The 131,888-nt window shown below is 41.5% G+C and overlaps 9 protein-coding genes and 1 pseudogene across 13 annotated transcripts; 6 read left to right on the forward strand and 4 right to left on the reverse strand.

Moving 5' to 3' along the window:
- The first annotated feature begins 10,380 nt into the window (after positions 1–10,380).
- LOC143335977 (uncharacterized) lies at positions 10,381–36,948 on the forward strand. Of its 3 annotated transcripts, XM_076755716.1 has the most exons (22): positions 10,381–11,220; positions 12,352–12,576; positions 13,091–13,279; positions 13,608–14,116; positions 14,394–17,051; positions 17,326–17,449; positions 17,678–17,822; positions 17,911–18,000; positions 18,082–18,262; positions 18,383–18,406; positions 18,499–18,677; positions 18,900–19,054; positions 19,140–19,202; positions 19,351–19,470; positions 19,606–19,782; positions 19,870–19,953; positions 20,062–20,145; positions 20,227–20,301; positions 25,274–25,325; positions 27,988–28,109; positions 28,312–28,497; positions 29,118–29,384. In XM_076755716.1, the coding sequence occupies exons 1-21, from the start codon at positions 10,660–10,662 to the stop codon at positions 28,456–28,458; spliced, it is 5,964 nt and encodes a 1,987-aa protein (XP_076611831.1). In that variant the 5' UTR covers positions 10,381–10,659; the 3' UTR covers positions 28,459–28,497; positions 29,118–29,384. The 3 variants fall into 3 exon arrangements, with proteins under 3 accessions (XP_076611831.1, XP_076611832.1, XP_076611833.1); XM_076755717.1 differs by lacking the exon at positions 18,383–18,406; XM_076755718.1 differs by lacking the exons at positions 25,274–25,325; positions 27,988–28,109; positions 28,312–28,497; positions 29,118–29,384 and adding an exon at positions 36,533–36,948.
- A 232-nt stretch (positions 36,949–37,180) lies between these two features.
- LOC143336099 (uncharacterized) lies at positions 37,181–54,452 on the forward strand. 2 transcript variants are annotated; one of them, XM_076755994.1, is made up of 22 exons: positions 37,181–38,031; positions 38,561–38,788; positions 41,037–41,225; positions 41,526–42,016; positions 42,226–44,886; positions 45,146–45,269; positions 45,498–45,642; positions 45,731–45,820; positions 45,902–46,082; positions 46,205–46,228; positions 46,321–46,499; positions 46,722–46,876; positions 46,962–47,024; positions 47,183–47,302; positions 47,438–47,614; positions 47,702–47,785; positions 47,894–47,977; positions 48,059–48,133; positions 52,703–52,754; positions 53,081–53,202; positions 53,405–53,590; positions 54,161–54,452. In XM_076755994.1, exons 1-21 carry the CDS (start codon positions 37,471–37,473, stop codon positions 53,549–53,551), a joined length of 5,952 nt encoding a protein of 1,983 aa, XP_076612109.1. In that variant the 5' UTR covers positions 37,181–37,470; the 3' UTR covers positions 53,552–53,590; positions 54,161–54,452. The 2 variants fall into 2 exon arrangements, with proteins under 2 accessions (XP_076612109.1, XP_076612110.1); XM_076755995.1 differs by lacking the exon at positions 46,205–46,228.
- Positions 54,453–55,590: 1,138 nt separating this feature from the next.
- On the reverse strand, positions 55,591–61,761 carry LOC143336101 (prospero homeobox protein 2-like). The gene is made up of 4 exons (XM_076755996.1): positions 60,361–61,761; positions 60,111–60,212; positions 58,061–58,255; positions 55,591–55,843 (listed from the first exon to the last, which is right to left on the reverse strand). Exons 1-4 carry the CDS (start codon positions 61,759–61,761, stop codon positions 55,676–55,678), a joined length of 1,866 nt encoding a protein of 621 aa, XP_076612111.1. The 3' UTR covers positions 55,591–55,675.
- A 907-nt stretch (positions 61,762–62,668) lies between these two features.
- On the forward strand, positions 62,669–69,694 carry LOC143336609 (dihydrolipoyllysine-residue succinyltransferase component of 2-oxoglutarate dehydrogenase complex, mitochondrial-like). The gene is made up of 15 exons (XM_076756872.1): positions 62,669–62,799; positions 65,379–65,412; positions 65,664–65,706; positions 65,828–65,892; positions 65,981–66,055; positions 66,162–66,217; positions 66,321–66,429; positions 66,625–66,786; positions 66,923–66,996; positions 67,120–67,217; positions 67,426–67,556; positions 67,690–67,763; positions 67,866–67,949; positions 68,106–68,273; positions 68,518–69,694. The coding sequence occupies exons 1-15, from the start codon at positions 62,737–62,739 to the stop codon at positions 68,650–68,652; spliced, it is 1,371 nt and encodes a 456-aa protein (XP_076612987.1). The 5' UTR covers positions 62,669–62,736; the 3' UTR covers positions 68,653–69,694.
- A 3,540-nt stretch (positions 69,695–73,234) lies between these two features.
- On the reverse strand, positions 73,235–77,284 carry LOC143336666 (uncharacterized; annotated as a pseudogene).
- A 1,712-nt stretch (positions 77,285–78,996) lies between these two features.
- jdp2b (Jun dimerization protein 2b) lies at positions 78,997–91,398 on the reverse strand. Of its 2 annotated transcripts, XM_076756749.1 has the most exons (5): positions 91,261–91,395; positions 90,006–90,058; positions 81,653–81,870; positions 80,404–80,508; positions 78,997–80,099 (listed from the first exon to the last, which is right to left on the reverse strand). In XM_076756749.1, the coding sequence occupies exons 3-5, from the start codon at positions 81,845–81,847 to the stop codon at positions 79,908–79,910; spliced, it is 492 nt and encodes a 163-aa protein (XP_076612864.1). In that variant the 5' UTR covers positions 81,848–81,870; positions 90,006–90,058; positions 91,261–91,395; the 3' UTR covers positions 78,997–79,907. The 2 variants fall into 2 exon arrangements, with proteins under 2 accessions (XP_076612864.1, XP_076612863.1); XM_076756748.1 differs by lacking the exon at positions 90,006–90,058 and having other exon boundaries at positions 91,261–91,398.
- A 7,523-nt stretch (positions 91,399–98,921) lies between these two features.
- Positions 98,922–102,265, reverse strand: LOC143336790 (protein c-Fos-like). Its single transcript, XM_076757131.1, has 4 exons — positions 101,970–102,265; positions 101,171–101,386; positions 100,406–100,513; positions 98,922–100,220 (listed from the first exon to the last, which is right to left on the reverse strand). Exons 1-4 carry the CDS (start codon positions 102,096–102,098, stop codon positions 99,519–99,521), a joined length of 1,155 nt encoding a protein of 384 aa, XP_076613246.1. The 5' UTR covers positions 102,099–102,265; the 3' UTR covers positions 98,922–99,518.
- A 4,680-nt stretch (positions 102,266–106,945) lies between these two features.
- fosab (v-fos FBJ murine osteosarcoma viral oncogene homolog Ab) lies at positions 106,946–109,444 on the forward strand. Its single transcript, XM_076756828.1, has 4 exons — positions 106,946–107,245; positions 107,661–107,879; positions 107,998–108,105; positions 108,223–109,444. Exons 1-4 carry the CDS (start codon positions 107,111–107,113, stop codon positions 108,922–108,924), a joined length of 1,164 nt encoding a protein of 387 aa, XP_076612943.1. The 5' UTR covers positions 106,946–107,110; the 3' UTR covers positions 108,925–109,444.
- Positions 109,445–114,341: 4,897 nt separating this feature from the next.
- tmed10 (transmembrane p24 trafficking protein 10) lies at positions 114,342–120,406 on the forward strand. The gene is made up of 5 exons (XM_076756693.1): positions 114,342–114,579; positions 115,537–115,657; positions 116,613–116,686; positions 118,585–118,711; positions 119,025–120,406. The coding sequence occupies exons 1-5, from the start codon at positions 114,403–114,405 to the stop codon at positions 119,144–119,146; spliced, it is 621 nt and encodes a 206-aa protein (XP_076612808.1). The 5' UTR covers positions 114,342–114,402; the 3' UTR covers positions 119,147–120,406.
- Positions 120,407–122,610: 2,204 nt separating this feature from the next.
- eif2b2 (eukaryotic translation initiation factor 2B, subunit 2 beta) lies at positions 122,611–125,210 on the forward strand. Its single transcript, XM_076756378.1, has 8 exons — positions 122,611–122,860; positions 123,150–123,270; positions 123,848–123,999; positions 124,108–124,271; positions 124,392–124,487; positions 124,567–124,704; positions 124,784–124,850; positions 125,007–125,210. Exons 1-8 carry the CDS (start codon positions 122,689–122,691, stop codon positions 125,162–125,164), a joined length of 1,068 nt encoding a protein of 355 aa, XP_076612493.1. The 5' UTR covers positions 122,611–122,688; the 3' UTR covers positions 125,165–125,210.
- The last annotated feature ends 6,678 nt before the right edge of the window (positions 125,211–131,888 follow it).

Below are 131,888 nucleotides of genomic sequence, written 5' to 3' on the forward strand. Positions count from 1 at the left end.
TTAAAAATGTCCATTAAAGGGATTTTAGTCTATGTAAATATGTTTGTGTGCATCTTGTCATATTTATTCATACAGTGCAAGCATACCAGAAAAGGGGAAAACACTTGGTATAAGATACGAGTAAAATCAAATCAAATAAAAAATGAATTAAATGTAGCTGAAAAACTCCATAAAAAAATGTAAAAAAAAAAATAATTACAATTGCAATTATATGCTCTGTGCATTATTAACATTTCCACTTTTCCTGGGCAAGCAGGTCATGCATACAGTGTGTGAAAAGAGAATCATAAGCAACAAGTAATGGTAAACTGGCAAACACCCACAAAAATACATGCACACACACACACACACACACACACACACACAGACATTATATTACCAGACCGCGGGGTGTGGCAGGTAACTGTGTGTGCTGTAGTTAATTGCGCAACGAGAAACTGCTCTCTAATTTATTTCTTGCCTGTCCTGTACAAGAGTGATCATGAAACCCCATTCATTTCACAGAACACAATTTTCATATTTAATGAGCATGACTCCAATACAATTACAGTAATTAGTCAAATCTCACTCACGGCCAATGGAGCTCACCACCATTATTAGTGGATCTTATTAATGATGTTGCACATGTGGTGCTCATAGGGTAATTGAGGGCATGTGTGGGTATGGGAACAGGGGTACTGGGGATTGGCAAGCAGTGGTAGTGTCAGTCTGTTTTCTGTCTCTACTGGGCCTTATGTTAAATGGAGGTCTGCTTGATATTAACTCTAAGATGTTTAAACATGGTGGTAGGCAGCACTATTGATTTGACAACACGGTCAACCGCAGTGGGCTTTCCATTAGTTTTAAATAAGATTGAACTTGATTTCTACCTAAATTCAAGTCAGTCACTGACTTTAGAGAGACGCGTCAGTTTGTTGCTCCATTAGTTGACCTGAAAGCCTTTTACTAGCTGCTTTAAATAATTGCTTATCTGTTCACAGCATCGCCGCTGCGCTCCGGACCCAGGAGGATCGCAATGTAAAAGACAAAGGGAGACGCTGGAAAAAGAAGCCCATTTACCTTGAGTGATGATACTGCAGTGTCTGACATTTTGGAGGTTTGTAGAGCTTCTCTTTCCAGACTGGTCCTTATTAAACCTGCAGAGCTGTGTTGTCGCTGCAGCAAGAGCGTGCAGCACCAAGTGACACGTGGAAGAAGTCACTGTGTGCACATTTTTCTTTGTGTTGGTATGTGCAGCTGTGACGGCAAGATTTCCTAATGTATAGTCAAATCTGTGATATTACATTTAAAAGGTTTTAAAGATGGCAGCTTTTCCATTTTGCTAATGTTTTACAGAAAGACTACAAAAGGCAGCATACAGCGCATTGTAGCCACAGCATGGTGGAAGTCTTATGTTGTTTCATGTGCTTTGAACCAGTTAGTGTCAGGGCTGATGTTTATAAAGAAGCAATAATTTTAATCAAAGAAAAATGACTTAATGGCCTCTTATCCAATTAAGGGCAGTGTCACCGCTGAGTTAATGAGTGTGACGCCAGAACAGAAAAACCTCTATTAACACAACATAATTAGCGGAACATGGTGGAATTAGACAGCAGCAATGACAGTGCTTTGGTGTTTTTATAATTATACACGGGGAAAAGACAACAATTAAGCCAGATCTTAAAACCCCAGTCTCATTCAAGCCGGAGAGGACGTGTTTTGTTTTTGGGGAAAGCTCTTGAGACGCTGCCGCTGTTGTGTGAAGTTTGAATTACAGTTCAAAGACAAGAGCTGAAAGTGAGGGAGGTCACGACGACAATGTGAGGGATTCAGGGAGGCCAGAAGACTCGCGCACAGCTACTGTACAGGAGGTGCCATGTTTGTTACAGAGAGCTGAATGACATCTATGTCACAAAAGGGTTTCTGCCTTTGGTGCTTAAGAGAAAACGCGAGGGGTCGGATCATGAGATTTTACTTGGAACTCATTTTCAGCACAGATTAGAGTTCTAGTGCTGCTGCCACCATGATGAAAGACAAACAGAACAACCACATCTATTCTTGTTTAAAGAAAACTGAATTTAAAAAGATAAGTTGTGTTGTTGATGAGGAGAATAATATCCTGTTATAACAGCAATCTTATTTTTTCAGTAGATTTCATCTGTGTTTCTCTTTGCTTACTTTGAAGCAGCTATAATAAATATTTTTAGCAGTATGATCTCAACAACTGGTGGATGGCTTGTCAAGAAATTTTATTCAGACACGCATGATTTTGGTGATCTCTTGGCTTCCTTTGGCTCACACTTGTGTTTTTGAGTGAAATATCCCAACAACTATTGCATAGATTGCCAAGAAGGTACAGATATTCATGTCTCCCTCAGGATGAAATGCATTAAGTCTGATGATCCTCTGACTTTTCATTTAGTGCCTTCAAGCCAAAATAACAATGTTTCCACTTCTTTGGTCTATAAGAAAATGCCTCAGCTGCACGTTATGCTAATCAGAAAACATTAAACTGATGTTGAAAATGGTTAACATGGTAAACCCACTAAACCTGCCCAGCACCAAACTGTAGACGGACAACATTTGCCACCCGCTGGTGGAGCATTCAGAAGCTAAAGAAACAAATATTTTTCTCAGCAGTTGGTTGAGACCAAAAACAGAGCAAAAACAAGCAAACTGAGTGAATATTGGACTTAGTGTCACCGAGTGGCCACTGACAGCAAGTTAATGCCTTATCGGCTTCATGGGGTGAGCATTTATCAGCATTATGACAGCTTGTTGCGCTGCCACCAGAAGCCAAAAAATCAATTATCTCAGGTTTAAATAATATTGTAGAAAGGACTTGACATTGACGTTACATTGCATTGCCTGAGAGTGTGCATTTGTTTGTGGAAATTGATTCTCCTAACACAGCTTTGTTCAGGACTCAGTACCAGCGCTAACGGTGAAGGTTTGTCGGGATGCATCTCAAACTGAACCAAACGATTATTCTCGCTGCAGCATGCTGGAGGGCAGGCCTTATTACTGATGTGCTAATGTGACATTAATTGCTTTAACTTTTTCACTCCATTAAGAGGCTGCTATCTGTTTCAGGAGCCTGGCCAGATGGTTTATCGGCTCGGCTTTGGCAGTGGTGTTGCTAATGGACTGAAGCGCGGAGCTGTAAAATAACGACAGCAACAGGCGACCACGGGAAATGCCCATATTGAGTGAGTGTGGAGGTACAGAGCTCCTGTCAAGGACAAGTGATTTGAAAATGGGGCTGCTGTTTGATATCGTGCGTCCCCCAAATATTGACCTGACAACAATCAAGAAAAGGAATTTGGAGGAAAACAATGATGGAAAGAAAATGAAAGCTTTGACCTCAAATACATCAGGTCTGTTTGTGTAGAGTATCTTTAAGCTTTAGAGCAGTGACAAGTCTTCATTCAAAATATTGGCAGCCATTGATTATATGCTGAAAATAAGGCAGCCGCATTGAGCAGTAAAGCCAAGACCAGGGTCAAATGCTAAGTAAGAAGAAACTGGCACTAGAGACACCCAGGGGGAAACCTCTTCCTCTGTGTCCTTATTCCCTCCCTCCTCTGTCCCACCACCCCTCCACCTCTCCCCTACCTTGATGCCAAACCTCTATGACCTAGGCCAAGATCAATAGCACAGTTTAAAGAGGATGGACTGTGTAAATAGAGATGATAGATCCTGCCGCTGAGGATGCCTTGACCACTGATGGCCTCTGACTGGTGCGGTAGCATTTGATCAAGTCTAACATTGATGGCTGTCAATACATTTGGCGCACAGAGGTTTGGACCCTGTCAGTGGGACGTCAAGATCTTTAAACATATAGGGGCTGGGTCCAAAGATGAGTGGTCAATTTTTAGATAATTTCCTGTTTGAGTGTTACAATCGAGGATGAACTGGGGCCATGAGGGATCTGGACTTGCAGACAGGTATTGGCAAATGGACATCCAATAGCAGCATCCCGTGGGTGTCCAGTGTGCTGATTCACCTTGTTCAGATCAGAGTGGCTGAAGAGCACATTCATCCTTTTAATATGCTTCTTAATATTAAGAAAGGCTCATATTAATGAGTTGCAACAGTTTAGCTGATTCATGGAGGGGTTGATTGACCTACAGGCAACTATTCTGACACTCGATTAATCATTGAAGTTATTTATCAAGCAAAATTTTCCTAATTTCCAGCTTCTCAACTGTGCAGCTCTTTTTATATGAGTCTAAATTGAATATCTTTTTGGACTGTTGGTCAACACGTGTAGCAGCATGTTGCAGCCTGTGGTTTTACACATGGAATAGCCAATTGTCCAGTTAAGGTGCAGATTATGGCTTTTAATGAACGTATAAGTCAGCCTGTTGTTATTGGTGAGGACCTCCTCTCCATCATGCTTTGATTACAATTGTTTCCTGTGGACGAGCGTGATGTCATGTGTGCGCACATTTCTTCATGGGGACTAAATTAGTTGTTTCTGTTTTCCACAATAATATCATGCATCAGGTTGGAATTCCCCAAATAAAACCCAGATGGCATGCATTTTCAAAAGTGATTCACTATAAATAAAACATTTTCCTGCATCTTTGAAGACTTGCATTACCATATCTCAGGCATCAGCTTTTCTGCGCAATATTCCTCTTTGCAGCAGTTTTAATGGACCATGTGTATGATTATTTATATAGTTTACAGCTTCTCAGTCAGATGTCGTGACATTTATTGGACCCACCCCTTGGCAAACAGCCTCTAACCTCCAGGTGCATTTGTAAACTGTCACTCAGAGGGCCAAAACTGGACTTTCAAATGGGAACATTTTGGAGTTTTCACAACAGAGTTCTCCACTTATTTAGCGTCCAACTCACAGTGGACAATATTTAAGAAAAAAATAGATACAACAGAACCAGAAACATAATCTTTTTTATTGCACGTTTTTTTCTTCCTTGTCAAATCACAGCACCAACATTACCCACAATGCAGTACGACCACTAATAGGTAAGTACTTTCAGGATATTCGGGTGTGTATGCTCATAGCAGCTAACATAGCCTCAAGCCTCTGGCCTCAGGCAAATGTGAGGAGCTGGCAAAGTCCAGTAAGCCAGATTTTTTTCATTTTCAAACTTATAAACTTCAGCTCTAATCAACGCTGACTAAAGTGACATGGCTTGAGGTAATTCAACAAATTGTGTGCAGCTACAGCTACAGCCACAAAAGGCTTTATACAACTTATTTTCACATACATGGTCGTACTCCCCGAAACCTGTAAAGAGACTTTGATGTGTAAAATCAATGGAGTTCCCTTTTGTTTCTCTGGCAAGAAGAAATAGGCTAAAAATGATAGGAGCAATCTAAGTGTGCAATAAATGCTGACCCACATTGATTGAGTGGCTGAAGTTATGGTGTAATCCATTCCTGCAGCATAACTATGAGCAAGATTTATATGTTTTTTGAATGTGGAAACCAACCTATTTTATACTTGTGTATAGACAACATGAGCAGATAGCATCGAAGTTAATATTTCTTCAGTGAAAACAAAAGCGTTACTCACCTACATTTACACAGCATGCATATCCAACGTAATACTTTGGAAATGCAGAACATGTTGGTCATAATTCTGCTTATCTCACCCATGTGACAGCTCACATTTTAGTATATAAACCAGCCCATTACCGCCTGTGTAACTTATATGCATCAACACAATCTGTTGAACCTGTAGCCAGTCGGCTGCTCATATTAATCAAACAGCCCACTTTCCTTTATGACACAAAGCAAATAGTCATAAATGCTCTTATCAGCCTTTCTAATAGTGCGGACGTTACAATCAGATTCATGGTGGCATAAACTATTACATTTCATCTTTATCATACCAAACAATCACTTCTTTTTCATGGGCGTCGTTTATAACCACGGGACAGCTTGTTGCGTAATGAAATTCAAAGCAGTCTATCGGCTCGAGGGATCTCACACTCTGTTTACTTATATTTACATATATTTATGTGGGTTTTGTTTTTCCACCACAGCCAAACAGGCATGATGAATGTATGGCTGCGGTCCCACTGGGACATGTGGCTCCCTGCAGAACTGATCTGCGGTCAGGCGACGTCCAGCTTTACTATAGAGCCTCAGTCTGTGCAATGGTATATTACAGCAGAGCCTCTTCATCATCTCAACATGTTGTACTGACAAATAAAGACTTTCTCTTCAGAGTAATGTAAGGATGACATTATTGACCCGATGTATGTGCAAATTATAGAAATACATAAATAACTGTTGTCAAGGCTTGCACATGAAAATTGTCTTTATTGCCATATTCACAGTAAAAACCTTCAAAACACATGTGACAAATATTCAGCCGACAAGGAAATTTGAACAGCAGCTTCATAGTCAGACGTCAGCAAACAGTTTATTGTTTATCAAATAGGTGACACGAGAGCATTTTTCACAATCAAATGTGAGGGAAATGTTCAGATCCCCTTTCATTTGAAGCACCTTGATTAATCAATTAATATTCCTTTCTCAAGGTCTTTTTATAAACCTCATCATTAATAAAAGCAGACATTCAATTAGCAGCCAAATCTTGATTGCCAATTTTGTCATAACAGTCTCCCTTTCTATGCTTTTTTTTTTTTTTTTGGTTCGCTATAGTTGGGAGTATGGCGTGGTTAGAGAGAATTAACTAATTTCATTAATCTAATTGTCATCGCTTTCAACCATCCCACTAATAAGTACAAATTAATATGATTAATCAATTTGACGACATAAACTCATTCAATTACAGTTTTTCAAAGGCAAGTGGGTGTGTTGGGGTGATAGGGAGGTGCGGCGAGTGAAGGGAGGTGGGCAGCCGAGCAGCTTGCTCTGTGAGGAACCCAGCCCACAAAATTGAAGTCAAGTCAGGCAATTAGTCATTGTGAATGATAAATAAATGGTGATGAATTGCGGAGGATAGATACCCCACTAACTACAGTCTCATTTGATTCAGTGAATTTTAGTCCTTTTTATACAGAAAAATAGACCATAGATTATTGACTGATTTAGTGTTTTAGACCAGACTATGCCCATCTTCTTTTACAGCTGTGCATTCAGGATCAGGTTCAAACTGCTTTTGTTTTTAGATGTAATTTGATGCAGAAACGTGTAACTCTCTTCATGCACATATAACAGCTGAGAAACCTTCACTAGCTTAAGAGGCACCTCTGGAGTTCACTCACTAAGAGCTGCACAATATACAGTAAGCTGTCAGATGTTAAATGTAAACAGTAGATGTATTTCAATTCTTCTTTCTTCTTTAATACATGTGGAGGTTACTGCTATAAATGTATTATCTGTATTTTGTCCAGTTAATGTGTTTTCATATTTTTTCCATGAAACAGAAAGTTTATTGCTTTGAATTAGAATTGTGATCTCATATTTATCTTGTTTGCAATAATGTAATTGAGTTTGGTAAATCAATTTTAAAAATTGTTTATAGGTAAAATAACAATAGAAAAACAATTATCTCATCTAGTAAATTCAACACCTGACAAATGAATAACGGAGCTTCATCACACTGATGCAGAAATCATATCAAAATCCAGTTTTCTAGTTGATTCAGTACAAATGCAACCACGAAAAATGATAGATACCACTGTATAAGACGCATGTAAAAATCTCACCTGCACAAATTCATACACTCTATACAGCATATTGTCATACAGCACAACCTTACTTTTAATTGAACACCTACACCTTTCACACACCAAACATATTCACTTGTCATTGTACGTGTTACTTATAACACTAACAATGGCTCCGTTCTATTCAAATGTCCCAGCAAGGCATGACAGTGTGACAGGGAGGCAGCATGAATTATACCAGGACCCTGAAACTGAAACAGCTAAATGGAATTCAGCCTTCATTCATTTCATTACTTACACCTGTGCTTTTCTTCCTCTGACTTGTTAAGATATCTTCTGTGAAAAGGGCCGTTTATAAAGAGGACTGTCGATTATGTCGTAACATACATACATAGAAAAAAAAAACTCATTTGAATACCAAATATTAGTTTTATTACATACTCTAAGCGTCTTCAAGGTCATTAATTAAATTGATTTATCCCTTAAGTTCGTCACTGTAGCTGTCCTAATCCAAATTTTAGGCTCCTAACTAAGACTCAGATAGTATGAACTGCTGTAGCTTAATGACTTGGAGTGTGTTTACTTGGAGCAGCTGCTGGGATTTTATTTGTGTATTTCAGATGTACTGTGCTGAGAGGAAGATGTGCTGGCACAGCACTTTAGGTGATGCCCTTTAATGCGCTCTATCTTATCAGCCCAGCATCACCCCTATTCAAACCAGCGTCTGATTGAGCAGCGTGATGCTATTTGGGTCTTACATTGGGAATAGTTTATAGAGGCACCATCTCTAATTTGTGAAGTGAGGTATTATAGAGGAGACAATTAGACCGAGGTTCGATTGGCGCATAGAGGCTTGGATGCTGACAGTCAAGAGAAGGCTTTCAAATGTCATACCAATTAATCTATCCAGCCATCAAACAATATTCTGGAAACAAAGTCAGGGGGGGCGATCAATCCGCATCACTTTTCTCCTCACCGGGTTATGGGAAAATTGATTTGTCAAACAAAGCATTTTGGAAGCAGTGCATGGACTTGTTCGGGATCCATTAGCCTCCATTGAGCATTTTGTTTAACATAGGATTTTCATCACAGAGAAAATGCAGTGTCCTCAATACTGTGAGCCACAACTTTACGATTTCTGATTTCTTTGTTCTTGCTTAGAAAGCTTGGGAAAGTGCTGATGGCGATTGAAAGGTGCTAACTGCATCTGAAAATATTAGGCTGCTGTTTTTCTCTCATATAGTCATGAAAATGGTCAAGAATTGCATCAAATGGTATGTGTTGTTATACACTACACAACTGAACAGTACACCTGTCAGGCCCCTTTCATCCAAAAAGCATCAGGCATTAGTCCCCAGTATCAGTATTATTGTACACTGAGGGGCTATCCTGCCATCCTATACAGTGTGGCTGCCCTAAGCTGTATCATGAATTCCCTGTGCAGTGTATTGTTCTAAGACAGAACTGTATCACATTGTGCCCGTCATGCTGTTTTAGAGGGGAGAGAGCTTCCTCTATGGGATTTCTCCAAGCCCCATCCCCTGATAATGTATCTCTCCCTAAAGGCTAGGCCTCCGTGACCTTGTCTTATTCATCGAGGGCGTCTTAAGCGAAAGAACTGAATCCTGAATGGGCCATTTCCCCTCTTTTAACACCCCTTTAATGTCATCAGTGAAATATGAAGTCATTAGGCGATATTAAAACACTGCTGACAAACTAATTAACGGGAGACATTAAACAGGACGGGCTTGATTAATCCGCTTTAACGATTCTTTTTAAGTGGTTCTGGTCAAAATTAATACAGATTTACTGGTGATCTTAAGAAAAAAACACTCTTATGTGTATCAGACCTCAAGGGCAACCTAAAGTCACTGGTCTTTTACCTCCCACTGCTCTCCCTCCCACCTTACCCTCTCTGTTGCTAAACACAGTCTGAACTCACACAGTTGGTCCCTGAGTCCCTGACAACAAACTAGACTGTGTGGACATGGACATGCTGTGGGTCGACCGATCCTAAAAGATTTTCAGGCTATTTCGATTATTGTGTCATATGGAAGCTATTGTAATCAGAGCAGTTACGTCCATTATTGTTGTTCATCTAAATAATTTTATATTACTTCAATTATAAGTGTTTTAGAGCTGAAAATTACTTGAAATGAAAAACGTGACTTTTATCACTTTTTATTATTATTATTATTATTATTATTATTATTATTATGTTACTGTTGTTCTTTCAAATGAGGCACAGACCGTTGCCGTTTTCTTTTGTTTATTTATTTTTTTACAGCCAACTGTTCCTCGTTGAGTACAGATGTCTTTGTAAATGTCTCCCTCTTGTGGCAAAAACACACATCCAGGTTCAACTGTTCGGCGTCACTATTTGTGGTAGCCAGACGTGAAACAGTCAGAACTCACCACTGACCACATTTTGACAAACATTGCTTCATTTTTTGTGTTACATTTTCATAATACATGTTGATTTTTTTTTCTGTCTAGTGTCGTTGGTGCAAATCACAATACTGGCATCATACGCTTGTTGGTGCAATAGTAGAGATCTGATCGGACACCTTTCTTTTTTGATTTTTATAAGAAAATATCAAATCTGGAGAATTTTTACATAAAGTAATAAATAAATAAATGTAGACAAAATGAATACATTTTGAGTGTTAGAAGAAATACAAATGTTTCACTGTAACATTTATTTTTGTATTTCTCAACATATATCATAACATTTCGAATGAGTGAGGCCGGAGGCTGATGGTGACAACACGTGATGTGCTCCGTCATCAGTGTGCGCCCTGCAGTGGAGCATCAGCAGTACGGCGATATCACTGTTTGTAAACGTTTTTGTAATAAATTGTCTCAAGGATAAACGTGCACGTTTCATTCTCTGCCGGATAACATTCTTTACTACAGATGCGGTATTTATAATCTTTGTTTACTGTAAATTAAAATGTAGCCATCACTAAACTATAAGGGAAGTTAGCTGTTAGCTTTTATAGCCAGTCAGGCTATATGTAAGCACAAAGGCTGTGTGACGTTACACCGTATCGTCTTTTTAACAATGTACCCTTCCTGGGGAAATTTTGGTGGACCCCAGTCGCAAAACTATGGAGGGCCTGGGCCTCGCAAGCAACCTGGTGGCGTCCATGCCGGCCCGGCAGCGGGATTCGGCGGCTTCGAGGCCCCAGCCAGCGGCTCGCTGTTCTCCAGCCTGCAGGAGCAACACCTCCAGCAGATGCAGCAGCTGCAGATGCTGCATCAGAAACAGCTTCAGTCTGTGTTGCACCACGGCAGCGCTGCTAATGCGTACGGTGGACTCTCCGGTGGGCAACCAGGGACATCGTGGTATCCAGAAGGAGCAGGACACTCAGACAATAGTGTTGCAGCTCAGCCGTACTACAAACAAGACGAGACTCCTGGTCAGTCGACTAGAGGTCCCCCTGCTCCTCAGCAGGTTCACCCACAACCTCCTCCACCTCCACCGCAACCCAAAGAACCCCAACCAGTCCCCCCTCCTCCAGAGTCCTCGTCAGTGAAGCCACCGGAGAACCTCGGTGCTCCCAAAGAGGCCAACAAGAAGCACCCATCCACGACGGAAGACGACAAAGCCTTACCTCTGCAGGTAATGTATGTGACTGTGTAGACATGTTTTGGTGTTAAATCACATGGATTTTATCACTTTGATAGATATTTTTGTATTATTTGCAGCCAGATCTTACAGCCAAAGAACCACTTAGCCCACTGTCATTGATGCTACTAATTAAGTTACTAATTAGTTGGAGGAGAGTAGTGATACCCACATCACGTAGATGCAAGGCTATCAGAAAACAATGTAAATGAAAAAAGGTAATGACTGCATCATTTCTATGTACTTTATTGAATTGTTAAATGTTTTTGATGTTAATCAGCCTAGTTAACCACACCATCATCAAAGAGCCTGTCAGTCTCTTGGTGGTTTTTAGTCACACACAGTCTGAACCAGTACAACAAAGAGCAGCTCAGTGTTTGGAGACTTTGTGTGGCCACTTACAAGTACCTGAAGGTGGCCTTCTCATGTCACACTCAATCTGAATGCTGAAGTCACAATATAAATACAACACACATATAGCTGATAATATTCAGAATCAGTCAGCAAAATATCACAGCAGGTTTTGAGAGTCCAGTTAGTCATGCAAGAAACCAGACAGTCCAGCCTAAAATCTGGGACATCATGTGCAACCTGATAATGAAATGGAGAGTTTAAGGCTTTGTTATTACTATGTAGTACATTGCTGCTTGTTTAAGAGTTTTATCTATTATTATTTAGACTTGACACAACATAGAACATCAATAAGTAAAAGAATAAGCAACTCTAATCAGAATATTGAGATTGTAAGAGAACATGTTATTCATTTAATTCAGCAGCATAGTTTGCTATTGTAGTTATCTTATGGTCAAAATGAAATTAATGTAAATCTTTGGTGATGTGCAATGTCAAGCATGTTAACAGGAAAACAGGGACTGTAAAGTCAGTAATCAGTATTTATGAATGAATGGAATTTTACCTCAGGTGGGTTTACCTTGTTTATGTTTTCAGAAAAGTGAAATGTAAGTTTTGTAAAGGCCATCTGTCAGTGTGTTTGTGTTTTACTAATACATTGTCTCACCTCTACAAGTCACTGACCTGCAGTCACAGTACGAGTGAGGTCAATGAAAAGAGCAAGGTTCCTCGTGTGCGTTGTCTGACAGATGTCCTTGTAATCGTTTCACCCAGGAGCAACAGCAACTTTGGTACAAACAGCATCTTCAGAATCTACAGAAGTTGAAGCAAGAGAGAGCCAAGCAAAATCAGAAAGAGGGTGATGGTCCTGTGCCGCCACCAACCTCGGGCCAAGCAGGTCCTCCTCCTCCTCCATCAGAACCACCAACAGGCATACCTCCTCCACCTCCTCCAAAAGAGGAGCCCCCAGTACCGCCTCCACCTCCCGAGGAAGGAAGGGTAAGTATTCCTTAAGTGTTACAGATGTGTTTATGCAAGAATTTAAACACAATTGTGGACCATTTTTACACAAAAGGTGTGTCCTGGGCAGTGCTGTTGCTGATGTGAATGAAGTTGTAAAGCATTTTGTCCCAGGAAATCTGTTCATTTGCCTCAAGTGATGTCACTTAAGTCAGCATTCAGTATGTGGCTGACTACAAGTTTGAATGTGAAAAAAATGGTGCTTTTAAAAGGCCTGCTCCTTCAAAATGGTGTGGTGGTGTGGGCTCAAAGGCTATATGGCAGGTCTTGGGACCATTTGGCTTTGATTGCTAGTAAGCAATTGAAATTTTGTCCTAATTTTTAGATTGAACAATAATTTTGAATTCAATAACATCTGGTTAACAGTGTTGGGCTATTTAGTTATTTGGATACATTACAAAGTATCCTCTGTAAAAACAAAAAAAAAAAAAAAAAAAAACTCTTTTTGAGTCACATATGCTTTGTTCCAATCTTGCCATCTTTATGTTCACAGCCCAAGGTCCCACAAGACCCAGAGGAGGCTGCCCGCCTCCAGCAGTTACAGGCTGCAGCAGCACAGTGGCAGCAGGTGCAGCAGCAGAGAGCAGGCATACAATACCAGGCTCTCATGCAACAGCATGAAAAGCTTCAGCACATCCTGGAACAATACCAACAGCTGATTCAGCAACCTGCAAACCTACAGGTAAGTAAATGGTAGTTTCTGTGACAGCTACCATCTGGCTGGTTATTTTCCCTGGTCTCAAGATGACCTGTACAGAAAATCACTGGTGAAAAGAAAAGATAGTCTGCTTAGTGGAACCAAAATAGCATATAAGAGTGGAGGAGTTGCAGCAACTCGGATCTGCAACCCCTTACAGCATCTTAAATAATTCTTTAATTTTCAATCATCTTTAATGTAATTTCTCGATGATTTCTTAATGTACCTAAACCTCAATTTTCTACATCTACCTAAATGGGAATGCTAATACCAAAAGTAAACAACATCTTTTCCTCTATGGTCTTTCTCCCAGTCAATGTCTGCTGAAATGCAGCTGAGGCACTATGAAATGCAACAGCAGAAGTTCACCCCTTTATTCCAAGACTGGGATCGCTCCTTTGTCCTGTGGCATGAGCAGTTCCAGGCCTATCCCCACAAAGACCAACTGCAGGACTATGAGCACCAATGGAAGCAGTGGAAGGAGCAGATGAATGCCACCAATGCCCACCTTCAAGAAAGAGTGGCCACTCTCACTGCCATGGTGCCATTCACTTCAAGCCAGTACAACAGTGGGATGATGGGACAGTATAGCCAGTACCCGGGACAAGATATGCAAATGCAGCAGCAGTCAGTAAAACCGGGTATGCAGCATTCCCCTGTTGCTGCTGGTCCCAGATCTCAAGGTCCTCGGCCCACTGGCTTTGGGCCAAATTCAGAACCTGCTGGACCCCCTGTGAGAGGAAGTAGTCCTGCAGGCATTGTCAGACCCCCAGGCCCCCCCACCGTTCAGCCACCAAGCTTCAACAGCATTAGAGGTCCACGGTCAGTCGAGAATGTTTTCTGTTACTGTGGTTGGCATTTTTTAAAATCTTATATTTGAGAATCGTCTTTTGAAAGGAAAATGTTTGATAAATTCAAGTGAGACTATTTGAATTCAGGTGGGCTATTGAAATTACTAATTACAGGACCTGATGTTTGGATAAGTATTGTTTTCTATTGCTAGGCTATCACTGAGTGTCTCTAAAAGAAAGCTTATACTAATAACAATGTTTTCTTCCCATTTCTGTTGTCCTACTTGACCCATTGGAAACAATCCCAGATTTGACCAGGCACAGCAAGGATTTGATGGGCCTCCAAGATTTGACCAGCCACAGAAGCGCTTTGATGCCCCCCCGAGGTTCAACCAACCACAGCACCGCTTTGATGGTCCCCCAAGGTTTGACCAACCACAGCAGAGCTTTGATGGTCCTCCTCGATTTGACCAACCACAGCAGCGCTTTGATGCCACCCCTCGATTTGACCATCCAAGGCAACGCTTTGATGGTCCCCCCAGATTTGACCAACCAAGGCAACGCTTTGATGGTCCCCCCAGATTTGACCAACCTCGATTTGGGCAGCAGCCTAGGTTTGAACAGCCCCCAAGGCACCCTGGCCCACCGCCTCGTTTTGAACGCCCACCCGTGCCCCAGCAAATACAACAGCAAGGTCCTCAACCTAAGGCAGAACCAGCCTCTAAGCAACCTGCTGGTATGGATTCTAAGACTCCTGTAAAATCAGCTGGGCAACCCCAGCCTGAAAAAGAAAAAAGTGAATCAGAACCAGATAAGAAGAGCAATGCTGAAGACATGACAGATGACAACTTGTTAGGAACTGAGGGTTTTTTCGTACAAAATGACCCCATTCCACAGACATTACAAACAAACACAAAGCCTGAAGAACCCGATGACAATAATTCCTCTAACAATAGTGAAAAACCCAAACCTGTTAACAGCAAGCCTACCGTAATTGCCCCTTCCACCATAGCGTCAAAAAATACTGCTGCGCAAAATCCCCTAAAACCAGACGGACCATTGACAAACAGCAAAAACCCAGTTGTTCCGAAGCCCCCAGCAGTCCAACAAGAGCCACAAGCTTCTGGCCAAATGCAGCCAAGACCAGATCCTCCCAGGCCTCCCCCTGGTAGGGGACGAGGACAGCCCCCAGTACGTGTCTCTGTACATGGGCGAGGACGTGGGCAGAGGCGCTGTGGAGAATTCAGGGGACCAAGCACTGTACCTCTTGGGGAGACAATGGGGGAAATGTCTTATGACTACATGCCACCTGAAGAGGACTTTGGGATGCCAGAAGAGCAAGAAGAGTATCAGGAAGAGTATCACTGGCAAGATTCTTCATACGAGGATTGTGGTGGTGGGGAATCAGAAGTGCCCCCTGAGGAAATGTGGATACCAGAGGAACATCACTTCCCAACAGAGGAAGAGTATTATGAAGAGCCACTTGGAGGACCCCCTGTGGGAAGAGGAGGGCCCCCAATAATGAGAGGAGGGCCCCCCATGGGAAGAGGAGGCCCACCTATGGGTAGAGGTGGTCCTGCTATGGGAAGAGGAGGTATACCTATTGGTAGAGGGGGACTCCCTTTGGGTCGAGGAGGTCCACCTATGGGTCGAGGAGGTCCACCTATGGGTAGAGGGGGACCACCTATGGGTCGAGGAGGTCCACCTATGGGTCGAGGAGGACCACCACCTATGGGTAGAGGAGGACCACCCCCCATGGGAAGAGGAGGACCACCTATGGGAAGAGGAGGACCACCCATGGGAAGAGGAGAGCCAATGGACAGGCACTGGGAAGAACATGAGTCAGTGGAGTACTCAGAGGAAGGGGACCCTTTCTGGGGTGAAAGGAGACCTCCAATGAGAGGCATGAGACCCCCATTTCCACCTGGCCGGGGTCGCCCCCCACGTGGTCTTCCTGGTTTCATGCACCCAGGGCGAGGACGACCCCCTCACGCAGGGCATGGCCCAGTGGATCACGAGCCATTAGGGCATGGAATGGAGACTGATAACGAAATGGATCCAGCAAGGCACCCCATGTACCATGGACATGACCCTCATAGCCATCCAATGCATCCTGATGTCGGACGAGGCAGGCGTTGTGTGCCACCACCACCTCACGAATTGATGGATCCTAGGGAGGAGCAATTGTACGACGAAGGTATGGATAGAGATTTGGGGTGGCAACCACCACATGGCAGAGGCCCTCCTCTGCCTCCACATGAGATAATAGATTTGGGCGGAATGAGAAGGAGACCTGTGGGTCGAGGAATGGCTAGAGGCATGTGGCGGCCAGGTCCAACACATGAAGAATATGAAGAAGGATATAATGAGGCTTATGTAGAGGATTATGGTCATGGGAAAGATGGTTATCGCTGGCGGCCACCACAGGACTATCCCCCTGATGACTATCGGCATGAGGCCAAGTACTATGATTCTGAATGGAGCAGAGAGCACGCTCCTCCTGAGAGGGACTATCACCCCAGCATGCCACCACCAGAGCCCTACAGAGATAGCCATTGGCTAGAAGAAAGAGAAAGAGGTCAAACATATCCTTATGATGAACATGACAGAGGAAGAGGAGAACTTAGAATCCGTGATCACAGGGATGAGAGCCCATACCGGCAGGATGAACCAACACACCCACCACCACCAACTTCAGAATGGGATAGGCCTTCAAGATTTCCTCTACCCCCTGAGAGAGGATATCCTGGTGATTATGAGGACCGCAGAGCTCGCTATGAAGGGCACAGAGAAAAAGATCCTTTGGATAGACCTCCACATTTACCTCCAGCTGCACCTGTCACAAACTTGCCAGGGAGCTCAGTTGATCCAGCACCACAAGGACCAAGTGGAGCAAATGTACTTGCTCTCTCCCAACGTCAGCATGAGATCATCTTGAAAGCAGCTCAAGAGCTCAAACTTATGAGGTAATTTCTAGACCTTCAACATTGATTAATATAGGATAGGTTCACACATCTTGATTCCAAAAAGGTTGAAATGCAACATAAATACAATAATAAAAATACAATACAATAATAATACAACATAAATAGAGCAGAATGTGATAGCTTGCTAATCCTTTTTGACATATGCTCAATTGAAAGCCATACAACAATGATATATTTAATGTTTTACCCCATCAACTCCATTGATTTTTGTAAATATATGTTCATTCTGAATTTGATGCCTTTGGATGTGCAGGGAATTACAGGAGGTGAAGACACCTGGTCCTGAACCTCAGCCTGGACCGGCTGACATCCTGCCTGAGCTTCCTGTTGGTCTTCTTGGTTTGGAGATTCCACCAGATGTCAGGAATGTTCTGAAGGTCATTTATATTTTCGAAGGCTTAATTGTTTTAGCCCCATTACAAAGAATACCCTTAAGGATGCAAAAATTATTGGTTATGCAAGTTGGTTCAGACAGTGTTGGTAACTACGAAACCACCCTTTTTACTTTCCATACATTTTCATAAATTCAGTTTAAATTCTATTGTTATTTTTCCATTTTGTATCTAACTGTTATATTCATATCACATCAAATCTGTCATTCTTAGGGCATGACTGCAGCTGCACAGACAGGTGTAACTGAGTCTTTGTCTTTGGATAACAAGCCTGCTGCCACAGTTTATCAGTCATCTCTTTCTGCTGCACCCACACCTACAGTGATTCCAAAGACTGTGGATTATGGGCATGGTCATGGTATGAGCAGCTAAGATGAACACATTTGATCATTTTAGCAAGTTAAGTTTCAGGACTTTGTTGGTAACATTGACACTTAATGTTTCAGAGCCTGGAGCTACCGTTGAGCGGATCTCTTATGGTGAGAGAATTGTGTTGAGGCCTGACCCAATGCCGTCAGACAGGGGTTATGAAAAAGGTGAGTTTCAATTCAATGAAGCTAAGAGCTTGCTTTTCCTTTCTGACCATTGTTCATTGATGAATTATTTAATTCTCCTAGAACCTCTTGGTCCCAGAGATCCTTACAGCAGAGACCCATATTTTGAAAGACGACCAGACCCTTATATGGACCGCCGGGAGTACAGTAGAGAGAGGGAATTATACAGAGAGAAGCTTCCACCTGAATATGAAAGAGAACGATTTGAGAGGGAGCGCTTTCCCCCAAGAGACAGAGATGACAGGTAAGATGTTTCATCAGTGGCTCTGCAACTCTTTTCTTTTTTTTTCTTCAAACGATAGGGAAGTGTGCTGCTTCCAAACATATGTAATATTCTTTTCTGTTTGTTTGTTTTTGGTTCAAGCACACAGTCCATGGTTGAAGAAAGGTACATATCACATTGTGTCATACATTGTGATTAGTCATCAGTGTGTGGCAGTTTAATGAAATGAAACTTAATAATGCTCTTCCTCTGTGCAGACTACCTTTACGCTCAGGATACAGGGAGAGGGAACGAGATCTTCGAGAGAAGGAGCGAAGTGGCAGTCGAGATCGAGATGAACATTACGGAAGGCCTGTTTATGATAGACCTCCATATGAGCGTACTGGACTTGACCGCGGTGCGCTTGATCGTTACAGCCACAGCTCCTCACCTTACGGTATGTTCAATCCCATCTGTTAACAGACACGTTTTCACATACTTCAGCCGTTTGGTGGAATTTGTCTGAAACTCAGTTTCATTCATTTCTCAGTTACTAAACCGAACTTTGTTGCATGTTAGATGATACGATTGAAAACAGTCCAGCCAGTGAAGTAAATTTATAATAGGAAAAATTAATGCCAGTTCAAAAAACACTTGAATTACAAATAATCTCATACAGCGGACAGAAGAAGTTATCCAGAGGACCGAGGACCTCCCACTGCACCACCCCTCCCACCTCCACCTCAGCCGGCCCCACGAGTGGAGAGGAAGCCAGAGATCAAGAATATCGACGATATCCTCAAACCACCTGGCCGATTGTCTCGGCCTGAAAGGGTACTAATTACTGCTGCAGTGTTCCTCCATGCACCAAATGACATTGTTATTATTGAGTACTCATTTCGGTGATGTGTTTGAACAGATTGTCATCATCATGAGAGGGCTTCCAGGAAGCGGCAAAAGCCACGTTGCAAAGCTTATAAGGGTGAGTGGGGTCATACCAGCAAATCATACTGTGTTGTAAGTATAATGTAACGTGTGTTGAAAAGCCCTTTCCAAAGGGTTGTTCAATAAATATTATCACCTTTTGCAAGTAGAAATATGAACTCTTTGCTTTTCAATTTTGTCTTCAGGATAAGGAAGTCGATTGTGGCGGTGCACCTCCAAGAGTTCTTGTTTTGGACGACTATTTTATGACCGAGGTTGAGAAAGTTGAGAAAGACCCAGACACAGGGCGAGGGGTCAAAACTAAGGTGAGTCTGACAAGCCACATTAGCGACATGCTCATCCAGTTTACAGTTGGAAATCATATTCAGCATCACTGAGCAGATGTATTTCACTTATTGTAAACATGATAAACCATCTAATACAATAAATCTGTCTTGCAGGTTCTTGAGTACGAGTATGAGCCAGAGATGGAGGACACCTACCGGAACAGCATGCTTAAAACATTCAAGAAAACTCTGGATGACGGCTTTTTTCCCTTCATCATTTTAGACACAATTAATGACAGGGTTAAGCATTTTGATCAGTTCTGGAGCGCAGCCAAAACAAAAGGCTTTGAGGTGAGTCGTGTTTTTGAATGAGTCCGAAAAAACACGTTTCTCCAGTCGTCTCTGTCCTACAAAGGTTTTTGTTTTTCTTATGTCAAGGTGTACCTGGCTGAAATCACTGCAGACACTCAGACTTGTGCAAAGAGAAATGTCCATGGGCGCACACTTAAGGATATAATGAAGGTCAGTCAGAGCCGCTTGCTCTCTCAGATTCATTTCTAATAGCAGTCATGTTCACTGAAGCTCATGCATACTTCTTCTTTACTTCTTAATGGACCTCTCTATACACAGATGTCCAACAACTGGGAGCCTTCGCCACGTCACATGGTGCGCCTGGATGTCCGGTCCCTGCTTCAGGATGCTGCTATTGAGGAGGTGTGGTCTTCAGCACGTGACGGTTCTCATACTATTACAGTCCTTTATCAGTAAGTGAGCTAAAATCACGTCGTTTATTAGGTTGAAATGGAAGACTTCAATCCCGATGATGAGCCCAAGGAACCCAAGGGAGAGGAGGAAGAAGAGGGTGATCTGGTAGGACAAAGAAATTTTATATTTATAGCCACATAGTTTTTAGAATCATTAGAGTTATTTGTATTCCCATCCACCACATTAGGTTTATCCAATCAGCTGTTATTTGCCATTAGTCCTTTAATCTTATTGTTTTGTTTTATTGACCAGGTGAGTTTTAGACAGATAAAATCAAACAATAGGGGAATTTCATGGGAAGTCATAGGCTCATCTTTGTAAGACCAGAGCAGAACATTGCATCGGTCCTAAAATGAAGTTGTAGCTGCAACAGTCGGTTAACTAAAGGAGCAGCTGCTTGTTGTTCAAATGTTTTCTTGTTTTTTTGAGCATTTGCTAGATTTCATTGTTTGATAGTTACATTTGAAATCATTTTCATCTTCACATGAAGTTTTAACATTCATATGGTTGCTGAAGTACCGTCAGTAAAAGTGTTTCCAGACTTAAGTCTGCATCATTGTAGATTAGACCAGACCAGTTTGTTGAGTTCATATTTTCTCTCAGTCAGACTGAAACTAAAACAAAAAAAAAAAGTTTAATCCAGAAATCAAAATCCTCACACGGTAAAGTTGACAACATTTCTATTTAATCTGTTTTTTAAAAAAAATTTGTGAGAAACATTCTAATGCTTAATAAATTACCACAAAGTTCAAGATTCAAAAGAAAAGTCAAAAGAAATCAATGAATGACAGTTTCTCATCTACAAAATGAATTTTACAGGTAAATGTTGCCTTTGATGAGGCAAAATGTTTCCAGAAGCATTTCTAATCCGACACATGAGTGTTTTTGGGTTCAGATTTTGATACTTTTTAAAAGCAGACAGTATAATTGCTTATGTTGTACAATTATTCTGTTGCAATTTGAATTAACTATCGAAAAGTTAAAATATTAAATTACATGTAAGTGATGGACTTCTTAATATTCACTAAGTTGCAGTGAGAGATTCTCCTCAGTTATTCCAACATGTTGATGAAACCTTTAAAGCTGCAGCACTTAGTCACAGATTTCAAAGGTTCAAAACTGAAATGTTTCCTATGGTACCACCTTAAAGGGGAACATCATCATCATCAGGTGCACAGTTGCCTAATAGTCAAACACCAAACAACCAATGTGCTTCAGCTTAAAGCTCCTATAATTGATATTTTTCTGACAATGTATCAAATGACGATGTGAAAACAATGTGACAATGATTACGTTTACATGCACAAAACACCACTTTCTGCCCCCAAAAAAGACAACATTCCTACTGAGCTGTTTTCATGGATAATGAAAATGAGCATTCCACTAATATTCCCATTTACATGCCACTGTGCATACTCCAAATAATGAACACAGCCTCACACTTTCATTCACTCAGCCACCATCCTGAAAGGGTCGGCGTTGCTTTATTTGCACATATCCAAAAACCTGTTGATTTCCAAGTCTTTCAAAATGTTTTAAAGCAGGTGTGTTTCCCTTCCAACCAGAAATGTGGCTTTTTCTTTTGTGTGTGTGTGTGTGTGTGTGTCTCCCAGCCTTGCAAACTGTTGGCTCAGCAACGTGCAGAGCTCGTAGTGAACAGGCAAGAAGCCATGTGTTGCAAACTGCAGTGAAAACCCCAAATGAGATGCATATTCTGAATGTGTTGTGTGCAGTATAATGTATCCAGAGAATGCTCCTAAAACCCAAATAATATCCCAAATATCTTAGTTGGAAAATGATAGATTTGGAATAAGGTTTAATTCTGAAAATCCAACCAGAATATGCTGTTTCCATGACCTATATTAAGTTACCATATTCAGAATAATAGTGGAATATTAATGTGCATTTAAACATCATCAATTTGAAAGGGGTTGCTCGCAGTGATGAACCTGCAGAGATTTATCACCTGAATCTGCAGCTCCCCTCAGTTGTAATAAACTTCATAGTGAGATTCAGCTCATTGTTTAGCTTTTCAACCCACAACTTTATTGTTTTGGTTCCCTCTTACTGCTCTCATGGGGTCATTTTTGTTTCTTGTGTGTCCCAACAAATGTTTTAAACAGACAACCAGTTTGTTTAATTTTACCTTTTCTCATTGGCATTTCTCTGCAGAGGGCACAGAGATTATTGAAACAGTCTTATTCATGAAACTTTAGGCATCATTGGTATAAATGACTCAAATCTAAGTGCAAGTTAAATGCATCAATAGTAGGAGTGATTTCTCCACATGACATTAGAAAATACTTGTCTGTCCAGCCCACAGTTTCAGTGGGCAATGACTCATCTGAAAACAGTTGAACTTGAAGTGCTGCATGCATTTCCAAAAAAAATCTAAACTACAGATGAGAATGTCATTGAATTTGTATCTGTCTCTGGACATAAAAAAAACCAAACATGTTTCTCAACTGAAATGTTCATAATCCACCTGGCATCACAGTTGGATGTGGTCAGATATTGTCTGTTGAACCTGACCACATCTAATGGTGACATCGTGTTGCACAGTGTGTGGACAGAGCTTGCAGCAGCTCCTACCTGGCAATGCAAGCTGAATATCGAGTCTAAATGTAGCTGTTCTTTTTGGTTTTTTTAATGTGAATATGTTTCCGAGGAAGCATTGGGATGCACTGGGTCTTCTATGTGTATAATCCTTTTACAAACAGACTCTCAAGTCTGTTGTCTTGTAAAGCAACAGGTTGCCTCCTTTCATCAGCTTTAATCATCAAGCTTTGGTTTGTACTTTAAACTATCGAGTTAAACCTGAGCAGATGCTGCTGGAAGGTGAAATTCCAGCAGTGTATCTTTATAATTCATGTTATATGTATATACTCACAACAAACTGAGCAAGGCTGGTCAACATTACAGCTTGCACCTTAAATATACTGAGTAAAAACACTGACATATTTAAAGCTTCTACACACACAGAATCCACCCACACAGATGATGTCACTTACAGCCTGGATTCCAAAAAAGCTGTGATGCTGTGTGAAATGTAAATTAAAAAGAGAATGCAAATATTTGCAAACAAACTGTATTTTAACAAAGTGTTCCTGAGCCCATGTGGTAAAATCCGTTATACAGGTCTAATCACGGCACTTACAGCACTTATCGCAAAGAGCACTGGGTTCCCTGGTGTCCTGGCAAAATTCCCAACTTGGCTATCTCCATCTAACTCCGAATCATCCTTCTTTGTAATTGGCTCAAGAGCATTTTAGCACAAAAAGGCTGCCATGCATCACCCAGGCAGGTACTACACATTGATGGTTGAGGGTGAGTTTTCCCTCCTCTCACTGAGGCTCTTGGAGTGTCACGATAAAGCTCTGCAGAGATTTTAATCCATTGCTATTGATTATTAGTATCAGGAAAAATAATAGAAAACACCAATGTGTTTTTCTCAAGATTTGCACAAAATTGAGAAGAGGTAAAAATGTATATATTCAAAAAATAAAACCAAATAATAAAATAAACTCAGCACGATATGATGGAAATATAAAATAAATACATGCAAAAATGTTATTATATTTTGTCTTTTTTTTTTTTTTACTTATTAGCCGCTTACCTATTCCTCTGTGGTCCTTTCCCTGCCTCAGTCTTTGCTCAGGTAGCGGTTGATTTGATTGTTGACTATTTTATTTTTCATTTTTTAAAAGGTAAAAGCTGGTTCAAACTTTATCCAGAGCTGCTTTGAAAACAACAAGCTGTCAAGCTCAAATCTGACCAAAGTGTTGGATCATTCAAAGCAGGTTTCACTCCTGTTCCTCCTGCCTGTCAATAGATTTTTAGATTCCAGTGTTAATTTTCTTAGAGAGGCAGGAGCAGAGCAGTGTTGTTCTGGTACGACAGCTGTTCAGAACAGAACATGCAGGGTATTGAGAAATCTGTAACATCTTTTTGTGTTCGACTCATGTTTTCACCACAAAGATTTAACAAAGTATAATGACTGAAGAGGAAAAATATCAGTTATGTCAGGACAAAAACTGTTAAGAAAAAAATCAGAAGAAATTTGAACAGAAAGACATGAATGAGACTGAACGTGTAGTTAGTGGACCCATGAAATCAGCAAACATGTTGTTGAATCAGAACATTTTGACAGAGATTGCAACTATAATTTCATTTCATCACTCGTAGAAGCTCTTTTATCTGTTGTATTCCAAAGGTTAAAGATTTCATCCAATAGTTAAGCTTGTTTTAGATAAAATGATTTACCTGTTTAATTAAATTATTGTTGTTGAATAAATGGTGAATAAAAAGATACCAAGTTACCTTCCTCCAAAATGAACAGATTATACTGCAAAACTATTTTGCTAGGTTTGCATTGATAGCATTTATTCTGAATACACTGTACGTTCCTAAAAACAGTAGATGGGGTAGTTGGGGTTCAGCTCCAGTTAGGTGGTGAATTAATAAATGTGTTAAAAGAAACAATAGTTAGCTAGCCAGCCAAATAGCATCAATGTAATTTGAAAGCTGAGGACTGGTGAGGAAAATGTGATGCTATGTCAGAAAAGCGCACACTGAGCGTTTTCATGTTTAGTGTTTCTGCAGAAGTTTGAGCAGCAGTACTGCAGACTGCCACAGGGGGCATCGTTCTTTGTAATGTAAAATGTGTTGATTAGTTGCTCAGACAGGCAGAAAACATGACTGGAGGTTGAACTGCTCGTTTTGATTTTTTCTCACTTGAGAGCAGATCGAGGTTTGCTTGACAATTATTTTTCTTTGAAGGAAAGCACTGTGGCATTGAATTTGACTTCTCACAGCTGTTGTCCACTATTTTTCTTTAGCATGTAGTTAGAGGCTTAGTCTGAACACATTAGTTTCTCTCAGTCTGCAAGATCCAAATATTTGCATGCCAGTGTTACTTTATTTGTTCTCATGCAGTCTCATCCCTCAGTTGTCTTTGTCTTTGACTACTGATAAACCAGTCTCCTCTCTTTTCAGCCAACCCTGCTTTCTCTCCCCCTCTCTCACCCCTGCATCACCAGGATGTTTAACCTTTGAAGTGTTTCTTTATATGATGTAGGGCTACATTCCGAAAAGCAAATGGGAGATGGACACATCTGAGGCAAAACTCGGTAGGTATTCCTTTTTGTCCGGCTTTATTGTTTGACTGACTACCACAGTTTTATGATGTTTATGATGTCTTTATAGCTGTGTTATGTTTGTATCTAATTACACGTCAACATCTTTTTCATGAAACATATTTCCAATTGAGCTATTCACATGAAATCTAGACCACATGTTGGTGTTAACTCAATAAGACTACACAGATAAAGAAGTCTTAACATTCTACTCAATAAAAAAGTTACATGCAAAAGTATTGAACACAGTAAGAAAAAGCACTAAGCCAGCTGATTCCACAAAATAGTTCCTCCTACCTGCGGTATTAAGTGTATCTTGGTAGGTTTGTACTTTCAGTCTTTGAGAATTAATACAAGTAAATCATTTGTTACCAAGCAGTCACCCAATAAACATCAGAGGGGTAGAGGGAAAGAGCTTTCCCAAGACCTTCAGCAACATTGTTAAGCAACATAGGAATGGAACTGGTTACAGAGGGATTTCTGAATCATCTATATGTTCCTATAAGCACCATTAGTGCCATTATCTGTAATTGGGAGGAACATCGCTCTGTCATCAACCAACCATGCACAGGAGCTCCTCACAAAATTTCCAACAGAGCATTCAGAGTTATTCAGAAGAGTAGCCCAAGAGCCAAGGACCACCTGAAAAGATTTCCAGAAAGAGTCATCACAGAGGAAAAGGGCAATGCACCCTACTGCCATGGCCTCCATGCACCATCACCCAGGAAGACTCCATTAGAAGAAGAAAAATGCATGTTGAAGCTTGTTGGAGTTCACTACACAACATTTTGAGATGCCTGTAGATTATTGGGAGAATGTCGTCTGGTCTGACCAGATAAAAACCAAACTTTTCCACAACAATCCGACAATGTGATGTTTGGAGGAGAAATGACTCTCCAAATGACCCTAAAAATACTATACCTACAATGAAGTTCAGAGGTGGAAACATTGAGGTATAGAGCCGTTTCTCTTCTTATGCTACTGGCAGAATCCATATTATCAAAAGGAAGATAAACAGAGTCATGTACCTTGAAATTCTTGAGAGGAATCTGGTGCCGTCCACCAGATTGATGAGGTTGAGATGTGGGCGAACCTTCTAGCAGGACAACGATCCAAAACCTACCGCAAAGTTCCAGACGAAGGAAACAAAGGTGTTGGAACAGCCCAGTTAATCACCAGACTTAAACCCAACAGAACGTTTGTGGAAGGAACTGGAGACCAAGATTCACCAGCCCCAGAATCTTAAAGATGTCAAGACAATGTGGAAGAATGGGTTTTTAATCTACTCTGAACACTTTGAGAGATTAGTTTCTTCATACAGGAAGCATCTCGCAGCTGTCATCACCAAGGATTAAATAAGTTTCAGTTAGCATGTTCAATACTTTTTCCTTGTGTCAGATTCAAAAACTTTATTGTCCATTAATGCAGGCAACTATGGAAAATTGTCTTTTGCTAAATTGGAAATATGTTTAATGAACAATTTACATATGCCAGCAACAGACATGCATACCAAGCAGAGAGGGCTTTCCTGTAACAACAAAACAAGGTGACAAACAATTTCCCACATCCAACCTATTATTTGTCCTTTAATTGACTTCAAATGAGACTTAACATTCGCACAGTTTCTCTTGACTGTCCCTCAATATTAAATGAGCCATTATTGCTCTTTTATGCTAGATGCTACTAGCCACATTAGCCACAGAAAGCCAAATTCAACAGAATAACCAGAAAACTAAACAATAAAGCAACATAAAAATGGCAAAAGTTACAGGTTCAATCAGCACTGATCCATGCTTGAGCTAAAGTTTTTATTCAAATCCTGCTACATGGCCCCCAAAGGCGTCCAAAGCAACATGAGCATGGGACTTTTCCAGTTGTGGTGGGGACATTCCCATCAAGTTAATCCTTTGGGTCTTCCTTGGAAGATGGCAGTAGATGAAGCTTTTTTTGTTGGTTCTTGCAGCTAACAACAGAGAAATTGGCATGCATTGCTCGTATTGTTACCTTCCACATCTTCATGTTAGTGGAGTTGGCGTTCTAGTGAGGAAAGTAGCAGTTAGTGGATGTAACTCCAGTTCTATGAGTATGTGCATAGTATGTTATCACAACCACAGTAATCCCCATTATTCATCACATGCTAAAACATTTATTACAGTAATAACAGTATTGTACAATCCATTGAAAATGACAGCCCTAACATGTTGAATACTCATTTAGTCATCTGTATGTATGTCAAGACCATAGAGAAATGGTCCCGTAAGTGAATTATGACCCTCAATCTCCATGCACAGAGCATGACAACAATCTAAGATATTCATGTTGGGATAGATAGATGCTTCAAATGTAACAGTCTTAATAAAGCCGACTTTAGTGTGTATCTGAAGAAAACATGTCTTCATATGAAGGATGAATGTTCTGAGAAAATTAAAAGATCAGATGGTCATCAGATGGTTCATCCAATCGCCTGCCAAGTATTATTTGAAAGTGATGATGGTTCTGTGTAACAAACCATCGGGCACATCAGGTCAGGTTCCACATCTGGTCAAGAAATGGAAAGAGTTGAGGCTGGCTTGTTAAGGAGAAATGAATGTTAGGTTAGTTGACATTTTAATGGGAGGGTAGAGGTGACCTGAACAGTAATCTTCCATTTGTACAGACAAGTTGGACGGTCTGGGGAGCAGTGGGAAGAGGAAACGTGAAGACATGGCAGGCCTGGATCACTACCTTCAGCTGCCAGATGACTATGCCACACGCATGTCCGAACCAGGAAAGAAAAGGGTAAATTGACATGTTGCGCTCCAGAGCTCAGCTTAAAATGTATTTGTCAACTTCGGGAAACAAGAAAATACTGATTGTAAAAATCCAGACACTCCTGTTTGTCAAATATTAAATACGGTAACTGATTCGACTCAAATCATGCTCCTTCACTCTTTTCCTGGTCATAACACACGTCCCCCCGGTTGCTCTCCTTTGTGTTAAGGTTCGATGGGCTGATCTTGAAGAGCAGAAGGATGCAGATAGAAAGCGCGCTATCGGCTTTGTGGTTGGTCAGACGGACTGGGAGAAAATAACGGATGAGAGCGGCCAGCTGGCGCAAAGAGCTCTCAACCGTACCAAGTATTTCTAAGAAGATAATCTTGTCCCCTTTGTTTCCCTTCATTGAAAGGTATGTCCGTTCCTCTTTTGCCTCATGCTTTCAGGATAACTGTCGATGTTGCTGCTAAAAGTTTAGAAGAGAAATCGGATCTGTGTTTCATCGATTAGCATTCCAATTCAAACGAAAAAATGTTTTCATATTAGTACACTTTTAAGGACTTGATGAGGACGTGTTGGAGGCCTTGTCTTATTACGTGCCCTCCATTGAAAATGTACTTTCTAAAAACATTATGTAGAATCTTTGTTCAATCCAGTTTTATCTCATCATTGTTCAGCCAGTCGTTTCTTCAAAAAGACATTTCCCACCTTAAGCTCAGTAAACAAAATGTTATGAATAATTCGAAAAGTAACCTCATCAAGTTTGATTTGGGGAATGTATTTTTACTGATTTAAAAACAACTGTAATGCCCTCTATGCGGATACAAATATAGCTGTAAGAGTACTTTATTCTGTATAACTATAGTCATGAGAGATATCAGACTGTTTTGGTATACCTGAGTTGACATAACTTTTATTTATTGGGGAAAAAGTTCTTTAATTATCACGTGTGAAAGTTTAACTTGATTGTATCGACACCACAGCAAATCTGTGTTTGAACAAATCAGCAATGATTTCTTTTTCTCTCTGCAGGTGTCCTGAATGTGAAAACACTGAAGCTTACATGAGACTCGTCGAGGTGACATCACCAGTAGTTATCAAATTTTAGTTATTTAATTGATACGGATGCAGTTTTTTTTTCTTTTTAAGCAGGCACTCTGGTTATTCTGGTCATGTTTCCTGTATTCAGTCATGTTTCTTGCTGTTTTATACTCCATACGTTCTGTACTGTATACCTGTAGCACTGTTTCTTGGTTCATGCATACTTGAAAAAAGACAATAAAATTGTCAAAAAATTGCCTACTTGGGGAGCCTTTCTTGAGTTGTAATTTGGACTTCATCAACAAGAAGACTGAAAGGCTCATTTTGCCACATTTTGAGGATCTCCAATCACAGGTGATGGAACATGTAGTCAATTGAAGCAATAAATTCCTCAGTATGTGTCATACTGACTGAAAAAGTGAAACACTATGGCTTGCCGAGCTCTGCTCACAGTGTTAACATGTACCAGGATGTTGCTAAGCAAATTAGTTCCATTTTTTTTTGCACGTAGCTATGTCAAGACCGTCTGGGCATGTCTATCAAGTAAATTGACATTCAACGATCATGGAACGGAGTGGGCCTTTGCATACTACCAACAGCTAAAGTTAACTGAGTTAACTGTTGTGAAGTTATCTACAGTTATCTAAGTTAGCATGTTAACCAGCTAGCTGCAGCACGTCCTGTCTTGTAATACCACTTTGTACCTCAAGGGGTGATAGTCCGATAGTATAGCCCCACGTAGTTTCATCTGGTAGATGTATACAAGTTTGCTACATTTCACAAGCTGTCTTAACTTTTTTAATTTTGTAAGTAAGCAAAATAAACTCACAAATTTTCAGGACATGAAATATTCTCACAATTGTCCTTATTAAACAGAAAAATATAACTGTCCACCTGAATTCACGTTTCTCTTTTTCACCAAACTAAGAAACCAAGGTTGCTCATCGTAAAACACACTTCATTCAAACTCAACAGAAACATAGTAAAACTCACCAAAACAGTCTTGTCTTTCCATTGTTATAACAATCACCAGTGCTTGATTAGTTCTCTGAATTAAATGTGCAAATATTTTAGCTCTAAATGATGCATTTCCATGCTGGTGATGCCCGACCTTCTTCTCACTGATGTTCTTGTTCACGTCTCTCCTGTCCTGGCCTGTTGCATCTTTATTGTCCCTGGAGTCTAGAGAGCTGGTCGAAGCTGCTGTAAATCACCTCTGTGTTATTTTTCCTGCCACCAAACTGGCCTCCTTTGGTCTTGGAGGCTGTTTTAAGTCTCGATCTGGCCGTGTTCATTGCTTGGCTACTGAGGTTGGTTCCGTTGCCTGTGGCGTCAACACCAACAATCGCCTGGTGCTCCGAGCTCTCAGTCAGGGCAGACTCCAGTCAGCATAGAGCTAACTAGCTAACAACAGCTAGTAGCTACAGCCAAAGATGGCTACAACAAACAATATAGTGAACTGCAGTTAGTGGTTACTCTGGTGATATGCTGTTTGTTTGGAGCAACCTTCAGCAGGTGGCCGATTCTTATGCATTGTTCCTTTAATGTTCACACTGTTTATCCTGACTGTCCTTCAGTATTACAACCCAGATTCCATAAAAGTTGGGACGCTGTGTAAAAGATAAATAAAATGAAATTTGATAATTTGGTCATCGATTTGACATGTACTCGATTGTAAATGGTGTTTGTGGCTTGAATGGGTTTGCGCAAGTATCAGAAGACAATGTGTAATGGAGGTGCATAATTGAAGGACTGAAAACACCCACCTCACTCTATCTGTGACCTGGAATCATAATAGAACAATTAAAGCCTTATAGGAAATACAGAAAATGTCCAGATTCTCCATCCTGTAGTGCACAGGGTTGTCAATCTCTCTGTTTGTAGCATATTTCTACATTCAAAGTCAAAACATAAAAATCTTACCTGTACCACATCCAGCTGATGATTACTACATGTGATCACTAATGCACATTATCACAGCCACAATTAACCATAATATTAATGTCGATGACAAAGAACAATGCAAATGAAGTACTTTTATTTTGGTTGTTTCGGTGTATGATATAATTACAATAATAATAAAGACTGGCTTTTTTTAAGTCAATTTTATATTTACAAACTTTGCACTTGTGAAGCAAAAGGTCCAGAATTTTCACACATGAAAAATTTTTCCGTCTGGATTATCAACAACTGAAGACAAAGCAAAGGTCATCAATTATGACCGAACAAAAGGAACCACTGATGAAGACCATGTCTGATTTGGACAGCCAGCCACAGTGTGTCATTGCAAAGTGAATGGATGGATCTTCATGGTGAGTATGGAAGAGAGGCAGAAACACAAGTTCATTTTTTAAGCAGTGGCTGAGATGACAGACATAATGTAATCATTCAGTAACCTTAGAATTCATGTGATTTCCATTTTCTTTACATACATACAAAATGGCAACAATGAGCTCTGCTGAACATTAAACATTTTGTCTTATGTGGCGTGGACTTTGTTTTGTGTTTATTAAAGAAAAATGTTTCTCATAAACCATAAAATGTGTTCTTTCTTGCACTTTGTGACTTGAAGACATTTCACTGATAAAACTCTTTCCCAAACATACAAAATATGTATTATTGCTATATAATATAGCAGAATACATATTATGTCAAACTGCCTTATGTGTGGAGATTGGAGATGTGTAGGCATGTACTTCCTGTTTTACAACATAGTATGGTCTCCATTAAACACCAAATAGTTTGCTAATCAAGGCACGAGTAAGTCCACATTGTGACAGTAACCATTGTGGCACATGATGTCTTCTGCTTGCTTCTTATCCAGCGTGATGAGTTTTGAATTCGGCTGGTTGAGATGCCATTGAGATGGCAATGTAAAATTCTTGCAGTGTAATTTCAGCAACCTCCAGGAATCTGTCAGGGACCTGTGAACACACAGGAGAGATTAACATAAGACCTGTAATCCTCCAAAGCCCTGTGTGGTGTTTGACATGAAGGGGAGGTGTGACAGATTGGCATTTAACATAATCAGAATGAGTCAAGTCAAGGTAAGTAACAAGTCAACACAGCAACGGGAATATGATAAACTGAGAACAGTAACAAATTGCAACTACAGTACATAGACAACACTTTATATCTCTCTGCTTGTATTACTTTTTATGTGAACCTTTACGTTACAAATGAGAGTCAGGGTATTGGTTATCTGTCTCTGCTTATACTTTTCCCTACTTTTATTACTTCTTAATGTGAACCTTCTGTTTTTTCTGCTGTCATATACTTGAATACCTGTACAAGTTTCTATAACTCAGAAATATTGTTGAAGTCACACAAAATATCAGCAGGTGGGCAGTATTTGGCTTTACAGCACACTCAAAAATTCAGTCCACCGAGAGAGACCTTCAAGTACATGAGACGACACTGCGTCAGTGTTGTTTAGTAGTACAATTGTGGAATATTCCACTTACTTCATTATCATGCCAACACTTCACAAATGAGAGTAGGGTTCTTGGTTATCCTCCACACTTTGAGAGAAGAAAATCTTTTATTTTAATGTTCTTTATTTACTGGGAAAATATCTCTGCCTTTTAAATTGTCAGTTCTCCCTGAAAACTACAGCCTGACCAAAAAAAAAAAAGAAGAAAAAAAAAACTGAATTTAGTTTCTTCTGTCAAATGACTCCCATGTTCTCTGTATAAGAGTCTCAACTCTTTACTTTGGCACACCCTTTTTTCCTGCTGTTTTTGGCTCCTGTTTCCGAAGGAGAGTTGAAGGCAAACTGAAACCGATCCCACCAGCTAACGGTGCTACTCTGACAGCTAACATGTTTTGGCCTGTTGATCTTGAATTTCTTTTTTTTTTCCTGGAATCCTTGATGTTTCACAGAGTGTAATAGCATGAGGATTTCCATTTGACTAAAATGAATCTTGTACAGAATACTAAACAGGGTTTCAACATGTCAGACATGTTGATTTTAGCTAAAACTTTAATGAGCTTAAAATATTTCACACTATTTAATTTGGTTAATCATCCAATGTTCTGTTGCTTATGAAGGTCAGTTCAATCAACCCATAATTAATGAACTGTATCATTAGGAATTATCATATGGTGCTGGAAACTATTGAAAAAATAATCTATACAAAGCTAAATAATTCTAGACCACATCGTCCCGACTGGTTTTCCATCACACTTTCATACTTTGGCTGGTGTGATGGTGTGAAAACAACTTCTTTCTTCTTGTGTTGATTTGACGGCCTCTGTGGACAAATGTGGTTGTGTATCCCGGAATGAAGAGTTCATTTCCCATGAGCACCACCGCCTGGTGTCATAAAGATCTTGATCTGGCTCACGTGTGCATTTGCTTTGGAAGCAATCTCCTGGAGAAGGTCATGTTGAGGCTCCCAGGACTAAGATTTGACTGAAACCAAGGAAAAACCAGGGAAAACAACGGTGGTACATTTGTACTAACTGGGAAATATTGCGGACAGAGACCATAGGGCTAACATCAGGAGGTCGCCATACATTGATTTGTATGTCTTGGATGAGTGTGTTCTACAACTGGCCCGTGCTGCATGGAACGACACCTTTGTCATTGGTGAAAACCAGGAGCCAGGCGTAGAGCAACATCAGTACAGGCACACAGCTTACAGACAGTATGTCTTGCGTCATTATTGTTGTCTAGGTGAAGGCAACAGAATGTGATGATTCCCAGCTGCACCTTACGGAGAATCAGGGGCACCACACAGGGTTCATACCTCGTCGACTAATGTAAGTTGTCCCAAAAGAAAAGGACCAAACAAGTCTCGACTGAACCAGTGCCCTATGCCCATTCAATACTTTGTGTAATTATTTTTGTAATACTATTTCTTTGCAATTTATTTGTATTTGCTGTTACTTGCACTTTGAGTTCTGTTTATAAAAACAAATAATTTACATTTTATTTATTTGAAAATGTAGTCTTTTACACTTCTATTATTTATTTTTTTCAGTGATTGAAGGACAATAAAAGGTTTTTCACACAAACGTGGCTTATTATTCAGTATGTACAACTCTTCATAGCAGAGGCAAATTTGCCATGCCGTCTTCAATATGATGGAAGCCTGCTTAGGTCTATTCAAGCTGACCAATCAGAAAACACTGGGCTTGTCAGGATGGGGCGGGGCTTAAAGAGACGGGAACAAAAACTCTTTCAGACAGTGTGAATAGAGGTGCTGCAGCAATGGTTGGTGTGAGAAAAATAATGTGGTTTTTGAAAATTAAAATATTCTAGCATTTTCTAGTAAACACCCAAAAATAAAATATGAACCTAAAAATGAGTATAATATGGGACCTTTAAACCATGCAAATCCCAAGAGAAAAAATGCTTGTTATACTAATGAACAGTCATCTGAGGATAAATAGTTTACAAGAATATGATTGATTCAACAAAAACTGTCTATGCAAGGCAAGCCTGTATTACCCACTGGTCTTACAGGTTGGCGTTACTGGGAGGTCACACTGATTGTGATGAATGCATTGCTCTCTGACTGAAATTCATTGATTTCAAATCCGATACTGAAGCATGTGTTGTCATGATGAAATCATTTTACCTGTGACTCAAAGTTGCAAATAAGATGTATCATCAGACACTAAAATTGGTTTAGCAAGCAGCAGAGTTATGGGCTGGATATTGACCAACGACCAGAATTGATTTTGTGATTGTACAACTATGTATTGGGTTTTCATCACAGGAACAATAACCTAAATCTAAAATTGGAGTTCTCATCAAGAATAACCGTACATTTGGTCATTAACAACTCCTGAGACTCTGCATGTCTGTTTTGCAACTGCAGAAACACAAAATTCAATCAGTGTGACCCTAGCACTTACCAAGTACCTACTGACCAAAACCAAACTGAGTCAAGAGTCAAGCTAACCCTCCCTAAAGCCTAGCTTCACAATGCTTACTTTACCTAAAGTCAGTCTTGGCAATCAAAACTTGTTACACACACTGGAAGGGCAAAGCCTGGTCATAAATAGGCATTTCCACTTCAGTGGTATAGCCTTGCAGCCTCATACAAACTGCTGTTGATTGCTTGTTGTTGATGGCATCAGTACTAAAGTGAGACTATAACCCTAAAAACAGTACATGCAAGTTTTGCAGCAACATATGCTGCCATCCAGACAACATGTTCTTCAGGGATGTCCCTACTTATTTCTGCAAGGCAGTGCCAAACCACATTCTGCGTGTATTACAGCAGCGTGGCTTCATATTAATGGTGTGGATACTGGACTGGCCTGCCTGCAGTCCAGACCTGTCTTCCTCTGAAAATATGCGGTGCATTACGAAGAGCAAGATTCAACAACAGAGAGTCTAAATCAAGCAAGAATGGGAAAGAATTTCACTCTCAGAACTTCAACAATTAGTGTCTTCTGTTGCCAAATACTTAAATGATGTGTTGTGAAAGAAAAGGTGACATGACACAATAGTAAACATGACCCTGCCCCGACTTTTTTGGAATCAAATGGCAAAAGGAATCAAATTCAGAATGAGCGTATTTACAAAAAACAATAAAGTTTATCCATTCAACTTTAAATATCTTGTCTTATTTTAAATCACTCTTGTAACTGTCCCTCATTGAATTCTTTTAAAATTTATATCAATTACAAATGAGGAGATGCAGTGAAGTGAGCAGATGAGTCAATCAATTTCGACTTTGAGACTATTGAGATACTTAAAGTGCAGCACAGACTGGCTCTGTAATTGGCTGCAAACCAGACATTTTAAGGTTATGGTGGAGAAGAGAACACTGAACAAACTGTTATCTATTATGGATAATCCTGACCACCCACATACTGGACAGACAGGTTACAGGAAATCTTCTCATGCCCAAAGCACTTACACTGTACAACACCTGACCTCTGTCTGATAGAGAATTCACAGAACTCAACCAAACTCTGTTTTGCTCCTTCACTAATTTGCATGTCTTTAGACTATTTTATACTTTACTATTTTTACTTATTTTGGTATTTGTCGTGTTTGTTTTTCAACTGATATGTATTTATCTTTGTTACTATATTTGCTATATATACTGTGTATACTATATGCACTGTGTGTATATTTGTGGTGTATTACTGTTCCAGTACAATGCCTGGACAACCTGCTGCTGTAACATGAGAAATTCCCAATTTTGGATCAATAAAGTAAATCTGTCATTCAGTCAGTAACACACATCCAACAAAGGTAAATTGTGTTGGTCCTTACAACAAAATGACCTCGCTGAAAGCAAAGCAGTGTATCAAAATAAGTGACAAATCTGAGATATCAGAGCAACATGAATCATAGTGTGTAGTATCAGTTACCTGGAAGTCGTTGGCTTTGTTGTAGTGCATGTTGAGAGCTCTGAAAAGTTCTGATTCTCTCCCCACAGTCAGACCCCTCACATCAGCCACTCCTTCAGCCAGAGCGTGTCGGGCAAACTTCTCCATCTGGATGTAGTAAAACTCCCTGAAGTTACTGAACCACTTGATGAGCTGAGAGGTGATGCAGCGCGTGAACTGAGGATGGAGCAGAAAAACAGGTAAGTGAGATGATCAAAGTGTGTAAATTGATAGACTGTAATTTGTCTTTATGTGAGAGAGAAGTTGCTGCATGTGTTTTAGGGTGCAGTACAGTTAAAAATATAAAGCCAATAAACTATGAATGAATGCTATTTTATTACATCTCTGTGTTGCCCTTTTTACACATTTTGTTTTACAGACATGTAATAGTGATGTAGAGTTGTTCATTCTGATCTGATTATGCTTGATTATAAAGCTGCTGACGAATAAAAAACATAAAGACGTTCACATGTGGACCTGATTCTTTTTTCAGTCATGTTTTGTAAATACAATTTATTAAAGAGACACAGCAAAACGGCATTTGTGACTAAAAACATTTCATCATAACAATATTTTTTGTATTTCTTAACACAAATCAAACGTTGGAATATGAGCGCTGTGATTGGAAGATTCCGTCGAGGAAAACGTAACGTCTACCGGAAGCGGTCAGTAATAACATGTGATGTATTTCCGTCATCAGTGTGCGCCTTGCACTGGAGTATCAGCCATCAGCCGTTCAACGTTGTGACCGCTTCTAAACGCGTTTGTAACATATTTTCACAAGGCGAAGCTTGCACATTTGTTACTCGGATAACAGTTCTTTTTTTTATTACGATGCGGTATTTACAATCTTTGTTTACCGTCAGTTAAAATGTAGCTATCCCTAAAATACAAGGGAGGTTAGCGTTAGCTGTTAGCTTTTATAGCCAGTCAGGCTATATGTAAGCACAAAGGCTGTGTGACGTTACACCGCCTAGTCTTTTGGACAATGTACCCTTCCTGGGGAAATTTTGGTGGACCCCAGTCGCAAAACTATGGAGGGTTTGGGCCCCGCAAGCAGCCTGGTGGAGGCAACGCAGGCCCGGCAGCGGGGTTCGGCGGTTTCGAAGGCCCAGCCAGCGGCTCGCTGTTCTCCAGCCTGCAGGAGCAACACCTCCAGCAGATGCAGCAGCTGCAGATGCTGCATCAGAAACAGCTTCAGTCTGTGTTGCACCACGGCAGCGCTGCTAATGCGTACGGTGGACTCTCCGGTGGGCATCCAGGGACATCGTGGTATCCAGAAGGAGCAGGACACTCAGACAATAGTGTTGGAGCTCAGCCGTACTATAAACAAGTCGAGACACCTGGTCAGTCGACGAGAGGTCCGCCTGCTCCTCAGCAGGTTCACCCACAACCTCCTCCACCTCCACCGCAACCCGAAGAACCTCAACCAGTGCCTCCCCCTCCAGAGTCCTCGTCAGTGAAGCCACCGGAGAACCTCGGTGCTCCCAAAGAGGCCAACAAGAAGCACCCATCCACGACGGACGACGACAAAGCCTTACCTCTGCAGGTAATGTATGTGACTGTGTAGACATGTTTTGGTGTTAAATCACATCGCTTTTTTCACTTTATAGATATTTTGACTCAGGTGGGTTACTTATGTTTCCAGAAAAGTTAAATATGAACTGTTACATAGAATGACATGTAATTGGTTATCATTTTAAGTCAGTCATTTTAAGGTACACTCAGAGGATACAGGATTAAAATTAAACAAATGTGAAGCCAGGCTAAACCTGTCACAGTTATCATGTTACATTGAAACAGGGAAAGCAAGATTCCACAAACACTGTGCAGTGTGAAAGTGAGAACGAGGATTTGTTTAACTGCCTGTTACCTGTTCTACAGCTAACAGCTAACAGGCATGTGTTTTGTATCAGGGTTTGTAAATGCCATGGGTCAGTATGTTTGTGTTTTACTAATAAATTGTCTCACTCCTGCAAGTCACTGAACTGCAGTCACAGTACGAGTGAGGTCAATGAAAAGAGCAAGGTTCCTCGTGTACGTTGTCTGACAGATGTCCTTGTAATCGTTTCACCCAGGAGCAACAGCAACTTTGGTACAAACAGCATCTTCAGAATCTACAGAAGTTGAAGCAAGAGAGAGCCAAGCAAAGTCAAAAAGAGGGTGACGGTCCTAAGCCGCCACCAACCTCGGGCCAAGCAGGTCCTCCTCCTCCTCCTCCATCAGAACCACCAACAGGCATACCTCCTCCACCTCCTCCAAAAGAGGAGCCCCCAGTACCACCTCCACCTCCCGAGGAAGGAAGGGTAAGTGTTCCTTAAGTGTTACAGCTGTGTGCATGAAGATTTCAAACTTGAATTTGAACCAGTTTTACACAAAAGGTGGGTTTACAGGTCCTGGGGATTGCTAAAATGTTATAAAGTATGTAAAACCCTGTAACCACCAGCTGTCAGTGAACTACTTGTGAATTTGAAGTTGGTGTGCACTGAAAGGCTATTTTACAGGTTTGAGAAAAAAGTATTCAGCTTTGGGCTTTTATTGCTGTGCATTTCATCATGAATGAAATTGTCAGAGTTTTTAAAATTGAATGGGCTTGTTCACTGTTTCACCATACTATCAACAACAACTGGTTAACAAAGTCATGTGATTAACTTGGCTTTTTAGTTGTGGGCGAGGCATGCATTTTTCTGTATAACTGTTGTGATATAAAATGTATTGTATAATTAATATCACCCTGTAGGCCCAACACTCGCAGGGATAGACTGTGGGGTCAGATGCTTTACGAGCTGGTTGGAAGGCAAAGCTGGGGACTGAGGTGTGCGGACTCCTTTCATCATAAACTGGTTCTAGGGATGTGGAATGTCACCTCTCTGGCTGGGAAGGAACCAGAGGTGGCGTGGGAGGTGTAGCTATAGTTAAGCTCAGTTGTATACATAGCACTGGTTCTTGAACAAAATTTCTGGAGAGGGGCTTGACTCTCTTCTTTTTCATATTTGCCCAGGGTGAGAAGCGCCTGGCTGGTATAGCAATGCTCTCAAATCCCTGACTGATTACTGCTGGGTTGGAGTTCTCCCTGGGGAACAAGGGGGTTGCCTCTATGCAACGACAATTCACTGAGTGGAAGACTCGGCCTGTTGTATGTTCTTATGCTCCGAACAACCACTTAGCGTATCCAGCGTTTTTGGAATCCCTGGCACAGATATCATCAAAAACCTAACTTGGGATGTGTGCGGTTTATTGGTTGTTTGATTAAATTTTGCTGCCTTCAATAGACAGTCCAGAAATACTATATCAGTTAAAATTACTGTTTTTAGATTGCATTTACATTATAGCATAATGTCTTCATGATGCACAACAGCATTTCCATTATCCGGTAATTGCTGTTTTTTACTGGGAAAATCTGTTGAAGTCCAACATATTTAAATCTCTCTGGTCACAATGTCCAGTGAAAATAATTCTCAACATGCTCTGGTGTGTTTTATTTTGTTTCTGTCAAGTATGGGTGAAGTGTTTAATGGTGATAAAATTATTGTTTCTGTAAGTGAAGTCTGATGACTTTGGCGAGAGCGATATTAGCAGCTGTTTCTAGTTAAACAGAAAGTACTTTACTCTGAAACAAAAAGGGCTTTGTCTGACGGGATCCATTCCTTAATGCTTTCAGACACTTAGAATAACAATCTGGGCCTGTCAGTGGTAAAAACAGTACTTTTAGTGGACATACATTGATTGCGTCCCCACAGGGATTACATTGCAGCTTACTTCGCGAATGCTGGCTGCACTGCTTAACACATGTCCTCATTAGTCACTTCCATACAAACTGAGAAAAAATGGTCTATAGAGACAGGTAATATATGGCCCCACCTTCTCCCATTTTGTCTGGGACATTGAAATCTTGGACCAGCACCAAAGCTGTGATGCACGGTGCCACATATTTCAGCGGCATTTAAATTGCAATTTGTTTTTTTAAGAATGTGGTTAATGGTTTTAAATGGCTCTTATATGCAATATTTTTGGGACAGTTTTGAACTTTAAAATCATTTAAATTGTGCGGAAGTCCTGGAAATCATTTGATGACTATTGTTGAGTGTTGCATTTTGAGGAGCTCCTGAACATGACAAACATGTTGCTCATAAAATAGTGGAGGAGGCAGCGTCTGAAGACTCAGGGGAAACTCCTGACTCCTGGGATATTCCTGACAGAGGTCTGTGAGGTAGTCAAGAAGCTTTTCGGCGGTACGATGCCAGGTGTGGATGAGATTCATCTTGAGATGTTGAAGGCTCTGGACATTGTTGTCTTGACAGACAAGCCTTTTAAGTGTCACATGGAGTTCAAGACTGTACCTGTGTAGTGGCTGACTGGCATCTGATTAGAATACCTAGACTGCTGATAAATCCTTCTATTGAAGTTTAAAATTTATGGTAGCATAACCCCAGCCTTTAAAATTTTAAAAAATGTCATCCCTTCCATTACAAACTACTTTCTGTTATGTAAGAAATGTTGCTTTTGAGTTATAAAGATATGATTGCTCCAATCTTCCCGTGTTTATGTTCACAGCCCAAGATCCCACAAGACCCAGAAGAGGCTGCCCGCCTCCAGCAGTTACAGGCTGCAGCAGCACAGTGGCAACAGGTGCAGCAGCAGAGAGCAGGCATACAATACCAGGCTCTCATGCAACAGCACGGAAAGCTTCAGCACATCCTGGAACAATACCAACAGCTGATTCAGCAACCTGCAAACCTACAGGTAGGTAAATGGTAGTTTCTATGACAGCTACTCTCTGGCTTGTTATTTTCCCTGGTCTTAAGATGACCTGTACAGAAAATCACTGGTGAAAAGAAAAGATAGTCTGCTTAGTGGAACCAAAATAGAGTGTAAGAGTGGAGGAGCTGCAGCAACTCGGATCTGCAACCCCTTACAGCATCTTGGGAGGCCCATATTTATTTTTACATGTAATGTCTCAATTATTTTTGTTCTGTATTTACCTATATCGTACTACTAATACCAAAATAAATAGCATCTTTTCCTCTATGGTCTTTCTTCCAGTCAATGTCTGCTGAAATGCAGCTGAGGCACTATGAAATGCAACAGCAGAAGTTCACCCCTTTATTCCAAGACTGGGATCGCTCCTTCGTTCTGTGGCATGAGCAGTTCCAGACCTATCACCACAAAGACCAACTACAGGAGTATGAGCACCAGTGGAAGCAGTGGAAGGAGCAGATGAATGCCACCAATGCTCACCTTCAGGAAAGGGTGGCCACTCTCACTGCCATGGTGCCATTCACTTCAAGCCAGTACAACAGTGGGATGATGGGACAGTATGGCCAGTACCCAGGACAAGATATGCAAATGCAGCAGCAGTCAGTAAAACCGGGTATGCAGCATTCCCCTTTGGCTGCTGGTCCCACTGCCTTTGGGCCATATTCAGAGTCACCTGCTGGACCCCCTGTGAGAGGGAGTGGCCCTGCTGGCATTGTTAGACACCCAGGCCCTCCCACCATTCAGCCACCAAGCTTCAACAGCATTAGAGGTCCACGGTCAGTAGGGATTGATTTTTACTGCTGTGATAAGCTTTTTTAAAAAATACATTTTGGAATGGGTTTTCAAAAGAAAAATGTTTCATAAAATCAGTGTTTGAATTCAGATGGAAATTCCATCATGTTTACAGTGAATATGAATTGTTTAAATGTTAAGCTATCTTAATAATGATGTTTTCTTGCTATTTCTGTTGTCCTACGGGTCCCAGTGGAAACAACCCCAGATTTGACCAGCCACAGCAGCAGTTTGATGGCCCCCCAAGGTTCGACCAACCACAGCAACGCTTTGATGGTCCCCCGAGGTTCAGCCAACCACAGCAGCGCTTTGATGGTCCCCCTCGATTTGACCAACCAAGACAACGCTTTGATGGTCCCCCCAGATTTGACCAACCTCGATTTGGGCAGCAGCCTAGGTTTGAACAGCCCCCAAGGCACCCTGGCCCGCCACCTCGTTTTGAACGCCCACCCTTGCCCCAGGAAATACAACAGCAGAGTCCCCAACCTCAGGAAGAATCTGCCTCTAAGCAACCTGCTGGTATGGATTCTAAGACTCCTGTAAAATCAGCTGGGCAACCCCAGCCTGAAAAAGAAAAAAGTGAATCAGAGCCAGATAAGAAGAGCAATGCTGAAGACATGACAGATGACAACTTGTTAGGAACTGAGGGTTTTTTTGTACAAAATGACCCCATTCCACAGACATTACAAACAAACACAAAGCCTGAAGAACCCGATGACAGTAATTCCTCTAACGATAGTGAAAAACCCAAACCTGTTCACAGCAAGCCTACCGTAATTGCCCCTTCCACTATAGCATCAAAAAATACTGCTGCGCAAAATCCCCTAAAACCAGATGGACCTTTGACAAATAACAAAAACCCAGTTGTTCCGAAGCCCCCAGCAGTCCAACAAGAGCCACAAGCTTCTGGCCAAACACAGCCAAGACCAGATCCTCCAAGGCCTCTCCCTGGTAGGGGACGAGGACAGCCCCCAGTACCTGTCTCCGTACATGGACGAGGACGTGGCCAGAGGGCCGGTGGAGAATTCAGGGGACCAAACACTGTACTGCTTGGGGAGAGGATGGGAGAAATGTCTTACGACTACATGCCACCTGAAGAGGACTTTGGGATGCCAGAAGAGCAAGAAGAGTATCAGGAAGAGTATCACTGGCAAGATTCTTCATACGAGGATTGTGGTGGTGGGGAATCAGAGGTGCCCCCTGAGGAAATGTGGATGCCAGAGGAACATCACTTCCCACCAGAAGAAGAGTATTATGAAGAGCCACTCGGAGGACCCCCTATGGGGAGAGGAGGGCCCCCAATAATGAGAGGAGGGCCCCCCATGGGAAGAGGAGGGCCCCCCATGGGAAGAGGAGGCCCACCAATGGTTAGAGGTGGTCCTCCTATGGGAAGAGGAGGTATACCTATTGGTAGAGGAGGTCCGCCTATGGGTCGAGGAGGTCCGCCTATGGGTAGAGGACGTCCGCCTATGGGTCGAGGGGGTCCGCCTATGGGTCGAGGAGGTCCGCCTATGGGTCGAGGAGGTCCGCCTATGGGTCGAGGAGGTCCGCCTATAGGTAGAGGGGGTCCGCCTATGGGTAGAGGAGGTCCACCTATGGGTAGAGGAGGACCGCCCCCCATGAGTAGGGGAGGACCGCCCACCATGGGTAGGGGAGGACCCCCCATGGGAATAGGAGGGCCACCTATGGGACGAGGAGAGCCAATGGACAGGCACTGGGAAGAACATGAGTCAGTGGAGTACTCAGAGGAAGGGGACCCTTACTGGGGAGAAAGGACACCTCCAATGAGAGGCATGAGACCCCCATTTCCACCTGGCCGGGGTCGTCCCCCACGTGGTCTTCCTGGTTTCATGCACCCAGGGCGAGGACGACCCCCTCACCCAGGGCATGGCCCAGTGGATCACGAGCCATTAGGGCATGGAATGGAGACTGATAACGAAATGGATCCAGCAAGGAACCCCATGTACCATGGACATGACCCTCATAGCCATCCAATGCATCCTGATGTCGGACGAGGCAGGCGTTGCGTGCCACCACCCCCTCACGAAATGATGGATCCTAGAGAGGAGCCACTGTACGACAAAGGAACAGAGAGAGAATTGGGGTGGCAACCGCCGCATGGCAGAGGCCCTCCTCTGCCTCCACACCAGATAATAGATTCAGGAGGTATGAGAAGGAGACCTGTAGGTCGAGGAATGGCTAGAGGCATGTGGCGGCCAGGTCCAACACATGCACAATATGAAGAGGGATACAATGAGGAATATGTCGAGGATTCTGGTCACGGGAAAGATGGTTATCGCTGGCGGCCACCACAGGACAATCCCGCTGGTAACTATGGACATGAGGCCAATCACTATGAATCTGAATTGGACAGAGAGCATGCTCCTCCTGAGAGGGACTATCCCCCCAGCATGCCACCACAAGAACCCTACAGAGATAGCCATTGGCGAGAGGAAAGAGAACGAGGTCAAACATATCCTTATGATGAACATGACAGAGGAAGAGGAGAACTTAGAATCCGTGATCACAGGGATGAGACCCGATACCGACAGGATGAGCCAACACACCCACCACCACCAACTTCAGAATGGGATAGGCCTTCAAGATTTCCTCCACCCCCTGAGAGAGGATATCCTGGTGATTATGAGGACCGCAGAGCTCGCTATGAAGGGCACAGAGAAAAAGATCCTTTGGATAGACCTCCACATTTACCTCCAGCTGCACCTGTAACAAACTTGCCAGGGAGCTCAGTTGATCCAGCACTACAAGGAACAAGTGGAGCAAATGTACTTGCTCTCTCCCAACGTCAGCACGAGATCATCTTGAAAGCAGCTCAAGAGCTTAAACTTATGAGGTAATTTCTAGACTTTCAACATATGTATTACAACACAATTAATATGTGATAGGTTCACAAAAATTACAGTCTGGATTCCAAAAAGGTTGCAATGCTGTGTACAACATAAATAGAGCAGAATGTGATAGCTTGCTAATCCTTTTTGACATACGTTCAATTGAAAACTGTACAAAGATGATGTATTTAATATTTTACCCCAATCAACCTCATTTTTTTTAAGTATATGCTTATTTTGAATTTGATGCCTTTGGATGTGTAGGGAATTACAGGAGGTGAAGACACCTGGTCCTGAACCTCAGCCTGGACCAGCTGACATCCTGCCTGAGCTTCCTGTCGGTCTTCTTGGTTTGGAGATTCCACCAGATGTCAGGACTGTTCTGAAGGTCATTTATATTTTCGAAGGCTTCATTGTTTTAGCCCCATTACAAAGAATACCCTTAAGAATGCAAAGATTATTGGTTATGCAAGTTGGTTCAGACAGTGTTGGTAACTACGAAACGACCCTTTTTACTTTCCATACATTTTCATAAATTCAGTTTAAAATCTATTGTTATTTTTCCATTTTGTATCTAACTGTTATATTCATATCACATCAAATCTGTCATTCTTAGGGCATGACTGCAGCTGCACAGACAGGTGTAACTGAGTCTTTGTCTTTGGATAACAAGCCTGCTGCCACAGTTTATCAGTCATCTCTTTCTGCTGCACCCACACCTACAGTGATTCCAAAGACTGTGGATTATGGGCATGGTCATGGTATGAGCAGCTAAGATGAACACATTTGATCATTTTAGCAAGTTAAGTTTCAGGACTTTGTTGGTAACATTGACACTTAATGTTTCAGAGCCTGGAGCCACCGTTGAGCGGATCTCTTATGGTGAGAGAATTGTGTTGAGGCCTGACCCAATGCCATCAGACAGGGGTTATGAAAAAGGTGAGTTTCAATTCAATGAAGCTAAGAGCTTGCTTTTCCTTTCTGACCATTGTTCATTGATGAATTATTTAATTCTCCTAGAACCTCTTGGTCCCAGAGATCCTTACAGCAGAGACCCATATTTTGAAAGACGACCAGACCCTTATATGGACCGCCGGGAGTACAGTAGAGAGAGGGAATTATACAGAGAGAAGCTTCCACCTGAATATGAAAGAGAACGATTTGAGAGGGAGCGCTTTCCCCCAAGAGACAGAGATGACAGGTAAGATGTTTCATCAGTGGCTCTTCAACTCTTTTCTTTTTTATTTTCTTCAAACGATAGGGAAGTGTGCTGCTTCCAAACATATGTAATATTCTTTTCTGTTTGTTTGTTTTTGGTTCAAGCACACAGTCCATGGTTGAAGAAAGGTACATATCACATTGTGTCATACATTGTGATTCGTCATCAGTGTGTGGCAGTTTAATGAAATGAAACTTAATAATGCTCTTCCTCTGTGCAGACTGCCTTTACGCTCAGGATACAGGGAGAGGGAACGAGATCTTCGAGAGAAGGAGCGAAGTGGCAGTCGAGATCGAGATGAACATTACGGAAGGCCTGTTTATGATAGACCTCCATACGAGCGCACTGGACTTGACCGCAGCGCGCTCGATCGTTACAGCCACAGCTCCTCACCTTACGGTATGTTCAATCCCACCTGTTAACAGACACGTTTTCACATACTTCAGCCGTTTGGTGGAATTTGTCTGAAACTCAGTTTCATTCATTTCTCAGTTACTAAACCGAACTTTGTTGCATGTTAGATGATACGATTGAAAACAGTCCAGCCAGTGAAGTAAATCTACAATAGGAAAAAATAGTGTCAGTTAGAAAAACACTTGAATTGCAAATAATCTCATACAGCGGACAGAAGAAGTTATCCAGAGGACCGAGGGCCTCTCACTGCACCACCCCTCCCACCTCCACCTCAGCCGGCCCCACGAGTGGAGAGGAAGCCAGAGATCAAGAATATCGACGATATCCTCAAACCACCTGGCCGATTGTCTCGGCCTGAAAGGGTACTAATTACTGCTGCAGTGTTCCTCCATGTACCAAATGACATTGTTATTATTGAGTACTCATTTCGGTGATGTGTTTGAACAGATTGTCATCATCATGAGAGGGCTTCCAGGAAGCGGCAAAAGCCACGTTGCAAAGCTTATAAGGGTGAGTGGGGTCATACCAGCAAATCATACTGTAATGTAATGATAATGTAAAGTGTGTTGAAAAGCCCCTCCCAAAGGGTTGTTCAAAAAATATTATCACCTTTTGGAACCTGTTGCAAATAGAAATGTGAACTCTTTGCTTTTCAATTTTGTCTTCAGGATAAGGAAGTCGATTGCGGCGGTGCACCTCCAAGAGTTCTTGTTTTGGACGACTATTTTATGACCGAGGTTGAGAAAGTTGAGAAAGACCCAGACACAGGGAGACGAGTCAAAGCCAAAGTGAGTCTGTCAAGCCACATTAGTGACATGCTCATCTAGTTTACAGTTGGAAATCATATTCAGCATCACTGAGCAGATGTATTTCACTTATTGTAAACATGATAAACCATGTAATACAATAAATCTGTCTTGCAGGTTCTTGAGTACGAGTATGAGCCAGAGATGGAGGACACCTACCGGAACAGCATGCTTAAAACATTCAAGAAAACTCTGGATGACGGCTTTTTTCCCTTCATCATTTTAGACACAATTAATGACAGGGTTAAGCATTTTGATCAGTTCTGGAGCGCAGCCAAAACGAAAGGCTTTGAGGTGAGTCGTGTTTTTGAATGACTCCGAAAAAACATGTTTCTCCAGTCGTCTCTGTGCTACAAAGGTTTTTGTTTTTCTTATGTCAAGGTGTACCTGGCTGAAATCACTGCAGACACTCAGACTTGTGCAAAGAGAAATGTCCATGGGCGCACACTTAAGGATATAATGAAGGTCAGTCAGAGCCGCTCGCTCTCTCAGATTCATTTCTAATAGCAGTCATGTTCACTGAAGCTCATGCATACTTCTTCTGTACTTCTTAATGGACCTCTCTATATGCAGATGTCCAACAACTGGGAGCCTTCGCCACGTCACATGGTGCGCTTGGACGTCCGGTCCCTGCTTCAGGATGCTGCTATTGAGGAGGTGTGGTCTTCAGCACGTGACGGTTCTTATACTATTACAGTCCTTTATCAGTAAGTGAGCTAAAATCACGTCGTTTATTAGGTTGAAATGGAAGACTTCAATCCCGATGATGAGCCCAAGGAACCCAAGGGAGAGGAGGAAGAAGAGGGTGATCTGGTAGGACAAAGAAATTTTACATTTTAAATTTTACATTTATAGCCAAAAAAAAAACTCTAGTTTTTAGAATCATTAGAGTTATTTGTATTCCCATCCACCACATTAGGTTTATCCAATCAGCTGTTATTTGCCATTAGTCCTTTAATCTTATTGTTTTGTTTTATTGACCAGGTGAGTTTGACAGATAAAGTCAAACAATAGGGGAATTTCATGGGAAGTCATAGGCTCATCTTTTTCATGTAGATGCATGTTTATGTAGTCATTATCAGGTTTGTGGGGACGACCAGAGCAGAACAGAGAAAATATGAGGAAGCGACACAGAGACTATTGTGCATCAACTGCAACAGTCCGTTAACTAAAGGAACAGCTGCTTTCCTATGCATAATCAGTATCTGATTCATCACCACCAAGTTCAAAATTCTGAGATTTCAATATCAATGATATAACATATTAATTTTGCAAAGATGAGGTAAATGTTGCTTTTGACATGACTGAAAACGTGCAAAAACATTTAGAATGAGACAGTTCACTGTTTTTATGACTCCGTTTTATAAAAAGTTTCAAAACAGATAATATAACCATGATGTACAACTATTCTGTTGACATTTGAACACACAATAGAAGAGTTAAAAAAAGTTAAATTAACCTGCACTGTTGTTGATAAAATCAGAGTGATGAACTTTCTCTTGTCCACTCAGTTGCAGTGAAACTCTCTTCTCAGTTCTGCTGATATTTTGATGTCGCACTTCCAGCTTAGTTAGACTTTGAAAGTTTCCAAATGTAAATGGTTTTTTATGGTACCACCTTCAGGGGGATTGTCCCTATGGGGGACCAAACGTGGGACCAAACTGGTCTGCTCGGCAAAATGTCATGAGTTTGTGAAATTGAAAAAGTCGTTTTCATTCAAAAAAAGTAAGAAGGAGGAAATCCCATCAGTCAACGGCTTTGGGCACACAGTTGTCTAATAATCAACGACCTAAGAACAAATTCACTTCATTTTAAAAAGCCTAAATCAATATTTTCATAAGAACAATGTGGGAAATTTCACTGTGACAACAGTGAAACAATATGAAAGGGGTCGCTCGCATTGATGATCCTGCAGGGCTGATGACTGGAGTCTGAGGCTGCCCTCAGCTTGAAGAAGCTTCACAGTGAGTTTCAGCTCGTTTTTTAGCTGACGAGCACAAAACTCTCGTGCTGTCATTTTTGTTTCTTGTGTGTCGGAACAAATGTTTGAAATGGATCCTTAAATTGTAGTTGCTCGCTGGCATTTCTCTGCAGAGGGCACAGAGATTACTGAAACAGTCCTATTAAGGAAGCTGTAGGCATCATTGGTTGAAATGACTCTTGATACCCGAGTCGTTTAATGTCCTTCAAATGGAAGTGCAAGTTAAATGCATGAATAGTAGGAATGATTTCTTTGCATTGCATTATAAGATACTTGCCTGTCCATCCGTCTCAGTGACTCATCTGAAAACAGTCGACCCTGAAGTGCTGCATGCGGTGAGAATGCAACTGAATTTATTCTGTCCAGAGAAAAAATGCATCTCGACTGAAATGTTCGTAATACCTTCTTAGCATTCTTTAAAGATTATTAATATATGGTTCAGAATTAACAATCAAATATATGAAATATTATCCATACGTTTTCCTCCAAAAAATACTATTGTTTTGGAAAGTATTGTATTACTCTCTTGTGAGAGTTTTCCTAAAAATTTGCTATATGTGCTTGAGCATCATGAAAAAGCTTCATGAATGGAAGTTGTTTACAGTATTTAATTATATTATCACCCATACTGTCACACACGCACACAGATACATACATATGTGTGTATGTGTGTGTCTCTGTGTGTTAGTGTTACACAAAAATGAGATCCTGTCCCACCTGTGTTAACATCAAAACACATCGTCAAACATTTTTAAAAAGTTGCAAGTACAGCAGAGAAGACGTTTTGCATGAAGTAATCCCATTTAAAATTAGATATTTCTTTTTCTTTTACATGCTTTTGCTCTGTAAAGTTTACATTTGTGTTGAGAAATATGAAAGACAAGAGATTCCTTCCAGTCAGGTTCCAGCAGTGTGTCATGGCGCCATAAATCTATTGACATGGTACAACAGCAGCATAGTAGGCAGTGGAAAATGCTCTTGCAGCATGAGAGATTGCAGTGCTGTGTAGTCCATCCTTGCATGAAAATCACCTCTAAGCTCAGGTCTGCACTGACCCTGCAATTTCATGTCTGCCAGGTTTTTTTATGTGCCTTACTATTCACAAACAATGCCGACTTTCTTTAAACATGACCAGACTTCATAAGCTGACTTCATAAGATGACTATTTGTTTGTATGTTTGTGGTAAGCCTGTGGTGTAGAAGCAAGTTCATTCTTGTAGGTATGCTTAATGAATTTTCAGTATAGAAAATGTAAAATTTCCAGAAGAATAATCAGCAAAAATGACCTGTTTGTCGACGTACTGTTTGATAATGATGTGCAGTCATAGATTCAGTTATTCTTCTTTGAGGATCCTTCATTTATCTGTTAAAAATGAAAATGTGCTTCAAAATAGTGACTGAAATGGTTGTGAACTATTTACCTAAAACCTCCAGGACAAAATGATGCTGTTATTAGAGCTTGTAAATAAAAATGTAAAGCTGCTTTTATCATCATTACAGTCAGCCTGTTAAGACCTGCAGTTCCAAACAGCACATGTGTGTTTTTTCCCAAAGCTTCTTTTCATTTTGATTGTCGTGGCAGTACGAAGTCATGTTCACCCTAATGTGAAAGAATCTCCACAACAGCTTCACATTTCCAGATACTTCCAAATAATAATTACGATAATGCCTCTAAAATGTCTTCTTCTAAATCTTTCTTGACATCTTCAGTGAACTACTGTGGATGAAATAAAGAAAAATTGACAAAAAAGGGATTCACATCAGACATGGTCATAAGTTCACATATATAATCTTACATCAAGATTTCATGAAGGCATACACAATATACTAACACCTTACCAACAGCAACAGTTAGGCCTACCATGCATTAGGCCACTCGGCAGGCAGACTTGGCACACACAAACCCCAAAAACACAGCACATTCTCCAGAGTTGTCCTAAAATGGCACGCTGGTCTACCCAGACCCCAACAGCTTAAAGATCCTTTATTCTGCTCATTTTAAGGTTCAAATGTTCATTTCGGGCGCCGACTAGAAAATGTTTACATGCTGTAATGTTCAAGAAGCTCAGTATTTTTCTTAGACTGTTGCACCACCTGTATTCACCCTCTGTTTGAAACGGTGCTTGTCTCTTTAAAACCCCACCTCCTAAACAGCCCAGTCTGATCTGATTGGTCAGTTGTCACAGGCCTGAGCAGGCACGGCCCACCAGGTTTCCACATTAACTCTGCGGTGACCTTAAGGATGTGACATCATAAGGTTGGGACGGCCTGTTTAAAGCCTCTGAATACAGGCTGTGTGCATTTGTCATTGAATTGAGGGTTTTTGTTGAAAAGTTTTGATCCAACGTGTCCGGTATCCCTTTTGTCTAAAGGACATTTAAAAGCAAATCGATGCATAATATAATTTCCTAACTTACTGAACGAATTAGATTTACTAATTTTAAACTGCAAAAAATAGCTGCAACAGTTAGCTGCTAGCATTCTCACAAGGTGCGCTCGCGTGAGTGACGTAGTGTCGTCTGTAAAGCATTGATGTAACGAAATATAATACTAAAACATATCTTACAGAAGAAAATGTGTAAAATAAATAAATTTACCTGTTTATTTAAATTAATATAATCTCATATTGAATAAAAAGGTGCCAAGATACTTTCTTCCTAAATGAACAAATTATTCTGTAAATGTATTCTGCAAGGTTTGCATTGATAGCATTTTTTCTGAATACTCTGTACGTTCCTAAAAACAGTCCATGGGGGAGTTGGGGTTCAGCTCCGGTTTGGTGGTCTTAAGAGTGAATTAATAAATGTGTTAAAGGAAGCAATAGTTAGCTAGCTGGCAAAATAGCATCAATGTCATTTGACAGCTGAGGACTGGTGAGGAAAATGTGATGCTATGTCAGAAAAGCGCACACTGAGCGTTTTCATGTTAAGTGTTTCTGTAGAAGTTTGAGCAGCAGTACTGCAGACTGCCACAGGGGGCATCGTTCTTTGTAATGTAAAATGTGTTGATCGTTTGCTCAGACAGGCAGAAAACATGACTGGAGGTTGAACTGCTCGTTTTGATTTTTTCTCACTTGAGAGCAGATCGAGGTTTGCTTGACGATTATTTTTCTTTTAATTTGACTTCTCACAGCTGTTGTCCACTATTTTTCTTTAGCATGTAGTTAGAGGCTTAGTCTGAACACATTAGTTTCTCTCAGTCTGCAAGATCCAAATATTTGCATGCCAGTGTTACTTTATGTGTCCTCATGCAGTCTCATCCCTCAGTTGTCTTTGTCTTTGACTACTGATAAACCAGTCTCCTCTCTTTTCAGCCAACCCTGCTTCCCACCCCCCACCCCACCCCCCACCCCTGCATCACCAGGATGTTTAACCTTTGAAGTGTTTCTTTATATGATATAGGGCTACATTCCGAAAAGCAAATGGGAGATGGACACATCTGAGGCAAAACTTGGTAGGTATTCCTTTTTGTTGGGCTTTATTTTATGAGTTTTCTGATGTTTATGGTGTGTAGACTCTCGGTCTCTGTGCAGAGCAATCTAAGATGTTGATGTTGTGATTGATAGACGCCTCAAATTTCTAGATGTAACATTTCCACATTGAAAATGTCTAAAAACGACTAGACCTGTGTTATTCATTTGGTTGTGTCCCTGCATGATCCACCCAGAGTGAAGTGTTGAGGCTGGATTTTCATGGATAAACATGTTAGGATGATGAAGTTAGTTGACGTTTTAATGGGAGGGCAGAGGTGACCTGAACAGTAATCTTCCATCTGTACAGACAAGTTGGACGGTCTGGGGAGCAGTGGGAAGAGGAAACGTGAAGACATGGCAGGCCTGGATCACTACCTTCAGCTGCCAGATGACTATGCCACACGCATGTCCGAACCAGGAAAGAAAAGGGTAAATTGACATGTTGCGCTCCAGAGCTGAGCTTAAAATGTATTTGTCAACTTCGGGAAACGAGAAAATACTGATTGTAAAAATCCAGACAGTCCTGTTTGTCAAATATTAAATACGGTAACTGATTCGACTCAAATCATGCTCCTTCACTCTTTTCCTGGTCATAACACACGTCCCCCCGGTTGCTCTCCTTTGTGTTAAGGTTCGATGGGCTGATCTTGAAGAGCAGAAGGATGCAGATAGAAAGCGCGCTATCGGCTTTGTGGTTGGTCAGACGGACTGGGAGAAAATAACGGATGAGAGCGGCCAGCTGGCGCAAAGAGCTCTCAACCGTACCAAGTATTTCTAAGAAGATAATCTTGTCCCCTTTGTTTCCCTTCATTGAAAGGTATGTCCGTTCCTCTTTTGCCTCATGCTTTCAGGATAACTGTCGATGTTGCTGCTAAAAGTTTAGAAGAGAAATCAGATCTGTGTTTTATTGATTAGCATTCCAATTCAAACATCAAAAATGTTTTCATATTAATACACTTTTAAGGACTTGATGAGGACGTGTTGGAGGCCTTGTCTTATTACGTGCCCTCCATTGAAAATGTTTTTCTAAAAACTTTATGTAGAATCTTTGTTCAATCCAGTTTTATCTCATCATTGTTCAGCCAGTCGTTTCTTCAAAAAGACATTTCCCACCTTAAGCACAGTAAACAAAATGTTATGAATAATTTGAAAAGTGACCTCATGAAGTTTGATTGGGGGAATATATTTTTACTGATTAAAAACAACTGTAATGCCCTCTATGCTGATACAAATATAGTTGTAAGAGTACTTTATTCTGTATAACTATAGTCATGAGAGATATCAGAATGTTTTGGTATACCTGAATTTACAGAACTTTTATTTATTGGAAAACCACATCAAATCTGTCTTTGACCAAATCAGCAATGGTTTCTTTTTCTCTCTGCAGGTGTCCTGAATGTGAAAACACTGAAGCTTACATGAGACTCGTCGAGGTGACGTCACCAGTAGTTATCAAATTTTAGTTATTTAATTGATACAGATGCAGTTTTTTTTTTCTTTTTAAGCAGGCACTCTGGTTATTCAACAAAAGAAATGTCATTTATGACTCTTCTTCATGTGTCCTGTATTCAGTCAGGTTTCTTACTATTTTGTACTTCATGCTTTCTGTACTGTATAGCTGTAGCATCGTTTCTTGGCTGCTTGAAAAAATACAATAAAAGTTTCACAAAATGACCTCCGTGGGGAGTTGTTCTTGAATTGGTACTTGGGCTTCTTGTTGAGGAAGCCCACAGTGTATTTGCTCGTACAATAGTGGAAGCAGAATGTGCTAGAAATGAATCAGTGTGGCTGAAAAATGATTGTTTACATCTGCCCAACTTGCCTTTGCATTGTTTAGGATGACAATAATCAGGTTAATCACTGTATATGGTTAGGAGAATGAAAACGAGAGTAAATGCTAACATAATAATAATAATAATAATAATAATAATAATAAAGAAACATGTCACATAAGTCACTTAAACTTCTTCACTTGAAACCAGCTGAGAACTGGCCGCAAATCTGAAAGTCAAAAAGATGGTCGGACTGCTTTGTACGATCATTTTTAAGTGTAAAGTGGGACACTAGACTTTGCTTATTAGACCCTTGCTCTCACTCATAATATCACATTAAAGTGTATTTATATGGCATTGCTGCAGTTAACTTTTGTGAGGAATTTCAGTTCAGACTGCTCATCGTGGAGATAGTTTTGTTTGTTTTTGTGTTTTGTTTTTATCAATTTTACATTTGCAAACTTTTTCAAACATGAGAAATTTTTCCATCTGGATTACCAACAACTGAAGACAAAGCAAGGGTCATCAATTCTGACCGAACAAAAGGAACCACTGATGAAGACCATGTCTGATTTGGACAGCCAGCCACAGTGTGTCATTGTAAAGTGAATAGATGGATCTTCATGGTGAGTATGGAAGAGATGCAGAAACACAAATTCATTTTTTCAGCAGTGGCTGAGATGACAGACATAATGTAATCATTCAGTAACCTTAGAATTCATGTGATTTCCATTTTCTTTACATACATACAAAATGGAAACAATGAGCTCTGCTGAACATTAAACATTTTGTCTCATGTGGCGTGGACTTTGTTTTGTGTTTATTAAAGAAAAATGTTTCTCAAAAACCATAAAATGTGTTCTTTCTTGCACTTTGTGACTTGAAGACATTTCACTGATAAAAGTCTTTCCCAAACATACAAAATATGTATTATTGCTATATAATATAGCAGAATACATATTATGTCAAACTGCCTTATGTGTGGAGATTGGAGATGTGTAGGCATGTACTTCCTGTTTAAGAACATAGTATGGTCTCCATTAAACACCAAATAGTTTGCTAATCAAGGCACGAGTAAGTCCACATTGTGACAGTGACCATTGTGGCACATGATGTCTTCTGCTTGCTTCTTATCCAGAGTGATGAGTTTTGAATTCAGCTGGTACGTCACTGTCCAGTTTACAGATCACCTTGTAGATGGCCTTCTTCCACGAGGGATCACGATCCTTGCCCATTGAGATGGCAATGTAAAATTCTCGTAGTGTAATCTCAGCAACCTCAAGGAATCTGTCAGGGACCTGTGAACACACAGGAGAGATTAACATAAGACCTGTAATCCTCCAAAGCCCTGTGTGGTGTTTGACATGAAGGGGAGGTGTGACAGATTGGCATTTAACATAATCAGAATGGGTCAAGTCAAGGTAAGTAACAAGTCAACACAGCAACAGGAATATGATAAACTGAGAACAGTAACAAACTGCATCAACTACAGTACATACACAACACTTTATATCTGTCTCTGCTTGTATTACTTTTTATGTGAACCTTTATTTTTGTTTTTTTGTTTTTTTCACTCCTCTGGTCTGGACATGTTACAAATGAGAGTCAGGGTATTGGTTATCCTGCACACTTTCAGAGTAGACACAAATGAAATGGCTAAAATATTTTTGAATGTGCTTATTTTATTCTGAAAATGTCCTTTCCTCTAAAATTCCTCCCTGAAAACTCCAGCGTGACCAAGAAAAGAGATCTGATAACGATATATCAGCGGATGTTAATTTGATTTATACAACCCCTTGACATCAGTATACGTGTCTGATAAGGCTGCGTTATTTATTTATTTTTGTATGGCCTCAAATTATAGTGCGCAGGACATTTTACAGTTGAAAAATAAACATGTCTTTGGCATTTCTGCACTTCACTTTCTTATTATTTATCCGCAAATTCTGATCAGTTCATCCTTGAGTCCAAGTGGACGTTTGTGCCAAATTAGTAGAAATTCCCTCAAGGTGTTCCTGAGACACCGGGTTCATCTGAATGGGACAGACAGACAACCTGAAAACGTCTCCGGCTACGGCTCACGTGGGCACAAATAACAATAACCAAAAGCTTTATTTGCACACACCTTTCATACAGGAATTGTAGCTCAAATTGCTTTGCAAGAATGCTGAGCAGGCCCAGTTGATTCAGATTTTGTTTTAATTGGCAAAAAGTAAAGATCTAAGTGCCTTTGAAAGAGGGTTCAGTGTTGGAGCTGGAGCAGGAGGCTCAGTCACAAGGACTGCTCAACTCAACTGGCTCATGTTTCAATAGGAACAGAGACTAAAGTGACATTTTGCCATCATGGTTTGAGTCCACAGTACTAAGTTGTGAGTAATCAGCTTTATGCTGTGATGAAACATTTCAGTCCTAATGGGAGTGAGTGGTCTCTGTCAGGATGACAATGTCCCCATCTATAGGACATGAGGGCAAACTGAATGGAAACCTGGAGACACAGACTGAACAGTGCAGTTACACAGAAGAAACGCTGGACCCCATATTCTCTGAGAAAGTCTGAACTCTTAGCTGTCATTGCCGTGCAAGTGTGTGTGTGCGTGCGCGCTCAGCCTTGGAAGTGATTGTGACATCATCAGCAAGCCTTGTTACATGATTAATCAGCTTACTCTTACAAGTTCTGAAACTAATAAATGTTAATTAGCTATACATTTTTTAACTTATTTGAAATGTGTTGCTGCATCAACTTAAGAATAAGCAGATATTTACAAAAATGAATGTAGTTGATGAGGTAAAACATTAAACATATTGTCTTTGTGCTGTTTTCAATTGAGTATGTGTCAAAAAGGATTAGCTATTATTGCATTCTGTTTTATTTTTACAAAGCATCCCAACTTTCTTGGAATCGGGGGTGTAAACTGAAAAAAGAAGAAAATGGATGAAACCTGAGACATCCCAGTGCTTAGCACATTGTCGTGATTAAATTCATACGTTGGAAAAGTTTAGTGAAATAGTTTGTTTAAAAAAACTGATAGATTTCAAATATTACTACCCTAGCACAGATTCATTTCTGCATCATCTCAGAGTTACCTATATGTGTTAAAACGCCATGTAACCACCTGTAGACATGTGTTGCCTGAATATAATGCATCATGCCTTTCAACTCCTGTAGCTTTTTTTTGTGTTTGTTTTTTTACCTCTGTACAGTAAATAGCATACATGACTAAAACAAGTCACAATTTACTATCAACATGTATATCATGACCTAGTAAATATTAGGAACACTTATATTAACATGAATCTTGTAACTCTCTGTTCTTGACTTCTTTTTAAATTTAAAGCAATTACAAATGAGGAGATGCAGATGCAGGGAAGCAGACAGATTAGAAAATCATTTTAGGCTTTGAGACATTGAGAAGCATCAAAATAACTGAGTGACAACTCCGTTAGACATCAGTAAAATCTCACCAGTATTTTGTAAAGTCAGAGCAACACAAATTATAGTGTGTGGTATCAGTTACCTGGAAGTCGTTGGCTTTGTTGTAGTGCATGTTGAGAGCTCTGAAAAGTTCTGATTCTCTCCCCACAGTCAGACCCCTCACATCAGCCACTCCTTCAGCCAGAGCGTGTCGGGCAAACTTCTCCATCTGGATGTAGTAAAACTCCCTGAAGTTACTGAACCACTTGATGAGCTGAGAGGTGATGCAGCGCGTGAACTGAGGACGGAGCAGAAAAACAGGTAAGTGAGATGATCAAAGTGTGTAAATTGATAGACTGTAATTTGTCTTTATGTGAGAGAGAAGTTGCTGCATGTGTTTCATGTATGTACACTTAAAAATATAAAGCCAATAAACTATGAACGAACAGTATTTTATTACAACTCTGTGTTGCCCTTTTTACACATTTTGTGTTTTACAGAAATGTAATAGTGATGTAGAGTTGTTCATCCTTATCTGATTATGCTTGATTATAATGCTGCTGACGAATAAAAAACATAAAGTATTGACTTGTCTGGACCTGATTCTTTTTTCTGTAGTGACAGAGACATGTTTTGAAAGCGTAAAACTGGTTTGAAAACGCTGTCATTAACCTCAGGATCATAAAAGATGCAGCATATTAAAAACCATAAAAGACATTTTCAGACTGCTTTTTTGATGTAGGCTGAAGATTTGCTCTCAGAAACAGCAAGAAATATGTCTGCTTCAATGCAAAATACAGCAACCGTCCCACGATTATGATGAATGCTAGACATTTGTTTTGCTAAATTTTTTTACAGTAAAATCACACTGGGGGAAATAAGGATTTGACACGTCAACATTTTTTTTTTTCAATAAGCATATTTCCAATGCACCTACTCACATGAAGTTGAGACCAGACATCGATATTAACACCTACACAGATAAAGAAACCGTAACATTCCAATCCATAAAAAAAAAAGTTATGTGCAATGACGGGGAAAAAAGTACCTGATTCCACTGATGTGCTAATAATCAGCTGGGTTAGTGCATCTTGGTAAGTTTTAGCTTTCGGCTCTTTGAAAAAGGATTACCCACCTCTGAATGCAAGTGAACAAATCATTTTTTACCAAGCAGTCATGCAAGAAGCATCTCATGACTGGTCAAGGCAAAGAGCTTTCCTTCCGCCGCAACATTGTTATGCAACACAGCAATGGCACCGGTTACAGACGGATTTCTGTTGCACCATTGGTGTAGTTATCCACAATTGGAGGGAACATGAACCGACCATGCAAAGGAGCTCCTTGCAAGATTTCCAGCCGGGCAGTCAGAAAGTTATTCAGAAGAGTCCAAAAAGCCCAAAAGCCAAGGACCACTTGAAAAGAGCTGCAGAAAGACCTGGAAGCAGCAGATACAGTCGTCATGGAGAAAACAGGCAATGTACCCCACTGCCATGGTCTCCAAGCTCGATCATCCCGGAAGACTCCATTACTGAAAAAAGTCATGTTGAAGCTTGTTTGAAGTTCACTACACAACATTTGGAGACGCCTGTGTGTTACTGGGAGAATGTCGTCCGGTCAGAGGAGACAAAAATCAAACATTTCCACAACAATACAACGCATCATGTTTGGAGGAGAGATGCAGGCGGACCTTCCAGCAGGTCTACGAACCAAAACCTACTGCAGAGGAGACTCTCAGTTGGTTCCAGAGGAAGGGAACAAAGGTGTTGGAGCAGCCCAGTCAATCACCAGACTTAAACCTAATAGAGCATTTGTGAAAGGAACTGGAGATCAAGATTCACCAACGGGCGACCCTACAATCTTCAAGATGTCAAGACTGTGTCTAAATCCATCCTGAACACTGCTGTCATTGCAAAGAAAGGTTGAAAAACTTAATTGATTGATTCATTTTCCATTAATACAGGCAACAGTGGAGCACAGCTCAGGTTGAATCCACTTTAGAACATCAAAGTAGAACAATAAGTGAGCATCATTCCACTTCTTTATGGATTGGAATGTTAGGATTTCTTTATCTGTGTAGTTTTTTGTAGTTACCATCAATGTATGATCTCAGTTTCATGTGAACAGCATGTGTATATGCGTAGGTATTTTCTTACCTGCACATCATGGAAACACATTTTCAGTACCAGTGAGCTTGGGTAGCGAGTATAGAAGAACATCAGCTTTGCTTTCTTCAGATGATTTGTGGTCAGACCCTCCTAAATGCACTCATGTTAAGGATAAAACACACATACTAGCCATATCTAGCAGCCGCTTCAGAAGCTACAATACAGAATATATATAAATAAAGGCACAATCTAACATCAAATATTAGACTATGTCGGACTAGAAACTTGTAAAGGATACATTCAGCATGTACAGGTTATTCCTCACCAGGCTGTCGGACTCAATCTTGACATGAGGGAGACACAGGCTTTGCAAAAGCAACGGATCCACTGACACAGTACGAGTCTGTGGGCTTCTGACAGATCTGGAGTTAACCTTTGATCGCACTTTGACCGAATTCCAATGTGCGTCAAATGTTTCAAACTTTGCTTGAGCAGCTTCAGAGTATCCATCTTGCAAGCATCTGAGGGCATGTGAGCAGGCAGTGCTGTGATTCTTCTCTGACAGCTCTTCTTCGTGCTGAGCGGAGTCGTAACTGAAGGGGATTGGAGGTCTGGGACGGTTGTGAGCTCTTGATCTGGGCTGGAGGATGAACTGGTCATTTTTGTCCAGTTGAGGCTTTTCCACGACCAGAGATAGAGCTTCGGTTTGAACATGTGGAGCTTGCATCTCTGCATTCCCACAACACGAAAATCTTAATTTGTTATCTTTGCAACCTGATGACTGAGGCGTCTCAGTCTCTACATTCCTCTCGTCACTTGGCGACGTCTGTAGAAGCTGCATGCTCTTGAAAATTGAGTCAACGCTCCGACTGACAGCTCTGGACAGTTCGTACTTTAAAACATCTGCCATGAGCTTTATTCTCTCAGGTTTGGATTGGAAGTAGTTCATCAACTTCACCTTCTTCCATCCCTGATATTTTCTCCTTGAGCTGCTCTCAGACTCACTGTACGGATCTGCACATGCATCCCTTGGAGGTGTCTCAGGAGGATTGTTCCAGGTGGGACATTTCTCTTTGTTACTGCTGTCTGTATTGTCAGTTACTCCATCCCCATGGATGAACTTTGTTCTGAGCTGTCTGAGGTGCTGATGCTGACAATCAGGCTGTTTTCTTGTCATCTGGCTGTGACTCGCGCTGCCAGATCCACTTTTTTCCTGGTGTAAAGGAAGTTCCTGAGTCCTTTCATTTTCCTGTATGCCAGCTGACTCGTCATGCTGATTTGCCGTCACATCTGTGCAGTGCACGCCAGGAGAGCTGGTCATGCCTTTGATGATATTTTCTACTCTGGCACGCTTTGCTTGATGGCCACTGTTCAAGTTCAAGTCGTGGTGACCACAAGAGGTGGATGCAGCCGATGGATGCCGTCTTGCGGATGAATGTCCAGTGTCTCTGGACGGATTGAGCTCCAGCTGGCTGGAACAGATCAAACTTGAACTAGCGTCACAGCCGCTGTAATAAGCAATCTCTGGGAGCATTTTTATGTTCTCGCTGTCTTTGTGTAAGGTCACAGAAGCCCCTGACACATCTGAATTGGATGGCATGTGGTCAGGTTGAAAAGAGGAGAGGCGCTCTGCTGTGCAGCCGTCAAGACAAATGTTGCTGGAAGAATACATACCTTTACGCCAAACACCTGGATTCATGCTTGTCGACTTTAAAAAGACAGCAGTGAAAAGACACTATAATTAATAATATAATGTAGGTGTTATAAGAAATTAAAAATCTAAATGCTGCATGAAATCCTTGGAGGTATCACAGTAACAATGAAAACTTGGATTTTTGCACAAATATGGATCTAAATCGCCTTACAAATAAATACTAGTAAAATGAAATAAACTGCTTTTTTCTGGCTATTTATTTTATCTAAGTGAACTGAAATATATTTCAACTTTTCTCTGTCAGTATAATGTTTAATGTGCCTTCTAAATTTCTCATTTGCATCTGTTTTAGTTTAGCTATACTAAGAAAAGATCAAAATTTTCATGCTCAGTTTAAAGGCTGAGATGACAAAGTAAAATGTGTTGCTAAGATAATCACAATCACAGAGTATTGTAAATCGCTCACCTGTCGCCTGAGGAGGACCCGAGGAGGCTGCAGGTCTGGAGCCGGCAGCAGAAGTGACTCACTTATTTGTACTGGCCCATCAGAGAGCCGCTCCACAAACCAGGAGGTGTGGTCTAATATCCGACTTACTCCATCCCCACCTGCATATAACAACAAAATAAATGTATTATTTGAACTACGAGAGGAATGAATGCCGAGTTCCCCCCTCCAATCATATGTGTTTTGTTCTGATTTTCCAGAAAAGTGTGGTTGTCCTGTTGTGAACTTAAAATGAATTGCTACCCAATGTAGGCAATGGTACAATCCTGTTATCTTCAAATTAATGTTTTTATGGTATCATCTGAAAAGTTTCCTTTTATTTCTATAAAAACATGACGTGTGTTCAGTATGATTTTTATCCAGACCCAGCTCCTGATGTACCCAGTACCCCGGTACCCCCCTCCCGACCCGCCGCAGTGGTTCCTTCCAGTGGGACCGCCCCGGCGCCTCGGAGCAGCGAGCTTCCGCACCGCTCCTTCGACTGCTGTCAAGCGATACACTCACAAGTTAGTGCCATGTTATCGCGCTCCAGATGTGTATACCGGACGTTTGGCCGTTCTCTGTCAGCGGTGAGCAAGGTAGGTTGGGAAAAACACCGGTGAACTGAGGCTGTGTATTAACTCTAAAGCAGTTTTGACTTATAAAAACAGTACCTTGCTAGCTGTTAGCTAGCAGTCAACAGACGTTAGCTTGTTCCGCAAGGCCTCGCGTGCCAAGGACAGACGGACCCTGACAGCTTCAGAAGCCGCGAGTGAGCTCAAGTTTGTCAAAGACCTGATAACAGTATCCCGGCAACTGTCTGACGATTGAACAGGGCTTTTATTCCAAGCTAAACGCCAGACTTAAAAGTTAGCTTTACTCAGCATTTCATAACATGACTAGCTAACAAGCTAAGGAACCATAATCTCTGTCCTCTTTGAGCTACATTATTGTCTACTCTTTAAAAGTTTTCTTAATAACTGGCATGACGGGAGCAGTCTTTACAGGCTAATGTTAAACATGTTATGATGTCGAGGGGTTTTAAGACACGTTGTAACTTAAATGTGTGCAGCTGACCTGACAGAAATAGCCTATGTTATGCTCGACATGTGTGTCTTCGGAGGGGATAACATGGTTTTGACCTCACAGGTCAAGCTGTCTTGTCAGTGCTTCGAACAGGCAATGAAGCTGAAACACGACGGTACTAACTTGAGCGCCTTGCTAGGTCTGACTTGTACTTCTCAAAACTTCATGGAAACTGCGGTACTCGTGTTGCTAAAGTGTTCATGTCTGTTTGAAGGTCTTGACATGTACTCAGTTGCCACTTTATTAGGTACACTTGGCTCAAAGCCATTAAGTCTGAAATAACAGCTCTGCAGTAAAGCCTTCCTTCATGAAGGGTCTGTGTTCAGTTTTTGTGAAGTGTAAGAGTGGTCTTGATCCAGCTTCGGTAATTTTAGAGGCTGCTGTTTGTGGTGCTGTTGAATTGCTTTGCATGTAGAGCGGCAAGGATTATTTGTCAACTGTTAAATTAATTGGCGACTGTTTTGATAATCAAGTAATTGGTTTGAGTAATTAAAAAAACGTATAATTCTTTACTCTGCTATGACAGTAAAGTGAATATTTTTGCGTTGTGGACAAAACAAGACATTTGAGGATGCTATCTTGGGCTTTAGGAAACACTAATCAACATTTTTCACCATTTTCCAACATATTATAGGAAAATAATCAACAATGAAAATAATCATTAGTTGCAGTTGCTGACTGTATATCTTGGGCTGCAATTAATGACTGTTTTTGTCAATTGTTTGGGTTTGAAAGAATCCATCTAGAGTTTTGAAAGTTATGAAATCCTTCAAGTGGATCATTTTGAAAAAGTATTTTTGTACTCTTGATCCTTCATATCACATGTCAACAATAGTTGTTCTTGTGAGAAAGAGGGAACTCGAGTGACTTGGTGGCTGCATGCTTTTATCTACTGCAGATGATTTGATCAATTTCTTGTAACTCCACCCTTCTCTGGCATCCCACATCATTAGTTTTAGCTTTGCATTATAACTGACTCCACCAAACAAACATCCATTTAAAAGCAGCCAGAACTAGACCAGCTTCTTGACCAGAGGCCCTGCCCTGAAAATACCCACATGAATGACTTCTAACATGCAGCAATGCAGCACGGTTAGCTTTACAGCAGCCTGTTTTTTGGTGCTTGACAGTCCAATAATGAAAGTTGAAGGCTTGTTTGAGTGTTATTTTCCATTGAACAGAAGCAAATAATCGTCTCATCAGGCATTTGTGAAAAGTAAAGCTTTTCAAAGTTGTTTATGTTGTGCAATCCCAAACATGATGATGGTGTCTCACCGGACACCTCATGCAGCCAGTGGCTCATAAGAAAGTTGGTTCATGGTTGTGTGAGTTATTGAGATGTACTTACTGAGATCAGTCATGTCCACAATTTGTTCTTTGATTCATCACATTCAACCAGGGTTTCTCCCGAGGAAAGAGTTCAGCCGTGGTGGAAAGCCACTCCTCTCATTTAGTTAGTCGGTGATGGCTTAAACAGTATAAGCAGCAAAAATAAATTAATTAGTCAATCAACAGAAAAAATATCTAGCTATTTTGATTATTGGTTATATGTTTTAGCCATTTTTAAACCAAAAAAGTCAAAAATTCTCTGGTGTCAGTTTTGCTTTTTCTCAGATTTTCTGTTTTTCTCTGTTTTGTATAATTGAACACTTAATATCTTTGGTTTTGGTCAAATAAAAAAAAAACATGTTGCTCTGGGAAATTGTGATTTTTCACTATTTTACTGGCCTTTTATACAACAAACGATTCGTCAAGAAACTGGTCTGCAGATTAATGGATAATAATTGCAGCTCTACTTAATTTATGTGGTCTAAGTGAAGGTGGTCTTTGTGTCAGGTGAGATGAACTTACATCGTTTTTAAAAAGTACAATTAATCTGCTCATTGTTGGTTTTTGTGTATGCACAATCAGAATTTACTGGTGAATTTGTTTAAGGGACTTAATTGATTAATCAATTAATCAGTTAATGAAAATCACACTCGTGATTTTTAAAGCTGCCAATATAAATAAGGGCTGTGAAAATCACAGGATACAACTAGATACATGTGAAAAGCTGATCGTTTTCTTTCTTTTTTACTTTTTATCTTTTCAGGCCAATAATGTTCTCGTCCAACAAAGTGTGTCAGGTAAGTGTGCTTCAAACTAAGTAGATTGAACCCAATAACTGTATTTGTGGACTTTATCAGTAATATGACGTGTAAGACTGCAGTTTATATTTGATTGCTCATGAATAAATAAGCTCCAGAGCAGAATCAGTCGTGCTTTTTGAACTGCAGCTTTCAGAGAACACTCATGTCTCATGTTCGAGCCTCGGGAGATGAAGTCATTACAGCTTTTGTTGATTTTCTTCTTTCCCTCTTCTCTTTTTCATCTTTAGGCCTCTCTGCCTGCAGCCGGCTAGTTTACAGGAATTCTCAGCCGTAAGTGCTTCCTCCCATTCTGTTGTTTGTCTTTGAATGCACTTCAGTAAACGCTTCGTGTGTTGAAACTCTTCAGACCAATCATGCATTGTCTAAAATGTTTTTTATTCTTTTCTTTTAGATGTGAATTTCCATCATCAGCCACTGTCTTCCACATCAGATACTTCAAGACTTCTGCTGTTCACAGTATGTATTGCAGCGGTTCTCAGCATTATGCACTGACATCAACTCTTCTCAGTGTTTAACTTACGGCAGCTGTTCTGTTTTTGTGCAGGGGATGAGGTCGTCACAGTCAAAACTCCTGCATTCGCAGAATCTGTTACAGAGGGGGATGTGAGGTGGGAGAAAGGTTGGTGTAATAGGTCAACCTGTCATCGGTAAAATATTGTCATAATTTCAAAGGTTTCAGTGTCCTGTATTGTATTACCGATGCTCTGTTACTGTTTATCTTTTAGCTGTGGGTGACTCAGTCACAGAAGATGAAGTGGTGTGTGAAATTGAGACTGACAAGGTACGAACAAGAATGACCATCAACCTAAAATATCTGTTTCACTTCAGCAGACAAGGAGGAAATTACTCTAAACTTGTGTGTTTCGTACTGTATTTTTGCATAGACCTCAGTACAGGTCCCCGCTCCAGCAGCTGGGGTCATTGAGGAGCTGCTGGTGCCTGATGGAGGGAAGGTAGAAGGAGGGACGCCCCTCTTCAAACTCCGGAAAGGAGGTGTGCTTAATTGAATCACTGAAAATAAACACATTTCTGAGTTCTGTATGCTGGTGTCGGTGATACTTACGTTTCAGCTCAGTAATACACAATATCAGTTTAGAATAATCTGCTTTAAATGGGAAACATTTAATGGTGATTTTGTGAATCATTCGACAAAACCACATTTGTCGTTTTTGACTTCTGTCTCCTCAGCTGCTGCTGCAGCCAAAGCTGCTCCCTCCCCAGCTGCTGAAGCAGAGGCTGCAGCCCCTCCACCACCACCACCACCACCTCCTCCTCCTCCTCCAGCTTCAACCCCCACTGCCATGCCTCCAGTGCCCCCAGTGCCAACACAGGCTGCCCAAGCCAAACCTGGTGTGTTTCCCTCTCTAGCATTTATATCTACATACTGCAGAAAGCATTTACTTATTATTTTTGAGCAGTATGTGTCTGAAAAGGCCACCAGCACTGGTTTTGGCTCCTGATGTCACATTCTGTCTTCTTCATCAAGTTTCGGCTGTAAAGCCCACTCCTGCAGCTCCAGCACCAGCTCCTCCAACAGCAGGAAGCAGAGGAGAAAACAGGGTAATAAACACATGCTAATGACACACCAGTTATGTTTCATTCATTGGTTTCACTGCTTTATTATATTCACGCTAAAACGTTAAAGGAGATGGTTCACAGATGGTTTGTTCTCCTTCTGTCCAGGTGAAGATGAACCGTATGAGGTTGAGGATTGCCCAGAGGCTAAAGGAGGCTCAGAACACCTGCGCCATGCTGACCACCTTCAACGAAGTGGACATGAGGTGAGCCACAGCAGCTCCAGAAAAGATTATTCCACCTCTCCTTGAAGTATTTACATTGATCTAGACGCTTCAGATTACAAGCCTCCATACAAAAGAACCTGATTCACATTTCATGCCAGACGTGAGTCATTTGCACGCCAATGTCACAATGTGATCAATGGATATATTTCACGGACAGATTGTCTAATGTGTTGACATTTTGCTTCAGCAACATTCAGGAGATGAGGACTCTCCATAAGGATGCTTTCTTAAAGAAGCACAACATCAAACTGGGTTTCATGTCTGCGTTTGTGAAGGCTGCAGCACACGCTCTGACTGACCAACCTGCTGTCAATGCCGGTACGGTCACACAGACGTACTTCCTCTGTTATAACTCTCTGTTATGTGGCAAGCACAGCCAAATATTCTACTTTGTGTGTTTGTTTTGTTTTCTTTTTCACAAACTTTCTTTCCAAAATGTTTTTAACTGCAGTTATTGATGATACAACCAAAGAGATTGTCTACAGAGATTACGTGGACATCAGTGTCGCTGTTGCAACTCCAAAGGTATGACTTTTGGTTCTGTAAAACTTTATATATATATATTTATATAGAAGAAAAAAGTGCTGGGTAACATTGAATTCAGCTGAATAACATGTATTTGTTCAGGGGCTTGTTGTTCCAGTGATCCGTAATGTTGAAACCATGAACTTCTCAGACATCGAGAAAGCCATTAACGCACTGGGAGAAAAGGTAAAAAGCTTTGTTCCACAGACATGCTAACATGTGAGATGATGTGAGAAACAGTCTGTCCTAGTCATGATAGACTGTAGTGCAACTTTGAGTAAAACCAGTGTCTGTTTACTTTGATCACCAAAAAGAGAAAATGCTTTGTGTTGTGCACCTCAGGCTCGTAACAATGAGCTCGCTGTTGAAGACATGGATGGAGGCACCTTCACCATCAGCAACGGTGGCGTCTTTGGCTCCATGTTTGGCACACCCATCATCAACCCTCCACAGTCGGCCATTCTGGGCATGCATGGCATCTTTGACCGACCCGTGGCCATCAGTGGCAAGGTAAGAGTTGTGTGCTACTTTCTGCTGTTATCTTTTTTTTTGGTTGTCCATTGATACAGACGGCAAAATTGTTTCTGCACTTCAAAAGAAAAAAATGAATCAAGCTGTAGTGAAGTTTCTCTCCTGGGTAGCAAAAATGCTATTGGTACAAAAGTCTCCGTCTAATGAGGATCTTCTAGTTTTCCAAACCTGATGCGCTCAAACGCGAGTGAACGAGTGATGGCACTGCTTTGTGCTTTGGCAGGTGGAGATCCGGCCCATGATGTACGTGGCGCTGACGTACGACCACCGACTCGTCGACGGCAGAGAAGCGGTCACTTTCTTACGCAAGATCAAAGCAGTGGTGGAAGATCCACGGGTGTTGCTTCTGGACATGTGATGTTTCTACCACCACACTACTCTCATTTAAAGAAAGCTCGACTGCATAAAATGAACTCCACCTCATGAAAAACACGCACAAGATGCACAAAATCGCCTACACAACCACTGTTGTTTCAACCGTTCAGCCAGACTGCAGCGGGACATCGAGGTTGTGTTCCCATATTGAGCTGAAATACATGGTATTATCTGTTGAGAGTAACTTTAGCAACTTTAGCTTTATCTGCAATCATAAGATTAAACTTAAAACGGGCCTTAGCTAAATCAAAGCTAAAAGATTGCCATCGTCTACCAGTAAGTAATTATTTTCCTACATTTGACTTAAGCAAAGTCTCATTTACATTATACGTCTTAAAAACTGGCACATACAGGCTTAAAATGTTGACGGTAACTCCCATATGGGTGTGTTATTATACCCGTATGCTCTCACATGAAGCAGCAGACGACACTCGCAGTGTCCTTGTCACCTGTGTGTAATCATGAAACAGAAAGGATTTTCCAGGCAGCAGTTGGCTTCACGTCTTTCTCCCCTGCTTGTTAGTTGATGCTCCTGAGCCACTTTTTCCACAGCGGGGCCAAGTGGAGCTCCCTCAGATGAGCTCAAGATGTTTTTACAGTCAACACAGGATTGAAAGAAGGGCTGGTGTGCTGCTAGCCGCTGTTGCCAGTAACAGATTGGAAAGCAGAATGAGCGACCTGTCTGTCGAGCACGTGATTTGGAGGTGATTCGGTTCACTTACATTCCTGCTTCACACACTCATCCACATCCTGTCTTTGTATTTGAATTTGTGTTCAGTGTGCCACGCTGCAGATTCATTGACCATCAAACTCTAAAGACATTGATCAAACCTATATAACAAACAGTATGTTGTTACTTTACGGGCTGTATGTTGGGAGTAATGTTAAAAACGCACAATTTGGCAGCAGGTTTTTATGTTGAGCTCCAATGTTGGATTTTGTTTGTACTATCCTATATATCAAATACTTGCATCTATTTAAAGAAACAGTTTTAAACATTAAACATCTCAAGAATTTTATGTACGAAACCTTGTTTTGCACATTTACTTTGCAAACGGTACACAATTACAGACCAGTCCTTAATCTGCAACACATTTGACAGTCACTTAATGTGCAAAAATGGGATAATTTTCTGGTTCCAGCCTCTCAAATATGAAGTTTTCCTGCTGAAGTAAGTATTGCATGACCATAAGTTTCATCTCTCGCTTTGAATTGTTCACATGAAACAAGACATTTGAAAGTTGCAGCTCAATGCGACGTGTTCACTGCAGCAGAGGAAGTGTTGACTGTACATTTCAGCTGAACTCTGATCCTCTAACAGCGGACTTTGCCTTTTTGCAAACGGCTCAGAAAATATGACGACGGCAAAATAAAAGCACGAGGCTGAGGCAGGGAACGTCTTCACGGTCGATCTTGGCTGAAGCATTTTATCTTGTGCCAAATCCTCTGCTGCAGTCGAATTCAGTGCCAAAGGCTGATCTTCAAAGCCTCATTAGCCAGCCCACCGCTCGCCTCTTGAGAAGCTCTAAATAATGGGATCATCTCTGACAAAGTCTTAAGGGTTGATCGGCCCTTTCTCCCACTTCACAAACACAGGCTCAAGTGTGTGCAGCTGTGTACGATACCCCTTCAGTATTTCTGTTTACTTTAATAATCACAGGGGACAATGGGTCCTAATGTACGTCTTTGTTTCTCTGCCAGCACCTACACAAATGTCTGAACAACACTGTTTGGAGGAAAAACACAGAATTCATTAGGAGAGCACAAAAAACCCAAACATTAGATTACCATGAGAATACTGGAGGTCCTAATGGGCCTGAATACAGCAAACAATGATACAAGGGTTCCTTTAATTTAATTATTTACTTTTATTACCGCTCAAGATTCCATTAGCGCTTTCGAGATCATGCTAATTGGCAGCGTGTGCCAGTGGGTGCATAGATATCTGAAGGGTTTGTTGGCAGGTTTTTGTCTCGTCTTCAAAATTTGGCCAAATCTGTGAATTTCCAATTGGACTGCTCAATAAGATGTGGGTTTTAAGTCTTTGTGTCCATTCAGATGAAAGATGGCCCATTAGAAATTGGCAGCTAGCTGTTTGTTTTCATTAAGCCACATCAGAGAGATAATTTACCTAAATTATTCTGTTATTTTTTCTGTCTTTTAAATAGCTAATTATATCAATGTCATGATATAAAGAACTGAATTCTGATCCAATTTGGAAAAAGTGTGGTTTGAGTTTAAGGTGGTACTCACGTTAACAACCAAAACTGTTTATTTGCATTTTTTAGGCCTACTTTCATTTTTATTTAGTACACCCTATGAAGTTTTTCCAGTATGAAAAGTACTCCTCTATACTTACACATCACTCATGAATACTGACAGGGAGACAGGAAACATTGTTTCCAGCCAACCCAATAGCTTTCCAACAACAAATGGACCAAGTCAAAGGCCTAACTGCATGTGTAAGATGTTGTTTTTGTAATAGAAATCTAAAAATAACTTTGAAGTATTGACACACTGGCAGAGAGCTGAATTTACATTTTTGATTTGCACACTTCTCCCACACCCAAATGACAAATGTTCTAATGATTAATCAGACTAATATCATGTGGACGTGATTACAAATCTATCACCTGTGTGAAGTTTCACAAATACTAGCAGAGTGTCAGTCCTTTGAAGCCACATGGCTGAAATGGAAATTGGATTCTTCCTATTAAATTCAGCCTTTCAGAGCGTGAATCAGAGCTGAGTGAACCTACACAATATCTTCTGATATCAATCGTAGTTGATAACCTGTCAAATGAAAGACCACAGAGTCGTTGGGTGTGAGCCCGTAAGTGGGCTTTAAGTTCTTCTTACAGTGTTGATTTCAATTTTATCAGCTTTCTTGCTGTTGAATTAGCTTGAGTCCAGTAACTCCAGCTCATTATACAATATCATATACAATATATCAAGATTGCACAATGAAGTTCAGCCAATGCACTGACTCACTGCACACACACACACACACACAGAAAATACATAAACATATATTCAAATATTTAAAGTGGAAAAGAATATAAACAGTAAAATAGGCAATAAAATAGAACACATTATATAAAAGTAGCACTAAAGGAAGAAACAAACGGAAAGTTATATATTTACAAGGTGTATACACACAGACTCAAAAAATATACAAAATGTGTAATATCATTGTGGAGTGTTTTAATTTGTCTTGCAAATAGACTTTGTAACAGTGAGAATGAGGGCAGTGCAAAAGGTTTAAGTATAGCAACGTGCACAACCACCGGAACAGAAAACAGATTAGAACCTGCTGTAAAGTGACTGACATTATATACCAACTATACTATAGTTAATTTGTTTTTGTTCGTGTTTTTAGTGTCTTCAGGTTGTTCACTTTTCTTGTTCAGTTGAAACTAATTAGTTCTGTTTAATTCCACATAGATGTTTAAAGACCATACAGAGTGTTTGAGTCCAGATTCTGTTTTTGCAGCAGAGGCCAGCAGGTCTTTTCATCATTGCAGATTTAGGGAAGAGGAGACAGGCTGCAAAATATCTTGGGACTTCTCTGGCAGCCAGTTGCCACCCCTTCAATACAAATTTTAATGATGAGGAGGGAAGCGAATGGCTTTGACCACAGCGCACCGCCTGGATGATGATGGTCCAGAGAGGAATGCGACAATCCAGAAGACAGAAGATGGAAGAGTTTGTGTATGGCAACTGTGACGGCTATTACAGCTCCTCAGAGAGTGACACTGCAGCTGATGTGGAAGTCAACCATGTTGAAGACTCAGTGTGGAGGATCCAGGAAGAGATGATGAAGGTGAACGACGCAGAGGGGAAAGTGATAACAAATAAATGGGGTGCTGGTTGAAAAGGGTTGTCCCGTCTCCTGATGACCCAGGATATAACGGTATCAGGTGATTGGTGAGACGGTGCGTCATGTCAGTGGTTGCCGCTGGAGCCACCTGACGGAAACAGACTGCACTGTTTGATATGACACCTTGAGACAATTCATCAGCACACCCTTAATAATCCTCCCCTGCAGGGCCTGAATAAGTAATGCTGCACATGCATATTCATGAGCGCGCTGTTTCCTTTACAGGCCGTTTCATTCAAAGCTAACCAATGTGGCCAAACAACTAGCTTGCATCTGGCCCTATTCTTTCCCTGCTCTCGGGCCTTTGATATGGATGCCAGCTCTCTTTTTCTTCCTCCTCTTGTTCTGTGGTCATACCAGAAGATTATTTTTGGATGGAGAGAATGAGGCGGAGGACCCTGTGGCCCAGCGGCGGACACAGCTGGCAGCGCTCAGGTGGGTGCAGCTGGTTGGTGTCAGAGGTTCAAGTATTCACACTGGACTGAATTGGGCTGAGTGAAGAACTAGAGTGGGAGGAGAGGGGAGGGGGAGTCGCTGGGGTCACAGGAAGCTGCTATAATGGTGCACAATACCGCTGGGTTTGTGATGTCAGCTCCTCCTTGTAAGTATCTATATTTTGCGAAATGCTTGCATATAAAGAACTAAATCAAATAGACTGAACTTTTATTTAAACACGTCTTCTCTGTTATCCCTGATCCTCCTCGTAGTGGTGGTGTCTCTGTGTCTACGACAGCTCAGCAAACTGACTGCAACAAAGAGACGCATTCAGGTCTGACATTCAACACAACTTTCTCAAACTGTTCACAGCTGTTTGGGCCAATCAGGTCATTAATCCAGAAGAAACAACCATCTGCACGCACTGAAAACTGTGGGTTGTGTTTGAAAGCTCTAGGACCTCAAGTTAAGATTATTTTGTCAAAATACTATTTTCCAATTTCAAGAAATAAAACTTTTTCCTGCAGGTTTTGGTATAATTATGGTAAAGAGCCAATATGCTACTTCCACACATGCTACTAAGATATGCTGATATAATGGTGAACATGTGTACTTCAATATAAAGTGTGACCAACGTTATTTTATGAATGTACTGATGTTTGTGTTTCTTCTTGACATTATAAATATCATCCTCCACACACCAGCTCACAGTCTAACCTGTAGATTATGCTGGCTGTGCAGTTCTTGTCAAACTTCTTGACCAACCACTCAAGCTGCTGCTGATCCAGAGGTACGTTAGCCGCCTGCACGCACGACAACGTGATTCACTCCAATGCAGTAGAGAATATCTTAATACTTCGGCCCAGTTATGTACGTTTTTGACAGATTGTAGTAGCCCGACCTTAACAGCCTTCCTGAAGGCAGAGGTGGTCACCTTCATGGTTCCTTCTTCATCCAAAGCCTGGAAGAAGCCCATGATGCTCTGGTTTCCCTCTTTAAGGAATTTCTATGGCAGAATCCAGATCATGTTTCAGATTTTAAGTGTATACATACAAAGATGTGACCTCTTTAGGATACTCTGACATATTTTTATAACTTTCACATTTTGTCACTTATCCCAGCCATTAACCTACTGCATCTCTCAGCAGACTGACCACTACCTGGAAGATCTGGAGGGCAGAAACGTTCCTGGTGACGGAGCTCATGGCGCTGTAGCGAACATCCAGAGCAGGATGCCTCTGACGGGCTTCACCCAGCAGCTCCACAAAGGCCTCGGACACAAACACCGTCTGCTCTCATACACACAGGCAGGTTCATAGCATACAGCTGGTACTGCAGGCAGATGTGAGCATTACATCTATACAGACGAGCCTCATATTCACACTTAAGCTCCCATGCAGAGGTGAAAATAGTTTCTGCTGCACTTACAGAAATATCGATCTCCTCCACTGCTGATTTCATGTTGTTCTGAACTGTTCCGAGCAGCGTCAGAGCGCCGACGTTTGTCAGGGTGTTGTGAGCCAGCTGCACGAAATACACACACACCATCACAATCTTACACTTAACATAAATTCATCTTCAGTTTCTTACAGTTAGAAAGGCAGCATAAAATAAAATCCCTTCTTCATTATTCACCCTTTCACCTGCTCACCTTGAGGACCCGGAGGGTGGTGTTGGCGGCCAGGCCCCGGCAGAGCAGCGTCACAGCCTCGTCGTCTACGTGGTTACAGCTGAGGTCGAGCAGCTTGAGCGTGCTGTTTTGTTTCAGCGCCTGACCCAGTGAGTCTGCCCCAACGGGGCCCATCCCGTTCCACGAGAGCCAGAGCTGCTTCAGAGTGGTGTTCACCTGAGGAAAAGAAAAGCGTGAGTGACAGGCAGCTACGACAGGAAGCAGACTGTTGAATAGACACTGAAGGCTGTGTTGTGTGAGTCACCTGCAGCCCAGCACTCAGAGCCGCCACACCACGCATACAGAGGTGATTCCAGCTCAGGTTTAGGACTTCAATGCCGACATTTCTGGCTGTGAGAAGGGGGAAAGTTTGAAAGGTCACAATTTGTTTGAAGCTGGAACCCACAAATTACACATGAAGTCGTGTAAAGTCAAACTGGAATAAGAATTCATTTTCTAGCATGCTAGCTTCCACTTTCCAGGTGAAATACAAACTACAATGTCAAGTTATTCACTCAGTCATTAGGGCAGCTGTGGCTCAGATCAGTCGTCCACTTATCAGAAGGTCGTCGCTTCCTCTGCAGTCTACATGCTGAATTATCTTTGGGCAAGATGGTGAACCCCAAAATGCTCCTGATGCTGTGCCACCGGTGTGTGTGTGTGTGTGTGAATGGTTATTGCGTGTAATGAGCAGGTGGCACCTTGCCACCAGTGTATTAATGTGTGTGTGAATGGGTGAATGCTGGCTCGTGTTGTGAAGTGCTTCGAGCGGTCGGTAAGACTAGAAAAGCGCTTTATAAATACGTCTCATTTCCCATTTATTCATGCAAACTGTCATGTGGAATAACACACCACACTTCTTCTGCAGAAAACTAGAATATACCGGTTTTTGTCATGAGTATAGGACACGACGAGTGAGTGCTGGTCAGCTGGTCGCACCTAGTCCTCATACAAATTACATGATGAGAGCTGTTCTGTGTAGAGGCTCTTCAGCCTGGAGCGTGCTTCCAAACATCAAACACGTCAAAAAAAAAAAGATTCTCCTTCAAGAAGTCACTTCAGCATAAACTCTGTCATCGGTCATAGACGTTACTGGTTTTACAGCGATTTTGGTACCTTTCTCTTTTTTTTTTATATTGTTTTGTTTTGTTATGGGCTACTGTTGCCGGGTTATTTCATTTGTTTTCTGATCTTTATGCTTGGCTTTTACTGTTTTTACTTTTAGTTAAATTATTTGGTTATAAATTTGAAGGATTTCCTCCTAAAACAGTCAGAAATAAACCGCCGTACCTAACATCTGACCCAGGTGTTCTCCTCCTGTGTCATACAGCCTGTTGTGACTGAGGTCCAGCTCTGTGAGCACATAGTCACCCTGAGAAGAAAGAAAAAGTTGAGCCAACGCTTCGTTGCAAATTTAGATGCAACAGTGTCTGTTTAGGAGCTCGAATGCTCTTTTGCCACAATGGATTCAACATTCAATACTTTGTGCTCACCTTTAAAGCATCGGCAATGTTTTTAGCAGCAGAATCATCGAATTCATTTCCTGCAGGAAGGGAGGGAAATTCATTTAACTATTCATCCTCTTAATTTCAGCTGTATTACAGTGATGCACAGAGGTGCATTAAAAACATCTGGAACAGGTGAAAGATGTAGTTGATCACCAGAGAGTTTGATGGATTTGATGTTGCAGTTTTCTAACAGCATTTTGGAGATGATGACTGCTCCTTCTCCGTGCAGCTGGTTGTTGGAAAGATTCTGAAATGAAGAAATTCAGTCGTTACTGAGATGAAAAGGCATCAGTGTATTGTGAACAGTATATTGTTTTTGGAGTTCAGAGCAGCTGAGAACCACGGTGTGCCAATGCAAATACCAGGCAGGGGTTTCACAACTGAACATTTCAGAATAGTTACTAGACTCTGTATGCTGCTGTTTGCTTGAAGCATCTCCATCAGGTAGCGCGCCCCTTCAGCCCGAAGCGCGTTGTCCTCCAGCTCGAGGTTGGTTACAACACTGTCATTCTGAAAACAATTACTTGAATGAATGACAGGAAATCCTCATTTGAGAACTAAATGTCAGGCCATCCGGAAGCTTATTTATTGAAAAAAGTGCTTGTTATGGAATATTTTCATTGAACTACTTTTTCATGAATATGTTATTGAAGGGACTGAAGACCCCTACTTGCAGAGCCATGGCCAGAGCTTTGGCCCCCAGAGGTCCCACTCCATAGTGGTTCAGGTTGAGACTGGCTTCACTCAAGTTGCGAAGGGAGGAGAAAATGGGAGCGGCCCCTGTCTGCTGACAGGCCTGCAGGTACCGCTCTGCAAGGGACGGACGCTGTCTCTGTTTGGTGGCATCTGAAATGAAGTGGGACGAACCAGAGGAGAAGGAGGAAGAGGTGAGGGGAGCGAAGACTGTGAATTCATTGTTACTGAACTGTTTTAGTAGCTGTAACCTACCGCCTGTTTCCAGATCAGTGTCCCACTCATCATCACCTCCGTCAACCTCTTTGCCTTGAGTTGACCGGCCCTTCATCTGATCCAGGTTTCCTGTGGGCAGGACTGACTGATCGGACGGCTGCTCTTCCTCACTGAGCTGGAGAACGACCCTGTTCTGCTCACACTGATCCATCATGCCTCACTGGACCTGCGCTACACCTGCACCAACGCCACAGGAGCAGACAGGTGAGTTCAGCTGTCACTCAGAGTTTTCTGTAGCAGTAATCATGCGCTGACATGGAATGGAAACTCCAGTGGTGGAAAGTAACAAAGAACATTTATTCAGATTGATTGACATAAAATATAATCAAGAAATACATTATAGTGTAATACTAAAAAAGATAAAACTCTATTGATAGAGAAGATAAAGTAGCTAAAATGAGCCCAACCTTTACCAGTTTCTGCATTACAGTGATGTACACAGCAATACATCAAAAATTATAATGCAATAATAGAAGTTTTGCATGAGTACTTTTACTTTTGGTACTTTAGGAGTATTTGATGGCGATACTTTTGTACTTTTACTTAGCTTAGCAAAAAGTTTAATGTTTGATTTGTACTTCTAAGAGAGCTTGACAGTTAGCCATGTTAGCTCAATTCATACCCAGTTGAAAGGTTCAGCTAGCTAGTTAACAGTAGAAGCTAACAGCTAATTAAGGAGTTTGTTGAAGCCCCAGTGAAGGCACAGTTAGCATTAAGGCTAATTCGTTAGCATTGTTTTATTTATTTATGTCATGAAGCGACGGTTAGAGCAGAGCAACGTCTGTCAGGATGAAACCTTTGAACTGGAGCAAGATAAAACTAATTTGGATCAACATTTAAAACTCATTTTGCTGTTTATCGTGGCATGTAAAACGTCGTTTACTTTTCTGAATAGAGAAAACTGAAACCTAACCTACCTGAGCAACTTGTGTCACTATCTGAAGTGTAACGTTAAAAAAAAAAAAAAAAAAAAAAAAAACGTGCTTAAGAGGTTTTAACTGCAGGGAGGAAACTCCGGTTGATGGAGGTCGAAAACAATAATTATGAGAAGAGAAAATAAAACGAAATATATCGAGATATTATGAATTATTGATTTGTTTTACCCTAGCTGAACACACATCGCTCAATACTTAATTACAACATCAGCCTATCAAGGCGAACCGATTTATTGGGTCTGCCGCAAGTCTTGCAGTTCATTAAACGGTCCGCTAGATGGAGCTGTTGACCGCAGTCTGAGTCTGAACCCACCGTTCAACGGTAGATTCGATTCAATATGACTGTATGCCATCAGGTGGATTTTTGAATGTAGTAAGCTCAACTTGATTCAATGACCTTTACCTGCTGTCCAAAGTAAAATATCACTTTGACTGGCCTTGTAATTACATTACAATAAGAACTATAAGAAACAATGCTGCAAAGTGTTCAAGTACCCATTAAGAAACACAAGGGGGTTTAAGAAAGCCAAATAATAATTCAATTATTACAACATTTACTGACTGGGGAAGTACTTAAATGTCAGGATAATTTCTACAATTTTGCAACCAGTGAAGGGCAACAGGAACTGGAGTATTAAGTTGTCAAGCAGATGGGGGATGTTTCTCCAGCTGAGCCCTGGACAAAGGGAGCTGCAGTAATCAAGCATGAATGACCTTTTCTGAGGCTGGCAAATGAGAGGCCTGATTTAGGCAATGTGCGAGAGCATGTGCCAAAGAGGTCGCCAAAACATGATTGCACAACTTCCATCACCTCACAGTTCTAGTGCCATAACGGGGAGGAACAGACACAAGGACTGAGAGTCATTTCACTGACGAAAACGTGAGGAATGTCTGATGGAGAGCGACAAAAGAACAAGTCGTGCTCTTTCTTGTAGTTAGAAAATAAAATTTAATCTATTCAGGGTACCAGATTCATACATAGCAGATACAGGTCCAGAACAGACATTAAAATACTGCTCAGCTGAAAAGATTTCTGCTTGTTTTCACAGCTGTTTGACAGCGCAACATGACACACACAGACTGGAAAGATTGAAAAGACGAATCACATCAAGTGATTAACAAGCATTTCATATATGTTTACGTATACAAAGCAGTATAAAACAAGTACAATAATGGACAGACAACAAGTCCAAAAAACAAGGGTGTAAACATTTGTGTATATGTGCTTTTCATGACGCCAGCGTCACCACAAATCGGATCAACCGGTTAACTGCCATCGTCGAGGCAGGGTATAGAAATCAAAATTAAAAAAAACACTCTACTCCGTCTGGTGTACTTGTATTGAGTATTGTATACTAAAAACTCTACACCTGTATATTGCGGCTAGAATACATAGGAAAACTGCAGAACATTAAGCCTTTGTGGGCCTCTGCATCGAAACAATGCCACACAATCTACTCAGGGCTTTTGTAACAGAGCACCATATTGATATTAGTGTGTTTCCTCAGCGTCGTTTCCAGTCGTACTCTACGGTTTCCATTGGTCCCTTTCTGTAGAGATGGTTGAAGTAACAACTAGGCACAGTGGGTGTCAACAACAACACTTAATGCAGAGATGAAACTGGGTATTTCCAGTCTTCCAATGGACAGAGCCAGCTCATGTAGCAGTACTAAGGAAGCCGTACAACCTCAGGTCTTTGGGCAGAGTCTCCAAAAGTCTTCAGCTTGGAGCTCAAGTGCTTGTTTCGAAATGTATTGCCAGTTATGTTTTCATTTAAATGGCTGCCACGGCTGGTGATGCTAGTCTGGGCTTCAGGGACCCCGCGTCCCTGCCTTCCTGCTTTCACTTGGCATCGGCGGACAGCTGCTCCAGCAGGGGGTTGGCCTCGCTCTCTGGTGTTTTGACGCTGTCGGTCCTCACGATGCAGGTGGGCCGGTGGAGATTGAGCATCACCATTAGCTGCTGCCTCTCCAGGCGGAGCTCCTCGATCTGGGCCTTGAGCTCTGAGTTCACCATCTCCAGGCGCTCCGATTCCTGGACAGAGATGATGAATTGTTAGATCCTACTGGACAAATACATTGACCAGAGCACTTCAGAGTTGCTCATCTTACACCCGTCTGCTTTTGTCACTTCTGAAAGATGATGTGAGGCCCCTGACTTTAAGTTGTACAGTTACACCGAGGCTTGTGTTAGCCCGATGGTGTTAGCTCTGATTTGGCCTGAATGGCTTGAACGTGAACCAGCTGTTCAGGTTAACTGAAGTCAGGTTATTCTTGGCTACCACCCTGAGCTGCTCTGCTTCTGCTCATCAGTATGCAGTGCTGTGTCATGAACTCACCCTTTGAAGGAAGTCAGTCCGTTCCTTCTTTTTGTTTCGGCATCGCGCTGCTGCTACCTTGTTTTTCTCTCGTCTCCTTTTCCTCCTTTCCTCATCTTCATCCATCTGCAAACACAAGGTACCGTTACTATGAGAAACAGCCATTAAATGATTGTATTTCATATAAATAAAATCTGATAATTCCTTTCTAAATAACATAAACCTTCAACCAATAGTAGTGATCACCTAGGTGGAAAATAACTGTTGTGCAACCTCTACAGTAATTCTTGTTTTAAGCACTAGAGGGGGAAAAATTCCACTTACAGAGTGAATCGACTCATCACGGCCACACACTGTGTACATGTAAACGATCACTTTAATCTTCTTATTTACATGCAAAAGTATTTCCTTGTTTAATCCTAATATAAAGTATACAGGCACCCACAATCAGCTCAAACCCATGCATCTACAACTACTGACAGCTTTTTATTTGCTGTTGGTATTTAGTTGTTACTACACTAATGTTAAAGTCAGACTGTTTTTTGACTTTTCTAGATGTTTGCATTATTTAGATACGATTTTGATTTTTTTTTTTTTTTTTGCTATTTATTTGTGCAGTTTAATTGTTCCTGAACTCTTCTTCTGTTTAGTTTTTGCATAACTAGTATTTTGTTTTGTTTGTCTGTGAGTTGGGCAACACTGTGGGCACCTGAGGTTACGTAGGTAGGAAGGCAGGTGCAGGTCTGGTTCTTACCAGAGCGAGAGAGGCATGCAGGAACCACGATTTCTTGGCCTTTTGTTAGCTTGCCTTTTTTTTTTTAAGAAACTTCACACAGACACTGGTCTTTTGCTGGCATGCGTCACGCACCCGTAGTGCTGCAGTGGCTCTTTGATTCTAAGTTTGACTTAAGTTTGAGTTTTTGACAAATTGCCAATATACAGGGATACAATAATGTTATATACAACACGCCTACTGTGAGAACATCAGTGTAGAAACACTATTTCTGAGCATTTAAGATCTTTCTTATTCTTTACATTCCTTCAGACTGTGAATGGGCTGCATGTGACACTAACATCAGCCTTCTGGTTCTTTACTGACAAACATCAGCTGGAGACTGACATGTTTTAAGAAAATGATAAAACCTGACTTGATAGAGGGCTTTGAATCCTGAACCTCATGTCTTCCTTCTCGTTTCTACCCTCTGACTTGACATACTTCTTTCACACGCCCGCTTCTGCACTACTTCCTCTTCTCTCTCTTGCTACCCACCTCCGTCTTGATGGCCAGCGGCCTCTTCCCCAGCCTCCCCAGGAAATGCAGCGGGGACAGCATGGTGCCCAGCTGACGGAAGTCCGCCAGCTTCAGTTGATCAGTGAGCGTGGTGGCCGAGATGCCCGCCAGCGGGCCCAGGCTGGGCAGGGAGCCCGCCGCCAGCGAAGGGTCAGGTATCTGTCCCGGCATCATGTCCGACCCGGCCACCACCGCCGCTTTAGGGAGAGAGAAAAGAGGAAGAGAGCGAACGATTAGGATGAGAGAACCAAGCCTGACAATGAAGCACAATGCTGCTCTTTTATACCAACAGTGGAAAGCAAAGTATCACGGTAAAAAACAAATATACAACCTAAAACAACCTGGTGACATACATTTGCACTTATATAAATATTTTCTGTTGTTTTGTTTTGTTTTTTGGGGGGGTTTGTACAGACTTACTCTTCTTCTTCTAGTCTCTGGTAGTAGCATGAGCCATACATTCATACCCCTCTTCCATTATCATGCTACAGCCTCTGACAGTGTGTTTTATCTTTATTATGATCTTACAGTATTGGCATTTCTTCCACAATAAGATTAATGGACCGTCCTGTGTGCTTGTCATCAAACATCTTTCTAAATACGGGTTGCTGTTTCCAAGAATGCATTCAAACGTTGACAGCTTTGACAGCTGTGTTATCTTCTTAGTCAACGGCTGGTGAAAAAGCAAACTTCACACTGTCAGCAGCTAAACACTCATCTCTGTAGTTTCACATGCACGGGGAAGCCATGAAACAAACGGAGGGCTATCTTCTACACTTACGCTTCTCATAATCTATCGAGTGGTTTTTGTCTGGAACGTTGGTTTGGTTTTGCGTAAGGAAGATTCAAAGGATATCAAAAGCATTCACGTCAAAACAGAGCGGGTAACACTCGTGCCTTCCACGGTCACACTCTTTCAACAATTTGAGGTAGTTCAGAGGGGTCGACCGCAGCACTTTTTAATGTAATCAGGGAGGAATGAGGGACAGGGAGGAGAAAAAGGAGAACTTGTGCAGGCCTGAAGGAAGTGGCTGGAGAATTAAGACGTCGCTCTAATTACTGTAAGGCCGAGAGCTGGAAAACTTCTGATGGCCAAATAAAAAACAAATGTTGCAGATGGGAACAGTGTAACATGAGCCGACTGTACCCTGCCCATCCCTGCAATCTCTGAGGAGAGGCGAAGCGAGAGCAGTGAATTTCAGAAAAGTCGGACGAGAAATGGTTCCTCTCACTGTTCGGTTTATGCAGAAAAAGAAATATTCAAATGCAAAATGCTAAGTAGGTAGATGGGTGATAGAGGGAAACATTCAGCTGCCACCAAATAGAAACTGAGTCACTGCATGGATCAGATTTATTCCTGACAAAACCCCAGTATGGCTGATACAACTGAACAACTGATACTGCAATAGCTTTGGCACGCTGACAAAATGTCAGCTAGGATTACCAGCCAAACCCAAAGCTACGAGGACTTTTAAAAAGACTGACGATATCAGTGTGACTCCTACATTAATAGCTTAATTCACATTTGCCTCCTGAGTATTCGGCCGAAGCTGAACCTCTCCAGGTCGGGCACGAACCGAACAAAGCCCCTCTCATGTGGAACCAACAAAGACGTGTATTGTGAGGCGCTGCGGAAACAGCTGACTTTGCTGGTGGGTGACTCGCTGACAGGCTGACGGTATTGTAAGTTAAACCAAGTTTTTCTTTCTTAGCTACTTTTTTTTTTTTTTTTTTTTTTTTTGCAGGGCTGAAAGACTTGCCCTATTACAAAAGCCATAGAGGAGGTAATGAAAAAAAACAAGGTTATGTAACTCTATTCTAATGTACTCCACCCTGCTTATGGGCTGGTCTCACACTGTTTTTACAGTTGGACTGGAGTTTACTGTCGAGCATGGTGGAAACCAACGCTGCTCACTTTTAGCGGGAGGAAATCAATTCTGAAGTGCACAGAGTCGCTTCTCTCTTAAATGAATTAGACTCTGAGATATATCTGTCATGCAACGCTTCACATGGATTTGTCTACTGTTTCATCTCAGTGGTGGAATGTAGCGAACTACATTTACCCAAGTACTGCACTTATTAGAACCACATACTTCTACTCCATCTCTGAGGGAAATATTGCATTTCTTTACTCCACTAGATTAGTCTGACAGCTTCAGTTATTAGTTACTTTTCAGATTACAGTTTTTCATACCCTTCCCGTCCAGTGAAAATCACGTATTTCCAAACAGGTTTATTCTGAATTTGTCTGATAAACTGAAGGATTAAGAGTTCCTTTATGGATTAAGAAATTTCTCCTCCTTGTTAAGTTAAATAAACTATTCAAAAACCCTGTTGGATTAGTTGTGAAATGCATCGCCACGAGGCTGAAAAAAGGCTGTTTTTCTGGGTTACGTGGTTCTCGCACACAGTGACGCTACAAACATGATGATCTTACAGAATGTGATGCATTGTCGCGCTACCCATATTAATGTAAAAATATATATAACAGTAAAACACTGACAGGGAGCATTTTACTGCACAATGAGTACTTTTACTATTATTTCTGTAAGGTTTTGATTGCAAGACTTTTACTTGTAGTGGAGTATTTTCACAGTCTGGTATTAGTACTTTTACTTAAGTACAGGATCTGAATACTTCATCCAACAATGTCTCGTCTACATAATAGGAGATTACTGCAGGCAGCGTGTAAATTTGCAGTACTAATGACCTAAAACATGGTGCACTGACTGTCATCTAATCTTCACACTTCTTCTGACCTGTTCTTTACCACGTTCAGTCTGCATGATTTATTCGCTCAGAGGACAAGCTGGTGTGTGGAGCCAGTGTCCAATGAGGCATTTTATTATTTAAATCCCGGCTGCCCCCTCCCTTCCTCCCTCTTTCTCTCCCCCTCCTCCCCCACTGTATGTATACTCCCATTTACACTGCACTTGGCAGCAGCCTGTTGTTTTTGCTGGAGAGGAAAAGAACAAGACAGCCCTGGTAAAAATCTCTCTCAGACAAAATTCCCTCTCTCTCAAACTCCCGGGAGGGGTGGAGGAATGGAAGGTGCCAAGGCCTTCTCTTTCTGCAGACAGGCTGTGTCAGAACAAGGCAAACCATATGGCAGCAAATCCAGGGGGTGAATGAGTGGGAGAGCTCTTTTAAAATAGCCAGACAATAGTACAAATTGTTGGGCTGAAGTGACTGAACCACTGCGTTTACTATAAAGTCTTTGATAGGGCAGTAACCTCTGTGAGCTTACAAAAACAGCACATTTGAGATTATGCAATCGCGTAGACTATTAGACTCCCTGCATCTGCACCTCTTACTAAAGCCACACAGAAATCACACAAACATGAGCAGAAAACCCCCGACATGTGACTTCAGACCATGCCATGTTTTTTCTTACATTGCTCATCGGTGACCAATAACTGTGCTGGAATTCAAAAGATGCAATCCAAACTAACCTCTGGGCTGAGAGAACAGCCACAGGAACTGAAGCGCCCATTAGGAATGACTGAGCGAATCGCTTTCAGAGCCAAAATGGAGTCCGATATCCAAGTTGGCCAGACACTCAGGACCGGTATACAGACTCAGATTAGGCTCCGTCCTGGACACACACGATTTTTCAAATGAAATTGACTCTAAAAAAATAAGTCAATTCAGGAATAACCATATTTTATGTCTATTACACTGGCTCACATGAAATACATTGTAATGCAATCCTGCTCAGTCAGACATATTGCAAGGAAAGCCCCTGTTTCTTGCTATGGCTTGTTGAAGCATGCAGCTGAGGCCAGACCTTGCCACACACATACACACACACACACACACACTCAGAAAAACACATTCAGTACATAAATGCACATAAACCTCACCATTTGTCTGCATGACATCAGAACACACAAATCAAAAACCCACTGAGGTAGTTTTGCCAGCGGCCTCCAAAACAAAGGTGAACTGATGTCTGAAGCGAGATGCCTATCAATTATGAGTCATAAAAGTGAGTTACACACCATACCAGACAATTTATTGTACCGCTGTAAACTCAGACACATAGCACACTCCTGACGTGGCTCGCTTTGGAGTCAAACATGACTTTTAAGTTGAGTAGAAAGTTTATGTTTAATCTGTTCCTCCTCTTTCAATCTGCCACACAAGTGTGTTAAAATCCCCCTTGCAAATTCACCAGCCCGCCAAGCCTCCAGACACGAAACCCTTAAGATGTCTCATCTGTACAACGCAGGGAAAGTTTGCCGATGCATGTCTCGCGGGGCGTGATTACACTCAAAAAACATGAGTCAAAGTGATTTTTACATTTTTCAAAAGAAGGGTGTTTTTCTCTCTTTTTCTGTCAGCAGCAGCAGCCTGCAGTTGAGGATTAGTGGTCAGTGTTTGATGATGCAACGCCGTCGCTGTGCTTCTGCAGTTGAGCAGAAAAGCCAGTGCCACAGCTTTTAGGCCCACACTAGCCTCAAACAAAGACACCTACACAGCCCAGGAGCCGCTGCCTCTCAGAGCTAACTGAGGGGAGACGAGCTGAAGCCAAGGGCGGGGAGTGGAAATGTCATGTATTAGTTATGAAATATAGGACCGTACCCAAGGCAGGTTCTGGCTTCAGCCCAAAACTAACCTAAATGCATGTGAGCCATAGATAGCTGGAGGTGTGTGTGAGATGACTGTGTCAGAGTGTGCATGTGAGGGTTCCTATATGTGAGCGTGCAGCCAGTCAGCATGTCCTATATGTATTTAGAATCCACTGGTTCTTTGCTCGCATACTGTCTTCAGCTTGACCCAATGTGTCCGTTTCCTGAGTCATTCCTGAGAGCAATTAGCAGTGCTGAGGAATTCAGCCCCTTACCAATTGCCAGCGGCACGACTGGAGGCCCTATTATCCTCATCCCCTATAGAGATGGTGGGGGGGGGGGGGTTACAGGGACATTTCAAAGGCGCCTCATTACCTTCACATACTATTACTTTTTAAAAAAGGAGCCCACTAACAGCTCACCTCTACCAGCACAATCATTTTGCAGACTGAAAGCAGGAATCAAAAGTTTTTGCTCACTGATTTATCTTTGCCCAGGACACAAAGTTAGATTTCTGTGCTGCCAGACAACTCAACTTTAAATCATTGCATTGTGGCATTACGGGAAAGACGTGCACACTTTCCCAAATGCTATTTGACCACTTTCTGTCAGCATACTTTATTAAAGCCTAATTTTGGACTAATAAGGCATTGCAAGGCCCACACACTAGCATCTTGCAAAACTCTTGCAAACAACTTCTACAGCTTCAACACTACACGAGCGCTGAAAATGAGCAATGAGCGCAAAGGCTCGGGCCAAAGCACGCTCTCTCACTCTCTGGCCAAGGTCTCAGCGATCATCATTACCGTCTGCACTCAGTCAGGCTGTGTGTTGAGTTACAGCCTTTCGCAATCCTCTGAGGAAACCAGGGAATTTGGCACCAACTTTCCTCGAGGACAGGACAGTCCAAATATACAGTATCAACATTCCTCTAACCCCTCATTATATTTTCATTGGAGGGACAAGACGCAGGCACGAGGAGGGAAGAGACGCCGTGATAATGGCTGTTGTTCTGATCATGCTGCGGTCACCTCTAGCCATTTTCAATTCAAGGGTGATAGCATGTGGAGTGCAAGCGATTATCGCAATAGAAAATATGATCTCTTTTCATTTCAGCTGCCACAGATAGTAGAAACCTTTCAAAATTCCTTTTATGAAGATGGCTAAACCTTCCCAAAGCAATTCAGACCAATTATGAACATTTACCCTGGCAACACTGTCAATGATGATGAGACCCTGAGCTGTAGCAGTAATGAGCAATCTTAATTTCCCCTCACAATAACAGTCTAGATGTGTCAGCAGTGAGTAAGCTGGTGCACAGGGCACACACAGGTTATCTTTTGTTCACAGTGAAATTACACAAGAGAGCAGGAAGTTTCACTGTTGCATTTTATTGTAGAATTCAGCCTAAGAGTGAAAAATTTTCCAAGCAAAACGAAAAATACAAAGCACCTGCAGATATGCACAAAGCATGAGCACTGTGGCTGCCTTCATTCAAACATTACAATGTGATCATTGGCTGGATTCCTGCTTGGCCCGCTTCATGCCATTCAAACAGTCACACGTCTATATTCTGCATCTGGGTGGTCGTGGTTGAATTATTATAATGTTACTATTTTTTCCCCGCATTGTAAGTCTGGATTAGACTTCGCATGGCACTGGGGCTTTGGCTTGGCTCAGACATGGATTAAATGAATCAAAATACAAAATGCAGACAAAATCCATTTCAAATGTATGGAGTTCACGTCAATGACAAATCCAAGGCATGTGCAATCCCTGACAATAAGATATTGGCCAACCAAGTCCAGAAAATCAGATTTAATGCTGCCTGTTGAAGCAATCACCATCATTGTGTAATGTGTGGTTGTCACTTTAATGCTGTTTCATACTTTGTCCTCTGATATTTCCTCATCTGCCCCACGTCAAGCAGACGCTTGCTCTGATTAAACAAGCCCCAGTGTCTGCACTGCACTATGTGTTCAATCCTTTTGTTGCTCTTGAAGTCTGCAGGCTAAAGGTCAATGTTTAGATAGACGTTTAGTGACAAGACTGTTTTCTGTGCACACACAGTGAAACCTGGCTTCCAGTCCAGAAGAAATTCAGGAAATCTGGAAATCATAACTATGTGAAGGCCTTTTAAAAAAGGAGCTTTTACTGTGCTCTTTCTAGAAAAAACAAAAAAACACTGGATTTAATGTCTCTTCTCCTGGTTACACCTTTGGACATTTGGGTGTTTGCTTCCACAGAGTACGTCTAGTCTGTCCTGACACTCTGTTTTTACAAACCATGTGGAAAGGCTTATGTGGACTACAATGTGATACTGATAATGCGATACGTACGGCAGTGAATAGCTGCTCCCCCAGCATTAGTATTAGTATCATTGAGCCTGGCTGTTGCATAGTTGGCTCGCTCGCCTGCAATGCGTCTGCTGTCTATTCAGTGTACTGGGGTGCAGCTTGGCAATTCCAGCTCTCCAGAGACGCACTGGAAGGCATTTCTACTTAAAATAAACCCTGTGCGCCCACGTCCAGCCTCTCAGCCCTGTCGGCCCTGCGCTGCTTGTCGGCTCGCCAGCCCTTCCCCATTAATCCACTGCAGCGTTCCATTTATGCAGAAACCATCCTACGGATGTGCCCGGGCAGACGCTGGGGCATTTAAACCCTCTGCAACACACGCTCTATCACTTAGACACATGCAAACACAGATAAAGACACAAAGGAAACACATATAGAAAGAACGCACAGATAGTTTCCCCTGCATGGCATGTACTGTACGAGCTAACACTGCACCGGCTGAGGGGCACACGTTCACTATATAGGAAAACACTGAACCTATGAACTTGCAGGCCATAAACTCACACACATGCACACGATCCACCCCTATCCATCATATTATCCCTTCCATCATTGCCCTTTAACCTTCAGGCCAACAGGGGCAGAGAACCAAAGCTACCTCTGGTCTGGATAGAGTTACTGTTACACAGGAAAGTGTAAATCTTTTCAAAGACCCTGATGTAGACAAGAGATTGATATTTACTGGCCCATCACAACAGCACAGGGAAAACAAAGAATTGCTGCGGTGGTGATCAAGGGGAAGTGTAATACTGGAGTGTGTTTAACATGCAATTCACATGTGAGGCTTACACACACACACACACACACACACATAAACATACAGGGCATGTCCACTATGATGGGCCAAAGCAAAGATTGCAAATATGAGCCAATCTGAGCACACATTCCTGGCTGTACTCACATGCTGCCAAATACACTTCACACTTCATTTACATCACTTATGTTTCAAGGTGAAGCAGCTTTGCCAAGAAGTTTTTTTAGTGCAGCAGAAGGTGATACTCAAGAGAGCATCTTGAGCATCTCCTGATTAATTCAATCTGAAACAGTTTTGCTGCAACTAACAATTACTGTCATTGTCAATAATCTTTCAATTATTTTCTCGATGAATTGATTGGTTGTCTGGTCTGTGAAATGTCAGAAAATGGTGAATCAGTGTTTCCCAAAGCCCAAGTTAACATCTTCAAATGTCTTGTTTTGACCAGAACCCAAAGATATTCAATTTACTGTCATAAAGGAGTAAAAACACCGGAAAATATTCACATTTAAGAAGCTGAAATGAGAGAATTTAGACCTTTTTTAATTACTCAAACTGATTAATTGATTATCAAAATAGTCTGTGATTAATCGAATAGTTAACAACGAATGTATTACTTGTTGCATCTCCACTTTTAAAAACACAATACCTACTCAGAGAAAACTTGTCAGTCCTCTTCTGTCAATGATGCAACCGTGTTTGGACGCTGTAGAAAAGCAATAAGACATTTATCACTGTTCATAGTAAAAGTACTGGTATTGTTATGAGAGTTTAGAAGACAAGTTGACTGATTGATCAACATAAAGTTAACCAAACGCAATTTTGATAAACTGATTAATTGTTCAAGTGAGTTGAAGTGAACATTATCTGGTTTCTGTTTCTCAAATGTGATGATTTTCTTTTTCTTCTGTTAGTCTTTATAAATGAATATATTTTAGATTGATCTGGCAAAACACACTATTTGAACACATCACCTTGGACTCTGGAAAAATGGGGTGAGCGGATTTGAGTTTACATACTGCACAATTACGTGATGGATACATTAATTGATAATAAAAATAATAATTAGTTGCAGCCCTAATTATTATTTCTCCATGCTTACCAACACAGAAACACTGTTATCTTAGAGTCAGTTTGCCAATCTGGTATTCATAGCTTATCTATCCTGCAGCTGCATGCAAAGTGTGTGACTTTCAAGCAGGAGCACTGAAAGTAGTTTGGGAGTTGTGGAGCTAGCCGATTCTAAGGTTACAACAGTCTAGACACATGGCATGAGTGTACAGCAGTATCAAAGTTTAATTCACATGTTTATGTGAGGTGCATTTACAAAACCTTGCAGACTCTCTGTAGTTTGGTGCATCAGGCTAGCCTAGCTAGCAGTTTCTCTGAAAACCCCCAGCGTGCGGCGTGTATAGCGTTACATAACTGTCTTCACAGGGCTAACCGACACTTCTCCTGTTTAGCAACACTGAAATTAAGACTCCCGAGATGAAAGTATCTTCAGTCCAACATGAGCTGGTGTGTAATTTAGCTAACGTGTTCGTGGCTGTGTAGCGACAGTTGCTACAACAGTTGTTACAACAACGTACAAATTGACTTCTGTGGTAAGAGCACAGAGAAAACTTTTAAACGATTAACATGAACTCAGATTTTGTTTTTTGATCTGTTTTTTTTTTTTTTTTTAACAGCAGTTACATGAAAACACATCATCATACGTTCATATTAACTGAAAACAAACCCCGCACAAACAGTCGTATTACAAAACTCAGTGTCTACAACGTGGTGAGAAAAGTGTCAAAAAACGCAAATATGTCAAGCGTGTACCAATATTTAGTTAACTACTAGCACAAAAACAAAGAGATGAGAAAACAATGGCAGCACAGCTCGACGGTTCGCACACACACTTACCTGTTGTGCGTCCAAAATCCGCAGTAAGAGTGTGGACGGTGTGGGAGTTACGAGTCGGATGTAGGTGTTAGGACTAGCTGGAGTCGTTGCATCAGCCCGTTTAAGTACTGATCTTATCCGCGAGCGCTCCGGAATGCGGAACTGCTGCCTCATACGTCAGCGGGGATGAAAATAATGTAAGAGGGCTGAACGCACGGAGGTTTGTTTGCTCCACCCCTAGCAACCAGAAAACACATACACAGACCGGAGGACAGGAAAGTTTCAGCTGAGGGACACATGGAGAGATAGACATGGCTAAAACACACGCCTCAAGCCATAAACGAGTCAATAAATAAAGGCACGGCTATAAACACTCACACACACTCTCTGGCTTAGCTGCAGGTGTTTTATTATTTGATAAGAGGTGGGGCTGAGAGAATTAAGCCCATGCCAGTAATAGACTGCAAAAATAAATCAGTCCAATTGGTCACTCATTTAGAAACTATAATAGAGAATTGCAATGGTGGTCAAAGCCAAGTCTATAGTTATAAAAGCATTAATGTCAGTAGGTGGAAGAAATTTGAATACCTTTGGAGGACTTACAGTGTGGCACTGCTCCCAACCTTTAAACAAATCAGTGTCAGGCCTTAGTGTGGATGTGAGATGTGAGTAGTTTGACCCAAGAGTGATTTTTAGAGGTCTGAGATGTCAGAGTATCAGGTATTTCACAACAAGCTAAAATGAGAGAAAAGTCAGAAAAAATCAAGATGAATTTGTGCGACATAAATATATTATCTTCTTTCTCGTATACTCTTTAATAGTCTTCAGATTTATCTTGTGATCTCTTAGGGGGTTCCGACCCCCATGTTGGGAACCTCTGGTATGGAAGATTCACACTGGGACACTTTACCCCGCAGCTCGTGCTGTTCTTTGTTGTCTTAATTAGAGTTAGATTACATTTAAATCCCTCAGAATGGACTGCTTGTGATTATTTAAGCAAGGGGAAGGATGTGGCTTAGTGCCTGATTACTTTCAGAAGATGTTTAACATGTTAAATGACTGAGAATACCATCCTGCCCGAAAGAAAATTAGACATTAAGGCTCTTACGAGGAATTGAGTTTGTCAACAGCCCACAACAGTTCCTGACATCAAATGACTATTTTAAGAACTGACATAAAAGTTGCAGCCTACAAGTGACAGAAATAAACTCATTTAACACCTACTGTGTTGTTCCAAATCAAACATTTAGAGTGTAAATGTTTATGCAGCCACATGTCACGGTCTCATTTTCCAATAAAGAGTCATCACTTCCTGTTTAATAGGCTATTTACATTTTGAGTGTTAAGACAGATTGCAGCTTTGATTATTTTAGCAAAGGTAAAAAATGAAAATATAGAGCTGAAAAATCTTATTTTGTGTCATGACATGTTTTCATTGCTTTAATTTCTGCATGTTTTTCATCCTGTACTTACAAAGTCATCTGGCCCTCGAGGCTGCATTCAGATTTATTCCCAGTGTTGCTGTAACACACACATCTGTGAGACTGAGCGAGACGCCCAGCACTGCTTTTCTCTGATAAACTCACAGAGCTAAAAGCTTATTATTTCAGGTGACAGAGGCCGTTTGATGCCTGAGTAATGCAGTAAATCTTGCAGAGTGTTCGCATATGTAGCTTTAGCTGCTGTGATATCCGATTAGATTTTCTTTAAAGCTCTCCTTAATAAAGATGCGACTGCATTCATGACACATAATAGCTAAAATACATCATGTCTTAAGTGTTTCTGATGGAGGTTCCAGAAAGTTCCAGAAGAAACTGAATCTGAATGCCTCTTCTTGCTGCTTCCCTCTAGTGTTGACACCTGTAACTACATCCCATTTGACTGCTCTTATAAAACTGCCATGTGTCGGTTTACAGCACATTATACATACATGTAGTTAAACTTTGAGAGGACTGAAAACAACCCTTAGCAAAGTAATTGCTTTTCCCTCTCACTCTTCATTTTTCATTTTATTGTTAAAAGTTGTGCATGTGTAGAATGCATTTCTTGGTTTGGATGTGACCTTATTAATTATGCCAAAATCTTAACAAAGGATTATTTTATATGAAATACCAAAGTTACAACTGAGCTGCAGGATAATATCCTTGACTATGAAAACTGTGGCCGTGTTATCCTCAAATTGCCATAAAGTGGTGTGTTTTAGTATCATATGAAGCAAGAACGACTTGAGCAAGAACAACCTGTTCTCCTGTGCACCTTTTATTACATCTCAGGTTCTTATCATTATCTGAGGCTCAGCTGGGTGTTACACGATGCCATCTCGACTCTTCCACCTAGAACAAGCAGCTGAGTTATTAGAGGCTCACCAAAATATCCCACTCTGTTCCTTTTTTTAGATTCTAATTTGGTTCTGCTGTGATTTATGTCTCGCATCTGAGGGGAGTTCGGCGGGGGACTGTGCGTCACAGTTGCTCTGAACATTGATGACAAATTTTTTTTTTTTTTTTTGGGGGGGGGGGGGGGGGGGGGGCATTTGGGGTTAATAAAGCAGAACTGAAGCAACAGGCAGACAGATTTCCTAAAACAGGAGGGTCCTGGACATCTTTAGTTCCAACAATTTGGAGGTTTCCCCTTGGCACGTATAGACTTTCAGCTGAATTCCTCTGTGCCTGCAGGAAGGCAGCCAGAGATGTCACTCAGTACACGAACACACATGGTGCAGGCCCATTTGGCACTTTAAGCCTTTAAGAGGGAACTGTCCCTGCCAGGAACAATAAGCCTTGATAATGACACTCTGAAAAAATATACCTGAATATGCAGAGTAAGTATTCAAAGCATGTTAATATGTTCAATGAAAAGTCAACAAAACCTCTTCTTTTCAAGTTAAGCCGTGAACATGAGAGGATATGCAGATATGACTGGAAACACTGCTGTTCTAGAAAATCAGGCTATAGGAATAGTGATAAAGTGTTCGAAAGCTCAGAATCACATCTCAACATATATGCAAAGATCTTTATTTGTGTCTGTTCGAATCTTCCAGGAAGTCTTTGCATTAAAACATAATCTTGGGTGCACTTTCCAACGGCTGCCCGAGTGATGAATGGAGAGGGAGTGCAGTTTGTGGTTTTGCAGCTTTGCCAAAGTCATGCAGAGTTCTTGCTGTGTGGGCGTTAGAAGGTAAAAAAACAACAGAAGTACTTTTTGCACCACCAAACATTCTGTTTTTTCTGCCTCTTTCTTTATTAATTTTTTCAGACAGATGCTCACACATGTATTTCTACTTATATTTGATGCTGAAACACCGGCATCATGCTCACAAGCTGCAAACAAGTCACTCATATTCACTCATTTTCTTTAAAGGATCAACCTGAGGAAAAACTGTAGATTAAGTTGAAGCATTTGTCATAATATTATCCAACAGCACATCTTTGGGAAATACCCAGCAAACCAGACACCTCCAGACATAATCCTGACTCATCTGTCCAACACAGTGCAGACACTTTAGAAAAACTATTTTTACCGCTGCTCCATTTAATTTCCTTCCTTCCTTCCTTTTTTTCTTCTTTCAAAATAATCTCAGACAGTTGTGGATCACGTCAAAACACGTCTAGTAATGTGTACAGATACACCATTTTCAGTCAGGTTATTTAAAACTGTACTGTGTTTCCATTGTTGAGAGTCAGATTTGGAAATGGTGTATTACTACAGAATGATATTCCCCTTCTGACAACAAAGGTTTGGGAGTGCATGGAAACTTTGTCATAGTCTGTTGAGCTAGCACCAAATTCTTACATCCACTACTCTCATGCATGCATAAAAATACTGCACACGATGAATCCAATCAGCGTCCCAACTGAAACATATATATTTGTACTATAAAACATTCTAATTTCCAATCATGTACTTGAACATGACACATGACAGCACACATGTGTATCCGACACGAACACACACGCACATAAAATACATGCCCCTCTTATTGGTTTGAACTGTGATGCTCCATTCACACAAATCAAATCAATCACTTAGTGCACCAGTTGTGTGCTGGCGCTGACTTTAAAACCTGCCCCACTTCATCTTCGTCTCACAACCACAGGCTGTCATCTTTCATGCCAGCACTCCTCTTCCTCCTCCCCACTGATCCTGTTTCCATTTGAGTAAAAGATCCCAGTGTTCTTAGTGCTGTGAGACATGGATTCACCATTTGATGTTCATCGTGTAGTACCCAAGTCTGTAAAAAGCTCATTCTTTTATACAAAGAAATGAAATCTTTGCAGGTTTTTACTTGTATGTGCTCATTTAATGGTACAAGCGTCATGCAAAAAAGCACTAGATGTTTTTCTTCCTATTGTGTTACTGGAAGTGTCGTTTGAATTCGTGCACGTATCCATCTTTGGCCCTGTAACAACATTGGTCTCTCATAGCGTTACTCATGTCACGGGACCCAGCCTTCCCAAACCCGTATGACATTGATTTATCCCCGTAAATATAGCACTTCCTTGGGAATATCACAGCAAGCAGGAAACAGAGTGGTCAGGAGGTGTATGAGGATGAGATAACAGAGGTGGAAACAGTGAGCACACAATAAATAATAGAAAGATAGAGATCTGTAACCAGGCAATGTGAGACATATTACAGAGTGCTGCTGGGAGTAATCTCATCATCCAACATTACAGCAGCAAGCACAGGGAGCCGCCCTTCAAACTTCACCACGTTTTATTTTTTTATTAATTAGTCAGGTCAGTTCAATGCACAGCTCATATTAGATAAAAACAAACATAGACATAAACAACAACATAACCTACATATCACATACACACAAAAAAAGGCTAACAAAACAAAAGCACTAGCGAATGGAAACAATGGAGAAGCTAACAGTTGTGTAGTCAGTCGATACTGTGTGATAAGTGTAGATCATCGAAACCGTGATGGGCTATTTCCTCATTTCAAAAGCGATGCTGACATGTTAATATGTGAAAGCAGGAAAAGCATGGGTTTGAATATTGACATGAAAGATGGCAGAATTCCATTTAGCTCCTTCAGTTTCAGGGTCCTGGTATTGTTCATGCTGTCATGGCACTCGACTACACCAAAAAGCCAAAACGTTAGTACTCTACTTAAAGGCCCTGCACACCCAGTGTTTTCAGACACTGTGGCTGATTAGACCTCTCCTCCACTTGAGGTAGGACAGAGGCGTGATGGGAATTATGTACGGTCACCATACTTCATGAATAAATAATAACAGTAAAGGTGAAAGTTGTCCCGTCCTCACAGGTGCAACCACTGTATCAGGAGAGTGAGCGACATGTCAATCAAGCGGTCTGAACATGCCCACACAGTCGTGAAAGGAGCTTTAACCACAAAATAATTGAAAACGGTTATGTGGGTGTAACATGGGTGTCTAAGGCCTTTGAGTACAATGTTGAGGCATATGTACTGCATGAGAATTTTTTATAAAACTTCATTCTTCAAAATCTCATCTTTCATTACTTTAAATATGACAACTATAGTGATTTTGTTAAGATTTACATTAAAAAAATGTACTACAAAATGAAACTGATTGACACAAACTCAGTCTGACTCTATGGCTATACTGTAACTAAATGCTTATTCCCAAACACTGCACTAAAGTACAAGTATGAGCTACTTGTATTTTGTTTTCATGCTATGTCTCTTCTAAAAAATGTTGCACCCACTGCTACATTTTAGTGGACAGTAATGGATTTTTATTGCACTTTATTTATCTGGCAGCCATGGTTGCAGATTCATACAGGCTGTAATGGTTATGTTGTTTATTTATAGGTTAGACAACCCAAAGTATGTTGCAAATTAGCTCCCTGTTGGCCAGCTGCAACATGTGAAGGCTGTTTACATATCAGAAAACATCAGCCATGTTGAAAGAACATATTATACACTGATATAACACTAACAGGGGACATTCTGATGCATACAGTACTTTCACTTTTGATTCCTTTTAAATAGCCTACATTTGGTGGTAATGTGCATGCACTTGAGGACCTTTGTGAGTTTTTACATGAAAACTACATCATTTTCAGTCAAAAGCAGGCAATGGGCTCAAAAATAAAACCTCTTCCCCGTCAAGCTCACCTCACACCTTCAGCTTGTGGCTTGATGGTTGCTTGTGAGCAGCTCTGTGATATTTTCCAACTCTGAAACAGGCTGTGGAGGTGAGAGGCATCGCGCTGCTGGACACACAGCGTTGGATGGAATAAGTGGACAGAGAGTGAGTCAGTAAACATCAGAGCTGTTGACAGATCCATCCATCATCACTCTAAAATAACCGGGCACACATCAGGCACACACAGCACGTACAGGGGAAGCACAGTCGCTTGGTGCGCTGCAGCTCCCCCTACTGACTAAAAGACAAACGGCACTTCTCATATACTTGTGGAAACATGGCAGATAGCCTGTGTTGTAAAACGTTCAATAAACAATCCTTTGGCACGCGTAAACGAATCAAATGTCCTCTTTTGGGCTGAATGTGGTTACATTAAGTGCATCCACTGCGGCGTTATTGCTGCCTTGAAACATTATTTGCTCGCGGAAGACCGAAACCAAACAGGCTGTGGTCATTAAATGCCCTGTTTGCTGTTCCGAGAAAAGCTTTGACTCCGTTGAATGACTTGCTGGATCAATTATCGTCGGGCACGTGATGAGAACGTTTCGTCTATTTACGCTCAGCACTCGCGCCTGCTTCGTCTTTTTCCGGTAATATCCACCGGCCACGAAATATGACACCGGTCGCCATGGAAACAAAACAACTGCAATTACCCAAACATGGTCAAGGGAAGTGAGACTACGCGGCAGTCGCGTGCTGACGTCACACACAGCACGCACTGTGCCGCTGTAGAATCGGATTCCCTTGAACCTGACAACAGCGAAGCCGAGAACGAGCTGTGAATAAATCATTAACCTGCTGTGTCTGCAGCTCCCACTCTTTTTAAACACCATCCAGTCCACGACGGTTGTACTTTATGCAATCCGGAATCCAAAACTAGGCCCGCTGTCATCTTCTGATACAGAGCTGAAAATAGTTAATTCGTGACCCTATTTTGTAGTTTGTTTGTTTGTTTGTTTGTTTGTTTTAAAGCTATCGCAGCATATGATTTAACCTTTATCAGCAGCTGGAGATTGAACGGTTGTCTTGTCATTGCAGTTTTCTTGTTTTGAGCCCTTCTCATCCATGTTGTGCTTAAAAGCTGAGGGAAACGCTCATTGATAGCATAGCATTTCAGAACAGGGTCCATTTAGTAGCAGTTCTGCAGCTTTCAGCCACATGATATGATCATCATACCATATGAAGGGATGGTGTGAGACACGTTATGCATGGAAGTATGACGGATCAGGAAATGGCACTGTCATGGAATAGTATTTGTTCAAATTTCCCTGCAGAGCACTTAAGGTCTTTTTGTCCACAAAGTTCATTCATCAGTTCATGGTCTTCCTCAGCATATGTGAGGAGACAAGCTGATGATCACTTGAGACTCTTTAAAGACCTTAGAGTGCTCCAGAAGAAAAGGAAATCTGAACATCTGCGATGCCGCTGATGAAGATCATGCGATATGACCAAGTGCTCTGGAACAATAAACCCTGTGTGTGACTGTTTCAGATGAACATCCAGATTTAATGACTGAATGACAACAACAGTGAGACATTGTTTTCGGTCGTCTTATTTTATTTCCAGCGTTATACAATTTTTTTTGCATCTGATCATTTTTGATAAGTAAAAAAATAAACTATGTCATAAAATACATCTTGATAAAATACAGTACATGGCATGATCTTTTTTTTTTGAATGGAAACACTTGAAAGGAAATCTCAAGTTAGGGGACACCTTACAGCAAGATGTTACACCTATACACTACACATTAGTAACCCTGTTATTTTCACTTGTTACAACACAACTTTGTCAACAGTATTACACACACATTAGGCTACTGAGAGTGATCTAACTTCACATCACATTTAGGGATTTCAGAAACACAAGATACCACCTCTTTTCCGAGTACGGATGACTTGTATTTGCATGCATTTTTGTCACCAGCACAAAGTCTTATCTGAGAGACTTGCACCAGCGGTATGGAAGAAGTCAACCCTGTTACAGTCACAGAAAACATGTCATCTACACAGCCTTTGATGTTTAGGTTTACACAACATCAAAACTCACACTACAAAAGGTTATTTGAGAGGGAGATCATAGCTTGCTGGCTGGTTAGAATACAATTACAGTATCACTGCGTTGCATAACTTCTTTGCATTTACAAGGCCAGGAGTGTTGGAGAGTTAAGACTATCTTTCATTAACTCAGACGCACCAAGGCTGCCTTTGAGGCTCTCGAAGCCCTCGGCCAAGGAATCAATCTCAGAGTAATTAAAGGAGAACACTGTGCGGTAATTGCTACAAGTGGGACTGGAAGACATGACTGGCGTGCTCAAAGATTCAAGGTCATTCGCCACAGATTTGTACAGGGTTTCCCAGTCTGAGAGGCAGAAGGGGCTGCTCAGGTCTATGTCAGGGACGGATGCAGCCATCTCAGAGGTCACCGCCATCTCCAGGCTGGGCACCAGGTCATCCAGGTCATCTCCTTTTAAGTCCTCCAGGGCCTCCTCCTCCGCGTTGGAGCACAGGAGGATGTTGGAGTTCCCCAGAATGGCTGCAGCAGGGATGCAAGGGACACTGTCCACGTCTTGACCAACGGGGGCTTCTCCAGCGGCGGTGCTGCTCTCTGGGGTTTTTTCATTCCCTAAGATGGACAGCAGCTGTGGGGAGGCCGGAGGATCCTGCAGCATCGTGTTAACATCGCCTCCATGATCCTCCTCATCACTTTCATTGTCATTTGCAGGTAGTTTGCAGGATGGTTTGTGGGAGGCAAAGACCTGCTCCAGTCTCTCCTTCTCCTTCAGGAGCTCGTCTATCTCTGTCTGGAGGACAGCCTTCTCGTCTTCAAGCCTGTCGGTTTCCTGAGGTGAGGAGGGAAAATTTAGACTTAGTGTGAGAGGAGCATGAAAACACTGCCACCCAATGGTGTTCTGCAGTCAGCCCTGATGTACTCCTGTTATCTTTAATGACTGCCGACATGCCAGTACATCGTGTACATGTGCCGTGGGGATTTTCTCTGTATGTTTTCAGAAAACCGCATACTTACTGCTTGCAGAGTGTCTATCAGCTCCCTCCGTCTGTTGCGACACTTTGCTGCAGCAATCTTGTTCCTCTCCCTCCTGATCCTCCTCCTTTCCTCTTCCTCTTTGGAAGGCTAAAATCAGAAATGGGCAATTTAAATGCGCATCCTGCTTAAGTTTTGTCATATCAGCAGTTGGCTCTTCAACACCATTTCACTTGCCAAAAAAAAAGAGAGAGACAGGGGAAGGAAATCTTCGGTGCAGTGTGTGCTGGGAACACTGAGCTGCTCGATGCAGGCTCTCTTTCAGTTCAGGCGTTAAAATGCTGCACCACTGGCACCGTCTAGTCAAGCACGTGAACGCGCACTTTTATGCAATTTCCCGTGCCGTCCACAAACAGTGCTCCAAAAGTAATTCCTCTGCGCCAATTTGACAAAATCCATTCCCCTTCTGCGCTTCTCTCCGCAATAATGTATTTGAACAATTCGCTACAGTAATTTTACTCTAACAGTAAAAGCAATCGATGGCTCTTTCACGTCCTGTTGACAATATCGCGATAACTCAGTTTTCATATTAACCTCTTTAAGTAGAAAAGGTGTCGTGGGGAGGACTAGGATAGAATAGTACTGAAGAACTATACGGATCCTTTGATCGCTTGCTCAATGGACTGACTTAACCTATTGATTGACTGACTTCTTGATTGACTGACTGATTAATTGATAGGCTACCTGTCACATTATTTCTGAAATTGACATTTCATCACCTCCTCCCCACCCTGTTTTCCTGCATACCTTGTCTTTCAGCCCTTTCCTGGTGGAGGGCTTTGCCTTGCTTGCAGCTGCCCGGGAAGACGACTGGTTCGCGCCGTGAGTTTTGCTCTTTGCGCGGCCGGACGACGGAGAGACAGATGTGATGACTGTCGGCTGCACCATCCACCTTAGATCCGGCGAGGTTGAGATTGCAGTCACAGTCGGAACAAAGGAGTCTGCTGCACTAGTCTCAGTATCCTATTAAAAAAGAACATCATCACTGATACATGCATATGCATGCTGTCAAACACTAATTTAGCTTATCTGATGAACGAGGACCCACGTTCGTGGCTGACCTTTAGATGTGCTTAAATGGTACATCAATCACATGGATGAGGAATGCCAAAAAATACAAAACCAATACGGTCTACGAATCCATCAAAAGCAGCTACATGCCCTATCATCACATCCCTATTACTCATTTTCATCATCACCATGATCTTCATCACTATAAAATGAAAGGTCACGACCAAGACGTGTCTGTGTGAAGTGCATTACAAACCATTTCCCTGAAATAAGACTTCATATTATTGCGCTGTCTTTGCGGATTTCGCACACATGCATGGAGACTGTATAGCTCGTCTATGTGTTTGTATAGACTCATTTTCAGCACGGGACAGTAATCCTGTCAAAGCTGTCTATGGAATGCACTTAGATATGTGTGTGAACATTTTGTACCCAGGCCTATACATTAGCCTTTTGAAACCAATATCAGCATTATGCATGAAGAATGAAATGAAGATTTCGTTTTGTGAGGATTATTTTTTGGGCGATCTTCTACCTTGGCGCTGTCCACTGATGATGAAAGCGAGTCAGGAGGATGCTGGCTGCACCCAGGGGTGTCCCCGCCAGGCGATGCTGTGCTACAGCTGGACGATGAGTCGAACTCAGTGCTGGAGTCTGGATGCATGGTCTCGTCTAAAATGACTGCATAAAAAGATATTAGTAGTCTATCTAATCTAAGAAGAACACTGACGCCTAAACACCTTTCTATATTCCATTTGCCAGGTTCATAAATGGTAACTGTGCAGATTGTGGAGAGGCCCGCCTTTTATAGTGAGCTGGAATTTTATGAATGAAATCTGTGTGGCGAGACTGAACCATTTTACAGAGGGAGAGGTAAGAGGGGAAAAAGGCGAGCAGATGTTTTCCACTTTGACAATGAAATCCGATAAATGTCTGAACAGCAATATCATCGGTCTATTCATGTCAACTTATTTTATTAACTCGAATGTCAATAAATAGCAAGCATATGTTAAGTGACACCCCCGCCTACAAGAGGTGCCCATCGCCATGAATGAACTACGTCATTTCACGTATGCAGCATCTGCATCATATACATTATGTTCCCTTTCTGTCCACATATGTGCACGACATGTATCTTAATGCCACTGGCGCGTTCATGGCGGCAGAAAATGTTCTTGCAGGTTAAGGGAGGTGACAACGCTGCACTATCTGAATAATCAGTTTAGAACAGTGGGCCTGGTCTTATCCTCCGAATCGCTCAGGGTATAACAATGCTGGTGTACTTTATAAAGGCTGCGGTGCAATATTATAGAAGCTGCCTCCATTTATTATTTTTATACAATATTGTGAGACCCAGCATGATTTAATTAATGCACACAGCTTCCAGCACACCAGCTGATTATTTATGGGCTGCTAAATGAAGTGCCATCCATACATCACACTGCCTTTCACCTGTCTGTGCACATGAATAGAGCTCCAGCAACAGAACTGTCGCTGTAGTAAAGCAGCCAATCGCCGAGTGGACCGGTCGAGCCATATATGGTGATTCCGGTGAACGGGGATGGGGGGCGCGCTGTGGCGCACGGAGAGCGCGCAGACGGACGTGTGGCTGTGTGTGGCCCACTCACTCACAGTCACAAAAGAAAGTGAAACATGCGCTAAAAAGCTCGCCCGTCATGCATTTACCTGATATCAGCGTCATTAGCTGCGCCTTGAATGTCCACAGAGGCGCTGAGAGGCGGGCAAACCCCTGCACTTATGACCCACCTTTTTAGGACAACAATAGGACGCACATAGCTCTTGAGGAGCAGATATGGATCTGTGAAGGCGTTACAATTCGTAACATCACACTAACTATTATTAGAATATTACGCCTCATTTATTGATTTGATGGCCGATTTCCTCGTGATGATCATCGATGAGACAACAGCATTGCTTTTCACACACACTAATCAGATGTGTGGATGCAATTTTATTGACACCAATGATGTAAGCGTTATTCCCGTAAGGTCTAATCCAGCTACTATAAGAAAAGGGATTGTATAGGCTATATTTAGGTTTCAGATGACTTCACAGATCCACCGAAGTGAAAGCGATAGATGATGAATAGAGGGGGGCCTCTCCCTGCTCAGAGGGGCTGCGCTCCCGGCTGCTTCCCGGTAGTCACAGCCCCCTCTGGGTTTGTTTACCGGCATGTCATTAGGTGGTCGGCTTGAGCCTATTCAGTCTCCGGCGGCTCAAGACCAGAGGGGGTTCAAAGGTCGGACATAACTGCAGACGCCCCTCACTGCAGCTCAAAGACTTGTTTTCATCAAAGCAACTTGAGCGTGAATGTGCACAGACCGGCGGAGTTTATTTTTAGACTCCGTGACATTAGCTTTCAAAGTTCATGTAAATTTTAGGTTAAATAGTCTGTTTAAGTTGACTGTGCTCCTAACACGACTGCAACTATGTAAATAATCTTAGACCAAACTTAAATGTCCCAGAGATTGTTTTAAAGATTTGTTATAAAGGTGAATAAAATCAAATCAAGATAAAGTAGGGCAATTTAAAATGGGAGTGTAACTCACCTAAAATGACATTCCAATGCAAAATGCTTTACCCAAAGTTGTATTATCTCATCCATCCATTAAGAAGCCCTCCTCTGTGTTGTTGCAAACTAACTGATCTGATTGATTTTTTTCCCATTATTGTTATTATGCTCACTAACTACATTACATTATTAGAGTCATCAAGTGGCCTACATGCTAACTGTTAACCCATCTTTGAGGCTATGTCTCTGAGTACATCTGTTCTTTCCTCTACAGAACTAAAACAACATTGTTCAGAACTAATAGTCCAGGTCAGCATTATTGATTTGGAGGCTGCTGCTCCTGCCAACCGGTTAAACAATATACTCAAACAATCCACAAGTCACACGGGTTGTTTGGTGTCCTGTTTCATTCCGCTGCTGAACGGGCAACACGGAGGGAGCGCACGTCTGAGAGCCGCAGCACAGACAGAGCTCTCACTCCGACACTGTTTCCTGGAGCCAGAAATTACCCTTCACGTAATGACGTACTGTATGGGGCCTCTGTCGCACGCGACACCGAAGAATGGGATTGATTTTACGCTGCTGAGTGATCTGTCGTCACAACACAAACGATCGTTGTTGCCATGCAAAATGAGGACGTCACTGACGCGAAGGGGTGGAGTGTTGCTATGCCAACCAGGAATGTTCAACAAAACACGAGCGCGGGAAAGAGCACAACTCCTCTGACCTGCATCGATGCACTTTGACACAATGGCACTATTATATTAGTTAACTGATGTCACGTTAATGCGTATAAACCTATTCTGTTTTTAAGAACAGCCCAACCTGTAGCTTGTTGGCCTACATCGTTTAGATAGCTGCTTAGTAAAGAGGGGCATTCCAGAAAGGACCCTCAAGAAAGCAATAAAAGAAGAAAACTTCACACAACTACTGTGAATGTAAGAATGATTATTGTAGACAGAGTTTTTGCTCTGCTTTTCACCCATTTATAGTTTTTTATAAATGCCAAATAAGCATTAACAACAAAAAACTACCAGCAAAAATTTGGTCAGGGTCCTTGTGCTTGTTCTGGAGGCATACTTCTCCATTAGGGGCTATAGTTACAGAAAAAGGGTGATGGATGATTTAAACTACTAATGTGAAGATCAATATCAAGTCTGAATGTTGTCTCATTGTCAACCTGCAGCTCAGTGATTCATATAAGTCAATGTCTGCAGAGGGAATCCCTCTGCCACAACGTTAGGGGAAGACCTTTATGATCGAGCTCAACGCCCCTGAGAAACTGCTGTCGTGGAAAAGTACACGCAACAAACCAGTTATCAGCTCGCTGTGCCACCAAACACGCCCTCACCTGGATTGCACACAAAGGGTACGAGTACTGCCTGAGGGCGTAATACACTGTCAATGCAAGTATGTCTGCTCTGACATGAATTTATGGTGTTCCTAGCGTACGTTCTCACAGACTTGTTTTGGGTTGCACGCAAATTAAGCACATTCTTTAGTCCCCTGCCAAGCCACGAAATTCTTTGCATGAGGTTGTTTGAAGTTCTTTACTCTAGTGTAACTAGAGATTATTGTTGAATTATTGTTTTTTTGCATACTAGTATAAAAAGACACTTATGAGGTTCGATTACCATCACATATCGAAACAATATTACTGATTTGAAAGGTTGAATGTAGTTTTAAAGCTGGAACATGAGATTCAGACATTCAACGAGGAGGCTTGAACGTCTGAAGTGATTGCTTCACTATTAGTGTGTTTGCAGTTTAATTTTTTCTGTGTTATAAATCTGGGTCTTCAAAGTTTACAGACATTCAGCACACTCCTTTCAGATTAATCACTCTCTTTGTATTACTAATACTTGACTGAAGCTTTACTGAAGGAATATAGCTTCTCCATTTTGCATGTTCAGAAACTTTGACCTCCCTGTGAATTTAGAATAAATGTGTAAAGATTTATCAACCGGGCTGTTTTTCTATTTTAATAATTAGCGTTGTATTCAATGAAGACGTTTGTTTTTTTTTGATGGTGACTGCTGAAGATATTTAATCTCAAACCAAACTGCAGCATTAGCTTCTGGCAGGGACACGGTCCAAAACGTGTTTAGACAGATCCCTGATGAGCATGGTTGGTGGAGCATCTGGGAGCTCCTGATCCGCCCAAGCTGGTCTGATCTTCAGATTCAGGTTGTTTGTCCTGTTAAAACGCCCCCAGAAAGCCCAGAATGCAATGCTGAAGAAGCAGATTTCAATCTCTGAGTAGTGTTGAATGTCACTTCTAACACAAGAGCATTACACCTGATAGACCGTGCAAGAGTTTCTCAAACGACAAATTGTTAAAGTGTAAATGTATTTTGGGTTTGGATAAAGTGTGCTTACGCCTCAGTGGTCGCTCTGTTAGTGAATTATAAAAATGCATTAATGGATTTCTTAGTAAGAGATGAGAAATATCTATATATACTGTATATATATTTGAATAAACTTTTCAAATGCACAGTGTTCAACTGTTCAAATTTACCTTTATGCACTCTGGAGTGTAGGATGTACTTTTGCTGACCATTATCCCAGTTCTTCAGTTATCACAACAGCCTCTGTGTTTGTTGTCTTGCATAACGTCATGTCGCTGTCGGCCAATCTCGGATGGTGTATTTCCCAGCAGGGTCCGCCCCTTTTACAGGATGCACCATATTTGGAAAATGACGTACTGGGGATCCCGTTTCTGGAATATTCCATTTCTTGAGGGTGAGTTTAAACTATATTTCAAAAGGTTACGTTTCAGCTTTAAGTACCATAAACTGACAATGTGTGTTTAGCTTTCAGTGCATTTAAACAAAATACAAGTAATAGTTGCCATTATTTCCGCGTTGTTATGTCGGTGTTTTGGTGTTTTCCTCCTCACGGCGCCGGGTAGGGAGCGCGCCCCTTTGCCGACGTCATTAGCTCTGAGGATATAAAAAGGCTCCGAGCTGCCACGGTTGGCATTCAAACTTTCAATAGCAGAGACAACCACAGGAGGAAAGACATCGAGAGCGGCACTTTTGAGTTTCTCACAAACCTACTAAAAGGATTTCCTCATCTCAAGGTTACATTCCTCTTCAGTAGAGTTTGTTTGGATCTTCCTGCTTGCTTTTTTTCGGGGAACGATGATGTTTACCGCTTTCAACACGGAGTGCGATTCTTCCTCCCGCTGCAGTACCGCCTCCCCGTCCGGGGACAATCTGGGATACTACCCGTCACCAGCGGGATCTTACTCCAGCATGGGATCGCCCCAATCTCAGGTACGTCCAGTCTCATGTTGATAAGCTTTTATTACAATATACGGTACATGATATTTACATGTATTTCTTTGGTTTGGCATGCAAGGAAGAGCTTGGGCATAAAAGGCTGCTTGAAGCATTCATTAAAAGATTCGCAGAAAGCTCACGCATAAAGTTTTTAAATAATAAACATTTGCTGAAGACAAATAGTAATAGGCAATTGACCTGCACTGCACACTGTGCAAGGCGAACTTCATTCATCCACCTGGAAACTCCTCAGAGAGCATGTAACGTCATAGTTGACATCATATGGATATTTTTAAACTGCCTAGCTTTTTATAGACCCCCTGCTTCATTCATAGACATCCTGCAATGCTGCATCCCCCTCCTGAAAGTATACCAAATGCACTCATGATCCTTTTGCTTCATTTCACAGGATTTCACTGACCTGACAGCATCAAGTGCCTCCTTCATCCCCACTGTAACAGCCATTTCGACAAGCCCGGATCTGCAGTGGATGGTCCAGCCTTTGATCTCCTCAGTGGCCCCTTCTCACAGAGCTCACCCCTACAGCCCCAGTCCCGCCTACTCGAGACCAGCCATGAGGTCTGCAGCATCCAAGGCTCACAGCTCTTCCAAGAAGGGCAGAATGGAGGTAATTATGATCTGACCTTATTCTTCAAGTCTTACATAACAAGTAGTAACTTCCATGTTACAGTGTACTAATTATCACAGAGCTGGAGGCTTAACTTTTTTTCGTGCATTGTGTGCAGATAACACCCGAGGAGGAGGAGAAGAAAAGAGTCCGCAGAGAGAGAAATAAGCAGGCGGCAGCAAAGTGCCGCAACAGGAGGCGAGAGCTCACGGACACTCTGCAAGCTGTAAGTATGCCACAGATTTACCGTCATTCATCAAAATGTATTTCTTGCCAAAGCTAATAGCCGTTTTATCCGACAGCCAAGTTAATGCCACTTCCTCTATTTCTCTCTCCCTTGCAGGAAACTGATCAGCTGGAGGATGAGAAGTCCAGCCTGCAGAACGATATTGCTAATCTTCTGAAGGAGAAGGAAAGGCTTGAGTTCATTCTGGCTGCCCATCAACCCATCTGCAAAATCCCCTCAGAGCTGGACACGGACTTCTCCGTGGTCTCCATGTCTCCTGCCCATCCCTGCCTCTCTACCAAGGTGTCCCAACCACAGACCACCATCCCAGAGGCATCCACTATCACACCCAGCCAGCCAACCTTCACCTCAACCTCAACCTCCAACTCGATCTTCTCCAGCAGCAGCAGCAGCAGCAGCAGCAGCAGCAGCTCCATCCTCCCCACCACCACCATCTCCAACAGCACAGTCAAGATGACAGACCTGGACGCCTTCGTCCTGGAGGAGTCTCTGGATCTGCTGACAAAGACAGAGATGGAGACAGCACGGTCAGTGCCAGAGATGGACCTGTCCAACTCCCTCTACACAACTCAGGACTGGGAGGCCCTTCACAACTCAACCAGTACCAATGACTTTGAGCCCCTGTGCACGCCCGTGGTGACCTGCACACCGGCCTGCACCACCTTCACGTCTTCTTTCGTATTTAGCTTCCCAGAGGCAGACACCTTCCCCACTTGTGGCATCGCCCACAGGAGAGGAAGCAACAGCAATGACCAGTCCTCCGACTCCCTCAGCTCACCCACCCTGCTGGCCCTTTAAAGACTCTTCCAAGAACAATAACACTTCCTATCAAGCACATTTTCTTGATGTATGAGATAGATGTGCAGATCACAGGGCTATGGAATGGACTTGTACCAGGAAGCAAATTATTTCTGATTTTATTTGCCTTCATCTATACTTGCCTATTACACCAATGTAGCAAGTTAAAAAGCATGTTTTAACTAATACCACCTAGTCGTTTTATGAGTTCATATATGATTTTAATGGTGCTAGATAACAATATTTGTTGTAGTGCTGATGTGTGTTCAGAGCAATAGTTATTATTGATCCAGTTTGTTTTCTGGTTGATGGAATGTAAGAGTAATTGTGAACTGTTAGTAAAACTGAAAAACCTGACATGCTTTGTGTTAACCATGGTCTGAGTGGTCTATCTCAGTATGAAGTTTTCTGTGAAAACAATAGTGGTTTTAATTTATTGAATTTCAATTTATTTTTTTACAGAGAGAGTAAAGTGAATGTTGTTTGCGAGACATGTAAATAAAAGATAGTGATATTTCAATTCAGTTTTTTGTCTGACTAAATCTGTGGCTCTTCGCTTACGTAAGCATTTTGGATAACTAGCAGGGAGACAGAATAGCAGCTCCAGTGGCTCCATTCAACAGTCAATTACAAAAATGTCTAAAATTAGTCTCCATAAGGGATAGCTGTATTTTTTTCCTGCACCTCCACTGGCTCTATTTATTGTTCCGTCTGTTGCCAAGGTTAACTATACGTCAGGGCGCTTACGTCAGTGCGTTCTTTCCATTTTTTTAAATTTGCAAGCGTAGCGCGGTGACGTTGCACTTCCGTGCCCAAAGCTTGGACGAGTCGGTTTTTTGCTGTCTGCCAGCAGAAAGCAGACGGGCTGCTCCGTCAGACACCTTTTTCCGCTTGAACACACACACGTCTCAGACTGTCTTCTGGGTTTTCTCCACAGAAAAATTTGATTTGACTGTTCCCATGTCCAAAGGGAATAGAAAAAACGCCATACATTTCTTCCCTGTAATCGAGTCGACATGTTTTTTTTTGTTTGTTTTTTTTTATGTTCTTGTTGCAAAACAACCGCTGCACACGCACGCACGGTTATAGCCGAGAGAACTCGGAAGAGGATCCGAAAGCAGTGCTTCAACCACGATCTACGTTTCTTTAAACTATATAGTTCTTTCCGATGGTTTGAGTTCCACAAAATATCACTTCCCAAAGGCAGACGCGCATGTTAGTGACAGCACAAAGCGAGAAAAGAGTCCACGGCTATAATTCATGAAGGCACAGGCAGCAGTTTGGACTTCCTTAGCGATTCTTTGTGCAAATGGTCTGGGGCATACAGACAGCTGAGCATGAGGTGTAAAGTGACTGTCTGCAAAGTGGTGTTTTTATTCAGCCTGTTCCACTTCATCCCTGTCATCAGACACTGAATCCACCGCTTCTGGAAGCACAGCTGGGCCGAGATTAGCACCGATGTGCCAACGTCACATCAAAATGTCTTGAATGACAAGCAGGTCACATGTTCATATCTAATTTGGAACATGGTGATCGAGAAAATTAATTCACAAGTAGTGGAGCATACAGTGTTTTTCCATTGGTTATTAATGCAGTAATGAATACTGCTGCAGGCAAACAGAACTGGTGTGGGTTTTCTTTCCATGGACAGATCAGAAGAGCTGACTGAAAATCTTTTGTATTGTTTTCCAAGAAACATACAGCTGACTCAAGATGTGTGAACAAGTTTTTTTTTTTTTTTTTTAAAGTTGACCTTTTTAATTTTGTATTTTTAGAATTTTTATTTCTACTCATAGCTTCATGGTCCAGGTGCATGTAAGGTTAAAACTGGGAGTTGCATGCTTGGTTCTGTTTAGACTAATGCAGTCCTGTCTTGTCTTTCTTTCGAAACACAAAATTGTTATTTAGAAGCGAACACATAAACACAAAGACAGTAAATTCATCAGCAACACAATTTCGCTTGAAATGTGCCTGGATGGGTGGTCAATTTATGCAAGACTTTATTGCAATGCAGTTTGTCATCAGACCTTACCTACCGCTCCCTGCTACTCGTCATTCTTTCACCTCACTTGCTCATTTCACCCTTTATCAATATTTCACCATGTAAAGAATCACCGGAAGGCAGATTGCTTAATGGCTTGTACAGGAAATGCGTGGTGTGTGTGCGCGTAAGGGATATGCTGGGTGGAAGACTACCATCACACAATAACTAACTTACTCTGACGTTTGAGCCATTCCAGTGTGGACACACCCTTTTGTGCAATAGGCCAAGATGTCAACAGCTGTTCCTCTGCTTCCTGAATGGATACAGGCCTGCTCCTCCAAAGTACAACTTGACACAAATCAAAAGATTCAGACATTTCATATAGTTCCAATAATAAAAGTTGCAGAAGTACAATGCTACCTCCTTGGTTCTTGCTTGCAGAATGCTTTCTCAAATGCTCGACCTGAAAGCCTCTTGTTTTGGTAGCACTGTGCTGTTGTGTAACAGCTGCATTCTGAGTACCTTTCTGTTTTCCTTTGCACTTTAGCAGAGCCTCGTTTTCCTCAATAAAGCCTCTCTGTGCGACCATGCAGCGCCTAATAACTCTGTCTATTAATACCTCTATGCCGGCCCCAGGGAGATGGGGTAGCAGCAGAAATAGCAGGTGCCTATTGCTTCTTTTAACATCAGCATCAACAGCAGTAAAATTAGACCACTGTGACGCCAACCTGCGTCGGTGCTGCAACCCAGGGGAGGAACCAGGCAGTGTACGCCTGATAGAAAGAGAGGAGGAAAGTAAGAGCGAGGCAAGGGAAGAGGATAGGAGAAAATTATGAGTGTATGAGGATAGCAGGCACGGAGACAGACAGAGATCCCTGCCTTGGTGTAATTGTGAGCACAATAATGATGAAACAGCCGAGCTCGCCTCCCTGCCACGACAACAAGAGCTCAGCTTGGCTCAGCTCCATATTCACAGATATTCATCCCCTGATACCTTTTCTTTTTGTCAAGAGAGGATATAAAAGCTTTAAGAGACCATGAATACCTCACTGTCTGTGTCTGAGCACCTGTCTGAGTGATACTTACTCAGTAGTAGTCACACACAGAGTCCATTTTACATAATGCAGCTATTCTGTAAGTTTATGTTCCTATGACACAGCCCATGTGATCATCTGTGGGAGTGTGTGGTAAATCAATTTTAGGTTTGAACTCAGTCTGGATTCTGGCCTCTTATCTGTGTCTGTCTGCATTTCTTTTGTATTTTTCAGTCTGTGCAGATGACAACGAACACAACTCAAAGAATGACAGCAATCAGTTGAAGGGTGTGTTGAAACTTGCGTCAGCATGCAGGCTCATTTAAGGAAGTAATCTTCTCTCTGAAGTAGGACTTTCATAATGACGTGCAATGCTGAACCAGTGCCCAGAGGTGCTAAAAAGGTTAGTTAATCAATAGTAAGATATCGAAGTAACTTTCCAAGGGGATCACACACTCCATCTCACCCCTGGAAATATTTATTGAACATTATTCAGAATGTATTTGAGGACTGAAAATCACTGTTAGCGGTTACAAACAAAGAAAGCCTTAATGGCCGGTGTGACATTCCCATTTTAGTATAATTAAAACATGTAAAAATGTAGATTGGTCAGAGGTTTATGGCTGTAAAGTTTAGTGAATTTCATTTCTGGACTAAAAGCTCCGTAGCATGGAGGAGTGTGCGATATGCTATTCTTAGAGGTTATTTGACGCACTAAGCTACAATACTGGAGGGATTTCTCTATCCAATAATTACTGTTCACTTAGTGCCAGACTCCCCACACAGCAGCGTGTCCTCGTCTCGTCTCGTGGGATCAGTAACAAGGATGTTTCCCTGGAAACTGGACAGCTCTATCATATGTAATTGGGTAATCCCTGAGCTGCTGACAGAAAAATAATAGCTTTTGGGACTCTCAAAATACCCCAGCCAACACTGAGCATGATATGTCTGTTTCATAACCTGGATTCACCGTTCACATAACGAATGGATTATTCGGCAGTTACGGTAACATTATAGACATTTTTGACTGTAAATGTATAAATATCAATAAGGTAATATTGAACAGTTAGAAGGTACAGCAAAATGAAAAGAGATCTTACAACTGCAGCATTGCAATCTTTCTATGGAAGAGGGTTTAAAATATGCACAGTGATAGAGGTAAATCAATAATTTATAGACAGGTCTGTGGGTTATTTGGCTGTTAATCTCCATTGGATAAAGATTTTCTTCCACAGACTGCCATGTAAGATTGCTATTTTTTCATCTTGAAAAATAGATGAAAGGCCCAGATCTTTCTTCTGTGGTTTTCACTACCTTGAACTTACATGTTATTACATGTCCTCCCACGCTCTCATTACCAAGCTCAGGAGTATGGCCTATTTGACCCACTAGGGGGCCTCAGGTCATAAATGCACTGTGATCTATGTAATATATTCTCAAAACCAGAAACTCTGGTTGTCTCAAATGAGTCTGTGTTAGTATTTACATTATTTTTTAAAATAATCTGCTTGCAACTAGAAATACACCTGGTGCAAACACTGCTGGTTCGATACCTGTATCCCATAACAAGCTGCACAACTCAAGACTATACAAAACATGTCACTATATGTGAGCTCAAAGGCCTGCTTACTAGCTTTCAGAGCTTTCATCTGCCTGTCACTATATTCTTCAGCAAACCAAGCAAGGTCAGGTGTTAAAATCTGTGCAACTTTGGTCATATGTTATGTTATGTTATGTGTATATGTATTTATATGTATATTTGGGAATGGATGGTTTGTAACCCTTGCATCTCTTCAAAGATGGTCTCGGGTGGCCGATGTAGTGTCTCTCTTGGTTCTCTCTGGCCATCCATTAACTCCTGGCCAAAGACTTTCAGCCCTTCCCTTCTCTTGTGTTCTTTCAACTCCAAGTCCAGGGTCCTTGCTGTTGCACTGATGTTCCCCCAAGATGATGCACGTGTTCCAAGCTCCTCTTCAGTTTTCCTCTATGTCTTGTCTTTAGAGTGTACCAGCAGAAGTCTGTAACAGCAAGATAATGGAGCCCCTCTTTGATGCTTCTTGTGTTCCCCATTGAGTTAGCAGTGTCTGTTGTGGTCTTACATTGAGGTAGAATTCTAATCATTCTCTGTAAGACCACGTTTTTAAGTGACGTCATGTGTCACCTGAGCCAACTGATGTAGACAGTGAGATGAGACTGAAATTAAAGAAATTCTCGTGACTATATATGTGACTAAATGTGTAGAAAATTATTTTTTGAAAAGGCAGCTGCCAGGCATCCAGATGCTCCACACAGACGCACACACCGGTTGACCTCATGGGACACTCGGTGGATGGAGCGTAGTTCTTCCTCCAGGTCAGCGGCGGCGCTACAGGGCTCTTTCCAGCCGGTTGTGTGAGTTGGAACTCGGTATTAAGCTGGTTGGCTGTCACGGGCTGGTTGGTCGGTTGGTTGAGGGTAGCCATGGCTCGACTCGCTGCGCTACTGCTGTTACCGGTTCTTATTGAATCTGTGTTTTCTATTTCTTTCTTTTTACCGGTCAACTCAAGAAAGTGCTTACGAGAGGAGATCCACAAAGACGTCCTCGTCACGGGGGAGTATGAAATTAGCGAACAGGCGAACACCAAAACTAATCTGAAGGTGAGCACAGATCTGCGGCCAGCTACAGTTAACGTAACCAGCTTGTATTAAGGCCGAAATGGCTTCAGCCCGCAAACGTCTGTGTTGAAGTACGCCAGCGGCTACAATGGAAATTCATAGCTTATGTTAAAGATAGTCTGAACTGTTGGTGGAGTACGGCTGGAACGTGTGAGAACTGTTGTTAGCATTGTAGCTAACCTAGGCCCTGAAAACTCGTCTTCCTGGTTTTAGTAGCTAACAGCTAATTAGCTAGCTAATGTCAGCCCTTGCTTTCATTATCGTTAAGATTGCATTTTGACACAAACTCATATCACTCTGATACTAATGAACGTCCATTGTATCAGCGATTGCGGGTGTTTATTGCTTAATTGTTGTGTGTTATTTTGTGTGAAGTAATCCCATATGTGTCATCGGCTAGGCTCTGCTGCTGTTACACGTCAGTCTTATCGTCCATTCAACTGGCATCCACAAGCTAGTAACATTAGCGCATTAGCCGCTTGTATCACATGTCAACGACAGCTAATAACATGATGTACTGTTATTTACCGGTAAATGAATGCGGTATTAAGATCCCCTTTAACGTCATATCTTAAAATAGGGCTTCTGTCCTCACATTGTTATTGACCGCTGCATCCTAATTTAAAAAGAATCGAAATATGTTGTCTAAAACAGTCTCCATGTTTTAACAGCTGTCTCATAAAAACATTAATAGCAAGAGTGCTGCAAATAAGCTGGCAATTATTAGTCTTGGATTAGGTATCACATTTATTATAATGTGTCTGTTTGGACTGCAAGTTTTAACAGTGTTAAATCTGATTATTTTTTAAACAGGCCCAACACAATTTCACAGGGCCAAAGCTGGGATCCTGAAATTGCTTGTGTAATGTTGAATAATTGCCAGTAGATTAATCACTTCAGCAATACAGTTAATATTTTTATCATTGTTTAATTTTGTAGATTACAGATTCTTCCAGCCACACGCTTTACTCCAAGGAAGATGCAACAAAAGGAAAGTTTGCATTCACCACAGAGGACTATGACATGTTTGAGGTGTGCTTTGAGAGCAAATCACCCATGGGTAAGTGTGTTAATCCTCCAAAACCAGGCAGCTCATGGGCACACATTTTAGTTTATTTTGAGACATACTCGCCAAAGGCAATGTCATTATTTTTTCTTTCACTGACAGATATACATGATGACAATTGCTTTGCATGAGTCATTGAGCAAGAGGAAAGATCTAAGAGTCAGGGTTTATGATGAGCAAATGTCCACTGACATTTAGCCCTTTTAGTGATGCTCCATTATACAGTAATTACTGTTTTTGTTTGTTTGTTTGTTTGTTTTACCAGGAAAACCTGCTGAAGTCTGACATTGAAATCTCTCCAGTCATAATGTCTGCTGAAAAGAACTCCATCTAAGCACAATTTGAATAGTATTAAGAATTGAATTTCCACTTGTCATTATGTTTGAAAAATGAATCTTTCCCCTTTTTTTTATTTTAATGTGTACACTTTAGGTAAGCCTACGCAATGAATAAAACAATAGTTTCATTTGTCCAATTGTTGCTTCACTCTGATGAAGCTCATGCTTGGATCGAATACCATAACCTGCCAAACCACCGCAAGGATGAATAACAAAGAGTGAGAAACATCAGACATGGCCAAACAAGCAAACCCTAACAAGTATTTCCTGATGCCATGAGCTCAATGATGAAAGATAATATTTCTCCCATTTGTTCAGGACAGTGAAATCTTTCAGGACATGTGGACTGCCTGTTTTTTTTTTTTTTCTTGTGATATGAACAGATGGTTTTGGATTTAGAGATGTAAATCTATGAAAGTTTGTGAAATGAAGGAATGACAGGAAACTCCATACAGAAAAATGATAGATGGAGTGAAAAGTTTGTTAGTTGCCATGTAAGTGAAAGCTTTTCCAATCCTGGGACTTGCCTAGGTTTGCATAACACAGTGAGAGAACACCATTTAATTCTGTTGATTGCAAATGATGCTAAAATCTCTGCTCTTTTTCATCAGGGACTGGAAGAGTGCCTGACCAGCTGGTCAATCTGGACATGAAGCATGGTGTGGAAGCCAAAAACTATGAAGAGGTAAGTGTTGAAGCCCGAGCCATTTGCTTGCTTTTGTAGAGTGATACAGATACTGTGGATGAAGAAAGTCTGTCTGCAGCTTGTAGACTAGGTCAGTGGATGTAGGTCATTGATCTTGCAGTAGGGGTTTCACTACATACTGTATTCACTATTCTAGTTTTGAACAACTACAAAGCCGTAGGTACATGTTGATCTACTGTCAGTGGTCCTGAGCCTGTTGGAAATGTTAAGGGGCACCCAAATGTCCCTAAATACAACCAAACTTTTGGATTCTTCTTTGAGAAGTTGGTTTTGGACTATGAAAAATTGCAGATTGACCCACTCAGTCAAATATGCAAGCATATTGCTAGTCAGGATAAAGGCCCTCATTTATCAAACTACCTTAGAAACAAAGTGAGTTCACATCCAAGAGATGCGAGAGACATTCAGTCCTTTCCATGTAACTGTTGCACAACATTGAGGTAAGTAGTGATTTCACCAGATTTTAGATTAAGTTGAGCTGTGGAGACAAGAATGCACTGCTCCAGTACTTTCTTTACATATCTGCCTCATTTGAATACTTGCTGTACTTGTGTAGATGTGTTGAGCTGTATTAATGGCTTTTCCAAGTGTCCATTATGAACGAATATGTTTCTTTTATAGGGACACGTTGTGCATCATTGCTTCCATTACTTAGTAGTCCTTCTTTTGAGCATCGATAGCACTTGTTACTGTGGCTGCTTCAGGCAACACTTAAAAATAAGTATGGAAGTGATAAAAGCCCTGTGATCTGAGAATCACCCCCCTTCCCACACATGCTGCATGAACATGACGTTCTTTTCTGCTGAGGGAGCTGGTAGGCGGATGTTCAGGGAGAGCTCAAGTGGGCATGCCTGTCTGTGGGCAGGAAGGTGGAGCTGAAATTACACATGTATTCACCTACGTAGATAGGTGTGCTTCTGAGAACACATTTGCAAGCTGTTCATGATGATGTATGTATTGGCATTTGGTAAAGAAGCTGTCTGTTACACAATGTTTTAGAATGTACTTGGCAGATGCAAGCCACACTCTTCAATGTTTCTTTGTTCTCCACTCATTTGATGTCATTTGCTTGCTGCATCACAGCCAGATTTTCTATGCAAGCTCTTAATGGGTAAACGTCCATGTCCGTGGCTGCTGCACAATTTAAAGCAGTTTGGTTCATTTTCTGCAGACCAAAGAGAACAGAGGCATTGCTGCTGTTTGGTTTTTGTGCATTTAAACTACACACAGACTACAGAAGAACTGACAGTTGTAAACATGTCATAGTGATGAATGAATAACTTATTCATTGAGCTGTTTGGGGGGCTTGTTATGCATAATCAATACCACACAGACCATAGAGTTCATTCTTGTGTCAGACAGCTAGTCGTGCTAAAAGAGCACAAGCAGAAATGGCTGTCGTGAACATTATCAGTTGAGACTACTACTAAACTTCCATGATAAATGAAATAACAATAGACTGCTACAGGTGTTGAAGGAGAGGAAGTGTCCTCACCTGCACCACAACAGGATGCAAAATGGTTGACATTATCAGATAAAACTTGCAAACTTGTTCACTTTAGCTGTTAGAGATGCACACGTCACACATTCCTATCACACTATCTTGTGGTTGGCCCAGCCACACCAGAGTTTGTTAAATAGACACACCTTCTCTGGCAGTGCAGCTGTTCTGTTCACACCAAAGTTCAAATGGCAGCTTTCCCAGAAGCCTAGTTGAACAGGAGTAAATGGCCAAACAGCATTTGTTAGAACACTTGAGGTGTATACACAGGCAAAGAGTGACACCTGCTGGACAATGTATATAATAGCACAGCTTAAAGATTCGTTCTATATTTTCTACCACTGGCATTTCAGTAGCTTCTGTTCTGTCCCTCCAGATTGCCAAGGTGGAGAAGCTGAAGCCTCTGGAGGTCGAGCTTAGGCGACTGGAGGACCTGTCAGAATCCATTGTCAATGACTTCGCTTACATGAAGAAGAGGGAGGAGGAGATGCGGGACACCAATGGTAAGAAAACAACACCGTTAGCCATTTGCTGAAACAGCACATAATCGCTAACTCTCTCAATCCCAAAACCCAGGGTTTCCATGTTCATTCAGTGTGAGCACAAAAGTCACAGTTCTGGCTGTGCAGGAAGGCCAATTTAAAACATGTTAGTACAATGTGAAAGATTAGTAAAAATGCAGTGTCTGTCCAGCTTTGTGAAGTGTAAGGATTCAATTACCTAAGGGATAAAGAGTCAGATCTCTTTTTGTCAAGTTAGTTCATTGTATGAACCAAAAGTCACTAAGCACTAACATCTTTTTTCATCACTCTCCAGAGTCCACCAACACACGTGTGCTGTACTTCAGCATATTCTCCATGTGCTGTCTCATTGGACTGGCCACATGGCAGGTCTTCTACTTGCGGCGCTTCTTCAAGGCAAAGAAGCTGATTGAGTAGAGCAGCCCCCTAGCTCCTGACCTCGGGAGGAAGCTGCCTGCCGATCAGCCAACACATCCCAACATCCACCCTCTTTGGACCAGCTTCAGCAAACAACAGCAAGTGGGGTTGAGGGGCTCAAATTCTAGTTTTCACAGCTGTCGGAGAAAGAGTATTAAGGTCGTCCTCTGAAAAATGATTCACCTGCTTATTTAGTGGTTTGAAACATGAAAAGCGCTGTAGGGAGAAATGCACTGTGAGACATGGGAGGGGTATGCCCGTCTCCCTCGTACTTCACATTTCTGTCTGCACTGTTTTGAATGTTGCTTCTTCCTGAATAAGAACTTGTTCCTTCAATCAGTTGAAAGGGTGATGTTTGATTTTGGGCTCAGTTTGAATGGATGTGCCATGAGCGAATGTCTTTTGCCCTTCTGTTGATGTACACATTATTTGCCATGCCAAGCAAACTAGATCCTTGGTGCCCTTTTATCAATTGAAGGCTATTTGAAAAGTGGTTTGTTAATTCGATGAGAATATTGACAACCACTTAACATCTGTGTTATGTCACTTAATTTGCATACATGTTTGGTAGCTAAATTTAACCGTGTCTTTAGTTTGTTTTCATATTGTAAATGCTACTTAGTTGCTTCTACAGGTATATTTTTTTTCGGGGGGGTTGTGAGTTGTCAGAGTAATATTCTCTTAGTTATAAATTAGGTCACTTCTATGAGCTCTTGCACGTTCTAGTTTTGTTTTTGGAAAACTTTGTCACCAATCAAGAGTAGCAAGAAACAAAAAAGCTTGTTGCAGCATTGTGCTGTGTGTACATGCTATGAGTAATTTAACCACCTGACTTCTGTGATGCAATTCATCTATATTTGTGCAAGGTTCTCTTGTCAGAGTGCAGTGGACAGAGGTTTTCACGGAATATGTAAAGTACGTTATCCAAACATTTTCTGAAATTTCCTTTCAGTCATATGACCTCTATCTTTACACACTGGTTCATTCAGTTATCCTTTTGTAATTTTCAAGATATCACTTCCCTTGCAGATCCATCCAGTGTGCTTCTTTTCTTTTGAAATACTTAAGAGGCTTGGGTTACATGAGAATGTGGGTGGTTGCAAATATTCAGACAGGAATTAATTGAGGCATCTGTCATGGATACATTTTTAACAATGAACATGCGCATTGTGCGCAATCAATGATTTTTATGTTGACTGATAAATTTTGTAAATTTGTGTTGGGCTTTTATTCAATAAAATATTGGATGGATTTACATTAGTTATGGCGTAATCTAGCATGTATTTCCCACTTGAGATGCGAACATATGGGATGACTTAAAAAACAAAAAACAATGTATTATCAGACTAAATTTAATTTCTACCTGTTTGCGAGTACAATGTTCATGTGTAATTCCTGACCACAGCTCTTCACATCACATGTGCACTCCGAAGACCAGATGGAGTCATTACATTCACTGGGAAGACACTTTAATCTAAATTTCCAGTAAGTGCATTCAAACTCCATAGCAACAAGAGCTAGTTGTCATTAAAAATTGAGCACGTCCCTCTCAAACAGCTACAAGCATTGATAGTGCTGCAGCACAAGAGCTCACTGTGGCCCTCATAAGTCATCAGAGCTCCACAACAGAAGATGAGAATGTTTCAGCTATCAAACATAGAGTTTAGAAAATTCCTACATTATCTTGCAATAAAATCCATGATGCTTGATGGTCACAAATGTGAAGAGTTGAAGGATATAGACACACTATGCCTGTCTTCTCATTAATGTAGATTTCAGGCAGGTTTCAAACATCCTGGGTAAAGAGCCCTCTAAGGATTCTTGGCGCCCAGGCTGAAAACGAAATCTTCTCTGCTGTAAGTGGCTGTGACACACCTTGACTATGAGGGTGGAACAGTCCACTTACCATCACAATTCACCAGCTGATCTCTGGATTCGACAGACCACAAGTAAAAGCCTTGTGAGGTGAGAAGACATCAAATGGAATTAAAAGTGCCAATGACACAACCAGCTTATATGAATGCATTCAATGTGTTTGAGTTGATCTGCATGATCTCCAAGTCGAAAGCGACAATATCAGGATAAGACCAGTAAAGTGGTAGTGGTCCATACTCAGCTGGTCTCTGAAGAATGGAGTTGACAGTTATTATTCAGAGATTTGGTTGGTCAGATCTGTGGACTGCTCACCTTTCAGAGAATGGTCGCACAGTCTCCTCCTGTTTGGAACAAAGCTACAAGGCCGTCACGAACACTTCCCACTGGGCCATCAACTCTGGGAATCAGGTCTTGAGATGCAGAGTTTGTGACGAACACACAACACTTGTGCAGTTTTATTGAATGCCTCGAAATATACCACTGACTCTAAATAAGAGGACTAAAGGGAAATGAGACAAAGAGTCTGCAGCCTTGCCGGTGGCTCAGTGAGGCTGTGCTTTGTGCTACATGTTAATGTAAGTATGCTAACATGCTGTTGCCAAGCAGGTATAATGTTTACCATGGTCACCATCTTAATTAGGGATGTCAGCTTGCTAATATTTGCTAATTTGCGCTGAACACAGCGTGCAGCTGTGGCAGATGGGAATATCAGTAGTTTTGCAGGTATTTGGTCATAAAACCCAAGGACAATTTTAAATGTGGACCTGATGATGACACCAGAAAACAGTTCAGTTCATGTTGTGGGGAACACAAGTCTGTGTACCAAATGTCACAGCAATCCGTCCAATAACTTGAGATATTTCAGTCTGGACCGAAGTGATGGACTGACCAACAAGCAGATAGGCCGGCTGAAAAAGAAGGAGGCTGACAACCTTAACGTATAGTCTTCTTGACTTCAGACTTAAACCTGTTGCATGTCTTGTTGTCATGCTGTCTGAAAAACAAAAATAAATCAAGAAAAAAAAAAAAAAAAAAAATCTAATAAAAAAGACAAATGTGGTTCTGTGACACTGCATGTACTATAGATTTACAATGAGTCTATATTATACATGTAGGCTGTTTACATCGGGTTATTATTATTTTTTTTTTAGAGGATAGATATCTTTCAATATTTCTTTCAAAATAACTAACCCAATGAAAGAGTATCTTAATCAAACGCAGTGTTTTTTATGTTCCCCCATCTATCACCAATGTGAAAGAGATAAAGTGAACTTCCGGGTCATTTCCGGCCAGCTAACTGAAGGGAACAGATTCTGAAGGGGACAGAACCTGCCATGACACCGGTCTGTAGTAATGACTGACCGGGCCGCGTTGGATATTTTTGTGGGAAAAAATCCGACAAATGAAACTCACACCAGCGCAATATCTAAAACTTGAGTACTCTGGGTGCCTCATTAAACACCTAAACACTACTACAATCATTGTCAGTTGTTCGCTAACGTACTGCAAACTTGATGCAAAGACTTGTGAGGCCGTCCACCAATCAAATGAAAGCACAGTCATAATCACCCGGATGTACTCCTGAAGTACTTCCTTGTCAAAACATTTTTGGTTGGTAGGGATATTGGACATTTTTACTCTGACAGCAAGTCGACTTTAGAACAGCTATGCCGGGCCCAGACAAAGAAACGGACCTGACGGAGAGAATTGAAGCGTTTCTGTCCGACCTGAAGCGTGGAGGGAGCGGGACGGGACCGCTGCGGGGCTCGGCGGAGACAGCCCGGGAAACGACAGCCCTGCTCCGGAGAATCACAGCTCAGGCGCGGTGGAGCAGCGCAGGTACCTCATGACAGTCTTTTTCTGAATTTACTCTTTAACTCAGGCATTACAGCAGTGCAGGAAACTAGTATGAGAACTGTCATTGTAAGTGAACAGTGTGGACTTCCATCAAATCTGCTGCAACAGCTGTCAGACGTGTAGTTGACACTTCATTGTAACTATGGTGGAGATGCTATTAAAAGTATGACTGGTGATTAAAGCAATAAGAAACGCCAGTCCAAGGTTCAGGGTGTCACTAGCTTAAGCATTTACAGATATGTTATTTCCACTAAAATGCTCTCTGTTTCAGGTGATCTGATGGAAATTATCCGGAAGGAGGGGAGGAGGATGTCTGCTGCCCAGCCATCAGAGACCACTGTTGGCAATATGATCAGACGGGTGCTGAAGATCATCAGAGAGGAATACGCCAGGTGAGGAGGCCAACTGTGACCCTGATTACATCTGGTTTTAAACTGCGACCAGTATCCAGATATGTTATGTGGATAAGGATAAATGCATGTAAATGCAAGGTGTAAATGTGTGATCAGTTAATTTTACAGCTCCATAATTCTGATATATTTTCTGAGGAAGTTTCCTGTAAAAGATTATGTACTTGTTACCAGTTAAACATCAGCTCAATGTAAACCTAAGTAAATATTCATTCTATATTCAGTTAGTATTGGCAAGTTTGTCACAAAGTTACAGAAATGTATAATTAAGTTTTAGAGCAAAATTGCAAATCAGTTCAATATTTCTTTTGTGAAGTTTTTTAAACTCTTATCATCCCCTTGGTGTTTCCCTGTCATATCTGTTCTGTACATGTGTATTTGCCTAATAGGCTTCTTGTCTTGTTTGATGATTAGATCTGCTGGGTAAATGCCTCCTCCTTGTATTCTGCCTTCTCAATCACACAGTGTCTAAATTATGAAAATGAATATTCTGCGAAAACGTCCTTGCTTTGCACAGTTTCTCTTCCTGTGAGCTTGTTTGCTCTGATGTTTTTTGCAGATCTCGAGGTAGCAGCGAAGAGACAGACCAGCAGGAATCTCTCCACAAGCTGCTGACCTCCGGAGGACTCAGCGAGGAGAACTTCAGACAGCATTTTGCCGCCCTCAAAGCCAACGTCATTGAGGCCATCAATGAGTTGCTGACTGAGCTGGGTATGTTTATTCATTTTTTTTTAACAAGGACATAATTTGTCCATCAGCTGGTACAAGATATTCATCAAAGTTTGTGTCTCCCCCCCCCCCCACAATTTTCCCTTTCAGAGGGAACAACTGACAACATTGCGATGCAGGCCCTGGAGCACATTCATTCCAATGAGGTCATCATGACTATTGGCCGCTCTCGCACCGTGGAGGCCTTTCTCAAAGATGCTGCACGCAAACGCAAGTTCCATGTCATCGTGGCAGAGTGCGCCCCCTTCTGCCAGGTATCTGAAACACATCAAAAATGCAAGAAATTCTATGTTCATCTACAACCGAGATTCCAAAGAAGTTGGGGCGCTGTGTCAAATCAGTGAAGCTCATCTTCTCTGTTCACCTCCCACCAGGGACATGAGATGGCAACCAGTCTCTCAAAAGCTGGCATCGAAACAACTGTGATCGCAGACGCCGCCATATTTGCAGTCATGTCTCGTGTTAATAAGGTATTTCACGGCACACAGCACTTTGACACCGTCATGTCAGAGCACATGGGTTAACCTGTGAGGTGATCGCTCTCTTCAGGTCATCATTGGTACACAGACAGTTCTGGCAAACGGAGGGCTGAGGGCTGTCAATGGGACACACACTCTCGCCCTTGCAGCCAAGCACCACTCAACACCTCTGATTGTTTGCGCTCCAATGTTCAAGCTCTCGCCTCAGGTAAGATGAAACCGGAGTCCGCCAAATATTCGTAATTTGTGCTGACAAGACGTGATAATGAAATGATTTGTGTCTTTAGTTCCCAAATGAAGAAGATACCTTCCATAAGTTTGTCTCCCCACATGAGGTTCTTCCTTTCACCGAAGGTAACTCTGATATCCCAAACAAAATGCTTCTCAGTTTTATCTTCATCTTTTGAACAACAAAATGTTTTAGCCTTTAAAATAAATGTTTCACTTTTTGAGAAGAATATCCTAAAGTGTGTTTTCTGAGGAATTCACAGTTTGCAATTTGTATTTTAGGTGAGATTCTCTCAAAGGTGAACGTGCACTGTCCAGTGTTTGACTATGTCCCACCGGAGCTCATCACACTGTTCATCTCCAACATTGGAGGACATGCACCGTCATACATCTACCGACTGATGAGTGAACTTTACCACCCAGAAGACCACGAACTTTAATCAGTGTAATTAACAAATAAATTAAATAAAATAATTAATGCACTGTCATTCGTCTCTCTTTTGGTGAGGCTGATGCTGTGTGGAAGGAGTTCTTCTGGGAATGTTCCTGAAACTTAAATGTAGCTGTGAGAGCAAAAATACTTTTTAGTTTCATACAGCAATTCTTCACAGAAGTTTAGCAAAATGTTAAAAGATTTCTATGTTATCAACATATAACATCAATATCTAAAAATCGAAATGGTTTATTTTGAAGTGGGGGAGAAAAATCAAACAGTCCAGTTAAACTCTGGTTCAGCAACATGAAGACTCTGCAGATACTCGATGGATCAATCAACCTCAAAGCATGGATTGTAATTTGTGGAGGCCCTCTGTGTTTCAGTGTTCACTTCATTCAAACAGTTGTTTCACTTTCACTAGAATGAAACTATGGCCACAAGAACACTGATAAAGCTGAATGGAAAGTGTGTTTATGAGTAACTCACCAGGAAGCCGTTTAATGTGTGTAGTTTTAGTTTGCCTCCACCTGCAGGACACCACGAGAAGCGTTCAGAGGGGCTGGCGTAGTTGCAGGTGTCCTCCAGGTGGAGGCGCTGTAAAACAAGCAGAACAGAAGATTTGTGAGGGATTTTCACAGGAATAAGAGGATGAAGAAGCGGTGATGAAGCTGCTGTGTGGTATAAAGATGTAACATGTCGGTGTGTGTGTTGTGACAGTGGTTTGTTGACGGTAGAAAAAGACTGGGTCCCGCTGTATTACTCAGGCTGCGCTACAGCGTCTATTCACAGGCGCGATCCCACTACTGAGCGGCACGGGGGCTTTGACCTGCTCCGTTTCCGACCTGGGCCGGTGCACCCCTCCTTAGACGACCTGGTGGTCCCGAGCTCCCCCAGGAGCACCATATCGATACCGAACTTAGTGCGGACACCCGATCGGCATAGTCCGCTGCAGCTCAGAGCTCCTGAGCTCAAACGATCCGCCAGCCTCAGCCTCCCGGTAGCTTGGATTACAGGCGCGCGCCACCGCACCCGGCAGCAGAGAGGGGAGCTCATAGTGCTTATAACTTCGACAAATGTGACGTCATCACTGCGGAGGCTTCTAGCGGTGGGAAATAAAACTGCATCTGCGGTGATGAAGGCTGATCCTACAGCTAAAACTGCGTAATCTCTCGTTTTAAATTCTCTGATTTGTTTATCTTTTAAATTAAGGTCTCATGTATCCTTTAGTTTCCAAGATGTTTATTATTTAAAAAAAAAAAAAAAAAAAAAAAAAAAGGTGTTTGCGTGTGTGTAATGAACGTTGTTTCTAAGCTTCACACTACCAGATATACTGAATCCTAAATTCTATACCTTCTTAGAAATACTGGAAGCAGTGTATAAAATCTTCATCATGTATTTTTTATTCATAGAATGTAATTCTCTTAAACCCCCCAAATTCATATCCAGCAAGAAGGAGAAGGATGTCACCTCACATACATACAGAGATGGATCTAGAGTAATTGTAATATCCAACCACAAGGTGACTCCCCTCCCTTCTTTATTTAAAGGTGTGAGACAGTCCTAACTAAAAATCCACTGGGAGTGTTAATGTGTTGCCATGTGTAGCGTTGTGTTGAGTGGTTGGATGTGAAGGCTTGGGATGAGGGTCAGTGGGGAGCATGAGAAGTGTTTCGGCACCCCGCTACGGTCTAACAGAGAGAGTGTATTGTTCTCTGACCTAAATTTCTTGACCTGGAACTGCATAAAAAAAAGGTCAGCATGAATGGGACGCAGCAACATGTCTTCACTCTCCACTGCGCTGGTCAGACCATGACATCATCCAACTGCCAAACAACATTTTCTGACAATTAGCCCCTCTGAAAAGAGCCGCAAACAGCCAGACATATGTGATCTCAGCTTCACCAAATGCTACAAAATCATGATTCATCTGAAAGATATAAGAGATGTATGATAAAACATTCAGAGAGAATCTCATTCTGATAATAATAATAACAACAAAAATAATAATAATAATAATACCAAGCATGTCTTTCCTGATGTCATATCAGGCATTAAATTGATTTTTTTTTTTTTAAAGGATTCTGCCTCTACCAGAGAAAAATGGCCCCAGTCTCTTCGTTAAAGCTGCAACCTCCAAGTTCTGTGCGATGATTGTCTTTTTTCATGACAAATTTCTATTTTTTTTTAATTAAAATAAATGTAAGGAAATTGTTAGAAAATAATCTATATACACATAGTAAAGGAACAAAAACAAGAGATGGGCTATCTGGTTTCTGAGAAATTATCAAGAAAAAGCCTCCAAACATCCAAAACATTCTGTGTTGTAGAATTATGTTGTTGTTGTTGAACGATAAAAGTCATCTTTTTTAAACAATTTTTAAACAAATGTGATAATTTTCACTTAAATAGTATATTTTTTTAGCTGTGCCCATGGCTAACATCAATGCCTGTTGATGGCTTTACAAAGTACTCCCGTCATAGCAGAATTACAGAGAGCATTGTTCATATTCTTATGCCTGTGACTTGTTTATTTCTAACATGTCCTGTCATTACAGTCGCTGTTATTCCCTGCTGATAGCAGTCAGTCATGATTCTCACCTGTCAACACACCTGGCCCTTAATGAACAGAACATACACCTGCACACAGACACGAGTTAACTGCCTGATTGTCAGTGCAGCTTCATGTCTTTGTGCTCCAGCCATATGTTCCTGTTCCGCCTGCCTTGTTCCTTTTGGGCTTTTGCCTTCACCAGCTGCCTGTCTGTTGCTGACTTCTGGCCTTGAACACAACATAAACCTCACTTTTATCCTTTCTTGCTTTGCCTTTGGGATTTTGCTCTTGAGTCTGCATTTCACCCACAAGAACCACATTTAGATGAGACAGGAAGACACTGATGTGACTGTCTTTTGCTTGCAGTCTCATGAACATCTCCAACACATCCAGTGGCATCATCACATTTACGGGCGTGTCTTGGCGAGGTCCCACTTGTCATTTTTCTGTGCCCACGAGCTCGTCTTGGTGCGTAGAAGAGGAGGAGGAGAAGGCGGAGGGAGCAGATAAATCTCATTCTCTTTTTCATCACACTGACTTCATTCTTCACAGCCCTTTGATGAGACAGGGGAGCAAACCTGGGTGGAGATTGGAGATTTACGGCTGACAGCAGTGTGCAGGCTATTAAAGCCCAGCGTCCTGCTAATGACCAGCCAGTGCAATCACACGGAGAGGAGTACAGTATGTATAGAGCCCATCGATTGAGTGTCATCCTTTGGGACGTGTAAGCTGTAGTCTGACCCTGTCGCTTCAAAGGACAACAAGATTCATCTTTATTTTCAAATCAAAACTCATGTTGGATTATATGGTGTTGTATATCTGACCTCAAACAACATGTTTTTGTGTTATGGTTTACAGGTACTCAGCAAAAAACTAATTCACCAGATTAAACACTGCTGAGTGGCAATTACTTGATCAGAGTGGGGAGTCGTGTGCAAAATAGCTACAAAATGATCCCTCCATGGTGTGAATGAATGCATCGTGCTGCCACCGCCCCCCAACATACACACGCGACATCATCATTCCTTTTACCCCCACTGGGGTATTGACGTGCAGCCGGCAGCCCAGCTGTTGCTGCCCAGTGATGCAGCGTGTTGTCATCAGAGTGGTGGCGTCCCAAAGGACAGCAGAGATGAGCGCTGTAATTAGCGGGGAACGAGACCAGCGGCAAGCCGAGTGTTCCTGCGGGGCCCCTGGAGGCCTCAGGGGACCTTTAAGACGCGTGGCTAACCTGTGGGGCACTACCTGTGGCTTCCAGCGCAGAGTCAGAGCATAAAGTGCTGATTGGTTACACCTAAAGCAGTGAAAACAAGCACACACAGAGAGAGGTGAATATGGCTCATAATCAGAACAGAACAGAATAATCAATTTTTGATTATAAGAACCAGTAAGAACTAATTCATTACTTCAAACAAGACCCTGGCTTTTCATGAAATAAGAGTCAATAACACCTAAGTTGCAGAAATAGATTCATTATGATTAATATTTTCTGTAGTTTAATCTTATTGCAATGTATTAAGTTTCATTTCTGATGTGGCAAAAATGATCCAAGCACAGGAGTAAGTGTAAGTAACATGTTCTTAATCTGCTGGGGGTCAAAGTTAATCATGCAAGTACCCTTTGCACTAAAAATACCACCTAATAGATTCATTCTTTTATATCAGTTCAAAGCTAAAATCAGTCAATAAGCTAAAAGCAAGAAAATTGCTGAAAAATTCTGATAATTGATTAATTGCTTAGGTCATTTATCATGCATTGTTTTCTATCAATTATGGACTAAATCAAATAATTGATAGATTAATTGATATATAGACCTTGACATGCTACATGCTAAGAAGAGGAGTTATGCTTAATCTCAGTTTGAATGTGGTCACTTGTTTTGGCCATAGTTTATTTAATTTTATTATCATTCCAAATGCAATTTTCTTGACTGTCAAAATGAAGCTCGCCATGTCTTGTTACTCTCACACTGTTAGCATGTACAATAATAAATTACTTATGTTGTTTGTATGTGTGTGTGTGTGTGTGTGTGTGTGTGATGCCCCCCTGTCTGTCCGTGTCTGCGTTCGCTGGTGTGTGCAGGTGTATGACGGCTGCTTGTGCTCCATCTGCGTCTGCTGCTGATGAGTAGAGCCATGAAATAGATCCAGCTGGAGATGTGCAGAAGAGACTGCGGCCTCCTGGGAAATCATCCACACCTCCACCAGCACCGTGTCAACTTCTTTAGTACCCCAGAGAGCTATCAATAAGTGGGTAATTGAATTTTAAGCACAAACACTGCCGCCAAATGAGCGTCGACAGGTGTGTGCGTGTGTGTGTGTGTGTGTGTGTGTGTGTGTGTGTGTGTGTGTGTGTGATGGGGGATGTTTAGCTGTGCGAACATGGTGAGGCTGTCATCCAGCCCTCTGGGGGTTTGCACAGGAAGGATGAATGTTTAATCCATTAAATAACAATTACTGACTGTAATGGTCCAGAGTGGCTACTGGAAGGAGGGAGGGTGGGAGGCAACATGGCTGAACTGCTCACGTGTCTGAAAATGAGTTTGCTTCTTCGTGACACAAAGCATCCTTACATCACAGTGTTCGAGTCAACATGTTCACCACACAGACTGAGTAACACTGTGTGTTGTGGGGGGAATATTTGGAGGTTTTACATGTCCAGCAGTTAAAAACATGCACATTTCACAGGCTGATTCTAGTATTTTTAGACACAATACATTTAAATTAGATTATATTTGGGATACACAATGACAAATAACAACAGAGGCACACGTCAGAGAGGTAACCTTGAAAGATGCACTGCAACAGTGGTAACACAACACACAAAATACATCGTAAGCGATGCACCTACTAAGAAACCCCATAAATTCAGTAATACTATGAAAGGAAAGCTTTAAAATGCACAAAACTCCATAACAGATGTGACCTTCAGTAATGTATTTCTGCTTCTGTCAGACCTTTTTATGAATTAGGAGTCAAACTAGTTAACCAGCTTTCAGACCAGTATGTGGGTGAATTAAATGATATTTTTTAAAATTATGGGTCTGTAATTTCCCGGTTCTTTCCTCCCTGGAAAGAATTATGTGATCTACTAATTAGACGAAAAATACAGACATTAATTGAGTTTAGAAACGGTTGTTGATTTTCCTAGAGAAACTTTCAATATGGAAAATTGAAATAAGTTTCTGGTGTCTTATGTGGACTTCACCTCATGGCCTCAGTATTTGTAAAGTTTCAAGATAAATATCTGACATATTTTCACTTCAAATATTTTGCTAACTGATTTATAACTACACTAACTGTTCAGGTCATCTATGCAACTCATGCTCTTCATACAATGAAAGTGCCACAATGAGGTGCACATTGTTTAACTAGTAGTGTATAAAGGTAAAATGTTGAAGCTAATTTCATTGTCCTCCAAATTCATTCCCATCTTATTTTTCCTCCAAATGATAATGATAGTGTATGAAATGATAATAATAATGAAAATAAATTACTACATATAGACACATAGATGCAGATGCCTGCATATCAACTGAAAAATCCACACTCATTTGTAATCAAACAATATGCTGATGACTTCCTTACATAAATCAAAGGTGATGCCAATATTTCATTCAGAAAAAAAAAATCACTTGTAACAGCAGCTTGAGAGTCAGAAGTGAACAGATGTTTGGGGAGATTACATCTCCATTCTGACTGTAAATGAAGTATGTGGACTGCATGACAAAAGAATTTTCTGCAGTCTGAGGCTGCAAGTGTGAGGAAAGATAGTGACAAAAACACAGGGTATTAATGCCAGGGAAATCATAAAAAATAGGAGGGTGGAATCAAAAGCTATCAAAACTCTGTTCAGGGTCAAAAATGAATCAAAAAGCTGGTGACAGAAGGAGGTTCGGTATTTCATAAGGTCACAGCTAACTGCAAAGTGACCCTCAGCTTTTTGAGAAGTTTTTGATCATTTGTGTCACTGGGAGAAAAACACTGTGGACAACACCTGATTTGCAATTATTGATCAATTATGTGAACACTTGCTAATATTCATTACATCTGTGCAACCATCTTAATAATATTACATATTGACTGTGCTATATATTTGATAGCATGCAATAGTACAAAAACTTTTTTAGTATCCATATCTCACACATGCAATTCAAAATGTTCTGTTGTGAAACTGA

This window comes from Chaetodon auriga, chromosome 18, assembly GCF_051107435.1.
Source record: "Chaetodon auriga isolate fChaAug3 chromosome 18, fChaAug3.hap1, whole genome shotgun sequence".
Taxonomy (NCBI): Eukaryota; Metazoa; Chordata; class Actinopteri; order Chaetodontiformes; family Chaetodontidae; genus Chaetodon; species Chaetodon auriga.

Bases quoted from the DNA above. Each gene is read 5' to 3' on its own strand.
- jdp2b (XM_076756748.1), bottom strand. From the start codon at position 81,847: ATGATGCCGGGACAGATACCTGACCCTTCGCTGGCGGCGGGCTCCCTG. The intron at 80,509-81,652 runs GTGGGTAGCAAG...TTGTGTTTGCAG, and splicing joins CGCTGGCCATCAAGACGGAG to ATGGATGAAGATGAGGAAAG. The intron at 80,100-80,403 runs GTGAGTTCATGA...ATCTCTGTCCAG, and splicing joins GGACTGACTTCCTTCAAAGG to GAATCGGAGCGCCTGGAGAT.
- LOC143335977 (XM_076755716.1), top strand. From the start codon at position 10,660: ATGTACCCTTCCTGGGGAAATTTTGGTGGACCCCAGTCGCAAAACTAT. The intron at 18,678-18,899 runs GTATGTTCAATC...AATCTCATACAG, and splicing joins CCACAGCTCCTCACCTTACG to CGGACAGAAGAAGTTATCCA. The intron at 19,203-19,350 runs GTGAGTGGGGTC...TTTTGTCTTCAG, and splicing joins ACGTTGCAAAGCTTATAAGG to GATAAGGAAGTCGATTGTGG.
- LOC143336790 (XM_076757131.1), bottom strand. From the start codon at position 102,098: ATGCATCCAGACTCCAGCACTGAGTTCGACTCATCGTCCAGCTGTAGC. The intron at 101,387-101,969 runs GTAGAAGATCGC...CTTTTTTAATAG, and splicing joins CATCAGTGGACAGCGCCAAG to GATACTGAGACTAGTGCAGC. The intron at 100,221-100,405 runs GTAAGTATGCGG...TCCTCACCTCAG, and splicing joins TGATAGACACTCTGCAAGCA to GAAACCGACAGGCTTGAAGA.
- eif2b2 (XM_076756378.1), top strand. From the start codon at position 122,689: ATGCCGGGCCCAGACAAAGAAACGGACCTGACGGAGAGAATTGAAGCG. The intron at 124,488-124,566 runs GTATTTCACGGC...CGCTCTCTTCAG, and splicing joins TCATGTCTCGTGTTAATAAG to GTCATCATTGGTACACAGAC. The intron at 124,705-124,783 runs GTAAGATGAAAC...TTGTGTCTTTAG, and splicing joins TGTTCAAGCTCTCGCCTCAG to TTCCCAAATGAAGAAGATAC.
- LOC143336099 (XM_076755994.1), top strand. From the start codon at position 37,471: ATGTACCCTTCCTGGGGAAATTTTGGTGGACCCCAGTCGCAAAACTAT. The intron at 46,500-46,721 runs GTATGTTCAATC...AATCTCATACAG, and splicing joins CCACAGCTCCTCACCTTACG to CGGACAGAAGAAGTTATCCA. The intron at 47,978-48,058 runs GTGTGGTCTTCA...GTCGTTTATTAG, and splicing joins AGGATGCTGCTATTGAGGAG to GTTGAAATGGAAGACTTCAA.
- fosab (XM_076756828.1), top strand. From the start codon at position 107,111: ATGATGTTTACCGCTTTCAACACGGAGTGCGATTCTTCCTCCCGCTGC. The intron at 107,246-107,660 runs GTACGTCCAGTC...TTCATTTCACAG, and splicing joins TGGGATCGCCCCAATCTCAG to GATTTCACTGACCTGACAGC. The intron at 108,106-108,222 runs GTAAGTATGCCA...TCTCCCTTGCAG, and splicing joins TCACGGACACTCTGCAAGCT to GAAACTGATCAGCTGGAGGA.
- LOC143336101 (XM_076755996.1), bottom strand. From the start codon at position 61,761: ATGAATCCAGGTGTTTGGCGTAAAGGTATGTATTCTTCCAGCAACATT. The intron at 58,256-60,110 runs GTAAGAAAATAC...CTCCGTCCTCAG, and splicing joins TGTGTTTCCATGATGTGCAG to TTCACGCGCTGCATCACCTC. The intron at 55,844-58,060 runs GTAACTGATACC...GTGTGTTCACAG, and splicing joins ACAAAGCCAACGACTTCCAG to GTCCCTGACAGATTCCTTGA.
- tmed10 (XM_076756693.1), top strand. From the start codon at position 114,403: ATGGCTCGACTCGCTGCGCTACTGCTGTTACCGGTTCTTATTGAATCT. The intron at 115,658-116,612 runs GTAAGTGTGTTA...CTTTTTCATCAG, and splicing joins TGAGAGCAAATCACCCATGG to GGACTGGAAGAGTGCCTGAC. The intron at 116,687-118,584 runs GTAAGTGTTGAA...CTGTCCCTCCAG, and splicing joins AAGCCAAAAACTATGAAGAG to ATTGCCAAGGTGGAGAAGCT.
- LOC143336609 (XM_076756872.1), top strand. From the start codon at position 62,737: ATGTTATCGCGCTCCAGATGTGTATACCGGACGTTTGGCCGTTCTCTG. The intron at 65,893-65,980 runs GTATGTATTGCA...GTTTTTGTGCAG, and splicing joins CAAGACTTCTGCTGTTCACA to GGGATGAGGTCGTCACAGTC. The intron at 68,274-68,517 runs GTAAGAGTTGTG...GTGCTTTGGCAG, and splicing joins CCGTGGCCATCAGTGGCAAG to GTGGAGATCCGGCCCATGAT.